Genomic DNA, 143,774 nt, shown 5'->3' on the forward strand with positions numbered 1-143,774 from the left:
CCTGCAACATCACCGCATTCGTCCAGGCTGGGATGTGGAAACCTTTCCCACCTCCACGCTTTCTGCACATAATTCTCCACTCCCATGGTGCAGCCTTGAAAAATAGCCGCCAGCAACATGGCCGCTACATGGTCTGAAGCGTGTCGGTCCTTAAAGCTTGATCTCGTGATCTTACTCCTCCACACCTTGTGACGGCAGATCGAAGGAAGCTAAAAACAAAAAAACAAACGTGAATATGAATGCGGCCCTTATTTATCGCGAAGGGTAACATGATGCTGGTCAAACAAAAGCGGCATTTAAAGGCTTGTCTTATCGCAAGAAAATACTCGAATAGGAGTCGCTGCCAAAACAGATCTTGAAATTCAAAGAAAGATATTTGAAAAAGCTAAGCTAAATATGTCACATTTCTTTCAAAACGAAATTACGGTACAAATTTTGTCAGGAGTCTATGACACATTACTTTGTTTATTTGTACTGTATTAATCCGCTATGGGTCTCAAAGCTTGCAGCATTGCTAAAGGGAGAGCAAAAACTCAATAACCATGCAAACAAAGCTCACGATTCTTAAGAAATATAAAAAAGGCACAAGCATGGTTACCCAAGCTAAGTTGCATGGCCCTTACCAATCGGCAATGGATTATTATTGATAATGCCACTATTAAAGCCACACTTGCAAATGGAAGTTTTCAAATCCATTTCATTTTAATACACCTTAGCTGTCTCCTCCCCTCTCTGCGACCACCCGCTACTCCTCTTGACCAGGTCAAATAAATATTATTAGACAGTGTACATATCTATTACACATAAGTAGTACTTACTGTATATTTGCTTGTTATTTTATAGTTTTTCATGGGGTAACGGAGGTTCCAAATGGATTACCTAATTTGAATAAGTTTAAACAGCTTTCAGCAATTCCTTTGCATGAATCCTATCCATATTCAGTAAATTGCCATGTTTTTCTCCAACCAATGTCAATATTTAGAGGAACAATTAACAAAATTTGTTTTCCAAATTACCCTCCCAAACTTGGTCCAATCATCGTAAAAGATGTAAAACCAGTGCATTCAAATACTCGAAACAGCTTTCCGCATTTTATTTCACCTAAATCCCTTTTAAAAAATATTCGCCTATAAACCCACTTGTCAGTTGAAAAACTAGTTCGTAAAAACAGTGAAAACAAATCTGTAGGAACTAACATATTCTGATCGTTTGAACACAGACCTTTTAAAAACCTGAGACAGCATTTTATTTTAGTTCAATTCTACCTCAACATGGAAAGTATCTATTTTTTAATTAAAGCAATGTTTTATTCAAGATTTAGTAGAAGTACTTCAAATATGTATTTCCTGTTAAAGAAATCCCTTGCTGTATTGCAGTTTACTTTTACTTTTTTACAGTTCTGATATTTAGTGGATTTTCATTGCGCAATGCATTGTGTTATGGAGCAGAAAACACCCAGCAAATGCAATCACAGGGACAAGTTGCGGAGGGTTTTGTGTGTGTGTGTTGGGTGGGACTATGTGTGTACGACTGTGATAGGGTGGTGTATGCTGTCAGTCAAAGTGCAGGGTGGGCACACAAGCCAATGGGTACACACAAAAGAAACTGCAATGCACAACGACAGCTAGAATTTTAGCTGCTTGTTTCATTGAAAATAAATTCATCAATTGCGTCAGACTCCTACAAAAGTCAGAAGAGAAGAAAACAATGGCGATCACCAGCGGATGCTTCGTGGATTGTTATCGGGTCTGGCAAGAGACTGACGTGGCGTGGGGAAAGATAACAATAGCGGGGCAGCAGGTCCGGCCTACTGCTACAGCGAGGCTATGTAACAACTCTGACAAGCCACCCCTGCCGAGACTGTATCTTACCAAAACCAGATCCATGACCAATGAAACGGACGACATGGAGCTGCAATTTGTGGGAAACGACTACATTTGAGACTCTTATATTTGAATCATCATAAATACCTGGCTCACCCCAGGATTCCCGATTCTACTGTGCAGCTAACTGGCCGCTCCCTACATCACTTTCTTACACAGAAGATGAATCCCTCCAATTTTGTTGTAGTATAGTATAGCGACAATAAAGGCCATTCAATCAACTGCAATTCTGCGTTGTGTGTTTTTATTTTTAGATCTATAGTTGTTACTTTGATATAGTCGTCTATATTCTGTTACTGATATCTAATATATAAGATATCGTTTTACTTCGCGAGTTTTCACAATCGAAAGGCTTTTTTGGAACGCAACCCCCCCCCCAAAAAAAAACAAGGGATTATTGTATCTAAATAGCAGAGTATTGCTGCCATAATCCAGTTACAATTGTTGTAAAAGATGTGAAAATATATTTCGGGAACGGAGCGTTCAAACATTTGAAACAGCTTTCAGCATTTTATTTCGCTTAAATCTTATCCGTTTTTGTAAAGTTTTTATCCTACCAATGTCAATATTCAGGAGAAGAATTACTAAAATTCATCTCTGAGTAAGCAAATTATAAATGCTATCAGGCGGTGCTGTTGTGCTGATGTAAACCTGATCCAACTGTTGCAAAAGACGTAAAACCTGTGCGTTTAAATACCATATTCAAAACAAGTCAAGTCATGTTTATTTGTAAAGCCCTTATTCACAAAGAGTCTCAAAGGACTGCACAGACCACAGATTATTGCAAACCACAGACTATTATGACACCATACCCTGATCTAAAACCTACATGAGGGCAAGGAAAAACTCAAAAACATCAACACGAGGAAAATGAAGAAACCTTGAGAAGGGACTGCACATGAGGTCATCCCCCTTCCAATGATGACCAGACTGCAATGGATGTTGCAATCACAAATAATACACAGTTTTGTCGACATAAAATATAAGTTATTCATAAACTATGGAATAGAAGTGTGTTTGTGTGTGACAATTATATTATTATTATTAAAGCTTTGAAAACTCTCTCGGTGTACCGTCTTTCTTTGTAAATATGTCTAACCATGTATAATATGTATTTGCAACTGTATATTTTTGTAATGTATTTATTTTAGAGACTTATTGTGATGTGTTTTCTACGAGCTAATCAAAAAGAAGGGGCGGAGTAAACGTAGGCTGACGGGAAGTGCGGTGAAGCTGAGTTAAATCTGTTTGTTGTTGCAGCGGACAATAGTGGATACCGGTATATATTTTTCCCACCCTTAACTTTGGAAATATACATTTTTTTCATTGGATTACTTTCAACAGGACCCGGACTTTAAAGGTCTGCATTAAATTCTAATTACAGGTATCCTTTTCAGTTCATGTTGACGATTGGGGTGTTTGAGTTGTATACTATATTTATAGTTACAATCGCGGCACCTAGTCAAATTTGGGATAAGCTTTTGACTTTGCTACATGTTTTAATGTGGGCCCATGCGGCTTATATACAGGTGCGGCTTGTGTAAGGACAAAACCAATAATGCCCGTAAAATGTAGTGTGTGCGACTTATAATCAGGTGAGCTCTATAGTCCGGATCTTACGGTAATTTGAATAAGAAAATGTATTATTCTACTCCATTATATTTACATGTATTTTTTCCTTCTACAGTGAACGTCCGAGCGACTTCATTTTTCAACTTTTTTTATAATAAACCTCATTCATGTCGAGCAACTCAGAGTCTCACAACAAAATGTTCATTAACAATATATATGATATAAGGAAACACATGTACAATATAACATGTTAAACTACATAAATAAACATGTTTGAAAAAAAAAGATTTTTTTGTATTTTGTAAGGAAAAATACGACAGTTTTTAAGGGCCTGGAGCACACTAAATTTTGGGGACCCATTGATCTCTGTTGGGACCCATAGATTTTTGAGCATGCGAGTCCCCAGGACCCATCACTTCTCATCTCATCTCATTAGCTGTACCGCTTATCCTTATTAGGGTCGCGGGTGGGCTGGAGCCCATCCCAGCCATCTCCGGGCAGTGGGCAGGGGACACCCTGAACTGGTTGCCAGCCAATTGCAGGGCACATGGGGACAGACAACTCACTCGCTCAGTCACACCTTGGGACAATTTGGACCGGCCAATTCACCTGAAATGCATGTCTTTGGAATGTGGGAGGAAAACCGGAGTGCCCGGAGGAAACCCACGCAAGCACGGGGAGAACATACAAACTCCGCACAGGAAGTGGACCCATCACTTTTCAGAGGTAAAATGAACACTGGAATTTGATTTTTCTTAAATCCTACTCACTTTTAGAAAATCTTCACCAATTGACAAACTAGGTAGTTGACAAACTAGTTCTAAAAAGAGTGGAAACGGATCTGGTAGAAACAACGTAATCGAATCGTTTGCCCACGCCCCTAACACGGAATCAACCGAGTTGGGACGAAACTGTTGATGACACTTTGACACTGTGTCTGCTGTTAATCATCTCACCCCCACATAGTTCACCCCCCAACACTATAATGCATGTTAATCCCAAAATCTCTGCGACGCCCGTCATGTCACCGCAACAATTCACAGCTCGAGATAACGGGCACGTCATCAATCGTGCAATAATGCAATCATTACCACGGTTAAAAAAACAACTATTAGTCGCAGTTTCTTATCAATATGCATTTTGATCACCAATTATATTTTACAATGGATAGCTGGCGTGGAACAGGCCAGGGACAGTCGGCATCATCATGAAATAACGTAATCAACCACATGTAATTAACGTAGCGTTACGTAGCATCCCGATCAATAAATTAACGCGTTTTTTTTACGTAATACGTATTCAGTGTTTTATTTTTTGATGCTAACCTTGCCTCGAAAGTTTTGGCTAACGGAGTTAGCCGAGCCGCAATTATACCTTCGCACGGCAACGTCAGGTTTAATCGAATATTGAACAGTATCTGTTGTTATTTTATAAGAATATAAAGCAGGCGTACCTTGAAAGGAAATAGTGAGTGTTTTTGCTGGCGGATGACGGCAGTTTCGGTCCAATTTTAGTTAGCCGCTAGCAGAGCTCGTCAAGGCCGACAACGGAATCCCGGAAAAGGAGAGTTGGAGGCTCCTCCTCCCAGGTGGGGCCGACAGCCAATCAGAAGGCAGGAGGCGCGATTGTACACTTTCTTACTTTCTTCGATTTTGATTAATCTTATTAAATATGTGAAAAACACACAAAAAATATTAAATACAATTAACATAGTATTTTTAATTACAAAAAAATGATATTAATTCTTAATAATATACATATACTTTCAAAACTCAGCGACTGGATTGAATTGTCTTTCCCGTGAACCTTGTGATGGAGACAACTAAATGAACGAAACTATAATTATTATTAATAATATACACATTGGAAAATACATTTAAAATGATTATTACCTTGGGTACTTTCATAATTCCATCAATTGTAAGTCATCCTATTTATTTGGAATACATCAAACAAAATTAGATTAAAAAACAGTGAACCTAGTATTTTTATTAGGTTGAACACTTTTCTACTTTATTTAATTACAATTAAAATCTCATTGGAGTAAAACAATGAAAACATATTGAAAACAATTAACCTAGTATTTTTTATTGCTAACAATATACTCAAAATACACACATAAATTTACTTCCAACTGTAAAGGTAAACAAAAGTGTTTATTAAAACAATCGGTCTACTAGTGATCCCAAGAGCCAAGAAGAGATCCGCAGGTTCGAGAGCGTTCTCCATTCGGGCCCCGGTGCTGTGGAATGCTCTTACCCCTGAGATTCGATCTGCAACCTCAGTGGAACTGTTTAAAACATACTTCTATTCTACAGCTTATGAATGACCTATATTTCATGTTGACAATATCTGTGTGTTTGTTATTAAAACATCCGTTGCAGCCTGGTCATCCTGGAAGGGGGATTACCTCATGTGCGGTCCCTTCTCATGGTTTCTTCATTTTCCTTATGTTGAGGTTTTTGAGTTTTTCCTTGCCCTCATGTAGGTTTCAGATCAGGGGATGGTGTCATAATAATCTATGGTCTGTACAGCCCTTTGAGATTAAACACTAATACTGAATACTAATAAAAACTTTTATTGCTTACACTTAAAGAATCATTGTTTAAAATAAATGCTCTCAGGTAATATAGAATATAGTTTAACTACAGAATAACACTATAAATCATTCTTAACAATAAGGGAAATATTTTTTGCTGAGTTTAAGGCTTTTTCATGGGTTGAAAAATACATTCTTATTTTCCTGCGTATATGTCTATTCATAGAATAAATATTTGTACAATGTTGCTGCTAATGCCGTTGCACCATTTTCTGATGCTCTGACAACTTACGCCAGTCTACAAGGACTACCTTGTGATTGTTTAATTTGTTTTTTAGTCTTTTTATTTTTTGTCTTTATCTCGTTGTGAACAAAGTTCGCTATGTTGTAATCAATCAATGACTAAGACAATTTAAATTCTAACATGCTAGTAGTGCTTAACAAAGGCAGCAAGTTGAAAAAATACAGCTTTATTTTTTTTTTATTTATTGTCTATTGTATGAGATGAAAAACAATTACATATTCAGAAAGCAGTTTCAAAATAAAAAACAAAACATGAAAAACAAACCTCTGGAATGTAAACATGATATATGCTAAGACTTAACTGCTAAGTGATGACGGAACAAAAGACATGACTTGATTCCAGGGTTTCCCCCCACAATTGTGAACGCATCATGAGCGTTATTCTGTTTATCTATTTATATTTAGTGTCCCTGAATTTAGTCGGTCAAACCGAAACAAATTTCTCTTCGACCAAATTGGTAATTTTTTCAAAAAAGGTTATGGAATGAATTTTACTGTCACCCGTAATGCAGGCAACTGAATAAATTTATTAATAATAAAACAAACCAAAAAGAGGTAATTGATTGGTAGTGGACGCTGGATGTATGATGCATATTGTTATTAACAAACAATGTACAGTATTCCCTTGATTTTTGCAGTGATAAATATTGGAACACTAGACATAATTTCACCTGCAGTTTCCCTCATCTGGGATATTTTGATGCCGCAAAGCACCGTGGGACTTGTAGTGCAGAGACAAATGATACACACAAATTCCGGCTAACTTGCTTAAAACGTATGCACTTGTGTTTTTGTTGATTCCTTTTGGAGACGTCTCATCTCATCACATTAGCTGCACCGCTTATCCTCAGTAGGGTCGCGGGGGTACTGGAGCCCATCCCAGCAATCCTCGGGCAGTGGGCAGGGGACACCATGAACTGGTTTGCCAGCCAATCGCAGGGCACACAGGAACAGACAACTCGCTCGCTCATTCACACCTAGGGACAATTTGGACCGGCCAATCCACCTGAAATGCATGTCTTTGGAATGTGGGAGGAAACCGGAGTGCCCGGAGGAAACCCACGCAAGCACCGGGAGAACATACAAACTCCGCACAGGAAGTCCGGTAGCTGGATTTGAACCTACACAGGTGCCGCACACGTTTCCTTGTTAATTTCTGCCCCCACATAAATTGTGTATCCATCTATGTATATTGGATGTCAGTTGTATCCATCCATATATAGAGTAAGTCAATGCTTTTAGCTAGCAACAACCCAGCATATCAAAAACAAACACTTTTGGAGCAAGAATAAACAAGCATTGTATTTGGTTGAATTTGGTTAGTGACATGAATTATATCATCCTTTATATCATTTAAAAAATAAAATGCGCTCCGACTTGTCCCTTGTCATTTGATTACTCCAAATGCCAAGTATACAAGGTTACTATTTTGTTTCTATGCATGTTAACAATTCATTGGATTTCTCCAGAAATCCAATATTCTGTTTCCAATTAAAATATTGCCTGCATGTCAACATAATCAATGTATTTCTAACAAAATTATCTGAAAAAAATAGTACAACATAATCCAATGAATGAAATTGAAACTCAAAAACAGAAGATTGCCTTTTGTGACATTGAGATAAAAAAAAGGAAAACATAAGCTAAAAAGTCTCTCATTTGGTGTCCATGAAACGAATGTCCATGATGAGCAGCGTATGCCGGGGCAATGGTCTCGGTGCCGGGGACAAAACCTTCATGACCTGCAATTGCGTGTCCACGTTGGTCACCACGATGAAACCGCACACGGGACTCTCCACGATTCCCTTCCTGGCCCCTTCATCGCCGTCCTCCACGCTGCTCACGCTCAGAACGTGATAGGTCAAATCTCGTCCCGGCGTCACTGGCACCAGCTTCAGTTGCGTGTCGTCCTGAGACATCCCCAACGGCAAGCACGAGTCCGGGATGGACGGCGCCCCGATTTTATAGATGCGCACGTCTGAGAAACGCACTTCGAACGAGAAAGGATAGAAAGAATTCCCGCGGAAGCCATAGAAGTATTCCCGGATCTTCTCGTCCCGGGTTTCGCGTCGGCACTCCTTGGAACGTTCCACCACGCCCCCCGACTTGGGTAAGAGGACCACGCGGACAAAGTGGGGGAGGTCTCGCTTGAGTTCGTTGTACAGCCTCTCGTGGTCCAGAACCAGAACCACATCCACTTCGAAAGCTGAGGCGCAATGGACAAGAGCCTGGTAGCCGGAACCCTTCACCCAGCCGCACGTGTTGATGATGCAGCCGCCCACGCTGGCTTTTCGGTTCACTTCGCAGCGCTGGGAGAACACCTCGGCCAGGGAGGAGGTCAACTGGTGGGACAAGGGGAAATAGTTTGGTAGAAAAAACACAGGATATCGAGTTAATTGCTAGCTCAAGGTTTTTGTGTTGTAAAAAAAAATCCAAGAAAAATAAGTTTTCTACCACTACAACTCAATCATTTAACAAAAAAAAACCTAACCTTTTTGAGATACATTAGACCCCAGGGATACGGCAGCCTCCACCTTACAACATTTTTACTTAACCATGTGAAAAAAAAATACATATATATTGGAAAAAAAATCCTCCTTTCTTTACCGCTTTCCCAAATATCTGACAAAATCAAAAAAATATTTTCTGAGCACAAAAACCGTCCGTGCATATATGGAGTTACCTCTGTAGTGGTGTGCCACTGGTCGACATCATATAAAACGCTGGTCTGGTATTGGTTCATGAAAACGCAGATATGCTATTATCTGAATTACCTCCCACCATGCCTTTCTTTTCATTCGGTTAAGAATCTCATGTGCATTGTAAAACCTTTGCAAGTCTACAATACAATGCTTTTTGCTTTTTGTACTGTATTTAGTCAGTATGGGTTCAGGGCTGAAAAGATGCTACAGGGAGAAGCAAAAACTTGAAAACCATGGAAATAAAGCTTCTGAAGAAGGCGCACAAATTCCACCCCTCTCTATGTTAAATGCCCATAACCAATTGATCAATAATCAGGACTACTGATAAAAATAAGGAGGCAACTAGAGCGAGGACATTTTCTAAGGGCAAGTATTAAAATCAGTTTAGATTGAATCCGCTCCTGAATCCACAGCAGAGGTGGGTAGTAACTCCAATACATTTACTTGAATAAATTTTGGGAAATATTGTACTTCTAGGAGTATTTTTAAATCCCTATACCTTTTACCTAAGTAAATTTGTAAAGAAAAAATGTTTACTCCGCTACATTATGCAACAATGAAGTCGTTTCGTTGTCACTTTATAAATCCGCAAGTACGCGTCAGTCTGTCTCCGCTAAGGCACATTTACTAAGACACAACACTCTGCCAGGCTTAACCACGTTTCACCAATCAAATGCACCAGCCTCATCACATGACAATATTCAACTTCAGCAAGGAGAAATTTTGTATACGGGTGAAACAGATCGAAAATGTTGCTTAGCAATACTATGAAAACACAGGAGGAAGAGCACCCCTGGCCTCACATCAAAAGCATGCTCCCCTTAAAAAGGCTGCCAAAGACCAGCTACAATATGCAATGCCTCCTTTGTTCGAGTTCATGGGCTAGCTTGTTGTTCTGCTTGACAAGTATTGGGGCTTTAAATGTGCCTGAATTACTTATTTGATCTACACTGTTTTTATTTTATTGTTGATTAAAGCACTTGAACTTATGTTGATTATTTTAAATTAAATGTATTTTCTTTGCTGATGGGATGGACTTTGATGATCTGATTGGTTGTTTAAAAAAAAAAACAATACATACAACGTTGCTACAGTTACTCAGTACTTGAGTAATTTTTTCACCATGTACTTTTTAACTTTTACTCAAGTAAGTATTTGGATGACTACTTTTACTTCCACTTGAGTAATATTATTCTGAAGTAAAGGTACTTTTACTTGAGTAACATTTTTCGCTACTCTACCCACCTCTGCTCCACGGTGGAATATCAAATTTCTTTTTTTTCTTTAAAAACATTACAAATAATTTGTACTACTTATTATTCTTCACCGGGGATCAGCTCCTATACACATATGAACTACTATGGACAGTAAATGATGCGACGATAGGTATACTCAACCGATGTTTCGAAATACTTGTTAGTTCAACCTCTAATGCCGAGCGCCAGGCAGGGAGGCAATCGGTACCAATATTGTAAGTCTTAGTTGGGTATGATTCGGCCGAGGCTCGAACCAGCTACCTCCCAGGGCGCCCTACCCCTTGGCCACCGAGCTGGTCATAATGTATAATTAGTACTTGCTATACAGTATTTTGTTATTTAAATGTTTTTATCCGGAGTTTGGAAGGCATTGGCGACGCATTACGATAGGTTTCTCTCCCCCACATTGCTATCGCCACCTCAGGACCTATATATGTCGTATCTGAGGGGTCTGCTGTAAATTAAATTAAACAACTTCCTTCCGGTCTATGTAAATCTCCAATTGCAGTTGAGTGCCATTTTCAAACGTAAATTTGACTTTTTCCACTCTGTTTGGTCTGGTTCAACTATTTACCTTGTTATAGAGTTTGATGTTGGTGCCTGGAGAAGTGGAGCCAAAGTGGTAGACCAAAGGAGCCTGGACTGAGAAACCCTCCTCCACATCTGCTGGACGCTCTATGCACAGTGCCGACACGGTCCCTGGCACTGACACCTTGAGAAAAAGGAAAATAATTGATTTTATTCCAAGCCCAGGATATCATCAGCTACTCTCTGCACAGTCTGGAGGACCTTAGGGTTCAATAGTATAGCTTTTTATGTTCTTTGTCGTAACATCAGGAAATAATAATAATGCTAATAGTAGTAGTAGTGAGAAAATAGTATTAAGAATATGAATAGTGATCAAAGCTATAGAAACCTTATTGTCAAAATAAGGTTGCACTGCATACATGACATATGACTTCAAAAATAAAAAGTATTAAAAGAACTGGTGTTCCGATTATTTTTCATCCGATTACCCCACTCTGGCCGACGTCCAGTTCCACCAGGGTCGGTCTCCTGCCCACTCTCACAGCATAGCTTAAAAGGATTCGACACACTGTGGACTTGCCCACATCCGTCGGTCCCACTACCATCACCTGAAAAAAAAAAAATGTCACACACTCCATCAAAAGTTTCGTTTTCATTTTTACTCTACGGAGCTATTTCATGTGCCAATAGTGCGTTACAGCCATGCGACTTTGTGAGTGTAACAAGTCGAGTGCCTTCTTTGTATTTACTTCTTGATAGTCACAAGCTTTGTTTTTATGGTTATCATGATTTTACTTCTCCCTTTGGTGTCACTGCAAGCTTTGGGGCGCACACTGAATAAATACGACACAAAAAAGACCTTGTCATACCGCCAACTCGCTAAGTCTTTACAAAGCACACAAAATTCTGAACTGAAAATAGAGAAAGACTTTCATGATACCGCAAAACAAACCAAAAGCCTACCAGCATTTGATTTGACATCAACCAATAGCAGACAGGCGTCTTAGAAACGTCATAATTACTAACACTGCTAGTTTTGAACTTCATCCTCCATCATCTTGATAATTATCCGGGTTGTTGATTAGTCACGGCAATAATCCTTGGCAAGGGTAACGATATAATAATAATAATAATAATAATAATTTCCTTTGTATTGTCATTCTTTGTAACAATGTACACAGAACGAAATGTCGATACACCTGACCCGTTGTAGCGAGCCGATGCAGCCGCAGCCAACAGAGGGCGCCGCCATTTTACCAATTAGGTATGAGATGTGGGCTTTCTTCATTTTACGTGACAGTCAAAAGCTCTATTGCATGGTTAGCGTGTTTTTGATTCTTTCTTTAGGATAACTTTAAGTCCTGTGACCCATTTTTAAACATATTCAAGTTTTTTACACAAGATTCTAAACTGAATGGAAAAATAAGTGAATAATCAAGGTAGGGAGTACAGCCAATTGCATATTGATATTTTCATGATGCTGTGATGCAAACCAATATCAAAACCGCATCTTATATGACCTTGACAATTAGACAGGCATCTTAAAAACATAAGTCGTCAGTTTGAATTTTTGTGGGCACGTGCAATAATTTGTTGTAGACGACCCTAGTGATTAAGGGATCCAACCAACCAGATGTGGTAAAGAATATGTCATAACATGGGGCTGAAAAAACATCCTAATCCACACTGTGGAGGTCATATGGCAGAGCCACTGTATCCCAGAGGTCCACTGCATTTCATACTTCAGAATTTAAATCTCTTTTATGTATGTGCTTCAGACTACACTATCAAATTTAACTTACCCTTGGACCTCTTTCGTTGTCTCTCTCTGCCTGTTTTCTCATCTGTTCCAGAGCAGCATGCGTGTTCAAATAAAGCAGCATGGGAGTATCTTTGGACACATAGGCCGCCTGTAGGACGAAGAGAATTAGCAAAGAAAACAAGTAAGACAACCATCACACTGACCTCTGGCTTCCCGTAGAGATTCACACAACATCCATGCCAGGTGAACACTGCTATTTTAGAACCCGGTCCAAAAGTGTACTTCTTGTTGCGGTTTAATTCGGAGCCAAAAACTTCTCCCATTCCCGTGAGGAGTTCCAACTCCACCTGTTCTGCCGTCTCCCCGGCCTCCACTTCGAAACGAAGTTCTGTCTCTTTATCCAGGTCGTACCTGGTTCCGACTTTACCTTGTTGCAACGGATCCTCGCTTGTCTTTTCTATGACTTCTGTTGCCATGGTATTTCTAAAAAGAACATAAAGAATACATTTATAAACGTGCTACTGCAGTATTTTCTAAAGCTCTTACAACTTGTATATATTTCCCTATCTACTCCAATATTCTTTATATCTTCGATTTCCTTTTTCGTCTTTTATTCCATTTTAAACCTCGAGTGTCACATCTGATCTCGTTATCAATGATTATAAAGACAATTTTAATTTGTATGCGCAGGAAGTCAAATGCATTTTTGTGGAAATAAATAAATGTATCGAACTAAAATACCTACATTGGCCTTGGTAAGTATCTCCACATCATGTTTTAGTATAAAAAAACGTATTTATGTGAAGTTATGAGGTTACATTTCAGTCTGAAGCGGTAGCTTTCCGCTCATCAAAAAGCAAACGTCACATTTACTTTGTTGCTCATTATTTTAACGCTAAGCGTCAATGACCACCTATGTTCAATACTATGTCATTTAGATGAAAGAAAATCCCACTCACTGTTGTTTTTACGACTTTATAAGCGCCAGAGGCTTTAGTGGCGATGGAAGTGTGTCTTTGTAAAGGTCGCGTGTTGATGACGCCGGCAACGGTAACCAATGGGATGTGAGCGTAGATGACGTGGTTACATTTCCTGACAATAGAGGGCTCCGCGCTTTGTGCTAAAAATAGTAACACGGCTTCGTGCCGCCATCTTGGAAGTCTGTCGATTACAAGCGGTGATAGCGAGAGGAGCAAATATTTACTCAGTTTGTCTATTTATTTACTCAACTAGCTTCGTTTGTGTACGGATTTTGTCCATCAACACTATGGAAAACTACGTGGAGAGTTTAGACAAGCAAGCACGCGAGCGGTACGCTGCGAAGTTGCATTTTATTGGAAAATTGGATCCCTACAAAATTAAAAACAAGGACTGGAAGTCTGATCCCGATTTGTTGCCGTGTGTGACTTACATCGAACTTGTTAACTATCTTATTTTCCACCCAAGTCCCTTTTGTGAACTGAAGGATTTTCAAAATTACAAAAGTATGGAAGCCTACGACAGATTTGTGTCTGGTTGGGTTCGGGATGAGTCTGTGCACACAGTATTTAACCTAGCCATACTTGAATGGTGTCGACAGATGTACATGAAGTACACATGTCCCATAACCTTTTTAAAATTTATTTCTACATCATAAATAATTCAATTTACCTGTCAGAAAGTGGTCAGAACAAACACGAACACAGTCAAGCTTTGGCAAATTCGACCGGTTGATAGCTGCCAGCCACATTCGTCTTCGGCGTTCACTTTTCTCCTGAGCTTCAATCCCCAGATTGTAAACACACTTCGGAAGTCTAAAGAAGCCCTTCCCACCCTTTTCCCCTCGGCTACAACAGCCAACAATAACGCACGTATTCGGCATTACAATGTAGAATCTAACTGGTTCGCTGAACAATAACAATGAAGTGAAAAGCTTTGTGGACTTCCAAAATGGCCGCCAGCAATGCATTGTGGGTAAATCTTAGGACCTCGAAGCACTCTATTGATTAAAAAAATAAAAAACGACCCCTTTAATTCACACGATTCACTTTAAAGTTAATACAAGTGTGAATGCAGGAGTACCTGGTCATTTTTTACTTGTCCAAAACATTTCTTGGCCTGGAAGAGGGATGGGCACCACCAGGCTGTACTTACCCAAGACATACAATAAGGAATGGTTCCCCTACGATCTTAGTGGTTAAGAGATCCCACACCCACCCTTGACCATGCGTGATCACAAGTCATAAAAAATTGAATAAATATAACCGCGGTGTACTTGTCCCACCAAAGATCCACATTCACGCTGGACTGGATGATGAGGTTTTTATTACAGTTTCTGCAAATGAAATGAGTCACAACACGTGATTAGCTTCTCTGCTGGCTTTGATCTCTTTGATCTCGTCGGCAGTTTGCTCTGTAGACTGCCCAAAGCATATCAAAGAGCTTTCTTTTCAATTTACATAAAATACATTTTAGAATATCACAATACATTTTTACATCCATTTTAATAAGATACTTTTAACAAGAGATCGTATAATGTTTTTTTAACGTTTACAATGAATTCAACATTTTCCTTTAGTCTAAATTTTAACCAACATCATCCTTTATATATATATATATATATATGAGAAAATTGAAATAAGAACAATAATGAGTATAAAAACGGGTACAATTTACCTGAAAATGAAATGAGTCACAACACGTGATTAGCTTCTCTGCTGGCTTCGATCTCTACAAGAGGAATTAACATTTTAGCACAACAGAAACAAAACGAAAATAAATCCAAACGGCTTGACAACATCAATCACATTACTGTGCATGTTCATAGATTTGTCAGCTGTGGTTATAATGTTTAAAATTAACTTCTTTTGGGGAGCACCAAAAGATGTGTCTTACCGTTGGCAGCTCGCTCTCTAGACTGTCAACAAAACTCCGCCTTCCGGTCACATGTCAGAACCCAAAACAGACCGTACCCCATACCAGCAGGTGGCACTGTTGGACTCATCATTGCAGGACACTTACCAAAAACTGTACACATATTTCAGCAGGAATTTCAATTAAAAAAAGTTATTATTACACCTGTTACATAAAGAATATCATGTATAAAGATTTTATTAACAAACCAAACATACTCATTTGTCAAAGAAAGCGTTCCTCGAAAAAATAACCAGTTGATGTCAGCCAAAGGTCCGGTCTTGACAACAAAAAATGCGCAATTAAAAGGACAGTGTGTAATATTCAGTGCCTTCTAGTGGTACAAAAAACTTAACTTCAGTAAAAATCATTTTAACACTGGGCAAAATACATGAACTATCATACCAAAGGTAGTTTTTGTTTTAAAAAAAAACAACCCTAGGTGAATAACTTTGTATTTCTTTTACATAGTAGAATTCTAACCTAGTAGCGCCGCTATGTTTGCCTGGTATCTTTCAGCTACTCTGTACTCTGTGGCTTTGGTTCCACCTAGTGGTCAAATATTACACACTGGGGCTTTATGGATGCCGCTTAGTATTAAGAAGCATTATTTTTAACATTTATAGTTCATTGAATGAATACAAAAAACGTTTTCTAGTTCAAACAAATTAATTACAGTGTTAATACACAATTAGTAGTTCTTTAGGGCTTGTACCGAACTATGATTAACAAAAAAAGATCCAATTCAACACAACATAATCTGATATAAAAGCTTTATTTAGAAAACAAACACATTGGTCAAATTGTTATTAACTTCAACATTGGAACACAAAACGTTGTTCTAAAACGATCCAGTAGATGTCAGCAAAAGATTACGAGTAAGCGAGAGAAGCTTGGATCATCAGAGGAGCAACTGTGAGCATCCAGTTTGGTCACTCCTCGTCATTGTGCTTCCACAAGTCACGAACAGCAATCTTTCTCTAAAAGAAAAAAGCATTATTTATCACTTTCAGGTATGGTATTACGAACAACCTGCCTCTACACCCAGGATTAAAGAGTAAATGGTAAAACTGTCCTTCTGAAGTCAGTTAAAATGTTTTCATTGCTCAAATGTAGGTGTTTTTCAAACAGAAGCCTTTGAAGTACAGTGGAACCTCGCTAGTTCGCGGTTCCACTTTTGCGGGTTCAGAGCTTTGCGGGTCTAAATAATATACCTTACCTTCTCAATAAAAGCATTTATTGACTTGACGCCATTGAGCGCGAGCTTATGTCAACTGAGGACACGGTGTGGACACTCTTATTGTGAAGGGGAGGGGGAGGCCCTGACACAATGCTTAGTCATGGTGAGTTACCGCTTCGCAGACTAAAAATGATCAGTGACATTAGCGCTCTGGAACGCTCTGCCCTTTGAGGTTTGACCTGCAACCTCATTGGAAGTTTCTAAATCTAGACTTAAAACAATTATATCAGATAGCTTATAAATGACCTATGTGATCTCTGATTGCCTCATTTTCCCTTCATTTTCCTAATTTTCCAGAGGTTTTGAGTTCTTTGCTCTTGTGTAGGTTTTGGATCAGGGTATGGTGTTATAATAGTCTGTAGCCTGTAATAGTCCTTGGTCTGTGCAGCCTTTCTAGACTTCTTGTGATTAAGGGCGTCACAAATAAACATGACTTGACTAAAATAATTTGCTTTAATTTTTGTTTTATATTTAAAAGACTTAAAGGTTTATAGTACAGATGCTGCCCTACTTACCAACAAAATGGGTTCCGGACGATCGTTCGTAAGTTCAATTTATTCATAAGTTCCTTCAGTGCTATAGTTCGTATGTATAAGGTTTATAGAAGAATGTTTAAGGCCTGTATGTGTAACCTGTTTTGTTTTGTACTAAAAAAATAAACATTTCATAAAATAATATTCTCTAAAAAGATAAAGTTAAGTTTAACTTACTATTGAAAGATGGGCTTCAAGAGTCAGGCTACTAGAAAGTGGACGAAAAAAAAGTGTTCCGACCATTTTCTCAACCGCATCAAGCTTTCTTATTCCACTTATGTTTCAAAAGAAACAGCTCACCTCTTCTTTACACCAACCATATTGAATGGATGCAGGAGATATTAAACAATAAAAATGTCAAAGTTCTTAGCGCACTGGAGATACAGTATAGAATGTTTACACACGAACTAGGAAGAGGAAGAGGATTTCTTCTTCAGGGTGGACGCTGGGTGGCTTCAGAGCGCCATACGCCGTTAGCAGCGGAAAGAAACACTACAGTAATGTCCTGTATTCGCAAAAAGGTGCACACGATACAAAATCTAACTCACAACAATGTCCGGATATTTTTCGACATCCTGAAAAAAATGTTCGTGTCTACTGTTTTACGTAAGTTGAATGGTCGTAAGTAGGAGAGCGTCTGTACATTTTTGCCAAGTGTTTTGCATTTTCACTTCGGGCCCCAAATTCAAATCTCCTTGCATCCCAATACTTTATACTGATAATGATGAAGACGCGAGAGAGTTTTTAAGTCTATCAAAATGACAAACCTGAACTCTGTATCTAGTCAGTACCAATAACTTCTTGTAGTGCAGAAACGACAACATCAGGTTCTGGAAATTTGAGTTTACGAGGCGGCCCCCTTTTAATCCCGGTCCAGAGAGATGTTTCTGTATTGAGGTGAGACACAGGAAAACAATTGTAAACATTAGTTATTCTTCTTCTAAATCAAATGCAGATCATTCTTCACTTCAACTACAAAATGGTACTAACAAGTAGGCTATCAGAAACTTGCGCTACAAATCACCAATTTTGTTTGATTTTATCAAACGTTGATGAGTAAAATACAACCTTGATTTAGATGGGTATCACCATTCAGAACGGAATATTTAATATTTAGGGTTCTATTCTCGGCTCTGCGGCCATTTTACTTTGCAATTCCCACCTCAGAATGGATTCGTATCATATACAGGGGTCTATCGAATCGTAACATCTCTTGACATTGAATAAATCATTCACAGTGTTCTCGTTTGCCCGCGTCCCTGCGTCCTATTTTTGCTGGGGACGCATCGTGCCAAATCAAAGTGCGTCCCCGGGACGCAACTTTTTTGACACGAAATTGTCATAGTCATTTTTTAACAAAGATTGACCGCACTCCAAACTTTCCGTCAGGCAGATCCGTCATTGTTGTTTTGGTCTCGCGGTTAGAGTTTTCGTCTGCACGCCGATCTCAAGTTTGAGTTTTGTAGTGAAAGTCCGTCTCTTTTTAGAGAACCGGCTTTTTCGGCTCAACTCATTAAAGAGCCGGCTCTTAAATGGCTCACTTGCTTTGATGCATTATATTACGAATGATTATGTTGTATAAAGAAGTTAAGAAAAAAAGGAAGTACTATAAAAGGAGAGAATGAAAAAAAGACAGGTTTGTGGTGATCCCTTTTAATCAGTGGATTACCAACAATAATTTAATGCAGAAAATGAATTAATAATTTGAATAAGAAAATGTATTATTCTACTTAATTATATTTGCATGTATTTTTTCTTTCTACAGTGAACATCCAAGCGACTTCAAATTTGAACTTTTTTTTATAATAAAACTCATTAATGTCGAGCAACTCACTGTCTCACAACAAAATGTTCATTAACAATATATTTGATATAAGGAAACACATGTACAATATAACATGTTAAACTACATAAATAAACATGTTTGAGCACACTAAATTTTGGGGACCCATAGATCTCTGTTGGGACCCATAGATTTTTGAGCATGCGAGTCCCCGGGACTCATCACTTTTCAGAGGTAAAATGAACACTGGATTCATAATGTTAAAAATATAATTGTTATTCTGTCTCAACCATTCTACAAATGATACTAAAGAGACATGCAAGTCCTTTCCTTCTGCTCACCTTTGCCACCATCTTTGAGAGTAATCTCAAAGCTGTTCCTTCGGGGCTTCTCGGGATTGAGCACGACTGTCAGATCGGGGCATGCATCCAAGAGGGCAACTTTCACCCCCTCGGCGTGACGCCCGTACACTCGTCAGCTCTTACTGCAACAGATATATAATTGATTAAAAAATAAGAATATGAAGGATCCCAAAACACCCGATTAAAATAATGAGAGTGTTTTTTAGGCCTCGACAGAGCTTGTTGTTGAGTTGATCATTTTGAATCAGGTATGTTGAAGGGGAGAAAATGAGTGTATGTAAATTCCACTCATAAAAATAAAGGCGAATTGGAAAATGTGTTACTAGCAAGTTACATCAGAATTTTTGGGGACTATAGGTAGTGTAAACCAACAAAGACGCACAATATTACCGTAAATTCCGGACTATAAGCCGCTACTTTTTTCCCAAACTTTCAACCCTGCGGCTTATTCAGTGATGCGGCCAATTTATGTAATTTTTCTAACGGCCGCCAGCGGCACTCGAGTACAAAAGGTAAGAATAAGACTGCAACTTCTTAGCTTGTGCACAAATTAAATTAGCGTAGACATATCCTCATCATGCAAATTGCAAATAGAAAGGCACATGACGCAACTTTCAAGCTAAACGCAATCGAGCAGTCCGGCATAGAAGGACACAGAGCTACCGCACGGAAACTGCTTTGCGAGCGTGACGTTAGCGTGTTATTGATAAGAGAGAGCGTGGGACGACGCCTATATGACGAAGTCTCTTTCCCATTCTGAAGGAAAACAACTTTGATGACGTCAGTAAGAAGGGGGAAGATGAGGACGAATTGCCGTGCTTACTTCAAACGTGGTATGTTTATTTAACAGAGCTGTTTATTGTGTTGCGAGCGTGTAGCTAGTAGCGTTTTGCTACCCTTTTCAGGCACGGTTTGGGATGAAAGTTATAATAATATTATTAAAGCTTTGAAAACTCTCTCGGTGTACCGTCTTTCTTTGTAAATATGAGTAACCATGTAAAAGATGTATTTGCAACTGTATATTTTTGTAATGTATTTATTTGAGAAACTTATTCTGATATGTTGGGGCGGGGCAAACACGGGCTGACGGGAAGTGGAGCAAAGGTGAGACGTGTTTGTGGACGTGGCAGACAATAGTGGATATATATTTTTCCCACCCTTACCTTTGGAAATATAAACTTTTTTCATTGGATTACTTTCAACGGGCACTTGGACTCTGTAGGTCTGCATTAAATTTTAAGTACCGGTAACATTTTCCGTTCATTTTGCCGGCTGTGTTTTTTGGACTGCATCGGGTATGGGTTGATTTCGTGTTTGTATTGCTATTTTCAATGTGGGCGCATGCGGCTAATATACAGGTGCGGCTTGTGTATGTACAAAATCTGTTTTCCTCCCGAAATGTGGTGGGTGCGGCTTATAATCAGGTGCGCTCTAAAGTCCGGAATTTACAGTATTTATAGCAACATCTACATTTAAATTCAGAAGTATATAACAACATTAGTGGCCAATTGTGAGCCATAGCCTGAAGCCAAGTGGCTAACATAAGTGGTTAGAGAAGAAAAACTGTGAAAAGACATCTGAAATGCCTGAATCTTGGAACTCAGCGACGGTCGCTTGCATGGCCAGCTGTGGAGGGTGAAGGATTTTATACATTTGACTATAAAGGATTTTGTACGATCAAATACAAATAACATTTAAATGCAAAAGATATTCACTGGCTGAGCTGTGGGGCGAGGTCAATGCAACCTAGTGGAGAATGATGTTTGCAGGAACAGCAGGGAACTGGGACATAGGGCTGATAAGATAATCAGCACTTCTAGACGCAGACGGCCCTGGTGACGTAGAAGCGCTCGGGGATGTTTTGACCATTTCAGACATCGAGGCGAGGGGGCTTTCCTGGCACGCTCATGGGAGGAGCCGGCACACCAGCTTGCGGGAAAAACCGTGGGCCGGGAGAAGGAAGGGAGAAGATCGAGAGAGGAGGCTTGACGTAGACTTGAGCGACACTAATTCGGCCATATATTCGATGGAGTTCACTTAGTTAAATTGTTTTAAGAAATTAAATATGCACCCTTGGGAAAATTTCGGCTATTCTTGTCCATCTTTTCCCATCAAGAAATAAGCGCGCATTGTTAGGAGAATGTAGGTTGTGTTTGGTTAATGTAGTCAGATAACTAATTCGAACAATTTGGTAAACGGTAAATTTTAATATTAAATTCCTAACAAGGGGAAATGGCACTAAAGGACGAAACATTTAACAACAATAATATCAGGTAGCTATAAGCCATTGCCTACAGCTAAGTGGCTAGCATGAATGGCTAGAGAAGGAAACCGTGGGGAAAAAAGCGACTGATGCCGGAATTACCAGATTCAACGCAGGGCTCAGCTGTGTGAAGATGTGGAAGTTTTAATGACACAAAGCAGCTAACAATAACAAAAGCGTAGGGACATACCATGCAGCTAACATAAGTGGCTAGAGAAGGAAACGGTGGGGAAAAGAAGTCAGACCCTAGAACTTTTTTGAACGTTTTTGAAGATGTACTGTTTGCTAACAATTTGAATTAATCGTGTTTTAATTCATTACAATTGATGAATTATTTATTAACCGAAAGGTGTCAAACACAACAAACACACTGTCCCTTTAAAACTGCTAAATATTTACCAATATTCAATAACAACTTGACGTCCTTCCTTTACAGTTAACTCTTCTCCTTTCGCCTCCTTGACCAGTTGCTTCTCTTCCTCATCCTCCGTTTTACGCTTGGTTCCACGGCGGCCTGGATACATCACATTTGTTTGTTTTGTGAGAATAAATTACAACAAAAAATGAATCTTGAACAAAGGAAGGGAAATTAAAAAAAAACAAAAAAGACAACAAACCTGCCCTAGACGCCATTGTTGTTGTGAAAATTTCGCGGGGTTAGCGGACTGTACTAACTAGGGCAGAAGAGGGGTGAAGACGTAACCATTACTCAATACTTGCATGTACAGTATTTTATCACAGCTCTATTTAAAAAACAGCGACATTTATTAAAATAGTAAACAATGACTTTTACTTAGACATTTGTGCGTCTCTTAATTAATGTTAAAAGTGTCGATAAAAATTGTTCAAACCTCATATTGTTGGAAAATGACATAATGAAATTGTGAATATGTTTAATTGCTGTTAAAAGTGTCGATAAAAAATGTTCAAACCTCATATTGTCAGAATATGATATAATGAAATTGTGAATGTGTTTAATTGCTGTCAAAAGTGTCAATAAAAATTGTTCAAACCCATTTATGCGTCTCTTTAAATAATACAGAATTTGGAGTTATCACCCCTCCTCGCAAGGGCCTCTTAAACTTAACTTTATTGTTCATTGCATACAGGGTTAGCTAGGGTTACTTTAACTGGATTACTTTCAATTACTTTTGGATGACTCCAATACCAAATATGCTAATAAAAGACAAAAGAAACTAAATATGAATAAAATGATGACTCACAACACGTGGTAAGCTTTCTCTCCTGGCTTTGATCTCTTTGATCTCCGGCAAGACTAACATAAAATGCGACAGAAACAAAATGAAAATAAATGCAAACAGCTTGCCAACATCATTTTTGCCGTTCCATGTATTCGGTTACTCCCCAAGCCTGCACAAAATTTAGTCATTTTAATCTTTATTTTTCCATATAACTTTTACAGATGTTATGCCGCCATCTTGTAAGAATCTCGGTCAAATATTCTCTTTACTATTCTTGTGTCTTTATTTTAATCTGTTAAATTTGGAAGAAGTAAGCACAACTAGCACTATTATTATTTTTATTTTTTTCCCCATGTTTGATGGGCAAAAACGACCGAATAGATGTCTATTTTTTGAATAAATGGTGCCAAGGAATGGTATGATTAAAACAAAATATCATTAAACGTTTTAAAAAAAACGGATTCTATTTAGTAAATACACAAACTACATTATAATCCAAATAAAAACATGTAATGTTCAAATTTTAAAAGTTAAAGAATCTAAATTTCTCTGAGTGATTCTTAATAAAAGTTTATAGCAACGTGTCACAGTCGAAGCTGGAGGGAAGTGGATTCTCCATGCTGGTCATACCTGAAGAAACTAAGCTTTTGTACCTACTAGTTCGGTGTTAAAATGTCGTCATGTTGTGTGTTTGTGTGCCCGAATCAAAAGGGGAAAAACCCGTTAGTGATCGTAAAATTGAGTTTTATAGAATCCCAGCAGACCCAATTGATAAAAGAAAAAGAGGAGTTGTGGTTAAATGCACTAAAGCAAAAAGATTGGACCAAGGCACTCGTAAAAATTCGAGTGTTCAGCGCACACAGGCAACATACTAACAGTTAGCGAAAGATAAGAAAACAACAAGATTTTTTTGCTGATAGAATAAGTGATATGGACTCAATAGCAACATAAACATTTAATTTCTCTTATCTGATATCAAGTGTCCATTGCAAACCTGGGGATTTTTGATGAGTGCCTCGGTTCAATCTTTTCGCTTAAATATTGTTACTCACAACTCTCTTCTTTTTCTTTGATCGGGAGTGTCCACTGGTATGACTGTAAAACTTCAAATTATGATGAAAAACGTTTTTTCTCAGATTCTGGAACACAAACACACAACATACTCACGACCAGAACGGAATCAGGACCCAAATGCGTAGCGTTGGTCACAAGTTTATTGATAGAAAGAAGGAGGACAGCGCCCGCGATCCGGTGCTCGCTGGCCGCGGGAAGCAAGCCACTCATGCAATCGGATTGTGATCCGAATACGGAAGTGGATCTTCCGTAGCGGGAGATGTCGGTGTCAAGGACGGAAAAAACAGGTCGATGGCCGGGACAGGAGAGTAAAAACGTGGTTGGGATCAAACAACGGATCGTAGGTCGGGACGGGAGAGCAGACGTGGTCGGAATGAAAAACGTGTTGTAAGCCGGGACGGGAGAGCAAACTTGGTCGGAATCAAAAACAGGTCGGAGCCAGAGACAAACGGGGGGGATCAGGAACGGACCGGTGCAAAAATGGGACAGGTGGGAGTCAAGGTCAAAATGCTTGCCTTTTAACAACAGATGTTCGCTGACGGACTGACAACCAGAGAGTGAAAGGACTGGACTTAAAAAGGGACAGGGAACCAATCAGGTAGCCTGTAGCGGCTGGCGCCAAATGAGCGGGCACAGGTGATGCTAATCAGTAATCACGACAAACATGATTAATACCATTAGAAAATACAGCTTTCTTTTCCTCAGTCTTCTGACCAGTACATGTATTGTTTTGCCTACAGGCTCACGTTGCCCACAGAATGCTTACAAACAAATGAAAGGGACTGTTGTTGCCTCATATAAATAATATACAATCCAAATTTTAAATCAACATTTCCTTCTTCCGTGTAATTGTTATATTCCAGGTATATTATCAATCTGATTGTCATGATTACTGATGTGACTCACCGGTGCCAGCTCATTTGGCGCCAACCGCTGCGGGTTCTGATTGGCTCCCTGTCACTATTTGAACCCAGTCATGTGAGTCCCCTGTTGTCAGTCCGTCTGCGAACCTCAGTGTTAACTAGGCAAGCCTTTTTCGACCCTGACTCCCACCTGTCCCGTTTTTGATCCTGACCACGTCTGCTCTCCCCTCCCGGCTTACGACCTCTTTTGGCCCCAACTACATCTGCTCTCCCGTTCTGGCTTACGACTCGTTTCCGACCCCGACCACGCCTTGCTCTCCCAGTCCCGGCTACCGACCCGTTTTTCCGTATCTGACACCACCATCGCTTGCTACGGAAGATCCACTTCCGTGTTCGGATCACAATCCAAGTATGAGAGCGACTTGCTCCCTGTGTCAAGCGAACACCGGCTCGTGGGCGCAGCCCTTCTTCTTTCCTTCAATAAAACTTGTGAGAAACGTAACGCAAGTGGGTCCTGTTTCTGTTTTGGTGCTGACACTGATGGCTCTAAAACGAGGAGTTTTTTCGAAGGTTCTATTTATATTCTCTCAGCGTAATGCATTCAATATCTTTGTTGAATTTGCAAAATATTTTAGGGTTTAGTTTAAGATACAAGTGCCGCTTTTGGCAAATCTGTGTTGAAAAACAGCAATTCCATTGATAAATGCTGAGCTAGTGAGCTTTATTGACATGAAGTAATCCATCAACGTGGTTAACAGCTGAAGTCTGATATCCAAAAGCTTGAAGAACGCACAAGAAATGTTGCCAAGTAACCAGATGGACATTCTCAATCACCAAACTTCATATCCAAAAGCAAATACCATATGGAGTCGAAGAATTAATACTGAATTGGTGCTTCTTAGCCAGGATTTTTCGTGGATAATTATAGAAAGTGTGCAAATGTAAATGTTTGATGACGTCAGTGACAACAACAAACAAAGGTTGTTAAACCTCCCAGAGTGAGGCGGCTTGTCTGACTCATAATCCTTTGTCTTGTTTTTTTTTCAACAGTTCCATAATTAAATGTAGTCTTGTTTTACACGATAAATGTTGTGCACGTGAGCCACGTGCACCTAGGCCACAATATCTCATCTCATCAGCTGCACCGCTTATCCTCAGTAGGGTCACGGGGTGCTGGAGCCCGTCCCAGCAATCATCGGGCAGTGGGCAGGGGACACCCTGAACTGGTTGCCAGCAAATCGCAGGGCACCCAGGGACAGACAACTCACTCGCTCATTCACACCTAGTGACAATTTGGACCAGACAATCCACCTGAAATGCATGTCTTTGGAATGTGGGAGGAAACCGGAGTGCCCGGAGGAAACCCACGCAAGCACGGGGAGAACATACAAACTCCGGTAGCTGGATTTGAACCCACACAGGAGGTTCCCAAGACCTTAGAACTGTGCTGCACACGCGCTAACCACTGCGCCGCCGTGCTGCCCTAGGCCACAATATGATTTACTATAATTATATAATATAGCTGTTGCAGTTGCAGAATTGGATTGAATGAATAAAGTTCTTAACAGGTTTATTAGATACATATACCGTAAATTCCGGACTATAAGCCGCTACTTTTTTCCCAAACGTTCAACCCTGCGGCTTATTCAGTGATGCGGCCAGTTTATGTAATTTTGCTAACAGCCGCCAGCGGCGCTCGAGTACAAAAGGTAAGATTTGGACCGGTGGAATATATGCGCCGAGGAAGACTGCAACTTCTTAGCTTGTGCACAAATTAAATTAGCGTAGAAATATCCTCACCATGCAAATTGCAGAAAGAAAGGCACATGACGCAGCTTTCAAGCTAAATGCAATCGAGCAGTCCGATAAAGAAGGAAACAGAGCTACTGCACGTAAACTTTACTTTGCGAGCGTATTGTTAGCGTGGTTTTGAATAAGGGAGCGTGGGACGACATCTATATGACATAGTCTCTTTCCCATACCGGGGAGGACGACTTTGATGACGTCAGTTACAGGGAGGAAGAGGAGGACGGTTTACCGTTATTTTTTGGTTTTGGTTTGAACAATTTTATTGACACTATTAACAGCAAATAAACAATGTGAGGTTTGATTTTTCTCGACAATCTTAACAACAATTAAGCATATTCACAATTTCGTCATATCTGACAAGATGACGTTTCATCGTTATTACTACAAGTACGGTATGTTTTTTTATCAGAGGCGTTTACTGATTTGCGAGCGTGTTGCTAGTAGCGTTTTGCTACCCTTCACAGGCACGGTTTGGGATGAAAGTTATATTATTATTGAAGCTTTGAAAACTCTCTCGGTGTACCGTCTTTCTTTGTAAATGTGTGTAACCATGTATAATATGTATTTGCAACTGTATATTTTTGTAATGTATTTATTTTAGAGACTTATTCTGATATGTTTTCCACGGGCGAATCAAAAAGAAGGGGCGAATACAACGGGGGCTGACGGGAAGTGGAGTAAAGGTGAGACGTGTTTGTGGACGCAGCGGACAATAGTGGATATATATTTTTCCCACCCTTACCTTTGGAAATATACATTTTTTTTCCTTAGATTATTTTCAACGGGACCCGGACTTTGCAGGTCTGCATCAAACCTTAAGTACCGGTATCATTTTCCATTCATTTTGCCGGCTGTGGTTTTTGGACTGTGTACTTTATATTCAGTTACAATCGCAGGACTCAAAGTTGGGTTTGGGTTAAATTTGTGATTGTGTTACATGTTTTAATGTGGGCGCATGCGGCCTATAAACAGGTGCGCCTTGTGTAAGTACAAAAGCGGTTATCCTCTTAAAATGTGGTGGGTGCGGCTTATAATCAGGTGCGCTCTATAGTCCGGAATTTACGGTAATTAACAGAGGAAATCATCTTCCGTTTTGGAGGAAGAGTCAAGTTCTGCTCAGAACAAGTAGACCAACCCTGGCTAGATCACACAAATACATCGTAAAAAAATCATGCATTGTGCTTTCTGGATTTTTCTTTATAGTTTACCTCTCTCACAATGGACACGCACCTCCGATGAAAGTTTCAGACCCCTCTATGATTTCTAAGTGGGAGAAATAGCTAAATAGCAGGGTGTTCAAATACCTTTTTTTCAGTGTAAAATTAGCCTTATTGTTTAGAACTAGCTGCTATTTCTCCTCTCATTTTCTTAAATTGGTTCATCTTCATTAAATGAAATAAAATGAAATGACCTGCATTTATATAGCGCTTTTCAAGTCAAGACTTCCCAAAGCGCTTTACAGTGTGCTTCACATTTCCCAATAGCGGTCGTGCAGCCATGTAAGGCCTTAACCTGCTTATTGGGGGCATTAGGGGTTCAGTGTCTTACCCAAGGACACTTCGACATGTAACACGGAGGAGCCGGGATTCGAACTGCGATCTCTTGATCCCAAGACGAGCGCTCTACCTCCTGAGCCACAGCCGCCCAAAAAAATCCCCCCAAAAATGGAGTTAATTTAGTTTAGAACTACGCAAACTGTTGGCTGGATCTGTATAAAAACACCCAGAAAAGACCCAATTTAAAGTGACAATATGTAATCATTCCTGACTAGAGGTTATTTTAGCTTATAATGGGGCTGAAGCGAGTGTATTGAAAGAAGGCTAAATTTGGTCGCCGACTTCCATGATTTCTCAAGTGATCGAGTATAAATTTCAGCCAGTAGCAGGACATGAAAGCTACGATGAATACCCACCAACAGCAACAGAAGACGAAGCGAGCTGAATACATCCGGAGCGATTAAAAAGATCCAATTGCTGGAGTTGGTCAGAGCTGGTGGAAGGGGCTAACTTCAGTGGCGAGCAGGAGATGCTAATAAAAAGGCCAGTAAAAGATTGCAAAAGTAAAGCAGAGTTTGTTAAGTGTATAGTAACAATAGGGGTCAGTGGTGAGCCATTGCCTGCGGACAAGTACCTAACATGAGCAGCAAGAGAAGGAAACAATGGAAAAAATGATACCTGAATAGCAGGATTTGGCTACATTCGCTTGTAGGACCAGCTGAGGAATGTGAGTGACACTGAAAGACCAAGAAAACTTTATTTACCGTGGAGGAGCTTACAATCAAAATAGCAGCTTGCGGGGAGCCAAAGCGTGCAGCTTATGAACTGATACAAGTGGCTAAAGAAGGAACCTGTGGAAAAAAGTAAAATAAGACGAGCACCAGACCCCTGAATCACTGAACTCATCGACATTTAGCTATGGGATGCAAGTGACGATCAAAGACAAAACAATAGCAGCAAGCCCTAGCCTTCAACCAATTGGCTGACATGAGTTGCTAGAGACATACACCGGGGAAAAAATGAAACTGTCTGAATGATGGGACTCTGCCATGTTCGCTTGAATAACCAGCTATGAAAGGCTAGTGCGACTGAACTAACAATAAAATAGCATTAAGCAGCAACCCATAGTCTGTAGCCAAGTATCTTAGATGTGTAGCTGGAAATGGAAACAGTGGAAAAAAGCCAAAGAAACCTGAAAAATGTGACTTCCCATTCTCTTCTTGCATGAAAAGTTGTGGAAGACGAGTGACACTGAGAGACAAACTGTGATAAGCAATAGCGGCAAGACAGCCTATAGCTAAGTGGCGAACATGAGTGGCTAGAGAAGAAAAGTGTGGGAGCAAAAGTTTAAGATGCTTGAATGACAGTGCTCTGCGACCATCGCTCTGCGGCCAAACAAGTCAGCTTTTTAAGTTGTTGGAGTTTCATTAGAAATTTCTAAAGATAAAATCATGTTTATGAGTTAGTATATGTTTTTCCTTATTACGGTCAATAGCTTTCTATTTAAATAAATGAAGTATTATAACACCACTAGGTGTTGCTATATAATACGCACTGGGCCTTTCACTTATTTCAGACCCAAGTGTTTTTAGAGTGCAGCAGTGTGATGCTCTGCAACAAGGTCACAAGCCTCTGCTCTGAAACCGCCGGTCTACTTGTGACTCCAAGAGCCAAGAAGAAATCCGCAGGCTCGCGAGCATTCTCCATAAGGGCCCCTTCTCAAGGTTTCTTATTTTTTCTCATGCTGAAGTTTTTGAGTTTTACCTTGCTTGCATGCCGGTTTCAGATCAGGGGATGATGTCATTGTGGCCTGTGCAGCCCTTTGAGACATTATGTGAATAAGGGCTATACAAATAAATGTGACTTGACTGTTGCTGATAAATAATGTCATAATTACCCATGTGAATCACCTGTGCCTGTTCATTTGACGCCAACCGCTGCGGGCTCTGATTGGCTCCCTGTCACTATTTGAACCTAGTCCTGTCAGTCCCCTGTTGTCCGTCCATCTGCAAACCTCTGTTGATACAAGGTAAGCCTTTTTTGACCCTGACTCCCGCCTGTCCCGTTTTTGCTGCTGTTTGTCTCCGGCTACAACCTGTTTTGATCTCGACCACGTCTGCTCCCCCGTCCCGGCTTACGACCCATTTTTGATCCCGACTACGTTTACTCTCCCGTCCTGTCTTACAACTCGTTTCGGACCCCAACCACGTTTTTGCTCTCCCTGTCCCGGCTACCGATAGAGGCCATTTTTACAATTAAGTATCGTCTGAGAATATTTTTATGATATTGTCCCTCTCTTCTCCTTTTTCTTAAAGAACCAGTTGATTTTCCGTCCCTGACACCGCCATCGCTTGCTATGGGAAGATCCTCTTCCGTATTCGGATCACAATCCGAGTGCGAGAGCGACTTGCTTCCCGCGTCCAGCGAACACCGGATCGTGGGCGCAACCCTTTCTCTTTCTTTCTGGTGGTAAACGCTACGCAATTGGGTCCTGCTTCCGTTCTGGTCATGACAAATAATGCATTTTACAGGTTTCTAACTGCTGTTCTTTGTTCTTATTCAATCCTTTTGGATCGTTTGAAGTGTCAGTTTGTCTTACCCAAATATGACATGTGCTAGCATGAACGTCAGCAAAATACGTCAATGCCACGCCAACTCACACGCACATTTGGGAAGCATCTGCACGAACGTGAGAGAGGACAAGACAGACAATCAATGAGTGACAGCATGCACAAAAGAGAAAAAAAAATGAAAATATTGCATAGGCGTTTTGGGAAAGGAAGTGGGTGCTTTGTGCGTACATCAGATGAGGAAGATGTCTCTGCTAATTGCGTTAATATTCTGATTTTTGTCATCGTTTTGAGTAAACATTTACATAGTTCTTATTTATAGCACACAGGAAGCTTGGGTGAAATAAGGACACCAAATCGATGAAGGATAATCACAAAATAAATATTTTTACAGCAAAGAAAACATATTGTAAACAGAACATTCAATTTCCTTTATCATGCAACCAGATTCTTAAAATATAGTCTGTTTCAAACTAGTCAAGTCAAGTTATTTGTATAGCCCTTAATCACAAAGAGTCTCAAAGGGCTTCACAAGGTTATTACACGGACTATTTTTTTCAGACTATTATTACAGAAACCCCTGATCTGGAACCAACATGAGGGCAAGGAAAAACTCAAAAAACCTAGTAGTGTACCAGGAAAAATAATTCCATTTAGGATGAGTGAGCATTGATACAAGTGTTATATTAAGGCATCAATACTCATGACAAGGGCTGATACCAGTATCAAATGTGATATAATCTGTCACGAACAGAACAAGCAGTGGACCCAAATGCGTAACATTTCACACAATGCTTTATTAAGGGATCAGGGAAGTCAGGGTGAGCGTAAAAGACAGCGATCTGGTGCTCCCTGGGCAGGAGGAGCAGGAAGCCCTTGCGGCCGGTGACAGGTGGCAAGTCGGGTAGCCCTGTCCGGTATCTTGCTCGTGCATCCTGTATCCGGTATCGATCCCGTCTGTCCCGTCCTGTCCTGTATCTGATATCGTTCCCATCTGTCCTTTCTGGTAGCCTGCTCGTCTGCCCCTGGCTTCCTGTTTTCCAGCGCCTGACTTCTCTGCCCCACTTTTTCTGCCCAGCGTTCACCGGATCACTGGTGTTTGTGTTCCCGCGCATGACTGCCCCGCTTCCGTAAAATAAAGCTTGGTGTGAAAACGTTACGCGTTTGGGTCCACCATCTGTTCGGGTTTTGACACCAATATCAGTAATCAACTGCCCTTTAGTGAATGTTTCACTATTAGAAAAATAAAATTAAAGGTAACATTACAGTCATTAATTTAATATGATTTTAATTACAAATATTGTGATTTTCTTTTCTCGTTATTGTTTATTAAATTTTTCTAGGTGAGTGAGAAAGAAAGTCTTTAATTAAATGATACTATCAATTACCAAAGAGGGAATATCCGTTTTAGCCTAAAGAACAGTGGTTTCCATGATAATGAGAAAAAAATTAATATACAATAAGAAAAAAGTTAGCATACGTGCCGCTGAATTTCATAACAGCTGCAAGCTTTTGAGATTCTTTCCGGAGAGTCCAGAGAGCAGGGAATCCCGATCATTTAAACAAGAGAAAATGAAAGCTTGCATCAGCACTTCTGTCTTTGCCTTTGAAAGAAATGGCTGGGCTCTGGCTATATTCTTCAAATGATTCTTTTGGGGGAATCCAGAGAGCAGGGAATTACAATTATTGGAACAAGAGGAGATAATAGCCTGTAGCCAAGTGCCTTAGATGTGTAGCTGGAAATGGAAACAGTGGAAAAAGCCAAAGAAGCCTGAAAATAGTGTTAGTCTTAGAGAATAATGCGCAGACCGTGGCTATATTTTATAATCTTCAATTATATTTTTCAATTACACAATCTTTGATATGTCAACTAAAACTTAGCTCAAAGTAAAACAAAAGAACGCCTTTGTCCCACTCTCCTGGTGTTCAACTTCATGAAACTTCTTTGTGGGAAGAGATTGTTTGTTTTTTGTTCAGTATTTTGGCCTCTGCGTGTTTGTGCGTGTCACAATCACGTTTGAATCACCGATATCACAGTTTGGATATTGTTGAGTGGGTGTGTGAGCTCCAGGAGAGTTTATCGCCTCTTCTACAGTATATGACGTGTATACTAGTCTGGGACTAGTTCTGGCCTGAATTACCGCCAACATAGATATTGAATGAGAAGAATGACTGCTATTGTTATTGATGATAGTGACTACCTTTACATCAGGGGTCTCGAAAATTGCTAGACCAATACACATGAGTTTCTTTTTTGCGAGTAATCCAGAGTTTTTGTTATGATCCAACATGCCAATGTCCTCCAAAGTTCCCCAACAACATTCCCGTACCTGACTCTAATCAGGATCCCGATATTTAAGTACTGTGCCAACAGCAAAAGCTGTCGGACTATTTTTTTCTCCTTAATGTTCCTGATTGCTGTGTATTCTAGACTTCCTGATCTTTATGTGACATGATTCCCACCCGAAGACCCAGCTCATCAAATCCTTTGTGTTAGGGATCCAAGAGGCTAGACCCGCCGAGTGGGTCTCCCATGTGTATCGTGGCTCTTAAAGCTCAGAGGATACATGGTGGGCTGGGGGCATGGGCCGGGCGTCTGCCTGGACAAAGGCCTGGAGAAGGCCGGCAGAGTGGAGGGGTCGGGTGAGCGCGGCTGAGACCTGACCTGATCTAAAATCAACCCTGCTTTCCCCCCTCAATAAACCCTTGTCATTTAGTTCATGTGTCTGCGCTTAGGTCCACCTGACCAAAGATAATAATGTGTGTGTATTATTTGTCTCTGTGCTAAAAGTCCCACAGTGCTTTGGGGCATACAAATATCCCAGATGAGGCAATCAAATGCGGATACGTACATGCACGATAGATCTGGAACAAAACACTTGTACATAGTCTTTTACTTTTTTCACATACAGTACTTCATATACATATTTTATTGTATCCTGTTTTAAAGTTCTTTTATAAACACTGTTTGCCTAGCATATTATGTGCATTTTTACGTGGTTTTACGTGATTGGAATACGATCAATAGTCTGTTTCCAATTGGATTGCAGCCTGCATGAAAACCAACCTACTGACTAAGTTTGTCATTGTTCAGCGCCTGCAGTGCCTCTCCTTCTCCAAGAGATGGCAGCATTACCGCATTTTTCAGTCTACTTCTCACTCTCCTGTCCAAGTACAAACGCTCCTCTACGAGTATTCGACTTACGAAAACGGAGATACGAACATTCTTTTGAGGATGTTGAAAAATATCCGGACATTGCTGTAAGTTAGATTTTGTATTGTGTGGACCTTTTTCCAGGTACAGGACATTACTGTAGTGCTTCTTTCCGCCGCTACCGGCGTGTGGTGGCGCTGTGAGAGGTCACCCAGCATCCATCCCCGGAAGAAGAAATCCTGCTTCTTCTTCCTAGTTTGTGTGTAAACATTCTATACTGTATCTAAGAACTTTGACATTTTTATTGTTTAATGTCTTGTGAATCCATTCAATATGGTTGGTGTAAAGTGTAAAGAAGAGGTGAGACGTTTCTTTTGAAATTAAAGTTGAATAAGGAAATTGATGCGGTTGAGAAAATGGTTGGATCGCGTTCTTTCGGCCACGTTTTACCAAGGAGGAGGAACTCGCCTAACTCTTGATGCTCATCTTCCAAAAGTAAGTTAAACTTAACTTTATCTTTATAGTGCATATTATTTTATGAAATGTTTATTTTTTTAGTACAAAACAATACATGTTACTGATACAAGCCTTAACCATATTTACATAAACCTTATACACACAAAATATAACAGTGAATCAACTTACGAGCAAATTCGACTTACGAATGATCCCCCAATTAACCTATTAACCGACCTCTACTATAAATACTCCAGTCGCCCATTCTATTTTGCTGATTTGCTTTTGATTCCTGATCAAGACATTGTTTTGCCAAGACAAGATTCTTTTCCCAAGAGTTTCTTCTTCAGTTCTCTCTTCATCCCAAGACCTTCCTCACCAGCCATATTCTTGAAGGTAATACTAAATCTTCTTTTCAAGATTTCCGCCACCCCCAAGCAAAGTTCCCTGTAATTTTCCACGGGTCTGAGCGTTCACACAAAGTCGGTGAGCAACGCTTGAAACAACAGTGAGCCACCATAATCCCAAGTGTGGCAGGATAATTAATTATCAAACATGTCCAAAACTTGACATCAAGTTACATTTTGCTGAGTTTCCGGCAATGCAAATTTGTTTTTCTCTTTTGAATGAATCGACTCATGTACTATTGCAAAGGTTGTACGGCCTACAAACGTCGTTTGTTCTTACAATTCTTTCACAAGGTATCCATTTATTTTTATTTCCTGATATATTTTGTCGCATAATATTAACATTTTTGGGGGCTTGTTTAGTCGGTTGTAAGATACAGAACTGTACTTAATCACATTTTTTAGTGGAATTACAATGTTGGCAACACGATTCACTTGATCTAATTGGAAATTATTTTAATGCAACACAAACTTTTTATTCTTTTTTTCTGTGTTTTTTTTCTACTTTTTTTTTTAATTCCTTTAAAAAAAATCTCATTGTGTTTATGTTTTCCGAGCTTTTTTCTTTTTGTTCTCTATTTACTTTTTTCCTATGTTTCTTTCTTTTCTTTTTTTCTGGCTTTTTTCTAAATTTTTCCTTCTTTTTTTCTCTTCCTTTTGTTTCTTTTTTTCTGAGCTTTTCACTACTTTTTCATTTTGGTATTTTTTTCTTTTTTGTTCTATTCCCCCCTTCCTTTAAGTCATTTTGTGCATAATTTTACTTAATATTTGGTCATGTTGGGATTAAAGAAGCAAAAACAACCTGAAGAGCCGTTAAGGACCCTTTTTAGTGAGCCGAGCCGAAGAAGCCAGATCTCGACATACTCTACTAACTTTACTCAACTTCGTTCGACTTCAAAATTCCGCATTTAGGACACAACGTCAGGGGAACCCGTGTATTTTTACCTTCATGCACTGTAACTTTGACTTAAGTCGCTTCTTAATAAGTAATTTTGAGCCCTCATTTTTGTGCGCTGGCTAGATTTTCTTGTGCGCCGAGAATGTGCGAGCAGTGCGCAATTGCGCATGCGCGCAGTTCAGAGGGAACACTGCCCCCAAGACCCGCTTTCAAATTCCCCCTCCTCGGCAGTCCAGATTCCACACTCCCTTCTCTCTATGGAAACTCATACAGTGCATCCGGAAAGTATTCACAGCGCTTTACTTTTTCCACATTTTGTTATGTTACAGCCTCATTCCAAATTGTATTAATTTAATCTCTTATCTCACAATTCTACACAAAATATACCATTATGACAATGTGAAAAAGTTTTTTTTTTTTTTTTTACTTTTTTTGAATTTATTAAAAATAGAAAACTAAGAAATCACATTTACATAAGTATTCACAGCCTTTGCCATGAAGCTCAAAATTGAGCTCAGGTGCATCTTTTTTCCACTGATCATCCTTGAGATCTTTCTACAGCTTAAATGGAGTCCACCTGCAGTAAATTCAGTTGATTGGACATGATTTGGAAAGGCACACACCTGTCTATATAAGGTCCCACAGTTGAGTGTGCATGTCAGAGCACAAACACCAAGCATGAAGTCAAAAGAACTGTCAGGATTGTCTTGAGGCACAAATCTGGGGAAGGATACAGAAAAATTTCTGCTGCTTTGAAGGTCCCAATGAGCACAGTGGCCTCCATTATTTGTAAATGGAAGACATTTGGAACCACCAGGACTCTTCCTAGAGCTGGCCGGCCTTCTAAACTGAGCGATCGGGGAAGAAGGGCCTTATTCAGGGAGGTGACCAACAACCCAATGGTCACTCTGTCAGAGCTCCAGCGTTCCTCTGTGGAGAGAGGAGAGCCTTCCAGAAGGACAACCATCTCTGCAGCAATCCACCAATCAGGCCTGTATGTTAGAGTGGCCAGACGAAAGCCACTCCTTAGTAAAAGGAACATGGAAGCCCGTCTGGAATTTGCCAAAAAGCACCTGAATGACTCTCAGACCATGAGAAAAAAAATTCTCTGGTCTGGTGAGACAAAGATTGAACTCTTCGGTGTGAATGCCAGGCGCCATGTTTGGAGGAAACCAGCCACCGCTCATCACCAGGCCAATACCATCCCTACAGTGAAGCATGGTGGTGGCAGCATCATGCTGTGGGGATGTTTTTCAGCAGCAGGAACTGGCAGAATAGTCAGGATAGAAGGAAAAATGAACCTGCTCCAGAGCGCTCTTGACCTCAGGCTGGGGCGAAGGTTCATTATTCAGCAGGACAACGACCCAAAGCACACAGCCAAGATCTCAAAAGATTGGCTTCAAAACCACTCCGTGAATGTCCTGGAGTGGCCCAGCCAGAGTCCAGACTTGAATCCTATCGAACATCTCTGGAGAGATCTGAAAATGGCTGTGCACAAACGTCTCCCATCCAACCTGATTGAGCTTGAGACTAATTGCAAAGAAGAATGGGCAAAACTGCCTAAAGATAGGTGTGCTAAACTTGTGGGATCATATTCAAAAAGACTTGAGGCTGTATTTGCTGCCAAAGGTGGATCAACAAAGTATTAAGCAAAGGTTGTGAATACTTATGTAAATGTGATTTCTTAGTTTTCTATTTTTAATAAATTTTAAAAAAGTTAAAAAAAAAACTTTTTCACATTGTCATAATGGAGTATTTTGTGTAGAATTTTGAGATAAGAGATTAAATTAATACAATTTGGAATGAGGCGGTAACATAACAAAATGTGGAAAAAGTGAAGCGCTGTGAATACTTTCCGGATGCACTGTATTTTGCTGTTGAATAAACGCCCCCGTTGGGGTTTGATCACATTCCCATTTTGAATCTCCTTGTGCCCTGCATTTGGGTCCGCACAACATCTCAAAATACTTTATTATTTCATTGAGATCAAACTTGTCGCCTCTGAGAAATCGTATTTCTGCGCGGCATTAAAGGAAACAAACTCCCAGTCACATATTTTCTTATATTCACTTTATTTAAAAAGAACATTGAAATAAAAATACTTCTTCTATTCCCGATTATTTGCGAGAGCAAAATACAAAAGCAGTTGGTGCAAAATTGACAAATGGCTACTTCACACAGTGCTAAAACATGTTATATAATAGAATACATCTCTAAATGTCGCCATTTCTAGAATATAAACAATCTGCATATATTGAAATTCTCAGAGATGCACAACAGAAAACCTCCAGTATTCAAAGCGATTGCTAATAACCTAACTCGAAACAACAAAGTCATTTTATTCTTATTTTAAGGCCAATCGAGTAGCGTTCGACTCAGTCGCTAAAAACTGAAACGGGAAAAGTAAAACTCTGCAACAGCAGTGCAGCCAAACACTTTGACATATGACGAGTGGTTCGAAATTGCATGTACAGAACGAGTGTGGGTGGCTGGCTGGGGCGCGAGCAATATCTAGGATGACACCGAGTCGCTTGGAAGAGAGTCACTCTCGGCTGTTACTTTGCTCAAACTTTCTTTTTTAAAGACGGAAAAAAAGGTCTTTCTTTCTAGTCTGCACCTGGGCTGAAATAGGTTACCTGTTTTTGGTCCTATGGAGTCAGGCCTGCATTTGGTTCAATACTTAGCCAAGGGGCCAGTCCTGGAGACATGTACCATATCTTTAATTCATCAATTAATATACATGCAGACATGTACATGTTCTATTTCTTCATATTTGTTTTTGCCAGGCATTCTATTTGGGGCTGTGGTTTGTTGAAAAAGAGCAAGCGCCAAAGAGCCGCATGGCCAAATACAGCTCCAGAGCTGTATACGAAAGCAGATGTTTATCGATTTTGTAGGTATTTATTGGAATGCCTTGACACGAAACCTAGCTAAAAACTCTCTCAGAGGCCTAAAGTACAAAAGTGGGAATTTTCACAAAAATTGGTTTAGCCGTTTTGGAGCCTATAAGCCCCATACGAACACACAAACACACACGCACGGAAATTGGGATATATATATTTTTAAATAGATTAGTTTAATCAAATTGGTGGTAAAACACCCACAATTAAAGTAAAATAAAGGATTAGGTCACGGTTTAAAGCAATTCATTTGATATTTAGTGGTCTAGTAGTGTATTTCTGCAGTTGCATTGTTGTAGTATTACTCTAGTTTTATTGTTTTAGTATTTCTGCAAAAGTGTTTTGTAGGATTTTCATTGTAGTATTTTTGTAGTATTCCTGTAGTATTTCTGTAGTAGATTTTAATAGTATATCTAGTCTTTTTGGATTACTGTGGTTGTGTTTTTGCAGTATTTCTGACATATTTCTGTTTTTGTTTAATATTAGTATTAGTAATATAGTATTATTGTGGTGGTATTTTGTAGTATTGCCGTAAACCTATTTTAGTCATATTTTCATAGTATTTATTATATATATGTATAGTATATATTTAGTTTTTCAGTAATTTTGTAGCATTTCCGTTATTGTACTTTTGTTGTAGACATACAAAAGAAATATGGGGATAAAGTTTGCACCCAAAAATATTTTTAATTACTAGTACTTGATTTACTATTATATATATATTGCCATTATATTTTGGCCATTTGGTTAGGTGGGCTGGATTCAAAAGCCTTACTGCCCTCTTGTGGCCCAAGGGCTGATGTTTGCCCACCCCTAGGTTATACTGTAGACCCCCGGGAATCGATGTTCCCACTGTACAATGTTTTTTTTTACTTAATCGGATGATTTTTTTGGCCCCTCTTTATGACATTCCCCCACTATACCACATCAAAAACAAATTATTTTGCATGAACAAAAATATATCAAATTCAAACTTTGCGGTGTTGGTATATATGACGTGTCTCTAAGATGCCTCATTGCTATTGGTCAACCTCATATCAAATGCTGGTCTACTATTGGTTTGCATCACGGATATTGGCTGAACTCCCTCCCACAATGTCTTTCTTTCTTTCTTAATTCAGTTACACTCTTGTGTGCTTTGTAAAGACTTAAATCAGCAATATTGTAAGTTTAATGCTACGTATATTCACTACGGGTACCAACGTTTGCAGTGATGCTAAATGGAGGAGCAAAATCATAACCATGGAAACTAAACTCTCGATGATCTAAAATACAAAAAAGACAAACAAATCTCTACCCTCCCTAAGTTGCATGGCCGTAACCAATCAACTATTATTAAAAATAAGATGATTCTGAGGACAGGGCAGCACGGCAGCACAGTAGTTAGCACGTGTGTGGCACAGTTCTGAGGTCCTGGGATCAAATTCTCTTGTGTGGAGTTTGCATGTTCTCCCCGTGCTTGCGTGGGTTTCTTCCGGGCACTCCGGTTTCCTCCCACATTCCAAAAACATGCATGTTAGGTTGATTGGCCGGTCCAAATTGTCCCTAGGTGTGAATGAGCGAGTGAATTGTCTGTCCCTGTGTGCCATGCGACAGGCTGGCAACCAGTTCAGGGTGTCCCCTGCCCACTGCTCGAAGATAGCTGGGATGGGCTCCTGCACCCCCGCGATTCTACTGAGGATAAGCGGTGCAGATAATGGATGGAAGGATGATTCTGAGGACATTCCTTGTGGTTGAAATTTTTAAATCAGTTTCATTTTTAATCTGCCGTCGCAGTCTCCTGCCCTGTCTGCATCCACCTGCTAATCCACTCTACCAGCTCAAGTCAAATGTATTATAATTGTTTTAATGTTTTTTTTTTCATATAAGTAGTACTTACTATGTACTATTGTATTAGCTATTTGGAGGTTTAGAGCTTATGAGCATATGTTTTTAATATCCTGCTATAAGGCAATTTCATTTTGCGATTCCCACCTCAGAACAGATTAAAGTCGTATGCTGAGGTTCTACTGCAACTTGGGTCCAGAAACCAAACGCAATGTGTTTGTCAGCTTCAGATAAAATTGAATAACTTCCTGCAGCACAAGAGCACACCATTAGGCCGCAGCCCAGCAGTTGAGAAGCTCTGGTCTAGACATAGTTTCTGAGTAAGGAGGTCTAAGTGCTACTTTATTATTGTCTGTGTTATGCTCTGCGTTAACTGTGGCTTTTCCATTTTACATTCTATGGGATATCATTTGCAGCCAACCATATCAATTAGCCTAAAATTGCTTCCCATAATCTGCGTTTGAAACCTGATTCAAGCTCCTCGGCCCGTTCCCTGTCACGGTCCTTCATCTTCTACTTGTGAACCCAAAGAGATCAAGATCCCAACTTTGGAGTTGAAAAGAGTAGCATGATGGAATAAGAGGAGAAAGAAAAGTCAAAGTTTGTTGTGGATTCAACCAAACAGGAAATAGAGAAAGAGAGCGAGCAGGTAGGAGGACAAGGGACGGAATAAGTTTGGACTTGCAGCTGAAGATGAAAAAGAGTAGGCGAAAGGTGGGCAATCGGGCTCTAGGCAACGGATTGCCGCGTCTTCATTGCCGTAGTTGGCCCAGTACTCTTCCGTGTCCAGCTTCGGGAGAGCGGCTTCCTCCTCGGAGAGTTCGTATTTCGGAAGAATGGAGTCTAATCGGCTTTTAGGAAAATAGGGCGGTTTTCCCGCAGGGAAGGCTTTCACCGTCTTGGAGGAATACACAGGCTTGTTCTTGGAGAACCACCAGCGGGTCTTGGTGCTGAAGGAGGTCGTGGTGGATCCGGCCATGGAGCCGGGATCCGGCACGGGGCAGAGGGCAAAGTCCAGTTCCCGGAGGAATCGGAGATCTTGTCCCCGGCGTTGGGACGGCGAGGAGCAAATCAGCTCGGAGGACGAGAGGCGAGCCGTCCGGAACCACTCCCACAGGGGACGGGCCTCGCATCCGCAGGACCAAGGGTTGCCGTTGAGGCGCAGGAAGTTGATGCCTTGGGTGTCTTTCATGGTTTGGCCCGGGAGCTCAGCCAGGGAGTTGTTGAACAGGTAGAGGATGGAGAGGCGGCCCAGGTCACGGAAGGCGCGGCGGTTGACCTGACGGATTCGGTTGTCGTGGAGGAGGAGGCGGTCCAGGTTGACCAGACCTCGGAACACGTTCTCCGTCAGGACGCGGATGCGGTTGCCGTGGAGGAAGAGATGGGTCAGGTTCACCAGGTCGGAGAACAGGTCGTCCTGCAGGAAATGGAGTTGATTCTCCTGGAAAAAAAATATCACATGAAATTTGGATCGTAAATCATACACTGTGAAAAGTCAACAAAGGAAAAAGATAAAAATCAGAAATTCAAATTCAATGTTCTTGTTCCACTTGTAAATCACTTAAAAATAATTGATTACAATAATGAAATAAACTATTCATGTTGACGGAGCTTATTTTTACTGTTCCTTTAGATAGATAGATAGATAGATAGATAGATAGATAGATAGATAGATAGATAGATAGATAGATAGATAGATAGATAGATAGATAGATAGATAGATAGATAGATAGATAGATAGTTGGATAGAGGGATCCAGAGAGAAAGATATAGAAGGAGAAAGAGAAATGGAGAAAAAGAGAGGACTGAAGAGACAAAGACACTTAGAGAAAAAGAGACAGAGAAAAAGATTGATAGAGAGAGAGTGATATAGAAGGAGAAGAGAAACAGAAATGGCCAGAAATAGAATAAAATAAGAAACAGAGAGAAATGGAAATAAAAAAAGGGATGGATAGTTAAATGATGAAGAGAGATAAATAGAAAGAGAAAAAAGGAATAGATGGATGGAGACTGAAAGAATAAGATCGATAAAGAGAGCAATAGAGTGAGGGCAATAGAGGGAAAATAAAGAGAGAAATACAGATAAAGAGGAATGGATAGAATGAGCCATGTACAGAAAAAGAGGAAATAGGGAGAGTGAGAGATGAATAGAGGGAGAAAGAAAATTTGAGAAAGAGAGAAAAAGAGAGGAATAGATAGAGACATAGGGAGAAAAAAAGACTTTGAGAAAAAGGGCGACAGTGAGATATACAAAGAGAGGAATAGAATAAAAAGAGAAATAAATAGAGTGATAGAGACAGGCATATAGAAAAGGTTATTAAAGAGATAGGGGAGAAGGAAAGAGTAAAAAATACAAAAAGAAAGATAAATGGAGAAATAGAAAAAGATAGATCGACATCTAGAGAAATATTGAGAGAGAGAGAGAAAGAGAGAGAGAGAGAGAGAGATAGAGAAAAATAGAGACAGAAATGAAAGAAGAAATCAAGAAAAAGAAAAGATCTATCCCTCTATTTAGAATAAATATTCTTGCCTACCTTGAGGGCAATAAAAGACTCTTCTAATCGTTCAATAAAAAAAAAAAAACATTCTACCCTGATTGCATGCTAAAATGGAATTTGCTATTTGTCTTCACCTGCAGGTAGAGAAACTGTAGACTGTACAACTTGTGGAAGAGGTCATGGGGCAGCATGGCAAGCTTGCAGCGGTGCATGTGCAAACTCTGCAGCTTCTCCAAGCCCCGAAAAGCTCCACCTTCTAGACGCCTCAAGGTGGGGTTGTCGCCCAGGTCCAACTCCTCCAGCACCCTCAGGTTACTGAAGGCCCCGGCCTCGATCCACGTGATGTTATTGCCGTACAGCCAAAGAACCTGAGTCGGAAAAGGAACGCAAATGGAAGTTGAAAACCTTTTTTTTTTTAAAATGTCCAGTGTGTCACGGTTGCCATGGAGCCCAATTGGCCCTGCCCGTGGGCTCCAGCTGCAGCTTGTTGACAGATTGGCTCCCTGTCAGTATTTAAACTCTGTCCCGCCAGTCCCCTTTTGTCGGTCCGTCTGTGAATCTCCATTTTAATACGGCAAGCCCTTTTATGCGCCTGTCCTGTGTTTTTGCTCCTGTTTTTCTCCCGCTACGATCTGTTTAAAGCTAGACCACGCCTGCTCTCCCGTCCCGAATTATGACCATGTTTTGATCTCAACCTCGTCTGTTGTCCCATCCCGAATAATGACCCATTTTCTGATATTGACCACGTTTTTGCCCTCTATTCCGGCTACTGGCCAGTTTTTTCCCGTTCCCAAATAAAACTGTGAGAAACGTTATGCGAGTGGGTCTTGTCTCCGTTCTGGTCCTAACACAGTGCCTTCAAAAGGAAGAAATCGAGTGCCATCAAAAAAAAGTTTTGTGTCATGGTTGCCATGGCGCCCAATTGGTCCCTGCCGTGTGGCGCCAGGTTCGGTCACGGTTGCCACGGCGCCCAATTGGCCCCGCCTATTGACACCAGCTGAAACGGGTTGACAGATTGCTGCCGGACTACTTAAACACGTCCTTGCGAGTTGCCTGCTGTCCGAGCGTCTGCGAAACTCCTACTAGACTCTGTGTGATATGCCAAGTCCCATGAATCTCTGTTTTTGCCTGTGTCTTCATCCTGTTTTATTTTCGGCACGATATGTTTGATTATGACCACTCCTCAGTTCTAATTTCAATCTACTTCCGCGACCATCGATCCCTGGATCGAGTGGGCGCTCATTCCTCCTCCCCTCAATAAACTGTGAGTAACGTTACGCGATTGGGTTCTCATTCCTGTTTCCTGTCCTTGTTCGTAACATTTTGTTGTTGTTGTTGACTTCGATGACCAAAAGAAAGTCGGTATTTTGCTGCTAGCACATTCTTAAGGCTACTTTTGAGCTGTTCCTATCCATAATCTATTATAATTTTGTGTCAATGGGCAGCTATAAAGTAACATTAATTCTGCCTCAACAATCACACTTGTTTAAAAACACGGGACGGGCTCTATAGGTGTCATAATTGAGTTCAATACAGCAGACAAAAAACAAAGAAAGTTCTGTATGCATAAAGAGCAGAAAAATGAGTAAAATTTGGACTCATATTATGATATCGATTGCTCTGAAGTAGAGTGCATTCAATCGTTCAATCTTAGAGACTGCTGATCTTTTTATTTTTGTTTTATGATTTTCACTTAATATTTTTTGCAAGTTTTCCGTCTCTAAATTTAATTTAATCATTTTATCATTTATTAATAGTACTGAAGAGTTCATATTTTTATTTTCCATTTTGTTTTGCATTTTAAGGGACTTTGTGTTGTCGTTCAACCTTATATCTGTACAGTGTATAAAGAGCTAAAATTGTTTTGTAGTTAACAATTTTCTTTTGTACATCTGTGAATAATTTTACTTATATTCAATGTGTTTTTCAGGGATTCCCTGTAAAACATGTGTAATTACTAATTACTCGATAATTTGGCGCAGTGGTTAGCGCGTGTGCGGCACAGTTCTAAGGCCTTGGGAACCTCCTGTGTGGGTTCAAATCCAGCTACCGGACTTACTGTGCGGAGTTTGTATGTTCTCCCCGTGCTTGCGTGGGTTTCCTCCGGGCACTCCGGTTTCCTCCCACATTCCAAAGACATGCATTTCAGGTGCAATGGCCGGTCCAAATTGTCCCTAGGTGTGAATGAGCGAGCGAGTTGTCTGTCCCTGTGTGCCCTGCGATTGGCTGGCAACAACTTCAGGGTGTCCCCTGCCCACTGCCCGATGATTGCTGGGATGGGCTCCAGCACCCCCGCGACCCTACTGAGGATAAGCGGTGCAGCTAATAATGAGACCCCCCACCTAAGAACAGATACATGTCGTATCACGGGGTTGTACTGTACCTGTGTTTCAAAGCCGAAAGAATCGGCACGGAGTTCCGTGATGCGATTGTTTTGCAGGAAGACGCGTTGCGAGTCGTACGGCACGCCAGCCGGAACGACCGTGAGGTTCTGTGACTGGCAGCTGACGGTCATTGGCGTTGGGTAACACACGCAAAGCCTGGGGCAAGCGCCCACACTGCCCGGCTTTACCAACACCAACCACAGGATCAACCACAGAGTCAGTCCACCTGAAACAGGACATTCAGATAAGGGTGCGTTGGTGGGTGGTATGACAATATCAGATCGTTCGGACAATTGACTAGATCAGGGGTCGGGAACCTTTTCGACCTATAGAGCTGTCATGATTACTGATGTGACTCAGCTGTGCCCGCTCATTTGGTGCCAACTGCCGCGTGTTCTGATTGGCTCCCTGTCCCTATTTAAACTCACTCCTATCTGTCCCCTTTTGTCAGTCCGTCTGCGAACCTCAGTTAACACTAGGCAAGCCTTTTTCGACCCTGATTCCCACCTGTTTTTTGCTTCCGTCTGTTCCCTGGCTTTGACCCGTTTTTGATCTTGACCACGTCTACTCTCCTTTCCTGGCTTACGACTCGCTTACAACCCCGACCACGTTTGTTGCTCTCCTGTCCCGGCTATCGACCTGTTTTTCCATCCTTGGCACAGCCATCACTCGCTACGAAAGATCCACTTACGTGTTCGGATCACAAGCCGAGTACGAGAACGACTTGCCTCCTGCGCCTAGCGAACACCGCGCAGCCCTTCCTCTTTCCTTTAATAAAACTTGTGAGAAACGTAACGCAATTGGGTCCTGTTTCCGTTCTGGTCCTGACATTTGCAGGTGTACGGTATTCAAAACAAAAACAAGCAGAATAAATGTATACAGTAATTATTCTTTAACTTCACAAAAATTAGATGAAGATTTGTACTCTTCAACTTATGCCATGTCAATGTTAAAACAAGAAAATAAGAGGATGTTAATGAACTAACTAAGCTTAAAACTGAAGATGAGGAGCTTGCAGGGCACAGATGAAGACAGTAACTGGACCTGGATCATCTTTGATCCTGCTCCAGTTACCGGCTCGAATGACCAAGTTCAAAAAGGTCTACGCTGCTAATGAAATAATAATGAACACCCAATTCATCTTTTGCAGGCAAGTTTTTCCAGTAGCTCACCCTTTGACCTCTCAACAAGTTGAAGCGTTATATAAGGAGGACCTTTGGGATCAAGACTACCATTTGAGGTGGAATAAGACACTGATCCTAAATCTCGGTTACTCTTATTTAATGCATGGTTAATTAAACTCGGGATCACGATTCAATAGGCTTGTTGTTTGAAAATGTATTTTGTTTTTATGAGCTCTCCTTTTGAAGGTCATTGTATTTGTGCTAACCATAATATGTATAATATTTATATGAAGTGATACAATGCGTGTTGTACAATGTGATACTAAAAATGCTGGAGCAAAATTATTTTTTTCTCAGTAATTTAAGATATAGTAGTATCAATATTGTTCACACGCCGCTGACTGTCAATGATAAGGTCCAGCTTATTGCTGAACGCGATGATGCTTTAATTAAACCGAAAAACAACAGTGACCAGATGATGAAGGTACTGTATCTGAGTCAAATCAGGAGGCTTCTCCTGCTACTTTGCATAGTCACCTAACAAATTCCAGTGAGGTGATTGACATGATCTTTTCTCAAGTATCTGCTCTCAAAGACGATGTGAAAATTGTTGATGTACAGGTAGACTGAAATGCGTCAGCTTAAACCTTTCACTTAGCGACTTACAACCTGACTCAAGCTCTGTTCCAATTCTGTGAGTCACAGCTCCAAGCCTGTGCCATCCAGCATGTTTCAGATCAGGTTATTGTGCAATTGTGTAATTGTAATCCTGTGCAATCCTTTGAGACATTTTTGTGATAAGGGGTTTATAAATAAATGTGACTTGACTTGATTTGACTACTAGTAACCACGGAAACCAGTACTATCAGTTGCATGTGGGGGAGCAAACCCACGACCAACAAAACGGTCTGGAGAGGAATGGGCGCTGCCAGGCGGTACTTGCCCAATACACACCACAGGAATGGGTGCCCCGACGACCCTGGCGGTTGAGGGACCCATGATTAATATAATTGCTACACCTCATTACCATGGGAAGTTTGAGTGGAAAGGGCAAAACAACAAAATAAAATGTAAAAAGGAGTACATAGATAATCTGTTTCGCATATACAGTATGAGAACAGTATTAGTCACGTACATTGATCAAGATTAATATATATTTGAATGTAAAAAGAGCAATAACTGGTTGAAAAGAAATCAAAAAGACACTAATGCTGTCCACGAGACGTTATGGGTTGAAAAACCCAACTATTTTAGACGAGACAAACGTGGAAAAATTAGATTTGGAAAACATTGGATATTTAAAACCACGAGTCACCAACCTTTTTGAAGCGCAGAGCTATTTTTTTGTTAGATTATTAGAAAAGAATACCAGTTTGATATGCATTCCGAAAATAACAACTTCAGTTGTTACAGGACTGTTTCAAGAAATTAGAAAATGGTGTTAACATTTTATATCTTCTGTATCGTAATTAAAAAAAAACAAAGATGTTATACAATCTGAATTCTTAACAAACCAACTGATATTGCAAGTCTTTTATTGCTTTAAATTTGCCAATTCCGGCAAAAAACTCAAATATTTCATCTAAAAAATTTAGAACATCATATAAAAGTATACCAATAGGCTGTAAGAAGCAATTATAAACATTAAGACAAACCTAATATTTCAAATGTTTTTTATTAGTCCAAACTATTAGTATTATTTGTTCTTTGTAATTGTATAACAGAACATAAAAAAAATATCATTGTGTTCTCATTTCTGAAACTGTCCTGTTTTTATGGAAGAGAGGGCCACGAAGTGAAACAGGGGATTGGCAACAAACACTTACTTTTTTTTGATGTACCGGTACTTTTTCACATTTTCATCATCCAATTGGGCCCCCTTATTAATGACTGCAATTCTCCTTATTAAACGATAATAAACCTTACAAACACAACACGGCAACTATTCACAGCAAGACAGACTATGTAGAAAGAAAACAAAGGTATTTTGAGTTAAAAACAAATGTGAAAAATACATGCTTAATCAAGGATAACATTTGCTAGTGTACCATGACAATTATAGCAAATTATAATGACGTTATCGTCTGCTACCAGTGACCAAGACCGTCTTGATTAGAGTTAAGTCAAGTCATGTTTATTTGTATAGCCCTTCATCACAAAGAGTCTCAAAGGGGTGCCCAGACCACAGATTATTTCAAACCACAGACTATTATGACACCATCCCCTGATCTAAAACCTACATGAGGGCAATGGAAAACCCCAAAACATAGTAATAAAAAGATACGTTGTTATTTTAGAAAGAAAGAATATCAAACTGGTAGCCGAATTATATGTATATTTTTTCTCTTTACTTGTACAAAAATTGTTATACGGCATACACATTTTGAAATGATCAAACAAATTATAAAATAACAGGAAAACTTATAAATTGATAGGTATGCATTTCGTCCAGCAGGCCGGATTAAATAGCCTGATGTTTGCTCACACCCAATTTTAACACTAAATTAATTAACTTGGAAAGTTATGTCATACACATATTAAAAATAAAGAACTTTTAACCCAAATAAATAGGGAAAAAATGAAGTTAAAGCACTCACTTTTGAAATTGTGTGCGGTGATGGAGTTCCTCCCGGTCCGGCGAGTCCCCATGGCGAGTAAAAGCGAAAGCGAGTTAGCGAATGGCGACCTGTTGCTATCTCTGCTTACGTTCAGCTCCGGGGACTTGCCTGTTTTCACTCAGGGAGTAAAACTCGGAAAGTCTTCGCCGGCTGCTTTATACTTGGCGTCCGCCTCGTCGCCCACACCGGCCGGCGTAGGCAGGGGGGTGGACACCGTCTTACGTCAGCCGGTGGGTGGAAATGAAAGGGCCATTAAGGCGCTCGACTCGCCGGATGAAGAGCCAAGAAAGGCAACAGAAACACGGTTTGTTTTTCTTTTTGCGTGTGTCTTTCCCAACAAAACAACAAAAATGTTCAAATATATTAAGTTGATCTCATTTGCTAAATTGAAATGATTTTAATTTATTGTCAATGTGACGTAATAGAGCGGAAAATTATTAAGGCCAAAGATAGCAAGTCATAAAACGTTAGCAATTGTTAGCATTAAATTAGCTTAATAAAATAGTTTTTTCCACATTTCAACTAAATAAAGCGTATTTTAGACGCCTTTTCTATAGGTTTTTAGTGAGTGGGATGTAAGAGAGTAGGAGAAACGATAAATGCATACTGCTAGCTTGGCATAAATCCATCCATCCATTGTCTGCTCCGCTTATCCTCAGTAGGGTCGCGGGGGTAGTGGAGCCCATCCCAGCCATCTTCGGGCAGTGGGCAGGGGACACCCTGAACTGGTTGCCAGCCAGTCACAGGGCACACAGCGACAGACAATTCGCTCGCTCATGCACACTTAGGGACAATTCGGACTGGCCAATTAACCTGACATGGATGTTTTTGGAATGTGGGAGGAAACCGGAGTGCCCGGAGGAAACCGGAGTGCCCGCAGGAAACCTATGCAAGCACGCGGAGAACATGCAAACTCCACACAGGAAGGTTTGATCTCATGACCTCAGGACTGTGCTGCACACGCGCTAACCACTGCACCACCATGCTGCCCTGTCATAAATCCATTATAAGCAAATTAGCTTTTTAAAGTCGTTTTTTTTCTCCACAATTTCAATTTTCAACCAAATAAAAACATACACTATTTTAGATGTATTTTCTGCTAGTTTGTGCTGGGTGGCGAGAGAGCGGGAACTTATTAAGACAAACTGTTAGCTCAGCATGAGTCCCTTTTTAGGAATAATTTATCTTTTACAAAGCTGTTTTTGTCCACATTTAACTTTTCAACTAAATTTTTATGTTAAAAAAATTCACAGGATGATGGCTTTAGCCATTTGGCCACCTTGCCCATGACTTTCTGTGAGAATTTTAGTCCAGCCCATCTCCGACATGGCGACTGTAAATAATAGAAGTTAAGTTGACTGTGAGGGCCGCCACTTCCAGGAAAAGTGGAAATTTGAGAATTTCTTCACCGAAATCCGAAACAACTTTGTCTGCCTAATTAGCCAAGAGACTTTGGCTGTTTTCAAAGAATAAAATATCAAGAGGCATTGCCAGATGAAACATGCTGACCACAAAAATTTACCTAAAAAAGGAACGCTGTGAAAAGGTGAAGCAAGTGGAAGCTGTTCTTATGGCAAAGCAGTGCTTTTTCAAGAGACCCTGCGAATCAAATGAAAATGCTACAAAGGCGAGCTATGAGGTCGTGGCGCTGATTGCCAAGCACTGCAAAGGGTGAATTTACGAAAAGACTGTTCCAAGAGTGCTAGGCTGAAACTCTGGCCCGCTTTCTGAAAAGTTTAAACACCACTGACATAAATCCATAAAAAGCAATAAACCAGGAATCGTTTTTTTCATCTTTCACTTTTCAACCAAATAAACACTTATTTTAGACTTCTTTCATACCAATTTGTTCTTGGCATCAATCTTTTGTTTGCAATTAATTAGCACTTGTTAGCAATAAACTAGTCTTTTAAAGTCCTCTTTTCATATTTTACTTTTTTGACCAAAAAAGACGTATTTTAGACATCTTTTCTATTTGTGATGGGTTGTAAGAGAGGGGGGGATGCTAATGCTAGCTTGACAAAATTAGATTAGCACAGATTCACAATTTTTAACAATATATTATCTTTTTGAAGACCACTTTTATTTCACTTTTTCAACCAAATGAAGACACATTTGAGACTTATTTTCTAACATTTTGTGCTGGGTGTTTAGAGGGAGTGAAATGACTTAAGAAACCTGTTAGCTTGGCATAAATATCTTGCTAACAATAAATTAGCACGTTCTAGCAATAAAACAGCTTTTCATCTTTCAGTTTTCAACTTTTTAAATTCTTATTTTATTTTAAAGACATCTTTTTTGACGTATTTTCGACCAGTTTGTGCTGGATTGAAAGAGAGACCAAAATGACTAACAAGACCCGTTAGTTTGGCATAAATCTCGTTAGAAATAAATTAGCACCTATCAGCAATAAATTAGCTTTTAAAATCATCTTTTGAGATTTCATTTTTCAACAAAATAATGATGTATTTCAGGTGTATTTTAGACTACTTTATTGCCAGTTTGTGTGAATGGGATACAAGATAGGGAGCAAACGAGTAACGGTGAGTGGCGTAGTTTTAGGTGTCCTTAAAAGGTTCAAAATTAAATATTTTCTCGATAAAGTATCTTTTGACAATGCACAACTGAGCTCAAAGAGCCTTTTTTAAAATTGTTTTCACATTTCTTACCTGTCATGATGACTGATGTGAATCACCTGTGCCCGCTCATTTGGCGCCAGCCGCTCCGGGTTTTGATTGGCTCCCTGTGTCTTTTTAAACCCAGTCCTGTCACTTTCCGGTTGTCAGTCCGTCTGCAAACCTCTGTTGATACAAGGCAAGCCTTTCTTTTGACCCTGATTCCCGCCTGTTCCGTTTTGTACCCGTTTTTCCACCTGCCCAATCCTGATCGCCCCGTTTGTCTCCAGCTACGACCTGTTTTGATCCCGACCACGTCTGCTCTCCCGTGCCGGCTTACGACCGATTTCTGACCTCGACCACGTTTTTTCTCTCCTGTCCCGGCCACTGACCCGTTTTTCCGTTCCCCACAACGCCATCGCTCAACACGGAAGATCCACTTACGCTTACTGAGTGACCTGCTTCCCGCGTCCAGCAATCACCGGATCGTGGGCGCAATTCTATTCCAATGAAATTTGTGAGAAACGCAACGCAAGTGAGTCCTGTCTCTGTTATGGGCCTGACAAGCAGTTCAAAGAGGTTGTGGCTGCGGTGAGAGTGCGGGTCCTCAATAATGCAGATGATGTCCTGCAGACTGGGCAGAGATCAGTCCATTAGTTTCTGGGCTGTGTTAATTACTCTCTGCAAGTTTTCCCATTCTGCTGCCATGATGCCATATGCCAGTTTGCTCTCCACTGTGGCTCTGCAGAAGTACAGTTGCAGTTTCTGTCCCAAATGGATTTCTCTGAGCAATCTAAGGAATTGGATTGGATCAGAAGATGCCAACTGTACATCTCACAGTTCAGACTTGGGCAATTCCTGACCCTCTGGGTTCTCGGCTCTGTAAGCGCGAGATTTCGTTTGCAATATTCTTGGCGGCGGGGTTATAATGAGCAGACTCGAAGAGGAGGAGGAGGAAGTGTGGGATTTCTCCGTATGGGCTTGTGGTGCATGTTTCCACACCAGCCAGGCCTCCCATAAAGCTCTCGCTCGCCCGCTTGCGTTGCAGTGATTCACAGCCACGCTGGCATTTGAACTGATGTCAACACAGCATGTTCCAAGGATCTGGCTCCGTTCTATTCATGTGTTCATCCATCCATCTACTCCTTTATTCCATCCATCCATTCATCCATTTCATCTTTCTTTCGATCTCTCATTTCATCTTTCATTTCAATCCATCCATGCATCCATCCATCCATTCGATCTGACCATTCATCCATCTAATTGTTCATTGAATTTTTCATCTATCATTCATTTAATTTTTCTTCCATAAATTAAATTCATTACCCATCTATTGAGTTATTCTTCCATATTATCTTTCATTCAATGTCAAGAACCAGAACAGGATCAGGACACAAGCCTTTTATTAAATGGGGAGTCATGCACGTTAGGCAGCGGTCTGGCGTGGAAAGACAGGAAGCCGGAGACCGACGAGATCGATTCCAATTGCCCGAGTTGATATCAGACAGATGGGGTCGATACCAGACTGGACGGGACAGACAGGATAGATAAAAATAACAGGACAAACTAGACGGGAACGAAAACTGGAGAGAATGATAAACAGGACAGAAATACAGTAAGACCTCGGTTATCGCGGTTAATGGTTACCCGCAAAGTAACGGCGCACCTTCAAAAAAAATTTGAAATTTTGAAATTATTATTTTTTAGACCCGGTTAATGGGTACCAAAACCACCCGCAAAAAGTGAAAATCTGCAAAGTAGCGACGCCCCTTCAAAAAGAAAAAAAGTATATATATAAATATATATATATATATATATATTTTTTTTTTTTAATTATTATTTTTTAGACCCGGTTAATGGGGACCAAAACCACCTGCAAAAGGTGAAAATCTGCGAAGTAGTGACGCCCCTTCAAAAAAAAAATCTCATCTCATCTCATTATCTGCACCGCTCATCCTTATTAGGGTCGCGAGCGAGTCCCTAACCCGCGGCGCGGGTACTTTCGGGCGCGATACGCACGACACCGTGACAAGCCGAGCGGGTCGGGCGCTCGGCGCGGAGGCCGGCCTGTCGGAAGCGCAGCAGTATGCGCGTTCACGCGATGGGGGGAGGATTTTGTACGGGAGTCGAATTTGGGCACAACACCGGCGCCAGACGTCTCCCGCTCGGGCCGCGATGGCTCTACATGGCGCTACACGGCCCTCGATGGCTCTGGCCGACGGACAGGCGGCCGCTGGGGAAAGGTGTAGCTGGGGGGACCTGTGGGGTTAGGGGGTGCGGTAAAGCGGAAGCCGCACTGAAACCGCGTGCCGGGAAACGAGAACGGTGCGCCGTGCTAGGGTCGTCGGCCGAGGGGGATTCCCGCAAAAAGTGAAAATTTGCAAAGTAGCGACGCCCCTTAGCGGTCTGTAATGTTTTTTTTTTTAACCATTACAGACCGCGAAGCTCTGAAGCCGCGAACGTCGAACCGCGAAGTAGCGAGGTCCCACTGTAGACGAGAACGAACTAGAAACCGAAACAGGACAAAAATAAAAGGGCACAATACCGGACACAGAATACCAACAGGAAAACAGGACCGAGTCAAAACCCACCTCTTGTGGGGCAGAGGTTCATTGACGGGCTGACAAGGGAAGCGTGACAGCGCTGAGCTTAAAGTAGACAGAAAGCCAATCTGTGAACGAGCCGCAGCAGGTGCCACACGGGCGGGGCCAATTGGGCGCCATGGCAACCGTGACATTTAATCTTTGCATCAATCGTACGTCCATCCATCATCCATCCATCTACCCATCTATCCATCTATCCAAACCTCCGATAGCATAACTAATCAAATAAAAAAACAGCATTAAGTTTCAGTTACTTAACCTTTTTCTAATTTAGTACTGCGTTGAAACAAATTTTGAATTGTATTTCCATTTAATATTTAATTGAATTAAATTCATACACTACTACATATTAAATATGTCACGGTTGCTACGGCACTCAATTGGCCCCGCCTGTGTTGCGCCAGCTGCGGCTCGTTGACAGATTGGCTTCCCTTCTATTTAAGCTCAGTGCTCTCACTCACCCTTTGTCAGTCCGTCAACGAACCTCTGCCCCGCAAGACGTGGGTTTGGACTCTGTCCGGTTCCCTGCCTGTGTTTCCTGTCCGGTATTGTTCACATTTATTTTGTCCTGTTTAATATCGATCTCCAGTTTCGTTCTCGTGTAGTTTGTCCTGTTTAATTTCGATATGCAGTTTTGATATCTATCCTGTCTGTCCCATACTGTCCGGTATCGCTCCATCTGTCCGATATCTGCTCGAGCAATTGGTATCGATCTCGTCGGCCTCTTGCTTCCTGTCATTCCACCCCAGACTGCCGCCTTACGTCTTCCGCCCAACGATGGCCAAATCACTGGCGTTTGGGTTAACGTGCTTGACTGCCCCATTTCCCGTAAAATAAAAGCTTGTGTGAGAAACGTCACGCATTTGGGTTCTCCTCCTGTTCCGGTTCATGACAAAGCTAGTCTTTTTTGTATGTATTTATAATCCCAAATGTTCTCCCACCAATTTATGTTCCTAAATTCCCCCCAAATTGTACCCACTCTGGCTTAATATAGGAATAAAATATCTGCCTTGTTTTTAATTTATAGCATTTGTGGTGGGTTCATAAAAATAAAAACGCTAACAACATCTTCAAGTACTGTAATTATTATGGACCTGCAAACATATTTAAAGCACTTCATTCATTTGTAGGTGTTTTATTTCTACAATGAGAAACCCTCCAGACAGCTGGTTTAAGATCAGGTAATTGTGCAATTGTGTAATTGTAATCCTGTGCAGTCCTTTGAGACATTTTTGTGATTAAGGGCTACAGTGGAACCTCGGTTTTCGAACGCCTATCAGTTCGAACAAATCGGTGTCCGACCAAAAATTTCGAGAAATTCTTGCTTTGCTGTTCGGTCAAAAAATCGGAGTTGGAACGCCGGTTATGCGTGAGTGCGTATGCTAGGGTGTGATGCTGAGCGGCGTACGGGTGTTTTAGCCCCTTATTATGCCTCCGAAGAAAGTCAGTGCAAGCAGCAAAGTTGCTACAGGTGAAAAAAGAAAAGTAGTGCGTACAACTATTGCATTTAAGAAAGAAATAATAGCCAAATATGAAGGAAATGTGCGCGCGCCTTCTGCTGACCACCACAAAGGTAAGAAATCCTATTCATAAGATTACGATAACGCGAACGTACGATTAGCCTGGGTTAGCTTTAAGTTTACGTTAAACATTCAGGGTGTTGGAACGGAGCCCAACATTGAGGGTGTTGGAACGGAGCCCCCTTTCAAATGAACCGCTCACCACTTGTTGTGGAGACCCGGGTGCTAAATGACTCGTAAACGACCTGATTTTTTTATTTTTACACGTTCATGTTAGGGGAATCTTTCGTACGGAAGATTACGATAACGCAAACGTACGATTAGCCTGGGTTAGTTTTATGTTTAGGTTAAACATTTAAGGTAAACATCCAGGGTGTTGGAACGGATTAAAACGATTTACATTATTTTTAATGGGAAAAATGATTTCGGTGATCGGTTTTCGAAGAGGGTTCTGGAACGGATTATGGTCGAGAACCTAGGTTCCATTGTATATAAATAAATGTGACTTGACTTGACAGATGGAGATCAACACATACTACGTGTTGTTTGTCATTTCTATCATGAGCTCCTCCCACTTGTGTTTCTATTTCTGTCATCAGGGCTGTGCACGCCACCATCTGTATTTGGCTACAAAACCAGACATCCACGCACATTTGAATTGACAGAACTGACAGGCTTGCACTTGGTCAAGGAGTTGTCAGAGTTATTTCTGGAAGCAAACGCCTCATCTGTTCTTGTGATTTTTTTATTAATTCTGTTTTTCAGCTGCCGTCCAGAGTCCCTTTTTAAAAGACAATATGGATTGTATTCATTTGAACAAAATATAGAAATGTCAAAAAAATTATTAGAATAATTTAACAAATTCAACAGTTTTCTTCAAAGGAGCGTATTTTGGCTGTTATATCAATTGTTTATATCACAGGTGTCAAACAGGCGGCCCGCAGGCCAGATCAGGCCCGCTAAGGGATTGAATCCGGCCCGCGAGACAACACTCAGAGAAGCGCAAGAGAAAAACAAGCTGCAGGTTTAAATATATAAACTTGATGTTGCCAAAGCCAGGTGCCTCTCACAAAGACACTGTACTTGTATTTATTTCTCTCTCTCTCTCTCTCTCTCTCTCTCTCTCTCTCTCTCTCTCTCTCTCTCTCTCTCTCTCTCTCTCTCTCTCTCTCTCTCTCTCTCTCTCTCTCTCTCTCTCTCTCTTTTCCACGCCTTTTCTACCACTCTGTCTCTGTCTCTTTCACTCTCTGTGTCTCTCTTTTTCTCTTCCTTTGTTGCTCTTTGTCTCTTTCTCTCTCTGTGTCTTTTAACCTCTTTTGCTCTAACTTCCTTTTTTCCATTTCTCTCTTTTATCTTTCTCTCTTCATATCCTTTGCGCTTTCTTTTCTCTTTTCTTTCCTTCCGTCTTTCTATTTCTCTTTGGATTCCTTTCTTCCTCTCCCTTTCTTTTCCCTTTCTCTCACGACTTTTTATGTTTTGTTTCTCTCCCTCTGTTTTGTCCCGCCCTCTCTCCCTTTCCCTCCCTCTTATTTCTATATCTCTTTTTCTTTCTCTTTAATCTACTAGTCCGGCCCCCGACAGAATGTGTGTTGTGTTGTATGGCCCCCGAGTTAAAATGAGTGGGGCCCCTGGTTTATATAGTAGTGCTAAAAACCTCACTGTAAAAACAATCAGTTACAATTTTCATATTTTACGACAATGTCAAGAGCACACAAGAAAGGACATATTTTAGATAAAATAAATGCCTTTATTTCCCCGCAAAATGTAATCACAAGTACTTTTCATCACATTTGGCTTTTTGGCGAAGCTTCAACTCAATTTGTGATTTCTGTATTTAGGTTGAAGTGAGTTTTTACACTGACTACTTTAACCTCTAGATGGCAATGATGAGGCACAAGCTACTCAGTTTAATTGACAGCAGTACTTATTGAATTGCAAGACTGAGGTACATTTTAGTTCATTTCTATCATACTTTCAGTTAAATGTTGTCTAGTAGTAAAAAGCGGACTAAAACTAAACGTTAGTATACACAAAACATAATAAAATTATCCAAGCAGCATTGTTGGAATTACAGTACAGTAGACCTTTGAATATGGAATCTGCAGTTTATGACGTTTTCATTTTGCGGTGTGGAATTAAATGTTTATCTGTTCCTCTCTACTCTACTTTCCCTACTGTACCCCATTAGCAGCAAATTGTTTAGCCTGGCCAATAACATATAAAATTTGATCAGTTCAGAATCTTGTGCTCTTAGTAAAAAACTTACATTAACAATACTTTTTTGGAACAATAGTTATTCGTCCCAAGATTTGAGGTGATGCTAAAGGGAGAAGCAAAAACATGATAACCATGAAAACAAAGCCTACAATTATAAAGAAATACAAAGAAGGAACATGTATCATGACCATCGCTAAGGAATGCATTTGCTACGCATTGGCATGGTTTCCTTTCACCCCGTTACGTGGCAATTTCACTTTTTAATCCCCACCTCAGAACATATTCATGTATCTGAAAACATTGAACCATTAAAATAGCACCCACGTTGCAGTAATGCCGTTCCACACAGTTTCTGAAGTGTGCTATTGAAGCTGGCTCTTTGCTCGTTGCGATGCTAGTTTTCGACAGTGCAAAAACACTGACACGGGGTGAACAAACGCGAAGAGGATGACCAGCGTCAGACCGATGTTCACCTAGAAAATAGAAATATCTCTAGCAAACTGTATAAGCATTTGGAAAGATTTTGCATACTAACGTATAACGGATCTCCATGCAAAACCGACTTGACCAAAGCGAAGCAGGCGTATTGCAGTAAAGAAAAAATGGCCGAAAGAGACATGATAAGGCCGTACAGCTTCCCAAAGTGGCACGATGGGAAACTGCAATCACATACGCACACAAAAACAAATACCAAATTTTACTCTGTGAAGTGCGTCTAGATACACAATTGCAATGGAATGGAAAAAACATGTGAATAACGTTATATATAGAACAAAATAGTCTTTCCATCTCCAATAGTATTTCCATTGACTGAAACGTAGTAGCTCTGCTGTGGTAGCGATATCCGGAAATGATCTCAAGACTCGGCAGAGATGGTTTTCAGGGCTACTAAGGAAAATGAAGTGGGATTTTTTGGGGGGGTTTTGTTTTTTTGAAATGAAATACACTGAAGAGGTGATGGGAAAAGACCTTCGGGAATCATGTTGAATCACATTGTGTGATAAGTAACCTCAACTTTTACATTATATTTATTTATATTTTTATATCTATTTATATCTCTATCCGATTATTTTTCAAAAAGTATCATAATATGAAAACGGTCAAGACAGTTTAAGGGACGGGGCTAAGATAAGTTAGGGCTCTTTCCCGACAGCCTTTTTTTTCTTTGTTTTCTGTCATGATTACTGATTTGACTCAGCTTTGCCTGCTCATTTGGCGCCACCCGCCACGGGTTCTGATTGGCTCCCTGGCACTATTTGAACTCAGTCTTGACTGTCCCCTTTTGTCAGTCCGTCTGCGAACCTCAGTGTATACTAGGCAAGCCTTTTCGACCCTGACTCCCACCTGTCCCATTTTTGCTCCTGTCGGTCTCCAGCTACGACCACGCCTGCTCTCTCGTCCTGTCTTGCGACCCGTTTTTGATCCCGACCATGTCAGCTCTCCCGTCCCGGCTTACGACCCATTTCTGACCCAGACCAACTGATGCAGGCCACCTGAGCCTGCTCCTTTGGCCCCAACTGCTTCGGACGCTAATTGGCTACCTGTCACTTTTTATACCACCGTCTTCCTGTCACCGGTTGTCAGCCCGTCTGCAAACCTCAGCTTACGCTGGGCAAGCTTTTCAACCCTGACTCTCTCCTGTTCTTATTCCCGTCTGTTTCCCGGCTGCGACCCCTTTTCTGATCTCGAATACGTTTTTGCTCCATCGTCACGGCTACTGATCTGGTTTTGTCCGCTCTCGACACTGCCATCGCTCGCCACGGAAATACCACTTCCGCGTCTGAGCAACCTGCTCCCCACAACCAGCGATCTACGGATCGTGTGTACTACCCTTTCCCTTCTTCCCAATAAAACTAAGAGAAACGCACGCAAGTGGGTCCTGTCTCCGTTCTGGTCCTGACAATAGTAAGTAGTATACATTGTTATTTTAGAAATGCAAATCAAACTAGGTTCCCTTTGCGGTAATAAGTAGCAAAAAGGAGCTCTCAGTTTGACAAAGGTTGGAGAATCATTGTCAGAAAATAATCAACAATCTTTTTTTTTTGATAAAGACCTTGATGAAAGACTTTTTTTTATCTCGAATAGATATCTGCTGATACTGTGAAACATTTTGTGTGCAGTTTTACTCACGCCACACTGAGAAATGCTGCATTGCCGCCGTACAAGAAGGAGCGATTCAGCACTTGGATGATGAACGTAAAATACTGAAGCGGAAGGACCGGTGTGGCAGCACAAATGGAGAACAACAACGCCATCAACGACGTCAGCAAGAGGGAGAGAACCGAGGAATTAAGGTCCGCCTCCTGCTCGCTCATACCTGCACACAAAAATGCACAAAAAGTTGCCTTTTCATTTTATATTGACGAAAGTTAGTATGTTTGTAAAGATTGAGAGTATATTACAATTTGACACTTTTACATCAGGTTGGCAATGACGATTTGCTTTTTCGCTGATCAAAGTAAAATGCTTGACAAAAAATCGAAAAAAGGCTACAAATTGGAAGGCCGCGCGATTTAAAGAAGTTCTAAAAGTTTTCTTTAATATTAACTGTACACTAAATGGCAGCGGCGCTGTCATTTTCAGAAGGTGCAAAACCTACTGAAATCTCTTTATAGACATATTTTTGTCACGTCCAGAACAAAGGGTAGACCCAATCGCGGAACGCTTCTCACAAGTCATTTCTTTGTGTGAATATTGTGTAAATTATAACTATAACCTTATCCTCCGTGTTTTAAAACCTATTGTATTCTAAGTTTATTGAGATAAAGAGGAAAGGCAGCGCCCGCGATCCAGTGCTCGCTGGACGCGGGAAGCAAGCCGCTCCCGGAATCGGAACGTGTTCCAAAAGCGGAAGTGGATCTCCCGGAGCGGGTGATCGTGGTGTCGAAGACGGAAAAAAACAGGTCGATAGCCGGGACAGGAGAGCCCAAAACGTGGTCGGGATCAAAAACGGGTCGTAAGCCGGGACGGGAGAGCAAAACGTGGGCAGAGTCAAAAAACAGGTCGTAGCCGGAGACAACCGGGGAAATCAGGAACGGAAGGGTGGAAAACGGGTGCAAAACGGGTGCAAAACGCGGGACAGACGGGAGTTAGAGTCAAAGTGCTTGCCTTGTAGAAGCAGAGGTTCGCTGACAGACTGACAACAGGAGAGTGAAAAGACTGGGCTTAAAAATGACAGGGAACCAATCAGGTAGCCAGCAGCAGCTTGCGCCAAATGAGCAGGCACAGGTGATCCAAATCAGTCATCATGACAATTTTTGTGTCATAATAGAATAAACCGCAATTGCACATCCAGTTCACTAGATGTCAGTGGCACTATCATTGTCATTATGTGCAAAACCTATTAACTCTTTTTCAAAGCCATCTTTTTTTATTATTTAGTTCCCTTATAGATTAAACCACAATTGCACATCTAGTTCACTAGATGGCAGTGGCACTGTAATTGTCATGTGCAAAACCTATTAACTCTTTTTCAAAGCCGTATTTTTACATTATTTAGTTCCCTGATAGAATAAATCAGAATTGCACACCCATTACACTAGATGGCAGTGTAACTGTCATTGTCAGGGAGTGCCAAACCTATTAGCTCCTCTTCATGCACATATACATTTGATAAATATTTATTGCCCGAATAGAATAAATCAGAATTGCACATTCAGTACAATAGTACATGGCGCTCCCATTTTCAGAAAGTGTCAAAAGTATTAGCTCCTTTTCATAGCCATATTTATTTTCATATAATAAATTGTGATTGCACATGCAGTACACTAAATGCGCCACGGTTGCCATGGCGCCCAATTGGCCCCGCCCGTGTGGCGCCAGCTGCGGCTCGTTGACAGATTGGCTTCCCTGCTATTTAAACCCAGTCCTGTCAGTTCACTGTTGTCAGTCCGTCTGTGAACCTCTGTTTTCACACGGCAAGCCTTTTTCGACTCTGACTCCCGCCTGTCCCTTTTTTGCTCCCGTTTGTCTCCGGCTACCACCCGTTTTGATCCCGACCACGTCTGCTCTCCTGTCCGGACTTATGACCCATTTTTGTTCCCGACTACCTCTACTCTCCCGTTCTGGCTTACGACTCGTTTCCGACCCCGACCACGTCTTGCTCTCCCAGTCCCGGCTTCTGACCAGTTTTCCGCCCCTGACACCGCCATCGCTCACTACGGAAGATCCACTTCTGTGTTCGGATCACAATCTGAGTACGAGAGCGACTTGCTTCCCGCGCCCAGCGAACATTGGATCGTGGGCGCAGCCCTTCCTCTCTCTTTCAAGAAAACTTGTGGTAAACATCACGCAAGTGGGTCCTGTTTCCGTTCTGGTCCTGACAAAATGTTGCTGTCATTGTCAGAAATTACATTTTCTTAATAAAAAATATAACTGGTTTGTATAGTGGGGAGCAAAATATTTTTATTGCATTACCATGTGTGATTGAGAAGTGTCCTATATCCAATTGAATATTTCAAATTGTTCCAATAGTATCAATATGAAAAAACTGTCTGACATTTGTTTTATTTCGAAATTTGGGGCGGAAAAAGACAATTTTTTTTCCATTTATGCTTGATGGCAGTCAATAATTTTATGACACAAAGGCATGGTTTTAAAGTCTTCAGTCTATGTCTTCTTAACTGGTTTATCCCGTTGTAACATTTATTCCCAACTCACAATATTCTCATTATTTATTTGCTAAGTTCAACCGAGATGGTCTTAAAAACGTATTTGTTCAGCATGCTCTACTTTGTACCCTCAACAAACGCTTCACCAGGTCTGGTCTCTGTTGATGTTTGCATCCGTTAATTTTTAATTTCCTGCTGGTTGTGTCATGCTTGAGGTGGATTACCTTGCGGCCGGGGTTTGCCCTTGTTTCTGTCCATGATGAGGCCATTCCAGGGTGCGCACAAAACCCCGCACAGTTGCGTGAAGGCGAAGGCGTTGATGTACTGGCTGACTGTTGACATGTGGAAGTTCACATGTTAAGTATATTAGAATGGTAGATAGACAGACAGACAGACAGACAGATAGATAGATAGATAGATAGATAGATAGATAGATAGATAGATAGATAGATACTTTATTCATCCCGGCAGGGAAATTCACATTAGTAGACCCTTCCCTTGGTGTTTTCCCTTTACAGACGTTCGAAGATGTTTCAGCCCTATTTAAGGCATTTTACTCACGATGTGAACCTCAAATTGTTTTTTTGTCTGCCCAAAAACTTTGAATCCGCTGCCTTCTCCCCTCTGAATCCACCTCCTACTCAGCTGTACATCTCAAGTCACGTCACACCAAAATTAAATAAAATGTCAATTGTTATTTATGTTCTTGGTTTTTGTTTGTGTTTTTTCAGTGTCTGAAATTCATGACAAAAAGTCAGCGGACACCAGGGTAAACAACCCTAAAAAGTTGCCTGCCCAGCCATAAAGTTGTCTGCCCCATTTTTCCCAACTTGAATCGCAAAAAAAAAACATTGTTGCAAAGTATTATGGATTGATAATCAGAATATATAACAGAACAACACTTTAAAATTAAATTTATTATAAATCTACTTATCACATTGATTGCATGTATATGACATCGCTGTTTTCCATCTGCCATCAGTATGTACCTGTATTTACTCATCTTTATTCATGCAATGTTTGCGTTGTGTCGTCCGCTACAAGCCACGTGAACTCCTCTTCCACGATGCTTTTAATGTACTTTTGCGTTTTGTAGCGTCATCAATTTTGTTAGCTTCTTTTGAATATTTCTTCTGGGGCTGAGGTTTTGGCTTGATTCCTAACCACTTCTCCATTTTTCTTGTGTTCTCAGTGCGTCTATTTTGAAAAATGATATACAAATGCACGACCTTAAAATGCTCGGGAAAGTCCGGAAGCACGAAGTTATTCGATGCAGGCTTCTGATTGGCTGCCGAGTATGCAAATTGCTAAACGAACCGAAATTCCGAAATTTCCAAACGGAACGAAGGTTTCGAAATCGGAATAAGGCAAACGTTTGTTTTGAAAAAAAAAAATATTTCGGTTTTTTTTTTTTCTTGAAAAAGTTGTACGCCCGACGTAAAAGATGCACGCCCCTGGCGTCCGGGCAGACAGTATATCAGACACTGGTTTTGTGCTTCCCTCTGTTTTTCATTATTTCTCTTCTAAATGTGAATTTATACTTTTATTGAATAATTTGCATGTATTTTACACATACAATGAGGCAAAAAAAAAAACAGTTGTGCAAGTTCTCCTATTTCAAAATATTAGAGGAGGCCTGTTATTATCAACATGGACAAACTTCAACCATGAGATAAAGAATGTGGAAAAATACAGAAAATCACTTTGTTTGAATTCTCGACATTTTTTTCTCTAAATTGCAGAGTGGAAAATAAATACAAACAAGCAAGATTTCTGGCTGTCAAATAGGTCTAAATTCTTCTAACGAGGTCTAACAAGTCTCCACTAGTTACCTGTTATAATGGCATCTTTTTCGACTCATTGGTATAAAATACACCTGTCCACAACCTCAGTCAGTCGCACTCCAACCTCCACTGCAGCCAATATCAAAGAGCTGTCACTAGGACACTTGATACAAAATTGTAGACCTGCACCAGGCTGGAAAAACTGAATCTATGAGGGGGGTTTTTAAGGGTTATTATTCTATCTTTGTTATTCATTATCCATTATCCGTTATCAGTCAGTTCATAATACGCTACAAAGCCTAGGAGCCGGGACACTTACTCTCAGCCAAAAGGCCAAGCTAAGGTCCTAGCCCTAAAGCTTTGCTGCGATCATTGCGAATGCACCGTTCCCGGAGGTACTGCAATACCGGGCCGATGCGTGGAGTGGACAGAGCAAGCTCTTATTCCATCTCCGGATTGCAAAAATCAAAGATCATGGCAAGATAGATAGATAGATAGATAGATAGATAGATACTTTATTCATCCCCTAAGGGAAATTCACAAGAGGCCAAGACTGAGCATATAATACTCAGTTAAGGCCTTGTCAAGGTCCTTACCGCAGTTGCAAAAACATAGGTGTTTACAATCCCAAGGGGTAAAGCATTTGGTGTTAAGAAATCAACTGTGGGAGCAATTGTTAGAAAATGAAAAACCTATAATACCACCTAAAATCTCTGTCGATCGGGGGCTCTATGCCAAATCTCACCCTGTGGCGTCAAAATGATAATAATGGTGAGCAAAAATTACAGAACCACACAAGGGGACCTAGTGAGTGACTTACAGAGAGCTGGGACCACAGTAACAAACGGTATATCAGTACCACAATGCTTCGCCAGGAACTCAAATCCCCTGGTAAAACCAGTCATCGCCAAGCCCATCTGCAATTCCCTAGAGAGCATTTGGATAATCCAAAAGAGGACTGGTGAAATATGTTAGGTACAGATAAAACAAAAATAAAACTTTTTAGTAGAAACACAGGTTATTGTGTTTGGATAAGAAAGAATACTAAATTGAATCTGAAGAACACCATACCCACTGTGAAGTCTGGGGGTGGAAACATCATACTTTTGGGCTGTTTTTCTGCAAAGGGACCGAAACTACTGATCTGTGTAAAGGAAAGGATGGATGGGGCCATGTATCGAGAGCTTTTGGTTTAAAATCTCCTTCCATCTCCAAGAACATTGAAGATGAGACCTGACTGGGTCTTATCGCATGTCAATGATACCAAACACAAAGCCAGGGCAACAAAGGAGTGGATTTGTAAGAAGCATTCCAAGGTCCTGGAGTGGCTAGCAAGTCTCCAGATCTCAACCCTGTTGAACGTCTTTGGAGGTGGAGTTGAAAGTACGTGTTGCCCAAAACATTTCTACTTTAGAGGATATCTGCATGGAGGAATGGGCCAAAATACCAGCAGCAGTGTGTGAAAAGCTTGTGTGGCCTCCGTTATTGCCAACTAAGGGTACATAAAAAAGTATTGAGAGGATTATTTGATATTTGCAAACAAATTCTTTACAAATCAAACAATGTGATATTCAGTTTTATTTTCCCCAAATTCTACATTGGTTGAGGTTTACCGATGTTGACAATTACAGTCCTCTAAAATTTTCAAGTGGTAGAACTTGCGCAATTAGTAGTTAAACTCATTTGACCCACTGTAAATACATGTAATACTTACTTTAAGTCATGTCAAGTCAAGTCATTTTTATTTGTATAACCCTTAATCACAAAGACTCTCAAAGGGCTTCACAGGTTATTACACAGACTATTTTTTCAGACTATTATTACACCATCCCCTGATCTGGAACCAACATGAGGGCAAGGAAAAACTCAAAAACCTCAACATGAGGAAAATGAAGGAACCTTGAGAAGGGACCGCACATGTGGCATCCCCCTTTCAGGATTACCAGACAGCAAAGGATGTTGCAATCACAAATAATACTTTGTTATTCTAATATTTTCATGTGGGGTAAAGGGGGCTCTGAGCTAATTACCACAGGTTTCTATCCTTCGCCATACAGCATTTTCACTTTGTGATTCCCACCTCTGAACAAATCAATGTCATATCCTGGGGGATTACTATTTCATATAAAAGCCACCACAGGGATGTGCAATCTTACTGAGTGAGGGGTCCCCATCTGTGAGCTTCTGCAGCGTCGGGTTGAGGGTGCCAATGAAAAGATAATGTCTCAATTGGATAACAGACAGCCAGATGACGTGCCATATAAACAATCTGGACATCACACACTCCCGTAACGTTTTCTCTGGGAAAGACACAAGAATCACAGATTGAGATTAAAATGGATTATTCGGTGAATTAAAATTTCACCTAGATGGTATTTCAAAATTAGATGGAAAAAAAACCCTTAAAATGGTTATGTTATTACGTTGAATATTCAAAATAAAATCAGGTTTCAAACTGAAATAAAAAAATTATGTTTATATCTAAACGTTCATCTGTACAGTATTGTCACTGATATTTCACCAATCGTGAAATATTGTCACTGAATTTTTTTGGTTCACTAAAAAAGAAAGAACATTTTCTGTTATTTCAAACAATGTATTCCCCTTATCCCCTTATCAAAACATATTCCTTAAAATCGGTCATAAATCCTATCCATGTTATATCAAATACAGTAATTTACTAATAACTTATTGCAGAGTCATACAAATAACAAAAATAAACACAAAAAATCTGAAGCAACAAAACAAAGCAGAAAGAGACAAGGGAAAAACTGAACGAAAATAAAAAAATCTATATATATTTTACTTAGTAACATAATACCTAAATGAAGCAAGGTGTTGATGATTGAATTTAATAAACATACACTGTATCACATTTCCTGGACTTTCCATTATAAAAGGCAAATACTTAAAAGAGTTAGGATTATTGTTAAAAAAATGTATTGGGCATTTGCTACAAAGTTAAACATTAAACAAAGGAAGAAGCATTGCCCTTGCTCCAGATAACCCGAGATTGTGTTTAAAGTCCTTAAAATAAAGTGGCTGAGCCAGAATGTGTTCAGCTGTTCATACTATCCTCAAGAGTTACAATTGATGTATCCTGTCTCTCACTGTGTGTTTAATACCAGAAGTTAGTAGTTAGAAATAACAACTTTAAAATACAGTGACCACAGAAACTCCCAAAAAACCTATTTACATGTGAGTCAACAGAACGGAAACCTGACATTCATTGTTGGTGGCTGTATTGGTTACAAAAGAGAATGTTTGCAGTTGCACACCGACCTTGTTTTGCAGGTTCATTGCTTGCAAACTTCACTTCCTCCGTGTTTCGTCTTGAAGTCACTTTCAGAGATCGCTTGGCGCTTTGTATGTCACTGCAGGATACCCTGACATCATTAAAGAGTAAGATTATTACTAGTCATACCTCTACTTACAAAATTTATTTGTTCCAGAAGTAGATTCATAAGCTGAAAATGAAGTGAGGCGCCTTTTCAATGTAAATTCGCTAATCCGTTCCCAAAAATGCAAAAGTATGATTTTTTTTTAAATAATAAAAAAAGCATCAGAACAGAATCAAGTTACAACAACAAAAAAATACAATACCATGCAAAAACACACAATGTAAAAAAATCAAAGAAAAAAGGAAATAACAAAAATATTCTTTGACTTTTTAACTGGCCTCTTTGTTTACTGGTCCTCACCATTGTTTTTGGCATCCTGTAATTTCAGTAATTTCTTTTCCTTTAATCCACAGAAGTAACAACCTCTCCATCTCATGTTCACAGGCGATCATTTCTTCGAAATGCCTGAGAGGCCTTTGGAAGGAGCAGTACATTTTAGCGCTTCTTCTGTTTAATAATCGTGGCGATCGTAGATGTAGTATGGCCATATATTTTGCCGACATCACAAATACGCATCCCCTTTTCATACCGTTCAATTATATCCTGCTTGGTTGCAATGTCCAGAAAAACTCTTTTCCGTTTCTTTTTTGCTTGCTGCTCACTTTCTCGGGGTCCATCGATAATTTTTCGTACCGCTAGCATATAGTAGAGTAAAGTACTGTTTACAGAGCGCGAATGGTACAGGAAGTGGGAACAAAGATTAAGCGATAGACAAAAGAGAATGCCGGCGCTCACACATACGAATTGGGTTGCCAGGTACAGTACTGCGAAAAGCAGCGAGCACAGTACTGGTGTCATGATTACTGATGCGGGGCACCTGAGGCTGCCCCGTTGGCGCCAACAGCCACGGACCCTGATTGGCTGTTGGACTCTTTTTAAACTCCCGCCTTCCTAAAAACACTCGTCCGATCGTCTGCGAACCTATGCTCCCAGCTAGGCAAGCTTTTTGTGACTCTCCGACTCTGTCCTTCCCTGATTCCTGTCTGATACCTGTTGCTGACCTCTTTTCTGGACCCGTTTCTGTTTTTGCTCCTCCGCCCCGGCCATTGACCTGTTTTTCTCGCTGTCAACGACTACCCTCGCTCGACACGGAAGTGCCACTTCCGCGTTCCTGCTATCTGCTACCCTTGACTGACGCTCATCGGATCGTGGACGCAAGTCCTTTTCTCCTTCTTAATAAAAACTGAGTAAAACGAACGCAATTGGCTCCCGTCTCCATTCCTGGTTTGTGACAACTGGTATTTTTATTCGTGTTCTGAAAAAAAATCCGGACCGTAAGGTGATTATTTTACGCTCTGTTTGCTCGTAACCTGAAGAATTCGTATGTAGAGACGTTCGTAAGTAGAGGTATGACTGTATTTGCTTACAGGATATTCCTCACACTCATTAACTACAGTGACAATTTCAAAAAATCTTTTTTGCATGTACTTCACATTAACAACCAACCAGGCAAAACAGATGGACTGTAGACCCCCGAGATACAGTGACACTTCCGTACGACATTTACCACTTTATTGTGTGTAATGAGATGTTTTTTTGTGGAATTTTTACCTTGGTTTTTGAGATAATAATAAAAAAATAAAGGTATATTCTATTCTATTCTATTCTAATCAGCATATGTTTTTGTCACCCGCTCTACGCCAATTTCACTTTGCAATCCCTGCTTTGGGTCTACTGTATTTTCATCCTACTGTTTCTTCATTTTCCTCATGTTGAGGTTTTGGAGTTTTTCCTTGACCTCCTGTAGGTTTTAGATCAGGGGGTGGTGTAATAATAGTCTGTGGTTTGCAATAATCTGTGGTCTGTGCAGCCCTTTGAGACTCTTTGTGATTAAGGGCGTCACAGATAAACTTGACTTGACTTGACTAGTGTATTGCATGGTTTAGTTGAGTACTTCAAGAACATTAGTTGATTTTCTTACCCGTATGTATAGTAATCGGGTAGCGGGTATGGGATGAAATTTCTGGGGAAAAGGAAGAAAGTTCTCAGCAGGTGAATGACGCTGCAGATGGACAGGAACAGGAAACAGGCACGGAGAGAGACACCGGACTCGTATACCAACTAGGTCGGCAAAACAAAAGCTCAACATCAGCGTATTTTGGGGTTGGTAAACCTTAAATGAATGAAAGCTCACCTTGATGATTAAGAAAAGTGCTGAGGAGGAATCAAAGGCCCCGTTGTAGAGCGTGATGACAGTTGAACGACGGTTGCCAAAAAGGTTTCCCACCTTCGGAATAAGTTCAATTGTTTGTTAATATTTATATGTTCCCAAGGAAATGCCTCGATTTGTCTGTTTGGTGGCTTGCATTTTTTGGATGTGAATTTGTTTAGTTAGTACTATCGCTGCAACTTACGATTTGTTTCATAATCGATAAGTTGGTCGATTGTTTTTTTCACTGAATCTGATATTTTAAAGATCTCATCTCATTAGCTGCACCGCTTATCCTTAGTAGGGTCGGTCATGCTTTCGTCCCTTCGGATGAAACGGGACACAAGAAAGCGGCCGTGTCACTCGGGTCAGGGTGACACAACACACTCTTCTGTTCAATAGCAGAGCCCGACAGCTTTCACTGGTTTACCCCTGCTGCATCATACGGGTGCCCAGCCCATCCTTTAGAACGCGTCCACAATCCCACTATCCTTTCACAACATCTCTCCACTCATACCTATCACCAACATGAGCTCCAGCTTCCACTATATTTAGGCCTCTTTCCTACAGTGGACTCACAACACTATTTATCCACATCAATCGTGGCCTTCCTCTTTGTCTCCTTCCGTTTACTTCTGCTCTGTAGATCCTCTTCAACATTTGCTCCTCATCCATCTTATCCATGTGTCTAAACCAACAGAGTACTCTCTTATCCACACGCTTGCTCAGTTTTACAACTACTCCAGTTCTCTTACTACTTACTATTTACTTTGTTATTTTAATGTTTTTATCTAGGGTTCAGGTGGTTCAGTTTAGGGCTGCAAAAACAATCGAAAAGTAACAGTAGTTCAGTGGTTAGCACGCTAAAGGTCCCCGGTTTGAGGCCGCGTGGAAACACTTGTTAGCCTGGAGAGGGTTGGGCACCACCAGGCTGTACTTGCCCAAGACACACCACAGGAAATAGTGCCTCTATGACCCTAGTGGTTAAGGGAACCAACCAACTCCATAAACAAAAGATTCATGACCTACCTGCATGTTAGTGATGAGTAACATGATGCCACCCACAGCTATGAAAGAAAGGGCTGGGAAAAGCAGTGCGGATAGAGCTGATGGAATGAAAAATAAAGTCAAATCAATGGCGCCCAGATGAATATATATATTTTTATATATATATACGTGTGTGTGTATTTTTACCTGAATTTGAGAAGGCCACCATCAAGGCACCCACTGTGTGGAATCCTCTAGAAGAAATAATAACATCTGTGCTCAATGGACTGTTTTTCAGAACTTAAAAAATTGGAATAGAACCTAGTGAGCATAAACATTTCCACATACTTTAAATATTTGATTTTATAAGCACTACTAAACCTCGGCTACCCCTGGAGCTATTTTTCGTTTGTTTTACTTTAATTTCTTGAACCGCAAATTCTTTCGACTCGAATCGGGAGCCGGGAAGAGGGGATTAAATTCTTCGGCATTTTTGCACCACCCAGTTTTAGTGGAAACACATGGAGTATTTTGATGCTCGCTCAAACAAAAGTGCATTTTTCTTGGAAAACTCCTTATAAACTTTCAATGTATTCAAATTACTTGATCTGACTGCTTTGATTGAGATAAAGCTCTGTTTTCCATCCCATCCATGGATTGCATTGGGTGCGCATTAAAACATTACTGTTCCTTATGGATGGTCCTTCATTTGAAATACAGTACAGTCCCAGCATACGGTGTCCCCGCCTTCTGTAATTTTCATTTCACGTTTTTGGAATAAGATGGGAAGTTTTTTCCCCCCTCTTTTCTGTGTTTTCCCCACTTTATGACATTAACAACAAATTATTTTGATAGCCTTAAAACTTAGTGGTGTATGAACACTTATGTCTCTAAGATTCCTGTCTTCAATTGGTTGATATATCAAATGCTGTTCTGCTATTGTTTTGCGTCAAAGCAGTGAGAAAATGGCTGAACTACTTCCCACAGTGCATTTCTCGGTCAGAATCTCGTGTGCTTTGTGCACTGGGAGTTATTGCCATACAGTACTGTATTTTTTTGCATTGTATTAATTAGCGATGGGTCTCAAAACTTGCAGTGAAGCTTAAGTTAGAGGCAAAAATATGACAACCATGGAAACGCAAAAGGCTCACAAATGCCTAATTTGCATGGCCCTAACCATTCGACGATCAGGACTGTTACTCAAGATGAAACGATTAAGGTAAAGGGCATGACAATCCTCGCAAGTTTTAAAGTCAGTTGAATTTTTAGCCATTGTTGGTGTTCCTTCCTGTTTGCATCCACCCGCTTCTCCACTTGACCAGCTCATATCAAAACTCCTCAAAGGTTATTTCTATATCATTTGTTTGATATTAGAAACTGAGACCTTCAAATTTAATCATTTAATGCTGCAGAATATGTTGGCATTGTGAACATGAAATAATATTGAAATCAGGGGGCAGAGCCAATTGTGTCCTGAGATGAACTATGAATGATCAGTATCAAAATATCCGAATTTACTCACATTCCGAGGAGCCGGGCCACTGTTGTTCCACAATGATCGAAAATGAATCCGCTCGCGACGGTGACAAAATTATTGCAGAAGGACGCGATGGTGAAGACCAGCGAGAACTGCTCATCCTGCCCACTGCAATCTGAAATTATCAGATAAAAAAACAGTTTGGTTGTTTTTATTTTATTTTATTTTTTCATTTTTTTTTATAAAATAACAAACTAACCTAAGACCTGCGAGCCATTGATTCCTGTGCTGTTTACACACAGATCATGGAAGTAACCGTCCTCCTTCAGGACAAAAACTAGCGAGGCCCAGCCGAAGATGATACCGGCAAAACAAAGGCACTCCACCAGGCCCGTGACGAAGGTGAGGCCTCGCCGCACCGCAAAACCATCTGGGCGGTCCGGCATGGTCGATCTCGGCTTCTGCTACCCACACATACACCAGCAAAGATGTGTTTTCGTCACTCCTACAAGAAAGTATCAGTCATGGTAAGAAATGCCGGGCAAAAAATCATTGTATATACTGTGAGTAACTTCTCCAGTATACGGAACTCCCAGTTTTTTTATGACAATATACTCAGCTAGAACAAATATTAGCTTAATTATTGACTAAAAATAATCTTTTACCTCAGAAAAAATCAGGTAGTAAAGAATCATCAGAGGTTTTAGTCCATCAGAACCGGACTAAATGGAGTCAACCTTTATCCGTCAGAGCCAGAACAGGAAACAGGACCCACTCGCGTAACGTTACTCACAGTTTTATTGGGGGAAAAAAGGTAGGAGCGCACACTCGATCCGGAGATCGTTGGTCGCGGGGAGTAGGTTGCTCAGCCGCGGAAGTGGGACTTCCGTGGCGAGCGATGGCGGTGTCGGGAACAGCAAAAAATAGGCCAGTAGCCAGAATAGAGGGCAAAAACGTGGTCAATATCAGAAAATGGGTCATTATTCGGGATGGGACAACAGACGAGGTTGAGATCAAAACAGGTCGTAATTCGGGACGGGAGAGCAGGCGTGTCGGGAGCGGAAAAAGTCAAAATCAAACAGATCGTGGCGGGAGGAAAACAAGAGCAAAAACAAAGGAAAAAACAGAGATTCGCAGACGGACCGACAAAAGGCGACTGTCAGGACAGCGTTTAAATACTGACAGGGAGCCAATCTTTTAATGAGCTTCAGCTGGCCAACCGTGACATTATCATTAGGCTGAGATCCGAATAGTTGATTCAATACTGATATTGCACAAGCGCCGATGTTTTGGTAAGGATGAACGGTAACGATTAAAAACAAAAATTACGGTATCAATATTCTTCTACAAAGCGTGTAACAATGGAATTGAATGAAGTTAAGTAACGTCATATTTATTTCTAAATCCTTTAAACACAAAATATCTCAAAAGGCTGTAGGGAAAAAAAATCAGAAAATCTGAAAAATCAAGTGCTTACTACTTGCCGGGATAATATTCCAAAAAATAGAAAAAAAACGTTTAAAAATAAATAAAATGAAAAAAAACTGGAAATTAAAACATAGAAAATAATTCCCAAAAACTAGATAGAACATTCTGAAAAACAAAAAAATAATCATTAAAAAAAAGAAAAAACTATTCAGAAAAGCAGAATAAAAACATCTTCCAAAAAAATGAAATAATAATTGAAAATACAGATGAAAACTATTCCCCAACAAACTTAAAGAAATGATTCCCCAAAGCAGACAGAAAATATTTTGAAAACAGAAAAAAAACGTTTTTAAAAAGAGAAATACATTATTTGAAAAACAGGTGGGGGGGAATGAAAAACACAGAGAAATTATCTGCACTGCTTATCCTCAGTAGGGTCGCGGGATCCCCCAAACAAGAAAAAAATGAAATGAAATGATCTGCATTTATATAGCGCTTTTCAAGTCAATGACTTCCCAAAGCGCTTTACAATGTGCTCCACATTTCCCAATACCGGCCTTCCAGCCATGTAAGGTGCTAACCTGCTTATTGGGGGTATTAGGGGTTCAGTGTCTTACCCAAGGACACTTCAACATGTAAAACAGACGAGCCGGGATTCGAACTGGAATCCCTTGATCCCAAGATGAGCGCTCTACCTCCTGAGCAACTGCCGCCCCCAAAAAAGCATAATTAAAACATTTTAAAAGAAAAACATGTTCTGACTAATAGTTAATAAACAGAGCATTAAAAATATTCAAAAAACAACTATTGAAAAATAGAAAATAGATATGATTTTTCCTTTTTTTTCCCAAGTGAGACCAATAGTTTAATCATATTAAATATCTGGGTCTTTTCTTACTATCCCTCGGTAGCCGGAACGCATCAATTGGATTTGTAATATTACTCAAGTGAAAATCTGCTTTGGTTTAACGACCACTTCATTCCAAAACACAAGCAAACAATTGTCTCTTATGTCAGAGTCAACATTTCCCGTTACAGTGATAAGCATGTTTAAAGTACGTGTGACTTACTTCTACTAATTTCTATATGCTTTAAAAATATACAGAATACATTCTGGTCTTGAGAAGATACTCCAGTACATAATTACCCTTAGTGAGATTTATAATATAAAATGGCAGGACTTGGTACTTGTAATCTTAAAACTGGATTAATTATCTTACAAATTCTGCTTTTGGACGTCATGCTAATTTAAAAATAAGAAGAATAAAGCTATTTACTTGGTATAAGAGGTTAAATAGATGACTTTTGCATTTGATTTTTGTTTGTTTTTTTATTTAAAAAATGTTTATAGGGGTTCATTGTCATTTAAAATCATACATAATAACAAAAAGTGATAAAAATGTTTGACATACCTTGCTTTTCTGCCCCAGATCTCAAAGGTCACATCTCCCGATGTCTTGCTTCATTTTCTTCAGTTAAATAGTAGCGCTCCTCCTTCCTCTTGCATGGACATTTCCTCTTTCTTCCTTTTTCCACTCCCCATTTTGCCACGGAGAAGGACCCTCTCCACATTAATTTGGCGCAAAAAAAAAATAGAAAAGCGACACTGTTGCAAGTGTTGCAATTGCTGCAGTGTAAAGGTCATGTGACTCCCACCACAGAATCAAATATTGCTGAAGGCTGATTGCAAATAGTCTCAAAACATTCTCATCACTTTTGTTTGTTTATCACAAGTTGATGACATAGAGAAAACCAGTCTGACGGATCTCAAAAATGACGGATTACTTACAACAGTCGGGTCGAAAAAAAAAAAAATTAAAGGCCTATTTCACTGTATACAACTGTTCCCCCCCACCCCAACTTTTAAATACAGCAGATTTGAAAACCAAGCTCAAATTTGTGGGGTAGCAAATTTATACTGATTTTATTTTAAATACAAAAATTAGGAGAATTTGTCCTTAGCCAGCTCAACGGGTCCATCTATCGGGTATGTATTAAAACATTACTGTTCACAGTGTTCATTTTACCTGTGAAAAGCGATGGGTCCCAGGGACTCGCATGCTCAAAAATCTATGGGTCCCAACAGAGATCTATGGGTCCCCAAAATTTAGTGTTATCGGGGTTGAAATTGTAAATTGGCGACAAATATATAACATAAATCTAAATATTCATTCAGTTTTAATCATCACAGTTAATTGGTAATACAAAGCAGTTATCACTTCAAATTTTTCAGTTCATATATTCTTCGTGGTTTGCTGTCCCGCCATAGTTGTAATGCCTTCTCAAGGTCCAATCCATTATCATCCTCCTCATAGCGTAACCAGGAATATAATTTAGTCCATTTTGGCAGAAAAGTCCTTTTCTTGCTAGTATTCTTTTTATTTTATTTTGTCGTTCGCTTCAAAACACGTGTTTTCCTTGCCTTCGCAGTCTTCTGAAGAATTTCTCCGCCATTTTTTCGGGCCGGAATTTTTGCCGTTGTTACCACTTTCTGTATTGTGTTTTGACTTATTACCGACACTGAAGAAATTACCATTTTTTTGTTGATTTGCACCTAATAACAACTGTTTTTTCGGAGGCATACTTCTCTTTCACTCGACAACCGCCACAACAATGACGTCATCTCGAAGCAACGAGATCTCATTTGCCGAGATCTCATTTGCCGAGATCGGCGCGAGACCAAAACAACAATGGCGGATCTGCCTGACGAAAAGTTTGGAGTGCGGTAAATCTTTGTTAAAAAAAAAAAAAAAAGTAATCAGGTAATAATGACAATTTGGTGTCAAAAACGTTCCGTCTCAGGGGATGCACGTTGATTTGACCCAATGCGTCCCCAGCAAAAATGATGCGACTAGGACGCAGGGATGCGGGCAAACGAGAACACTGTGTTTATCATCTTCTTTCTTCACTTTGATGGTCCTTCATTTGAAATACAGTAGAGTCCCAGCATACGGTGTCCCCACCTTCTATAATTTGCATTTCACGCTTTGGAATAAGATGGGCAGTTTTTTCCCGCTATTTTCTGTGTTTTCCCCACTTTATGACATTAACAACAAATTATTTTGATCGCCTTAAAACTTAGTGGTGTTCATGCGTATGACTATTTATGTCTCTAAGATTCCTGTCTTCTATTGGTCGATATCATATCAAATGCTGTTCTGCTATTGTTTTGCGTCACAGCATTGTGAAAATGGCGAAAATGCCATTGGCGGAACTACTTCCCACAGTGCATTTTGTCATGATTACCGATGTGATGCACCTGCGCCCCCTCCTTTGGCGGCAACTGCCTCGGACTCTGATTGGCTCCCTGTCCCTATTTTAACCCACTCCTTTCTGTCACCTGTTGTCAGTCCGTCTGCGAACCTCAGTTAACACTAGGCAAGCCTTTTTTGACCCTGACTCTCACCTGTTTTTTGCTCCCGTCTGTCCCCCAACTTCGACCCGTTTTTGATCCTGACCACGTCGACTCTCCCCTCCCGGCTTTCGACCTCTTTTGGCCCGACCACGTCGATTCTCCTTTCTTGGCTTATGACCCGTTCCTGACCCCGACCTCGTTTTTGCTCTCCTGTCCCGGTTATCGACCTGTTTTTTTCCATCCTTGACACCGGCATCGCTCACCACGGAAGTTCCACTTCCGCGCTCAGTGCGACCTGCTTCCCGCGCCCAGCGATCACCGGATGGTGGGTGCAACCCTTTCCCTTTTTTCCAATAAGAGAGAAACGCAACGCAAGTGGATCCTGTCTCCGTTCTGGTCTTGACACATTTCTCAGTCAGGATCTTGTGTGCTTTGTGCACTGGGAGTTATTGTCATACAGTACTGTATTTTTTGCATTGTATTAATTAGCGATGGGTCTCAAAACTTGCATTGAAGCTTAAGGTAGAGGCAAAAATATGACAACCATTGCAAAGCTCACGTGCGAGAACGAGTCGATCCATTCATCATCTGCACTGCTTATCATCAGTAGGGTCGCGGGGGTGCTGGAGCCCATCCCAGCCGTCATCGGGCAGTGGGCAGGGGAGACCCTGAACTGGTTGCCAGTCACAGGGCACACAGAGACAGACAACTCACTCGCTCATTCACACCTAGGGACAATTTGGACCGGCCAATTAACCTGACATGCATGTTATTAGAACGTGGGAGGAAAACCGGAGTGCCCGAAGGAAAGACACGCAAGCACGGGCAGAACACGCAAACTCCACACAGGAAAGTTGGAGGAGAACGAGTCAATTCCCTTAATTCCTTCTTAAAACTTTTTAATTGAAGCTCACACTCCGGCAGCCATTTTTTATGCATGATTCTGAAATTGAGGAACTGGGATTTAAGAGCAATGCCAGCGTCAGCAAACATTTTGGAAACTTGTGAGTTCATGTCACTGGTTTTAAAATTCGATGGAAAAATGAACCGAAATAAAGTTGAACACAAGATCATATTTCCTAATCTTGACTTCCTCTATTAAAAAATGAAGACACCGAATATGAGGAAATGTGGTTGTGTAATCCACAGTTAAATTATACCACACTTTTGTTGAAAACTTATCTTTACCTCTCTTTTTCTCTACTTCACCCTCACTACCTCTGTTTTTCGCTCTACCCCTGTCCCTCTTGATCTTTCTATTTCTTTTTTCCCTTCTCCCTCTCGCTCTCTCTCTCTCTCCCTCTATTCTTCTGTCTTTTGTTATCTTTCTGAGCTCTCTCTATTTTTTTCCTGTCTCTCTCTCTGTCCTTGTCTCTCTATTGTTTTTCTGTCTCTCTTTCGATACGACTCATCATTTCTCTCTCTTTTTCTTATTTTTTCAATTATCTTTATTTCTCTACCTCTCTGTATTTCTCTGATTCATTCCATTGCCCTCTCATTCTCTCACCCACTTACTCCGTCTCTTTCTTTCCCTACCTCTATCTATCCTTTGCTCTGATTATCTCAACTCCTCTCTCTTTCATTTTTCTCATTCTGTCTCATTCTCTATACCTCTATCTTGTTCTATCAAATTTCCTTTCTTTTATTGTCTTTTACTCAATTTCTCTACCTCTATCTTGTTTTATCAATTTTGATTTTTCTCATTCTCTCTCTCTATTTCCTTACCTCTGTATTTTTATCTATCTATCTATCTATCTATCTATCTATCTATCTATCTATCTATCTATCTATCTATCTATCTATCTATCTATCTATCTATCTATCTATCTATCTATCTATCTATCTATCTATCTATCTATCTATCTATCTATCTATCTATCTATCTATCTATCTATCTATCTATCTATCTATCTATTTTCTATCTATCTATCTATCTATCTATCTATCTATCTATCTATCTATCTATCCTTTAACCTTTCACCTTTCTGTCTATCCTTTTACCCTTCTATCTATAATCTATCATTTTACTCTCTATCTCTCCATCTGTCCTTTTACCGTCCCATCCATCCATCTGTTCTTTAATCATTCTATCCATCCATCGGTCATTTTATCTTTCTGGCACTCATCTGTCATTTAGTCTCTCTATCCTCCCATCTTTCTATTGTTCTACCTTTCTGTCTAACTATCTATTTGCCTTTCCTTTCAGAATGCATCTATTCTTCTATTGAACTAACATTTTATCTTTCTATTAATCTATCATTCTATATTTCTATCTATCTATTCTTCTATCTCTCCTCCTACGAGTTTTAGTGAGTATTGCGTGGGTTTTTTTTTTTTCGTTTTCCATTCGCACTCTTAACCCCAAGAAGAACAGATGGCTGGTTGGATGATAGTCATCAGAGAGTGAGTTTGCTTCCTTCTTTTGGCCATAAAGGCGAAGCATATCTATTATTAGCTTTTTGTGTGAAATGGCTCTCCCGTGTGGTTGTCTCCAGCCATTGCTTTTAAGTAGTGCGTGCACCAAAAGATGGACGTTATTGAACATCGGAAGGCGCCTTCTATTGGTAACCTGCAACAACACGTGTAATAGCTGTAGTAGATACAGCAAAATTAAATACTGAAATACAGTATATGGATGGTTAGATCCCTTAACCACTAAGGTCGTTCGGGCACCATTTCCTGTGGTGTGTCTTGGGCAAGTACAGCCTGGTTGGGCCAATCCCCCACCAGGCCAACAAATGTTTCACGCAGGGGACCTTTTGGGTGTTAGGCAAATGTGGTAACCACTGCACTACAGAAACATAGTGAAATCTATAGGAAACAATAAACTAAATAACATTTACAATGTTTAAGAATTCACATTTATTTCTATACAGGCTTACTACATTCCCATCCAAACAGTTTGGTATATACACACATATATTTATGTGGTGAAGCGATAGCGATCCCTCAGAGTTCGTGGTTTTGCGGACCAGAACCACCTGCAAAAAGTGAAACTCCGCAAAGTAGCGTCGCACCTTCATTTAAGAACCCCCAAGAGTTAAACTTACCTGGAGATGATGTCATTACCGACTAAGAGTATACGACTGTAACAAAATAACAACTATAGATCTACAAATAACAACTCACAACACATAATTGCATTTCAATGGATGGTTTTATTTTTATTACACAAAATTGAAGGGCTTCGCCTTTCAATGTAAGAAAGCAATTTAGAGAGCAGCAGGCTAGCTGCGCGCTTGTCTTCGTTTTGAACAAAGTCTCCTCGAGATTAAAATACAATCATCCCAAATGAAGCAATTGCTACTGGCCTTCCTGTGTGGAGTTTGCATGTGCTTGCACTACGGTTTTCTCCCACTTTTCAAAAACATGCATGTTAGGTTAATTGGCCGGTCCAAATTGTACCTAGGTGTGAATGAGCAAGCGAGTTGTCTGTCTCTGTGTGCCCTGCAACTGGCTGGCAACAAGTTCAGGGTGTCTTCTGCCCACTGCCCAAAGATAGCTAGGATGGGCTCCAGCACTTTCGTGACTTTACTGAGGATAAGCGGTGCACAGAATGGATGGATGGATATGTACAGTGGCTTACAAAACTATTTGCCCCCCCTTGAAGTTTGTGACCTTTTGCCACATATAGAACATCAAGATATAAAACTGTAGGTTCTTTTTGAAGCATCAACAATAAGTGGGACACAATCATGAAGTGGAACACACTTTATTGGATATTCTAAACTTTTTTAACAAATAAAAAACAAAAAAGTGGGTGTGCAAAATTATTCAGCCCCTTTACTTTCAGTGCAGCACACTCTGTCCAGAAGTTCGGAGAGGATCTCTGAATGATTCAATGTTGATCTAAATGACTAACGATGATAAATGGAATCCACCTGTGTGTCATCAAGTCTCTGTATAAATGCTCCTGCATTGTGATAATCTCAGAAGTCAGTTTAAAGTGCACAGACCATCATGAAGAACAAGGAACACACCAGGCAGGACCGAGATACTGTTGTGGAGAAGTTTAAAGCTGGATTTGGATACAAAAAGATCTCTCAAGCTTTAAACATCCAAGGAGCACTGTGCAAACAATAATATTGAAATGAAAGGAGTATCAGACCACTGCAAATCTACCAAGATCAGGCCGTCCCCCTAAACTTTCAGCTCATACAAAGGAGAGAACTGATCAGAGATGCAGCCAAGAGGCCCATGATCACTCTGGATGAACTGCATAGGTCTGGTGGGAGAATCTGTCCATAGGACAACAATCAGTCGTATACTGCACAAATCTGGCCTTAATTGAAGAGTGGCAAGAAGAAAGCCATTTCTTAAAGATATCCATAAAAAGGGTCATTTAAAGTTTGCCACAAGCCACCTGGGAGATACACCACAACAATTGGAAGAAGGTGCTATGGTCAGATGAGACCAAAATCAAACTTTTTGGCAACAATGCAAGGTGTTAGGTTTGGCGTAAAAGCAGCACAGCTCATCACCCTCAACACACCATCCCCACAGTCAAACATGGTGGTGGCAGTATCATGGTTTGGGCCCAGCAGGGACTGGGAAGATGGTTGAAATTGATGGGAAGATGGATGGAGCCAAATACAGGACCATTCTGGAAGAAAACTTGATGGAGTCCGCAAAAAACCTGAGACTGGGACGGAGATTTGTCTTCCAACAAGACAATAATACAAAACATAAAGCAAAAGCTGCAATGGAATGGTTCACCAAAAAAACATATCAATGTGTTAAAATGGCCAAGTCAAAGTCTAGACCTCAATCCAATTGAGAATCTGTAGAATGAACTGAAAAGTGCAGTTCACAAACACTTTCCATCCAACCTCACTGAGCTCGAGCTGTTTTGCAAGGAGGAATGGGAAAAAATATCATTTTTTTCTATGTGGAAAAACTGATAGAGACATACCTCGAGCAACTTGCAGCTGTAATCCCAGCAAAAGGTAGCGCTACAAAGTATTAACTCAATGAGGCTGAATCATTTTGCACGCCCACTTTTTCTTTTTTATTTGTTAAAAAAGTTTAAAATATCCAATAAAGTGTGTTCCACTTCATTATCGTGTCCCACTTATTGTTGATGCTTCACAAGAAATTACAGTTTTATATCTTGATGTTTGAAGTCTGAAATGTGGCAAAAGGTCAAGTCAGTTCAAGGTGGCCAAATAGTTTCGCAAGCCACACTATGTATGTATGTACTGTATGTATGTAGGTATGTATGTATGCATGAACAGTATGTGTGGGTGGTGTCTTCATCGTCTCACACTTGGGTCCAATTCCAGAGTCCTGGGAGTTTGAGGGTTCTGCACAGTATCTTAGTTGTTCCTAGGATTGCGGTCTACTGCCCTGAGTGCTCCCACTACCACGTGCACCACACTGCTCTTTCAACACTTGGTATTTGGCAATGTTGACTATCTTTTTTTGCACTATGATGAATATTTTTGCAACAAATGCATATGTTGACTGTTCTTTGCACTATGATGACTATTTTTGCACCAAATGCATATTGCACAAACCCTTACGACACCAAACTGTATGTAACATCCTACATGCCGACATTTCTTGTGTAAATTTTGTGTAAATTATAACCATAACCTTATCCTCCTTGTTTTATAACCTTATCTTCTCTGTTCCTTTATCTTTTGGGGTTTTTACCTCACTGTGAATGTGTGAAACTGGAGTGTCATGCCCAATTTCGTTGTCACAATATGTTAACCCATTTTGTAACAATGACAATAAAGGTATATTCTATTCTATTCTATTCTATTCTATTCTATTTCTCCAGTTACTTTAAATACTGTATTTTTCTCAAGCCTTAAGCTCAGTGTTTCTGATCTTTGATCGTGTCTTTTTGCGTCATTGCCCCCTTCCTTTTATTTAAAATGTTTTTATGTTAATAATATTTTTTTGTTTCTTTTTGTTTCTTTAACTAGTTCAAATCATTTTATAATTTAGAAAAAAAAAACCTTTTTCCCGACTCCTAAAAATGTTCACTGGTTAAGGGTAAGTTGAGAAAAAAAACAAACAAGTAAACAGTGTCTGAAACCTATGAGAAAAAGTTAGCGGACACCAGGGCAGACAACTCTGAAAAGTTGCCTGCCCCATTTTTCACAACTTGAAACACAATAAGACGACTCATTGCAAAATACACATTGTTGCTAAGTATTAAGGATTGATCATCAGAATACATAACAGAAAAACACATTGAAATTAAGTTTATCATAAATCTACTTATAACATTCATTGCATATATGACATCGCTGTTTTCCATCTGCCATCAGTATGTACCTGTATTTATTCACCTTTATTAATGCAATGTTTGCGTTGCGTTGTCTACTACAAGCCACGTGAACTCCTCTTTCCACGATGATTTTTATGTACTTCTGCGTTTTGTAGCGTCATACATTTTTTTAGCTTCTTTTGAATCTTTCTTCTGGGGCTGATGTCTTGGCTTGATTCCTAAACACTTATCGTTTTTATTGTTTTCTCAGTGCGTCTACTTTGGAAAATGATATGCAAATGCGTGACCTTATAACGCTAGGAAAAGTCTGGAAGCACGAAGTTATTCGATGCAGGCTTCTGATTGGCAGCCGGGTATGAAAATTTCAAAACGAACAAAATCGAAATAAAGCAAATGTTTGATTTGGAAAAAAAAATCTGTCTTTTTTGTTTTTTTTTTCTTGAAAAAGTTGTCGGCCACCCGGGCAGAGACATTTTGTAAGTTGTACGCCCGACGTAAAAGATGCACGCCCCGGGCGTCCGGGCAGGCGTTGTTTCAGACACTGAAGTAAATCTGACAGCTGGGTTAGGCTCGTGTCTTCAGCTACTATATGAATATGTCTCTTTGAAGGATGGTTTTGTACCACAGACATTCTTTTAATGACAAGAGCAAGTTTTCCACCTGGGAAAGTAGGTCGTCACCCATCTTTCTAAAACTGTGACCTACTTCTTGAGCTCTCATTGCGCAACTAAAGAGACATTGGATCTCTAGACAATTCTAAACGAAGAATAAAACTGCAATACTGTACGATCAAATGAATAAACCCAAGCAACCCCAAAATTATAGCATTTTAATACTCTCTTTTCCTTAAAGCTCCAATGTGACACATTTGACCACTCGGTGGCACTGTGTTATCTGGTACGAGCGAGAGCCAGTGATTCACATCGTGGCAGCATCCTGCCAGACAAACGTGGCGCCGACTTGGTTAGGAATTTCATGTTGTAATAGAAATTGAAATTTCTGGACCTAGGAGTTTTTTAATAAAAATTAACTTTAGTATGATAGTTCATGTACTTTTACCTGGTATTCATATAAGTCAAGTCAAGTCATGTTTATCTGTATAGCACTTAATCACAAGGAGTCTGAAAGGGCTGCACAGCTCCTTTGGCGCCAACTGCCTCGGACTCTGATTGGCTCTCTGTTCCTATTTAAAACCACTCCAATCCGTCCCCTTTTGTCAGTCCGTCTGCGGACCTCATTTAACACTAGGCAAGCCTTTTTCGACCCTGACTCCCACCTGTTTTTTGCTCCTGTCTGTCCCCTGGCTTCGACCCATTTTTGATCTTGACCACGTCTACTCTCCCGTCCCGACTTTCGACCTTTTTTGTCCCCGACCACGTCTACTCTCCTTCCTGGCTTACGACTCGCTTCCGACCCCGACCAAGTTTTTGCCCTCCAGTCCCGGCTACTGACCCGTTTTTTCCGTTCCTGACACCGCAATCGCTCGCCACGGAAGATTCACTTACGCGTTCAGAGCGACCTGCTTCCCGGGTCCAGCAATCACCGGATCGTGGGCGCAACCGTTTCTCTTTCTTCCAATAAAACTTGTGAGAAACGCAACACAAGTGGGTCCTGTCTCCATTTTGGTCTTGACATTTTCGATCCCCACCTCAGACGGGTTCATGTCATATCCTGTCATATACTGTATTGTGAATTTGCGTTTTAATTTTTTTAACCTATTGTAATTTTTTTCTGAAAAGAAAGGGGGCAAATGAATATCAACAACAACAAATTTGTTGTAATTTGAAAATGTTTACGATTATTTTTATGATAATGGAGGAAAATATATTTGCCATTTTTACCTGACTATATTGTACCCAGGGTATGTACATACAGTACTTACTGAATGGTGGGTGGGTGGGTTGATTTCCTGTGGTGTGTCTTGGGCAAGTACAGCCTGGCCAACAATAGCCAGGACTGTGAAAAACCTTTATTTAAAAAAAAATATATATTACAATTAGCAAATGTTTTTTTCTCTGTGATCCTATTCATTAGCTTTTTTTTCCCACGTAGCCGGTGTGCTCAAATTCTGCCAAGTACGCCGACCACATTCCCAAAAATACACCCCCACCCTCACTCTGTCAATTTGCTCATTAACAGGTTCCTTTTTGTATATAAACTTTCCCTTTTTCTTCTTCAACCGTAGTATATACAAATTCATTGTCAGCTTGTGCGGCCCGACAGGTAATGTAACTCCTTGAATCTACACGGCATTTTTCTATGAATGTCAATTAACAAAGTATGTCAAAGATATTATCTACTGTCTGAAGAAAGTCAACGCGTGAGGAATGTTGTAATTGAGAGCAACAAACAAGATTGATCATTTTGATAGGTGTCAGCAATTATAACCAGGAAATAATTACGTTAAGTATAAAGTGTTCTGTACGGTATGTTTTTAAGTGGAAGCATGTTTACCATGGTTTCTGTAGGTCACAGATGTCAAACAGGCGGCCCGCAGGCCAGATCAGGCCCGCTAAGGGATTGGATCCGGCCCGCGAGACAACACTCAGAGAAGCGCAATAGAAAAACGGGCTGCAGGTTGAAATATGTCAACTTGGTGTTGCCAAAGCCAGGTGCCTCTCACAAAGACACTGTACTTGTCTTTATCTCTCTCTCTCTCTCTCTCCCCTCTCTCTCTCTTTCTCTCTCTGTTTCTTTTTCACCCCTTTCCTCCCACTCTGTCTCGGTCTCTTTCACTCTGTGTCTCTTTTTCTCATCCTTTGTTGCTCTCTGTCTCTTTCTCTCTGTGTCTTTTAACCTCTTTTGCTCTAACTTCCTTTTTTCTTTTTCTCTTTCTCTCTTCATACCCTTTGCACTTTCTTTTTTTTTCTCTCCTTCTATCTTTCTATTTCTCTTTGGATTTCTTTCTTCTTCTCCCTTTCTTTTCCCCCTCTCTCACAACATCTTTATCTTTTGTTGCTCACGCTCTCTCCCTCTCTCTCTTTTTCTTTCTTTGTCCTGCCCTCTCTCCTTTTACTTCCCTCTTCCTTTTATTTCTTTATCTCTTTTTCTTTCTCTTTAATCTACTAGTCCGGCCCCCGACAGAATGTTTGTTCCATCAAGTGGCCCCCGAGTTAAAATGAGTTTGACACCCCTGCTGTAGGTGAACCCATTTGGGTACAATGGCAGGTGTGCTCAAAAGGGTTGTTTAGTAAAAAAAAAACAGGAACAAAGTAACAAACAAGTGGTCTCAAAACAACAAAAGACAAGACACAAAAACTAAACATGATGTGACAGCCAGTCAATATAAAGAGGGAAACGCTCAATAAAAAAAGAGATCCAAGTGTTGGGACAATCCTAAAATGTGATGGTTGGATACAGTCGTCCCTATTGATACTACATTAATCAATTCTGAGGTGGGGATTGTAAGATGAAATTGCTGTTTAGCGGGGAATAGAAACTGATGGTAATTAGTTCCAAACTTCCGGTACCCCAGATAAAACTTTGAAATGACAAAATATTGTATTGTAAGTACTACTTATTAGTAATATACTTGCACACGATTAAATACCATACATTAAAATGCAATTAAAGGAAAAATTTAAATGTGTTTCCTTTTTGATGTGACATTGAGCTGATACATAACATTGGTAAATGGCGGCGCCCTCTGTTGGCTGCGGCTGCATCGGGTCGCTACAACGGGTCAGGTGTATCGACATTTCGTTCTGTGTACATTGTTACAAAGAATGACAATACAAAGGAAATTAGGAAATTAAATTATACAGTGGAGTTACTGGGTGGATGCAAGGGGAAGGGGGAGACAGCGGTTTAAAATTATTACTGATTCTAAAGCTTCCACTTGTGAGGATTGTTATGCCCTTTGAATATTTCATTGCTTAATCATCTTATATTTGATAATGAGCTTGATCGGTTGGTTATAGCCATGCACTTATCGAAGTTAGCTATTTATGATCCTTCGTATTTCTTGATCATGGCAAGCTTAATTTCCTTGGTTATCAAGTTTTTTCTTCTCCCTTAGCATCACTGGCCTTGGGAACCATAGTAAAATATTAATGCATAATAAATATCATTCGGTACAAACAAATACAGCTTCTCCAGATTTTAAAGTCTTTATAAACTTCTGAAAAGAGAAAGACATTGTGGGTCGTAATTCAGCCGATAACGTGATGCTGTGAGGCAAACCAATAGCAGCGCTGCATTTATTATGAATGACGTCAATTAATGGCACACAGGAGTCTTAGAGATGTGATGTGGGGAAACTGACATACAAAAGGGCAAAAAAAAAATAATCTCATTCTACACAGGGAAGAGAAAATGTTGTATGGCGTGGATGATGTATTCCGGGGGACTACTGGACAAAACTGACAATAATTGACCCATTTTCCCAACTACTTGTTACTTTAGAGCTACTCCAGTTTTCCTGTTGGACTGGATAGGTAGTAATACCTTTTTTTCCATATGTGAAAGGGACAAAAAAATGTCATACGTTCACATATTTTCATGACACGTTTCTTGATATAAGGAACAGAGCGTCACCAGTATAGAGGGAGAATACACTGAGAGAAGGTATGCACAGCACTGTTTATTTTTCCTCTTTTTAACGAGATAGCTTATCATTTAAATGTGCAAATTAATTATAATAAGGACGCAAGATAACCTGATGTCCTGTTTCCTAGTCTGATATCACTTTTTTTTGTGTGTGTGCGCGTGTGTGTATGTATATTTTCCCCCATATATATTCATTTAAATATTTCCGGGGTAAAATGAAAAAATAAGCAAAAAACACCTTGATTTTTCTCATTTCAAGAAGCATTTGATATTAAGATCAAAGCAGAAATACTTCAAATTAACCAAATTATTTCCCATTTGTCTTAATGGACAAGCAAAACCTATTTTTAGTATCATTTTCCTTTGTTCAAAAATAAAAATAAGTTAAAAAAAGAAATAAAATATACTAATACAATAAAGATTCAAAATTTTTAAAATCAGATATGTATAAGGTCAGCCCCGCAGCACAGTGGTTAGCGGCACAGTTCTAAGGTCTTGGGAACCTCCTGTGTGGGTTCAAATCCAGCTACCGGACTTCCTGTGCGGAGTTTGTATGTTCTCCCCGTGCGTGGGTTTCCTCCGGGCACTCCGGTTTCCTCCCACATTCCAAAGACATGCATTTCAGGTGGATTGGCCGGTCCAAATTGTCCCTAGGTGTGGATGAGCGAGCGAGTTGTCTGTCCCTGTGTGCCCTGCGATTGGCTGGCAACCAGTTGAGTGTGTCCCCTGCCCACTGCCCAATGATTGCTGGGATGGGCTCCAGCACCTCTGCGACCCTACTGAGGATAAGCGGTGCGGCTAATGAGATGAGATGAGATATGTATAAGAGTATAGTAAAAAAAGGAATCAAATGCTAAGAATTTGCTCAATGATCTATAGACTGCCGTATCAGACAATTTATTTATTTTTATTATGAGTATCTATAAAAATTTTAAACAATTTAAAAAAAATGTTCATTAGAAAAATATTACTTAAAATATGCAAATTTTTAGAGCAACAATTTGAAATTCATGCATTGTCGGAGCAATATCCCCCCAGCGGGAGGTGGGTAAAGTCAAGAACACACTCATCAATCATTATCTTTTTCTTTGTTTTTCTTTTTTTTTTCTTGTGGATGATCTGCACGGCATGCACTTCCTTTTACTCAAGTTATTACTTAGATGATTAAAATGCTTACCAAAACTATCGGTTTAACTCCAAAACAGTAAATCCAAAGAAATGTCCATCCTAGCTGGCACCGTAAGAGATGCGCCGCTTCCTCTTTCCACCTGGCTTACATCGGACGTCATTTCTGCTTCATGCCAGTAGCTCACAAGCTTTACAAATATTTTCTGCCTTTCGGCTGCAAATTTCAATGCATCTCGTAATCTGCAGAGTAGGATTTTCTTTTCGGTGCCGTTTTGTTCAGTCCCATAGCTGCACTTCGTCACCAAAGTGTTCATACTCGAAGAGCCCTTTTGATTTGAGGGACTCGGCCGAAGCTGCGTAGATCAGCGGAAACTACGTAAAGTAAAGCATCGGGTTTACTCCAAGCTTGGCCCCTCAAATTAAGTAATACGGTTAAGTTCGGCTGGATATTTTATTCCCGATCTTATGTCTAGTACCAATGTTATAAGACTTAGGTATGACTCTACTGAGGCTCAAAACAGCGATCTTCTTGGATGGCGCCCTAACCTCAAGGCCACGAGCTGGTTAAATTTGACATAACATTTAATAACAATAATTGTACTTAAATTAATATAAAGGGCTGAAAATGTATTTGCTCTGCACTGTCTGAAAATAATAATCAATACACACAAAATCTGCAAATAATGTTGTTGTTTTTTTTTCCGTTTTATGTATTTATTTTTCGTTTTAAAGCTCTGGTATAAATTATTAATGCAGTTGGTGGAATGGAGTGCTAGGTATTGAGTGAATAAAGGAAGCAAGGTTTTGGGTGCTCTGAGGAGAGTGATGAGTAACATGAGTATGGATGTTAAGAGGGGACTGTATGAGAGTGTGATTGTGCCGACTGTGTTGAATGGTGCAGAGTCTTGGAGCCTAAATGCAGATTTGAGAAGGAAATAAAATGTTTTTGAGATGAAGTGTTCGAGGAGTATGTTAGGAGTGACAAGATTTGATAGATTGAGAAATGAAATTGTGAGAGACGGAACTGGAGTAGTAGTGGAACTGAGCAAGCGTGTTGATAAGAGAGTACTCGGTTGGTTTGGACATATGGAGAGGATGGATGATGAGCAAATGTTGAAGAGGATCTACAGAGCAGAAGTAATTGGAAGGAAGAGGAAGGCCGCGATTGACGTGGATGGATTGTGTTATAAGTGCACTAGAGGAAAGAGGTCTAAATATAGTGGAAGCTAGAGCCCTTGTTGGTGATAGGAAGGAGTGGAGAGGTGTTGTGAAAGGATGGTGGGATGTTTGGACACGTTCTACGGGATGGGCGGGGCACCTGTATGATGCAGCAGGGGTAAACCAGTGAAAGCTGTCGGACAGAAGAGTGTGTTATGTCACCCTGACCTGAGTGACACGGCCGCTTTCTCGTGTCCCGTTTCATCTGGAGGGACGAAAGCATGACTGATTTGGGTGCCGAGGTGCTTAACTTGTTTGAGTGTTTGGGCATTTGGGTTGGCCATGGTCCAAAAAATAGTGTGTGTTTTTTACTACTTTTTCCTTTTTTTTCTTTTCTTTGTTTTTGTGTATGTGTTTGTCTTGCTCTCGGTCACCCCTCTCGAGGGATATGACCAGGGTGGGTAGGTAGGTAGGTAGGTAGGTAGGTAGGTAGGTAGGTAGGTAGGTAGGTAGGTAGGTAGGTAGGTAGATAGATAGATAGATAGATAGATAGATAGATAGATAGATAGATAGATAGATAGATAGATAGATAGATAGGTAGGTAGGTAGGTAGGTAGGTAGGTAGGTAGGTAGGTAGGTAGGTAGGTAGGTAGGTAGGTAGGTAGGTAGGTAGGTAGATTAAACAGGAAAAAGGTTTTTTTGGCAAGGTCTGTTGGAACGATATCCATGTCAAATTTACATGTATATTTGCACACATTTTTGCACTACTTTTTTTCTAACTTGGGCAAGTCTCTAAGGACTACTTTGTAAATATTTTTGCCTAGTGATCCTGGTAGTTCTTTTTATCTAATTTTTCCTTTTTAGGTCTTTTATACATGTTTACCCCGGTGTGCTATGTCTAATCTTGTTGCATACAATGTTTCACAACGTTGATATCAATGACAAGTAAAAAGTTGAATATAATTGTTTACCTGTATAAAATAATGTTCTCAATTTGTGTCCTCTAGTTTCTTGTCAGCGGACAGAGAAGCAGACCATGTTGCACTGTCAGAAAATTTGCGGGGTGCGACGAATCCTCACTTTAATCACCAGCGTCTTCGAGTGTCTGTGTTTTGCTGGTGTGGTTTTTGGATGGGCCACTTTGGCGTTCACCCTTAAGCAGCAGGGCTTCTTCAGCTCTCATTGCACCAACACCACGGAAAAGGATGGCTCGGAAGAGTTAGGTGAGTTGCTTTCTTCTCCAAAATCGAAAATTTATTTCATTATAATAGACCCCCGGGATGGGACATGAATCCATCCTGAGGTAGGGGTCATCCATCCATCCATCCATTATCTGCACCTCTTATCCTCAGTAGGGTCGCGGGGTGCTGGAGCCCATCCCAGCTATGTTCGGGCAGTGGGCAGGGGACACCCTGAACTGGTTGCCAGCCAGTTACAGGGCACACAGGGACAGACAATTCGCTCGCTCATTCACACCTAGGGACAATTTGGACTGGCCAATTAACCTGATATGCATGTTTTTGGAATGTGGGAGGAAACTGGAGTGCCCGGAGGAAACTCTTGCAAGCATGGGGAGAATATGCAAACTCCACACAGGAGGTTCGATCTCAAGACCTCAGAACTGTGCCGCACACGCGCTAACCACTGCGCCGCCGTGCTGCCCGGTAGGGATCATAAAGATACAAATATTAAAACAACAAAATAGTATGTATTAAATACCACTTATGTTTAATATGTGTGCTATAATTAAATAGCATATTCATGTCAAGGAAAAAATACATTCGATTTACCTTTGGTGTGACGTGACCTGAGCTGGCTAAGTGGAATAGCGGGTGGATGCCAATCAGGATAGAAGGCGATTAAAAATGAAACTGATCATAAAACTTCCACTGGCTAGGATTGTCATCCCTTTAGAAGATTTTGTTGCAGGGCTGTCATACTTTATTTACCTCGGCTTACGGGGTCAGACTAGTAAATTAATTGCATAAAAAATGTGCCTTGGCTGAAGGACTGGAGGCTCATGATTAAATTATGATTCAGGAATGTAAGACTTGAATGCAAAACCATTATTGAATTTTTTTTCCCCAAACTAACATTTCATGTCTTGTAGTGTTAATGAACTGTGCATTTGTAAAAACAACAACAGTAATTATCAACATGAAAATGTTTTTATTTATGAAAATATTCACCTGGATATAAGATCCTGGCTGTTATACTTCATATCTTTTATAGAAAGGAGCTAAAGCTTCTTCAAACTTCTGCTATTTTTTTTTGTTTTGTATTTGTCGTATTGCATCTGTGACTTTCATTTTAAGTAAAATAACATTGAAACGGGTTGCCTCATCGTTCTCTGGTTGATTCATGTTAGTGAGCAAATACAGCTACAGTGGGTGCTTTGCAGGTGGCTCTTGGCCTTGGCAACATCCAGTGGACATATTTAAAACTGCAGGTTCTTGTGGCTCATTTTTATCTTAGCATTGTCTCTCAGGCCACAACAATAATGTAGGGGACCACATTTAGCCAGTGGGCCATGAGATTGTCACATGTACTTTAAAGTGACTGTGTGTAGCGCCTCCTAGTGGTAGAAAAAAAGATTTCAAAACCAAAATGTATTCAAGTCTCTGTAGTTTGTATTATTTCTTGTGCTCTTTAGCACTGGTTTCCGGTTGTAGTACACATTATACCGACATCTAACTGCCAAATAATACAAACTGCCCCTTAATGGGATCCTCATGTTTTATAATAGTGCAAATTGACAGTTTGTTAGAGCTCTTCAACCAAGCAATGGTCGCGATTTGTGTGCCTTCTTCGTATTTGTTGATCATTGCAAGCTTTGGTTCCATGGTTATCATGATATTGCTTCTCCCTTTAGCATCACTGCAAGTTTCAAGACACAAAGTGGAACATGTTCAAGCTTGTTACATGAGATCTGATGTCTTGAACAATATCATTCCCACTTATTCCCTTTAAGCATTGACTTTAGTGCCTGCAAAATGAAGAGCATTTTGTTTTTTTCCTGTATATCCACAATATTTCCTTTATAAGATGTGGACCAATAACAGACAGTCGTCTAAGAAACGTTAACCTGTCATCAATGTTCCCTGTAATTTTCCTTACGGGTCTGAGCGTTCACACAAAGTTGGTGAGCAATGCTTGAAACAACAGTGAGCAACAGCAATCCTAAGTGTGGCAACTAATCCATTATCAAACATGTCCAAAACTTGACATCAAGTTACATTTTGCTGAGTTTCCGGCAATGCAAAAATATTTTTCTCTTTTGAATGAATTGACTCATGTACTATTGCAAGGGTTGTACGGCCTACAAACATCGTTTGTTCTCACAATTCATTCACAAGATATCCATTTCTTTTTATTTCCTGATATATTTTGTCACATAATATTAACATTTTTGGGGGCTTATTTAGTCGGTTGTAAGATACAGAACTGTACTTAATCACATTTTTTAGTGGAAGTACAATGTTGGCAAGAAGATTCATTTTTTAATTACACGGCCCCGCCCCAAATCTACTTATCGAAATGAGAATTGGAAATTATTTGAATGCAACACAAACTTTTTAATCTTTTTTCTGTGTTTTTTTCTACTTTTTTTAAATTCCTTTAAAATAATCTCATTGTGTTTATTTTTTTCCGAGCTGTTACTTTTTTCTTTTTGTCCTCTATTTACTTTTTTCCTACATTTCTTTCTTTTCTTTTTTTTCTGGCTTTTTTCTAAATGTTTCCCCCTTTTTTTCTCTTCCTTATGTTTCTTTTTTTCTCAGCTTTTCACTACTTTTTCATTTTGGTATTTTTTTCTTTTTTGTTCTATTCCCCCTTCCTTTAAGTCATTTTGTGCATAATTTTACTTAATATTTGGTCATGTTGGGATTAAAGAAGCAAAAACAACCTGAAGAGCCGTTTAGGACCCGAAAGAGCCGGTTCCTTTTGGGGAGCTGAGCCGAAGAAGCCGGTTCTCGACATACTCTACTAACTTTACTCAACTTCGTTCGACTTCAAAATACCGCATTTAGGACACAACGTCAGGGGAACCCGTGCATTTTTACCTTCATGCACTGTAACTTTGACTTAAGTCGCTTCTTATTAAGTAATTTTGAGCCCTCATTTTTGTGCACTGGCTAGATTTTCTTGTGCGCTGAGATTGTGCGAGCAGTGCGCAATTGCGCACGCGCGCAGTATAGAGGTATCACTGCCTGTCATACGCACCAACACCGCAAGGTTTTTGGTTATACAAATTAATTTGTCGTTGAATTCGTATAGTAAGGGAATTGTCATATAGAGAGGCCAGAAAAGCATCTCGTTCCACACTGTAAAGCCGCTGTATCGCAGGAGATCGACTGTATCAGGGTTCGCAAATGTGCTTCAAATCGACGAAAATGCTTGAATTTTGATGTTGTGTTTTCAAAGTCAGGAAAACGCCCGGGGTGAATTGCTTGAAAAATGCTTGAAATTATTTCCATTGTCGTGTTTCCTGGTAGTCTGACTTGATAGACAACGCTTTTCAATGATGAAAAATTAGACAAGTGGGTGAAGATAATGCATTTGCTCCAGTCCTCATTGTTGAGTTCTCATGTGAAGCATTACTGCCCCCTACTGCCGCAGCCAAGACTAGTCATGGGAATTCCGGCTCTATTTTTAAAAGGGTTTCTTTTGGCATGGCTCACTTTTTGCTCCCAAAAAAGCTCCTCAGATGTTTTTATTTAGTTTTTTTTTATATATTATCAAGTCAAATAAAATCATGTTTCTCTGTATAGCCCTTAATCACAGGAAGTCTCAAAAGGCTGTACAGACTAGAGAATATTATTACACCATCCCCTGATCTAAAACCTACATGAGTGCAAGGAAAAATCCAAAACCTCAGCATGAGGAAATTAAAAAACGATGACATATAGGTCATTCATTAGCTTTAGAACATGGCGGCGCGACTATACGCAGCGGCTTCACGTGGCTCTCCAGTAAATCTTTTTACTTTAAGTTGTAGCGAGCAGAGACGGGAGTCGTAGGCGGAGTGTCAAACAAAGGTGCCAAAGGACGCTGCTTTAATAACATGTAAACTTGCGATCACCAAAACAAACACACGAGAGTGGCTAGAACCGGTCGAATTAAGAGTCCCCCTAGGAACTCGCTAACTAAACAATAGTTCCGTGGGTGAATTATGTACAACCCACTACACAAGCCCCCCCAGAATTCACCCATAGTCAAAGTCTCTGTGCCTGGTTGGGACGCTGACCCGGCCACTGCGGGTACAAGGAGTTGGAATAGCAGGGGGGTGAGAGCTTGTGGACTCAGTTGGAAAGCCCACAGTTGCTGGGGGCGGAGGGTCAGAGTGGGTACCCACGGGACCGAAGGGTCGTGCCGCAGGAGGACGGCCGCGCCGTGGGGCTTGGGCCAGTTCCAATGGCTTGGACATATCCATGTGGGCAGGCTTAACCCTGTCCACGGAGACAGTCTCTGGCCTACCACCGATGTCCACGACCATGGTCTTGTCGCCATGCTGCAGGACCTTAAACGGTCCATCATAAGGAGGGCGCAATGGTCCGCGGTGGGCATCGTGGCGAATGAAAACAAAACCAGCCGAGCGCAGGTTGGAGGGAACCCGTGAAACTGGCCTGCCGTGTCGCGATGTGGGGATAGGCACAAACGCTCCCGCAGTGCCCTGCAAGATGGACTTCTCCCTGGATGCAGCCCAGGGTGTCGTTGGGTCTGGGATGAAATCACCTGGCACCCGCAGCACTTGACCGTAAACCAACTCAGCTGAAGAGCACTGAAGGTCCTCTTTGGGAGCGGTCCTCAGTCCCAGCATGACCCAGGGTAGCTTATCGACCCAGTCCCCATCGGTCAGGCTGGCGCGCAAGGCCGCTTTCATCGAGCGGTGGAACCGCTCGCACAACCCGTTAGCCTGGTTTCGGGACCATGTGTAATGGAGAGGCCCAGGGGCTGTCTGATCGGCGAATGATGCCGAGACGTTCCATGTTAGCAAATTCGGATTTAGCAACTGCCAGTCTGTCTGGATTGAGTCGTCGGGCCCTGGCATGAACCGGGGGCCCCTTGGTTTCAATGTGGTGCTCAACCCCATGTCTGGTCGTGGAGGCTGAGAAGGTGGGCTTCGCCAGACTGGGGAACTCGGCGAGGAGCCGGTGGTAAATATCACCGTCCAAGAGAGAGCTGGACAGACCCTCAAAAATCCCCTTGTCGCGGACACACGCGAGAGAGGAGAAATTCAATGCGTCAACGAGGCGGCCATTTTTCACATCGACGAGTAATCCATTGGCACACAGAAAATCTGCACCAAGAAGAGGAAAAGCAATATCCGCAGTGACAAAGTTCCATGTAAACTGCTGACCCCCAAAACACACGTCCACTGTCCGTGTCCCGTATGTGCGGATGGGGGTGTCATTGGCAGAAGTTAATGGAGGTCCATGTGTTCCCCCCCCCACATCGTCCACAGTGGCAGGGAGGACGCTCCTCTGGGCGCCGGTGTCACACAAGAACTTTTGGCCGGAGATGGCGTCCCGGATGAACAGTAGCCGGTTTCTTGCGCCTGCACTCACGGCCGCTACAGAGTGCAGGCCTCGAAGTTTCCCGTCGCGTTGGAGGTGCAAGGGGGACGGCACTTCTTGGCCCTGGGCCCAAAACGTGCATGGTAGTAACACAGACCTGACACATTCTGATCGTCGGTGGCCGCGCGTGCCTTGCTGGCTGGGGGCGTCGCACTTGATGGTGTGTAGGCGCGTGTAGGGGCCAGCACCTCATGTGTGTATCTATGCGTGGCCAGGAAAAACCGGTCCGCTTCCTCTGCCAGTGCACGCGGATCTGTAATGGTTGTATTTGCAAGCGCCGTCTGGACATGCGGCGGCATGTGACGCAGAAAAAGTTCAATGAAAAGAAAATTTGGCTCTTCGGTGCCAAGCAAGTTTAACATCATTTCCATGTGATCCGATGGCTTACTGTCTCCTAAGCCCTGAATAGCAAGGAGGCGTCGAGCACGCTCAGAACGCGACAGTTCAAAGATTCTGAGGAGATATGCCTTCAGTCCCTTATATTTATCCAGTTCAGGAGGGGATGTGATGAAACTCACCGCTCTGGCTGCAGTTGAGCTCCCCAGAGCAGACACCACGTGGTAATAGCGAGAGTCATCGTTAGTGATTCCGTGCAGTGCGAATCGAGCTTCTGCTTGTGCGAACCACGTTAGCGCTGATGACTCCCAGAACTCGGGGAGCTTGAGAACGGGCGCGTACGCCATGACGGTATGCTCAGTAGTATGCACAGCCTCGGAAACTTCCACGAGACTAATGTCGGGGTCACCAATGTAGCGAGCAGAGACGGGAGTCGTAGGCGGAGTGTCAAACAAAGGTGCCAAAGGACGCTGCTTTAATAACATGTAAACTTGCGATCACCAAAACAAACACACGAGAGTGGCTAGAACCGGTCGAATTAAGAGTCCCCCTAGGAACTCGCTAACTAAACAATAGTTCCGTGGGTGAATTATGTACAACCCACTACAAAGTGTTCTTTTATCTCTCATCCTTTCTTTGATAAATACCTGTTCGGCAACTATCACCTTAAGTCGCCAGGAACTTATTAACCTGGGTCTAAGATTAGATTTCGACTCATTTCACGATTACAACACCAACAACAACATCCCAAAGGACATACGAAGACCACCGGGATCTCCCTGGGTTACCTGCCCGCCCAACAAGCGACGGAGACGGCGGAGGGAACGTAAACAAAAACGAGGTTCTCGGGGAGGCCTAGCGAAGAAGCTAAAAAGACTACCACACCGACAAGCGCTTCCGAGTATCTTCCTGACCAACGCCAGATCCATCGTACACAAAATCAGTGAGCTTGAGCTGCGGATAGCTACTAACAACTTCGTACGGAATAGCAACATTTTTGTGATCACGGAGTCATGGCTTGACCCGCGGATCCCCGACGCTGCAGTTCAGCTAACAGGACGCACGCTACACCGATACGACCGCAACGAAGACTCCGGCAAAAAAAGAGGTGGGGGACTATGCATTTACGTACATAATGCGTGGTGCAATAACAGCAGAATTATTGATGCACACTGCTCGCCCGATCTAGAGTTTCTCGCGGTATCGTGTAGACCATTCTATATACCGCGAGAGCTAACTGTGCTCATTGTGATAGCTGTTTACATTCCTCCGGATGCTAACGCTAGCACAGCGCTAAACCTTCTACTCGCTGCCATAAACATTCAACAGCTTGCACACCCCGACGGAGCTTTCATTATCGCTGGCGACTTTAATAATGCATGTTTAAGGACTGTTCTTCCAAAATTCTATCAACATGTGAACTGTGCAACAAGGGGTGAAAAAACTTTGGACCGCGTTTACAGCAACATCAAAAACGCATACAAAGCTTCCCCCCTCCCCCACCTAGTAAATTCGGATCACATATGCCTATCCCTTACCCCCTCATACACCCCCATCCGAAGGAAAACAAAACCTGTAACGAGGACAATACAAACGTGGCCTGAGGGAGCCCTCTCCAAGCTGCAGGACTGTTTTGATCAAACTTGCTGGGAGGTATTTGAACACCATGACCTCCAGAAATTCACTGACACTGTTTTATCCTACATCCGTTACTGCACGGATGAAGTCACAGTATATAAAAAAGTCAAAAACTACCCAAATCAAAAACCCTGGATGACCAGCGAGGTGCGCACCCTCCTCAAACACCGCAACACCGCCTTCAGGTCTGGAGACAAGGCTCTTTACGGGGTGGCCAGGGCTGACCTGAAGAGAGGCATCAAGGAAGCAAAATCAGCCTACACAAGGAGGATCGAGCACCTCTTCGCTGGAAATGACCCGAGGAGGATGTGGCAGGGCCTCCAACACATCACCAACTTCAGAGGCCACAACCTGGCAACTGTTGAGGCTGAGGCTTCACTAGCTGAGGACCTTAATCAGTTCTTCGCTCGCTTTGAAGCTGGTAGGCCACATACAGCAACATCACACCCATCAACAACCAGCAGCAACTCCCTCACATTTCAGGAGCACGAAGTCAGGCGTGCGCTGAATACCATAAACCCCAGGAAGGCAACTGGCCCGGATGGAGTACCAGGGAGGGTACTCAGGGACTGTTCCAATCCGCTGGCTGGGGTCTTCACCACCATCTTCAACCGGTCCCTGTCACAGGCGACCGTCCCACCTTGCCTCAAAACCTCCACCATCATTCCCGTCCCCAAAAAGTCAGCAGTGGAAAGCCTCAACGACTACAGGCCTGTAGCTCTCACGCCTGTGGTCATGAAGTGCTTCGAGAGGTTAGTGTCCCGGCACATCAAAAACTCCCTGCCACTCACACTGGACCCCCACCAGTTTGCCTACAGGGCAAACCGCTCCACTGACGACGCCATAAACACAGCACTTCACACCGTGCTGAAACACCTGGACCACCGGGGGAGCTACGTCAGAATGCTCTTCCTGGACTTCAGCTCAGCCTTCAACACCATTATCCCGGAGATCCTGGTGGAGAAACTTGCACACCTAGGACTCTCTCCCTCCATCTGCCACTGGATAATGGACTTCCTCTCCAACCGCCCACAGTCGGTGAAACTCGGTACCCACGTCTCTCCCACCCTAACACTGAACACTGGCTCCCCCCAAGGTTGTGCACTGAGCCCCCTGCTTTTCACCCTCTACAGCTCCGACTGCTCACCGACCCACCCCACAAACACTATTATTAAGTTTGCTGACGACACCACCTTGATCGGCCTCATCTCTGAAGGGGACGAGGCGGCATACAGGGATGAGGTTGAGTCACTTTCAACGTGGTGCTCGGAAAACCACCTCATATTGAACACAACAAAAACAAAAGAACTGATTCTGGATTTCAGAAGGAATAGCAGGAATCCAGCACCACTCATCATAAAAGGAGACTGCGTAGAGAGAGTCCACTCGTTCAAATTTCTGGGCGTGCACATCGCCGACGACCTCTCCTGGTCTGCAAACACCAGAGCGGTGGTAGGGAAGGCCCAGCAGCGACTGCACTTCCTGAGATTGCTCAGGAAAAATAACCTAAAACAGCAGCTGCAGGTGTCTTTCTACAAAGCCACAGTGGAGAGCATCCTAACATACTGCATCACGGTGTGGTATGCGGGGTGCACAGCAGCAGACAGGAAAAAGCTCCAGAGGATCATAAAAACAGCCCAGAGAATCGTCGGCTGCTCTCTGCCCAGTCTGGAGGACATTGCCTGCTCTCGCTACCTCAGCAGAGCAGAAAACATCGTCAAGGACTTCTCTCACCCCGGCCACCATCTCTTCGACCTGCTGCCTTCCGGCAAGCGCTACAGGTCACACAAAGCAAAAACGAACAGACTCAGAGACAGTTTCTTCCCCACAGCCATTACCACCCTAAACGGACACCGCACAAACAACTGAAAACTGTTGCAAAAAAAAAAAAAAAAAAAAAAAAACCTCACACGTATGTAAAATGGTACTCACGTACATGCTGTCTGCACTATGTTTGTTCACTGCTCAACAGACACCGCACAAAAACTGAAAACTCGTGCCAACACTACCTCATACGAAAATAATGTTACTCAAGTCTTGTTCTTGCACATGTCGACTGCACTACGTTTAATGCTCAAATTGCACAATGTCTGACCATTTCCTTTTTTTGCACTATGATGTCTATGCTTGCACCAATGTATATGCGGACTATTTTTGCACCATGATGACTTTGCACCAAATGCAATATTGCACAACCGTTACGATACAACGTTATCACGACAACCCTGTATGTAACATCCCACATGCTGACATTGTTGTGTAAATACCATGTAAATTATAACTATAGCCTTATTCCCCTTGTTTTATAACATTATCTTCTCTGTTCCTTTATCTTCTTGCTCATACCCTCACTATGTGTAAAACTGGAGTGTCATGCCCAATTTTGTTGTCACAATATGTTAGCCCATTTGTAACAATGACAATAAAGGTATATTCTATTCTATTCTATTCTATTTTAACTCTAAATTTAAATGGTTCCACTGAAGTTGCAGACTGGATCTCTGAAGGCAGAGCATTCCACAGCACCCAGGCGTGAATGGAGACTCTCTCACCTGCAGATTTCTTCTTGGCTCTTGGGATCCCTAGGGAACCAGCATTTTCTGAACAAAGGCTCGGAGCTGGAATATAGGTAGAAATAACATTTTCTTTTCAGTTTTAGATAACAATAAAACATTGTGAACTAGATTATCAAGTAATTAGTCATTTAGTGGGTTTTGCAGGGAGGGGATCCTTGCAAAACACAAATTAAAATATTTACAGATCTACCAAAAAAAGGAAAACACGAATCCATTTTAGATTTTTACACACTGAACTAATTTAAAGTGGAACAACAACACAGGATCCTTGAAAATGCCAAAAAAATATAATATAAATTCAAAAATATTAACTCTTCAGTGCTATAGATAATTGATAAAATGCAAAAAGTGACCTATTTACAATTCTATCTTAACCAATTTAGACTCAGATCTTCTGAAAAACATGCAAGAAAGTATACATTGGAATGAGTAAATGATAGCAACATGTTGCCACCCAGAGAAATGAAAAAGGAATGGATGTCAGAAGCATGAGATCAGAAGACTCTAAGATTGAAAGATTGAATGCAATGTTTGGAGCAATCAATATTACTAAAATGCGTCCAAATTTGGCAAATTTTCTTTTTCTTTTTCTTTTTATTTATTTTTTTGCATACAGTACTTTTTTTCTTTTTTGGCTTCTGTTTTGATCTCTGTTATTACCCAACACCTATAGAGCTTTTTCTGTGGCTACGTTGAAGCAGAATTGTCATGATTTTACCAATTGCCCTCATCTGTGCTCACTCGTCCAGCCCCAGCTGCCACTTGTTCCCTAATTAGTTCTCCTCCTATTTAAACACATCATTCTCGTTCACTCCTTGTCAGTCCGTCAGCGAACCTCCACACATGCAAAGCAAGCATTTTTGAGTCTGGCTCCCGTTCTGTTCCCGACCTGTTCCTGTTTCCTGTTCGTCTGTCCCTGGCTTGTATCCGTTACCTGACTTGTCCCGATCTCCAACCACGCTCCTTTCTCCCGTCCCGGCTGCCCGACTTGCTTTAGATCTCCGACCACGCTTCGTTCGCGAGGGCTTCTTGCTCCTCCTGCCCAGCGAGCACCAAATCGCTGTTGTTTTTTTCCCCTCGCCTGACTACAATTACCCAATAAAGCACAGTGTGAGACGTTACGCATTTGGGTCTACTGCCTGTTTCGGTCATGACAAGAATGACAGAATTCATGTTAGTTTATTGCAACCCATTGACACAAAAGGAACATCTCAAAAATAGCACAAAGTATGTAAGCAAGACGGCAACTTTGTTTTAGTCCTCAAAGCCAACCCCAAAAAACAAACGTTTTTTTTTTTTAATCGACCATGGATATCTTCCAAATATAGGTACTGATTAAAAATTGGCCTTGAAAGTGCTTGAATTTTGCCAGGAAAAAAAGTGTACTGTCATGATTAATGATGCGGGGCACCTGCGGCTGCCCCGTTGACGCCAGCAGCCACGGACTCTGATTGGCTGTTGGACTCTTTTTAAACCCCCGTCTTCCAGCAAGAACTTGTCAGATCGTCTGCAAACCTATGCTCCCAGTTAGGCAAGCCTTTGTACTCTCCGACTCTATCCTGCCCTGTTTCCTGTTTGATGCCTGTTGCCGACTTCTTTTCTGGAATCGTTTATGTTGTGCTCCTCCGCCCCGGCCGTCGACCTGCTTTTCTCGCTGTCAACGACTAGCCTCGCTCGACACAGAAATGCCACTTCCACGTTCCTGCTATCTGCTACCCGTGACCGACGATCATCGGAGTCCTGTTCTCCATCTTAATAAAAACGGAGTAAAACGAACGCTATTGGGTCCCGTCTCCGTTCCTGGTCCGTGACATGTACAATCCCCGTATATTCACATGAGGCTTCTCTCGTTTGCTTCAAGATTGCAGCGGCCAAGCAGAGCAGTTCTCGTTGATCTTCACCATCGCATCCTTCATGAACAGCTTTCTCACACTGCTGAACGGTTTCATCTTTGATCGCTACGGCACTTTTGTTTTGCGGCTGCTGGCAATGTGAGTCCATTTTGACAATAATTGCAGAATGATTCCAAAAATGCCATCATGAATTCAAATATTATGACGTACTCATTTATTTATTCCAGTTGTATATACACTTTGGGTACTTTGTTGCTGGCCTTCTCCACTCCAGGTAATAAGCTTCTTTTTTTTTCAATAGGATTCCATCGAATTTATACAAATATATAAATTAGATTTTTTTTTTTCCCTTTAGCCTTGGCCCTGATGCTTTTCCCAGCACTCGCCCTCATTTCTCTGGGTGGCAACATGTTGCTGCTCACCAACATACAGGTAGGATCACTCACGCCATTATTAATTAATGGCAACATTTATTTGTTTGTGGACATTTGTTGATATTTCATTTTTCCCTCTGTTTATCCCTCTGTTTACTGAAAATCCACTAACTCACAATACAGTCGAAATAACAACAGAAAGAAAGAAAAGGTCTGCCTTTAACACTGTGGACCATAATATCTTACTAAAACGGTTGGAAAAAAGGATTGGTCTCTCGGGAACCGTCCTCTTATGGTTCAGATCCTACCTCTCAGATAGGACGCACTGTGTTAAATAGGGTGAAATGACATCTGAGCCCTTTAGTGTTACCTGTGGTGTTCCGCAGGGTTCAGTACTTGGCCCCCTTATTTTCAGCATTTACATGCTTCCATGAGGTGATATTATTTGTATGTGTAAGTATAATATCAGTTTCCATTGCTACGCAGATGACACTCAACTATATCTTCCGATGGAGGAATCTGCCACGCTAAACTGGAAATTTGGGGGCCTGCCTCACTGAGAAAAATGATTGGATGTCACTCAACTTCTTGCGCCTTAACTCTGAAAAGATCAAAATGCTAATTATTAGTCCATCTAAATACCATCACTTGTTCTCAAAAACTGCTCTGAACATTGAAAAATGTAAGATAACCCAGAGTGACTCAGTTAAAAATTTAGGTGTCATATTTGACCCCGATCTGTCCTTTCTAACACAAGTTAAGAATATCACTAGCTTTTTTTCCGTCTTCGCAACATTGCTATAATACGCCCAAGGCTGTCTCAGTCGGATGTGGAGATTATAATTCAGGCGTTTGTTACCTCCCTTCTCGATTACTGTAATGCACTACTCTCCGGTCTCCCGAAGTCCAAAATAAAAACCCTGCAGCTGGTAGAAAATGCTGCAGCGAGGCTTTTAACTAAGACAAGAAAGTTTGATCACATTACCCCGATTTTAGCTAACCTGCATTGGCTCCCTGTTGGCTTTCGGGCCCTGCTGTTGTGGAATGCTCTTCCCCTTGAGATTCGATCTGCAACCTTAGTGGAACTGTTTAAATCTAGGCCCTTCTATCCTCTAGCATATGAATGACTTATATTTCCTGTTGATGATATCTGTGTATTAATTGTTATTACAACATCCATTGCAGCCTGGTCATCCTGGAAGGGGGATTAGGGGCGGCGGTAGCTCAGGAGGTAGAGCGCTCTTCTTGGGATCAAGGGATCACAGTTCGAATCCCGGCTTGTCCGTGTTACATGTCGAAGTGTCCTTGGGTAAGACACTGAACCCCTAATACCGCCAATAAGCAGGTTAGCGTCTTACATGGCTGCAATACAAGTCCGCTATTGGGAAATGTGAAGCACACTGTAAACCGCTTTGGGAAGTCATTGACTTGAAGAGCGCTATATAAATGCAGATCATTTCATTTCATTTCATTACCTCATGTGCGGTCCCTTCTCAAGGTTTCTTCATTTTCCTCATGTTGAGGTTTTTGAGTTTTTCCTTGCCCTCATGTAGGTTTTATATCAGGGGATGCTGTCATAATAGTCTGTGGGTTGCAATAATCTGTGGTATGTGCAGCCTTTTGAGACCCCTTGTGATTAAGGGCGTCACAAATAAATAGGACTTGACTTGATTAAGCCGGAGCCTTTCTTAAAAAATAATTAGTTATCCTTTTTTGGATGGGAAAAACAATATTTAATTTTTTGAATAATAACAATGAAGCAACAATATTGCAATACAGTAGTTATAGCTTGAAATGTTATATATTTATTCTGTGTAGGTGGGCAATCTATTCGGCACTCATCGTTCCACCATCATCACGGTGGTGAACGGGGCTTTTGACTCTTCATCTGTCATCTTCCTTATTGTCAAGGTGGGTCCCCAATGGGAATTTTGTCCTTGTTTTTGGACCTTTAGCTCATTTTAATTGAGTATTTTCCCCTGCAGGAAGTATACGAGGTTGGCATCTCTCTCAAGGCCAGTTTCCTCTTCATATCCGGCTGCGGCGTCATTCACCTGCTCAAGACCTTTTTCCTGATGCCAAGAACTTCCATCCCGTACCCGCTGCCTGATAAATACACATATGGGTATAAATCCTCTTGCATGAATACAAACTACAACGGCAAAAATGATGTTGGCAAGCTGTTTGGATTTGTTTTCATTTTGTTTCTGTCGCATTTTATATTAGTTTTGCCGGAGATCAAAGAGATCAAAGCCAGGAGAGAAAGCTTACCACGTGTTGTGAGTCATCATTTTATAATAAAATAATAATATAATAAAATGCCAAAAGAGTCACTAGTTACTAGCGTAATTTATGTGCATCAGATTAAATAACATACATTAATATACTGTACATGTAAAAATTAATCTTTATTAATGTTATGATTTATGTTTGTGATGTGGTGCAGTGGGGCAGTGGGTGGATGTACGGGGGTGACTGTAATCGTGGATTATAAAGATTATTAACCTTCCATTTGCGACGATTGTCATGCCCTTATTGGATTTACTTGCATTATTCGCCACCTTAATTTTAATAGAGGTCCCGATTGTCAATCCCTTAGCAACAGTAACTATCCGTGTGCCCCTTTCGTATTTCTTCAATCGCAGGTTTAATTTCCATGGTTAAAATGTTTTTGCTTCTTCCTTTAGCATCATTGCAAGTCCTTTGAAGGATTTTATACATTTGACTATAAAGGATTTTATACGATTGACTCAGTTTAATGCAAGATTTTCACCGAGTGGGCTTAGTTCAATGAAAGGGCAGGCTGTTTGAAATGCATAATATTTTGTCTAGTTCTGTTGACAACAGGACGCGTGAGTGTGCTGACACAGAATGTTCCAGACATCAAGGTGCTATGTTGTGAGAACGTTGGGCGCAAAACAACCGCTTGGCACGCCCATGGGAGGAGCCGAGACGCCATCTTGCGGGGAGACGTGGCCAATAAGAGAAAGCTAAAGGACTTCAAAAGAAGACTTCAGCCATCTTTGATATAGTACACTTAGTTCAATTGTTAGGGAAAATAAATCTGCCCCCGTGTGGAAATGTCGGCTTCCTGATCAATTTTCCCTCAAGAAACGAGCGTGCGTAAATTGTTGGGTGAATGTAGATTGTGTTTGATTAATAGAGTCAGATAACTAATTCGAACAATTTGGTAAACGGTACATTTTGATAATTAATTCCCAACAGGACCCATAGCAGATAAATACAGTAGAAAAATACAGTATCATATTGCAGCCGAACAAAGTATTTTTGAAGCCAACGAGATCTTGAACTAAATGAGCAAAAAGGCATGGTGGGAGGTATTTCAGCCAAGCATATCTGCATTTTCATGATATGTTAAGGCAAACCAATTGCAGACCAACAATTTATACAAATTTATGGGCAGACGAAAGTGGAAATGTCATGAGGCGGGGGCACTGTATCCCCAAGCCTGCACAACATTCAGTCATTTGATTCATATTTAGTTTCTTTTGTCTTTTATTAGGATATTTGGTATTGGAGTAATCCAAAAGTAATTGAAAGTAATCAAGTTAAGGTAACCCTACCCAACCCTGGTCATGATTACTTATTTGACTCACCTGTGCCTGCTCCTTTGGTGCCAACTGCCTCGGACTCTGATTGGCTCCCTGTCCCTATTTAAACCCACTCCTTTCTGTCACCTGTTGTCAGTCCGTCTGCAAACCTCAGTTTACTCTAGGCAAGCTTTTTTCGACCCTGACTAACACTTGCTCCTGTCTGTTACCCGGCTTCGACCGGTTTTTTGATCCTGACCACGTCTACTCTCCTCTCCTGGCTTTCGACTCGTTTCTGATCCCGACCACGTTTTTGCTCTCCTATCCTGGCTACTGCCTCGTTTTTTTTTCCGTTCCCCACAACGCCATCGCTCGCCACGGAAGTCCCACTTCCGCGTTCAGACCGGATCTTGGGTGCAACCCTTTCCTTTCTTCCAATAAAACAGTGAGAAACGTAACGCAAGTTGGTCCTGTCTCCGTTCTGGTCCTGACGTACCAGGGTGCGGTGCTACTTAGCATAGGTTTCCAACCCCTACCATACAGCAATTTCAATTTGCAACCCCCCACTTCAGAATCCCAGATTTACGCCATATCCTGTTGGTCTACTGTAATTGATTCCAATTTCACCTCAGTTTTTTGAACTTTACCTTACATGCAAAGATGATTCTAAAATCTACTTAGCTTCAGGTTTTCCTGTGGCAAAAAATCCGAAAATACAATGAACAATGAAGTCGAAATGGAAACGGAAAAAAACCAAGAGAAAGATGCAAAGCCAGGTGGGTAGAAAAACATGACTACCAATATCTATCCTATTTTGTAATTATTTCACGACATGTTTGTCCCTCATTGCTTCGTCTCGTAAACAATCATTTTTTTTGCTATTATTGACAATTAAGACAATTCCATTTTCTTATTCCCAGGAAAAAGTTTTCGTGATTGCGCCCTGTCCAAATTCTTCTTCTTCTGCCTCATCTGGTTTTCGGTGATCCAGCTAAGACTTGTTCTGTTTATCGGCACGCTTCAACCCACGTTAAGTTTGCTGACCGACGGGGACCCCTCGCTCGGTACGACTCACACACTGGGGAATGAAATTGTCATAAACTTTCATTGTGGTGCTTCATCAAGGACTTTTTACTGAAAAGAAGAGTCCAATTTGCATCAAGAAAAAAATTGTCTTCATGTCCTCCATTTTTGTTGTGTTTGCAGAATATTGTGTTTACCGTATTTTCCGCACTACAAGGCGCACATAAAATCTGATTTTTTTTTTTAAAGCTGACTATGCGCCTTATAATCCGGTGCGCCTTATATATGGATCAATATTGAATTACAAGGTCACGCAACTAAGAGAAGCAGCCACCGACTCAATTTTTCACGTAGAAGACCGTTTAATTTACCATAACAGTATCCGACATTTTTTTGCGTGTTGACTAAATGGAGGAAAAGTAAAATGTTATGCCTTGCTGTTGTTCAAAGATGTTAAAGATGTGTCACGAAAATGCTTTACCTCAGAGAAAATAATAAAACGGCTGTTTATTCATTTTGGGAGTGAATGGAGTTGTGGAAAGCTTGTTTGTTATCTATTAATAAAGTTTGACTGACCTATCTGACTGTTTTGTTGACATTCCCTTTAGCGTGGCACCATCTAATGGTTGCATAACGTAACTACAGTCTCCACTGTAGCGCCTTATAATGCGGTGCGCCTTATGTATGGAAAAGTTTTAAAATATATCATTCATTGAAGGTGCGCCTTATAACACAGTGCGCCTTATAGTGCGGAAAATACGGTATTTTAAGAACTGTATTATTATTATTATTATTTCTCCAACAGTGGGCCAGTACATAGACGCTTTTGCCTTCACTCAACTTTGTGGCTTATTGTGCGCTCCCTGGAATGGGCTCATCATGGACCGACTCAAGCGCAAATACAAACTTTCAGGTAATGTATGAAAATTGCTTTAAATAACCTTTATTTGGTTCAAAATATAATTTGATGGTGACCGATTCCGCCAGCAGGTGGTGCTAATGATTTCTCACTCAAATGACTTCCCACAATAGCCTCTTTTTGGCTCTAGTTGTCGCGGTTGCCATGGCGCCCAATTGGCCCCACCCGTTTGGTGCCAGCTGCGGCTCGTTGACAGATAGGCTTCCCTTCTATTTAAGCTCAGTGCTCTCACCGACCCTTTGTCGGTCCGTCAACGAACCTCTGCCCCGCAAGACGTGGGTTTCTTACTCTGTCCTGTTTCCTGTTGGTATTTCCTGTATTGTTCCCGTTTATTTTGTCCTGTTTATTATCGGTTTCCAGTTTCGTTCCCGTCTAGTTTGTCCCGTTTGATTTCGATATCCTGTTTCGATATAAATTCTGTCTGTTCCGTCCTGTCCGGTATCGACCCCATCTGTCCGATATCTGCTCGGGCAATTGGTATCGATCTCGTCGGCCTCTGGCTTCCTGTCATTCCACGCCAGACCGCTGCCTAACGTGCATGACTCCCCTGTAAAATAAAAGGCTTGTGTGAGAAACGTCACTCATTTGGGTCCTGATCCTGTTCCGGTTCATGACACTAGTATCATTTATAATGAAGGAAGCAAAATCCTAAACATATTGTATTTTATCTTTAAATGATTGACTTTGCAGTTCATCGATAATAATAACGATTGATCATTCCAAATGAAAGATACATAGACACACAAATAAATAATGCACGTTGTTTGATTCTTACAAACTATGATTTATTTGCATGTCAAGGAAAATTGAATCAAACGAAACATTAAAGAAGAATATTCACACAAGAACTCGCGTTGCTAGCGAGGGGGAAGGAGAAGGAATTCTGAAGCAGGGTAACAGTTCTGATCAATGGACCCGGTTTTAAAATAATCAACTCATTTAAATGATCAGGAATTATTTCAAAACGTGTCAGAAGTATATTCATACAAAGCACTGAAGACTTTTTGTTGCGTTATCTTTATATGTGTACATCAGAGAACAAAGGGCCCCCTCGGGACAGGGTGTGTGCGTAAGGTTGCACATGGCCTCATAGGAAGCTGTAATAAACTAGGTTCTTCTCCCTTTTGGCAGTTCATCTTGCGGTTGTTTTCATCCGAACGACCGGGTTGGACAGAACCACGGGCTCTCCAAACCTCGTGGCTCTTGGGTGGCAGGACCATCTTTGTCCAGGCGCGCAGTGGCAGTGTAGTTCCTCTACAGCAGGGATGTCAAACTCATTTTAACTCGGGGGCCACATGATAGAACAAACATTCTGTCGGGGGCCAGACTAGTAGATTAAAGAGAAAGAAAAAGAGGGATAAAGAAATAAGAGAAAGAGGGAGGGAAAAGGAGAGAGGGCGGCACAAAGAAAGAAAAAGAGAGAGGGAGAGACTGTGAGAAACAAAAGAGATAAAAAGAGAAGTCGTGAGAGAGGGGGCAAAAAGAAATCCAAAGAGAAATAGAAAGACAGAAGGAGAAAAGAGAAAAGAAAGCGCGAAGGGTAAGAAGAGAGAAAGAGAAAAGAGAGAAAAGGAAAAAAGGAAGTTAGAGCAAAAGAAGTTAAAAAAAACACAGAGAAAGAAAGGGACAAAGTGCAACAAAGGAAGAGAAAAAGAGAGACACAGAGAGTAAAAGAGACAGAGACAGAAAGTGGGAGAAAAGGGGTGGAAAAGAGGGAGTGTGAGAGAGAGAGAGAGAGAGAGAGGGAGAGAGAGAGAGAGAGAGAGAGAGAGAGAGAGAGAGAGAGAGAGAGAGAGAGAAATACAAGTACGGTGTCTTTGTTCGAGGCACCTTTCTTTGGCAACATCAAGTTGACATATTTCAACCTGCAGCTTGTTTTCCTCTTGCGCTTCTCTGAGTGTTGTCTCGCGGGCCGGATTCAATCCCTTAGCGGGCCTGATCTGCCCCGCGGGCCGCCTGTTTGACACCTGTGCTCTACAGCTAGTACAGTGACACCTCCGTATTCAACCATACTGTTATCCCTCGCTACTTGTATTTGGTGCCCTCTGAATGACATGGGTTGTAAAAATAATATTTAATCCATTATCCCCAATCGCACGTTGCTGCAAGCGGGGACCGACATAGTGCATTTTTGTCCATTTTGGCGGCTCTTTTTTGCCTCTTGTCCACCAAAAAGTAAACTATGCGACTAAGATCCATTATCCCCATTGCATAACACTGAAAGCCTGGACCGGAAAGTGCTTTTTTGTCAGGCCTGGCTGCTCTTTTTTTGCCATTAGTATATTTCGTCCTGCGTCTGTATGTACAAATTTGATGTGGATTAGGCGTTAGACTATCTCTGCTTATTCCCTTTCGGTGACGTGCAGGAATGGAGGATTGGGAGGCCGAGCTGAACTCGTCAGTGGTTTCTCTCTTCATGACGGCGTCCTTGGCGCTGGTGTTCTCCATCTGCGCCGCTATTCCTGTGCTGCCTCTCCAGTATTTCACCTTCGTCATGCACGTGCTCTGTCGCGCTTTCCTCTTTGGCAGCAACGCAGCTTTCATCAGTGCCGCGTGAGTAGATTTTTCCATGGACGCACATCACAGTACAGAAAAAAATAGATATTTATTTCTGTATTTCTACACCCTGCATCAAATCTTTACCTTAATTCAAAAGGGGGGTTCATAAAGCCACTTGCTAGAAACTTCAAAAGTCAAACTGAATCCTCAATCATTATTGTCTCTTTAACTTTAAAAAGGCTGTTGGATTTTGTATTGTATTTTATTATTTCGGTTAAAAATGTCACGGTTGCCATGGCGCCCAATTGGCCCCGCCAGTGTGTCTCGGTTGCCATGGTGCCCAATTGGCCCCGCCCGGGTGGCGCCAGCTGGAGTTTGTTGACAGATTGGCTCGGGTCAGTATTTAAACTCTGTCCTGTTAGTCCCCTTTTGTCGGTCCGTCTGCGAATCTCTGTTTTTTTACACGGCAAGCCCTTTTTCGCCTGTTCTCTGTTTCTCCTGCCACGATCTGTTTGACCTCGACCACGTCTGTTCTCCCGCCCCGAATAACGATCTGTTTTTGATCTCGACCACGTCTACTCTCCTCTCCTGCTTTTCGACTTTTTTCCGTTCCCACTTCCGCGTCTGAGTAACACACACCCCGCGACCAGCGATCTCCGGATCGTATGTGCACTCCTTTTCCTTCTTCCCAATAAAACTGTAATAACGTTACGCGAGTGGGTCCTGTCTCCATTGTGGTCCTGACACAAAACAAATGTTTTTCTTTTTCTTAATCTAGCACACAGATCGTATCTCACGGAGCTGCAGCAACACTGCTCCTTAGTGGATGGAGAAAGGAGCTGCCTTTCCACGTCGACTGTTAAAGGAATTTCGATTCCAAAGAGACAATTTGTAGTTTTGGATATACTGTGGAAATCTTTGGAAAATATTTAGATAATTAATTGTTTTTTGAAAAAGTATTTTGAGAAATTTAAAAGTACAGTACTTCAAATGCTTAACCCTTATTTGGTGTTTGCTGTGTTAGGAATTCAACTATATTATAAATTTAGCGTTTACCAAATTGTTCGAATTAGTTATCTGACTCCATTAACCAAACACAAACTTTATTCTCCTAACGATGCGCGCTTTTTTTCTTGATATTAGGGACCAGGGCCAGATTTATTTTCTTAATTTATCATTAAGTGAATTCCATCGAATTTAGCCAAATTATTGTCAAATTAGTCTAATTAGTCTTGTCGAGCCCCCCATCTTTTCGTCTCTGCTCCTGTCCGCCTGTCTTGTCTCCCTCAGTCTTCTGTGTTCCGTCCTTTCGACACGTCGGGGCATCGGCCCCTCCCATGGGGCGTGCTGACTCCTCCCCTGGGGCGGGCCAGGTGCCAACGTCACCTCCTCCTCGCCGGAAGACTCCGCCATGTCTGAAGGACTAACAACAAGAAAGCTTATCAGAAACCTCATCTCCTTATCCCGCGTCACCCCTTGTCCTCGTCCTCGTTCTTTCTGTAAACATAATTCTTCTCCAGGCCACACTGACCCCAAGCCTTCCCTGTGGAAAAATACCTTTTAGTGAATTAAATAAAATAAAAAATCCTTCAGCTGTTAAAACAGAAATTTGTATTTGGAGCGGCAATTTACGGTTGTCTTTTTTTACGGTGTAGCTTCCCACCGTGTCACTTTGGGAAAGTGTTTGGCCTGATTCTCACCCTCGGGGCAGCCTTCTCTTTACTCCAGTTCGCCTGCTTCACTATTGTTGAAGAAGTTCTGGATGGAGATCCTTTATATGTGAGTATGTCATTATTTTGGGGCTTTTTTTATGTATGTGTATTCTCGAAAAAGAAGACAATTTTGACCAAAATAACGTTTTTAGAAAAAATGAAATGAAATGAAATGAAATGATGTGCATTTATATAGCGCTTTTCAAGCCAATGACTTCCCAAAGCGCTTTACAATGTGCTTCACATTTCCCAATAGCGGCCTTGTATTGCAGCCATGTAAGACGCTAACCTGCTTATTAGGGGTATTAGGGGTTCAGTGTCTTACCCAAGGACACTTCAACATGTAACACGGAGGAGCCGGGATTCGAACTGCGATCTCTTGATCCCAACTACTGCCGCCCAATTTATTGACAGTAGAGGATCTGGTAATATACGGTTGAACCAAAACTACGAGCTTTACCAGAGTGTTCAATCATCAAAGTAGGCTACATTGAAGTGACAATGTGTAACTGATTCCCAGTAGGTGATGAGTCAAGTATGTTTTCACGATTGAACACTTGATAAGTTACTTACTATTGGTAGTGACAAACATAACACCTGAAAAGGCGATCGCTTGTCAGTTATTTCGACCGCACTGTTTTTCAATTCTTTGACTATTATGCTCTGTTTACATCATTGTAACTCTCGGCCAATCGTGTTGCTGTTCTTTGATAACCACACACCTTAGGGCAGTGATTTTCAACCACGGTGCCGCGACACACTAGTGTGCTGTAAGAGAAATTATCCAATGTCACTTTTTGAAATATAAAATTTTATAAAACATTTCTGAATCATTTTCTGCAAATATTATGTCATTGTACAGTGTCTGTGCAGTGCGGTCATTCTTATTTTGGAGAGACCGTCGTTGGGCGCAAAAATACGCAGAGAGGAGATATGGCGAAAAGGGAACACGCTTTATTGCATTCGGGACACGTTCAAAGTTCCAGACGTTCAACATTGGCTTTTATATATATATATATATATATATATATATATATATATATATATATATATATATATATATATATATACCACAGCCCTATCCCCCTAGTGGGAGGTGGCTAGAGTCATTTCTGACTCTTTTTGGGAGATTGATTCACAGGAGGGGATTCCCAGCCCCCTCGCTCAACCCAACTGAGGTGTTGGGAGTCATTAGGTGACCAAACCCCCCAATTCCAACCCCTAAGCAGGAAGGCAACGGGTACCAATGTTTAAGTCTTAGGTATGACTCGGCCGGGGCTTGAACCACAACCTCCCAGTCTCGGGGCGGGCGCCATACCCCCAAGGCCACCGAGCCACATTGGCTTTTATAGTGTTCTCAAATAAAGTTAAGGGGGCGGCAGTAGCTCAGGAGGTAGAGCTCGTCTTGGGATCAAGGGATCCCAGTTCGAATCCCGGCTCGTCCGTGTTACATGTCAAAGTGTCCTTGGGTAAGACACTGAACCCCTAATACCCCCAATAAGCAGGTTAGCGCCTTACATGGCTGCAAGGCCCCTATTGGGAAATGTGGAGCACATTGTAAAGCGCTTTGGGAAGTCATTGACTTGAAAAGCGCTATATAAATGCAGATCATTTCATTTCATTAAGATATCCCCGGCATCAACGTCATCCTTCGACCTTCACCAGAAGCTTACATACTTATCATTAGTTATTATCCACATTCCACAACACTAGAAGGGGTATTACCTGATGTGCGGTCCCTTCTCAAGGTTTCTTCATTTTCTTCATGTTGAGGTTTTGAGTTTTTCCTTGCCCTCATGTAGGTTTTAGATCAGGGTAATAATAGTCTGTAGTTTGCGATAATCTCTGATCTGTGCAGCCCTTTGAGACTATTTGTGATTAAGGGCGTCAAAAATAAACTTGACTTGATAGTTTTTACACGAGTTATCAATTAATACAACTCAGCTTTTCGATGATATAACAGATATATGTGTCTTACGTGTCTTTAGGTCAACATCGCTATGGCAGTGCTGGTTGTTTTTTCCTTCATCCATCCCGTGTCCATCCTTTTTCACTGCCGAAGACTCGCATCACAAAAGACTTCAATTCAGACTTCGGAAGATGTTCCCCCTGAAAAATTATCTTAAGGTGGTTTGTACGTGTACATTTTCCCTTACAGGTGAATCAAATGTTTGTTGTTTGATACTTGCATTGCCACTAGCTAACAATTTGTTGTTGTTTTTGTTTGTTTGTTTTGAAGCAAAGGGGAGGCTACTTTTTTGAGTCGAGTTTGGCTGATTATTTTTTGTTGGTACTGCAGTTATTTGTAAGAAAAAAACAAAACAAACAAAAAAAAAAAAAACTTTTATACATTTCATTTTATTTGTTAAATAAATGCTGGAGCCTGTAAAAAAGTTTATTATTCATTTCAGTGTACAACAGAGTATTTTCATGTATAATAACGGTAAAAACAAGATTTATTTATCACAGATTTGTCAGGACCAGAACGAAGACAGGACCCATTTGCGTGCGTTTCTCTTAGTTTTATTAGGAAGAAGGGAAATGATAGTATACACAATCTGTAGATCGCTGGTCGTGGGGAGCAGGTTGCTCAGACGCGGTATTTCCGTGGTGGGCGATGGCAGTGTCGAGAGTGGGAAAAAAAAGATCGGTGGCCGGGACAAGGGAGCAAAAACATAGTCAAGTTCAGAAAATGGGTCGGAGCCGGAAATCAAACAGGAATCAGGACAGGAGAGAGTCAGGTTCGGAAGGCTTGCCTAGCGTAGCTGAGGTTTGCAGACGGACTGACAACGGGTGACAGGAAGACGGGGGTTTAAAAAGAGATAAGCAGCCAATCAGCGTCCGAGGCAGTTGCCGCCAAAGGAGCGGGCTCAGGTGCCTCGCATCAGTAATCATGACAAGATCAATAGACTTTCATTAATTGAAATTAAAATCATCATAATTAAAGCAAATTTTTTACATTGTGTCACTTTATTTGATAATCGGGTGGCACGGCGGCTGAGTGGTTAGAGAATCCACGGCACAGTTCTAAGGTCTTGGGATCAAACCATCCTGTGTGGAGTTTGCATGTTCTCCCCGTGCCTGCGTGGGTTTCCTCCTGGCACTCCGGTTTCCTCTCACATTCCAAAAACATGCATTTCAGGTGGATTGGCCGGTCCAAATTGTCCCAAGGTGTGAATGAGCGAGTGAGTTGTCTGTCTCTGTGTGCCCTGCGATTGGCTGGCAACCAATTCAGGGTGTCCCCAGCTCACTGCCCGAAGATAGCTGAGATGGGCTCCAGCACCCCCGCAACGCTACTGAGGATAAGCGTTGCAGATAATGGATGGATGGATATTTGATAGTCACGGTGTACGGATCCCTTAACCGCCTGGATTGTCTGGGCTCCACTGAGGACGCAACTCTGGACAGCATTCTCTACTGGCCTATTCTTGGGTCTTGGCAAAGTTAACACCACTCCATTCCTTAATGTTGTTGGCCAGGTTTGTTTTTGGTCTTCTTCTCCTCCTGCCCTCTTGAACTGTGCCCTCGAGAACTATCTTGGTCAGTCCTGATGATAATTTGATAATATAGTGTAAGAAAATTCCAGATGTAGTTGAACTTGTTCAAAATTCTTTTTTTATTCATGGAATTTGAGAAATAAATCTTACCTCCAAACGCCAACCCCCAATGGATGTAATGAATGTATTTTTGCAAATTATTTCAATTAATATTCCTTTTTTTTTTAACAAATGACATTACGAGCTACTAAATAACATACACTGTCCCTTTAAGTGTCAAGCAGATTTTCAATCTGATGTAATGATTGATTGTTTGATCTATTTTCATATGAATTATTATTTTGTGAAGGGAATGTTATTTATAAGAACATATTTGTGGAAACCCCGATTTGACCCCACCTCAGCTGTACCCTAGCTCTGGTGGCTCCCAAGTTAATTGAGTTTGAGACCACTGCCCTGAACCTAACCCCTAAACTTAACCTTACGTCTTGACCCTTAATAAAATCCATCAATCCATCCATTATCTGTACCGCTTATCCTCAGTAGGGTTGCTGGGGTGCTGGAGCCCATCCCAACCATTTCCGGGCAGTGGGCAAGGGGACACCCTGAACTGGTTGCCAGCCAGTCGCAGGGCACACAGGGACAGACAACTCAATCGCTCATTCACACCTAGGGACAATTTGGACCGGCCAATTCACCTGAAATGCATGTTTTTTGGAATGTGGGAGGAAATTGGAGTGCCCGGAGGAAACCCACGCAAGCACAGGGAGAACATGCAAACTCCGAACAGGAAGGTTGGAAGCTGGATTTGAACCGATGACCTCAAAACTGTGCCGCACATGCGCTAACCCCTAATCCCGGTTTTAACTGCAATACCCCAGTTTTAAGTGAAATATTCCGGTATTAAATTCAATGTCTCGGTTCTTAGTGCAATACCCAGGTTTTACGTGCAATACCCCAGTTTTAAGTGCATGCCCGGGTTTTTAGTGCAATACCCTGGTTTTAAGTGCAATACCAGGGTTTTTAGTGCGATAACCAGGTTTTAAGTGCAATACTCCGGTATTAAGTGCAATAACCGGGTTTTAAGCTCAATACTCCGGTATTAAGTGCAATACCCTGGTTTCAAGTGCAATACTCCGGTTAAAGTGCAATATCCCAATTGTGTATAGTTTTTATTTATAGATGCTCTTAACTTTGGTCTTAAAACAGTTGTTGTGGAAGAAGTATTTTTACCTTATTTACACGTTTGACTTTATGTCCAAAATATTGTGGAATGGAAGGTATCTAAGTTGATGACTTTGTTTCAGGTTTTACTGCAGTATCCCGGTTGTGTACGGTTTTCATGTCACGGTTGCCATGGCGCCCAATTGGCCCCGCCCGTGTGGTGCCAGCTGCGGCTCACTAACAGATTGGCTTTACGTCTTTTTAAGCTCAGTGCGCTCTCTCTTACTTTGTCAGTCAGTCAACGAACCTCTGCCCCGCAAGACGTGGGTTTTGACACTGTCCGGTTTCCTGCCTGCGTTTCCTGTCCGGTATCGTTCCCGTCTTTTTTTGTCTTGTTTGTTATTCTCTCCAGTTTTCATTCCCGTCTGGTTTGTCCTGTTTAATTTCGATATCCTGTTTCCCTTGTATTTAAGCTCAGTGCTCTCACTAACCCTTTGTAAGTCCGTCAACGAACCTCTGTTTTCCTGTTGGTATTTCCTGTCCGGTATTGTTCCCGTTTATTTTGTCCTGTATAATATTGGTTTCCAGTTTTGTTCCTGTCTATTTTTGTCCTGTTTATAATTCTCTCCAGTTTTCGTTCCCGTCCTGTTTGTCCTGTTTATTTTCGATATCCTGTTTATATAATTATCTATCCTGTCTTTCTGTCCCGTCCTGTCCGGTATCGACCCCATCTGTCCGGTATCAACTCGGGCTGTCTAACCTGCATGACTCCCCATTTCCCGTAAAATAAAAGGCTTGTGTAAGAACGTCACGCGTTTAAGTCCTGATCCTGTTCTGGTTCCTGAAATTTCATGTGAATACTTCATATAAGAGGTGAATACTTTATATGTTCTATTTATTAGTCTTGTATATTTACCAACTGGTGCAACTGTAGTTTTGTTAAAGGCGATTCTGATTATGGTATTTTCCGCACTATGAGGCGCACCGGGTTATAGGGCGCACCCCCAAAAAAATAGTTTTTGGTCCTATATTTTCCATACATAAGGCGCACCGGATTATAAGGCGCTACAATGGGAACGTGGACAAAACAGTCAGATATTTCAGTCAAACTTATTACCCCCTTAACATTCCGAAAGCTTGCAAAGAAGCAAATACGTGTCTCAGACATATACGGAAACAGTGTCTGTACGATGTCACCAATCACTCAAATGCATCGTTCCGAATATCATTCGGAAGGTTAAAGTCTTGGGATTCAAGAAATGCCAACCATTCCTTAGTTTCCATTTTATTTTCTGCTGGCAACTGTGTGGACAGCAAAGTAAGAATTTGATTGTGCAGGGAAACGGGGTTATTTACTGTGCATATGACAATAAACACTTTGAATTGAATTTAGTTTGAAAATAGACTCATCGAAGAAACATCAAGATCGTTCTAAAACAAGATACCGGGAAAATATAAAGCCGCATAGCTCACCTAAGTTCTCTTGCAGCCAACACGTTCAATAAAGATACGTAACCATGGTCTTCTTACAACCGTGAGTGTAGTAAATCCAAGAGAGTAAAATATTTACAAATACAGAATAGTAAAAAATGTTTTCTCTATGCCGTAGTGCAACCCAACGTGCGATTCACACTCATCTTTTTCGGCCAATCGCAGGCTTTGTTTCGCCCCTTTAGCCCATGCGAGCCTGTAAATGATAAAAATGATCCGCCCCCTTTACCTCCGAATAACTTTGGCCAATAGTGACCGATTCAAATGATGATTGACACATTGGTTAGGAAATGAAACGCCGGTATATAAATCCCAGCATACACCGCGGACGACTTCGCCTTCGGGGGAAAATCGAGTCGGCGGCTGCTTGCCTTAGTTGCAAGACTTTGCGACTTAATATTGATCCATATATAAGGTGCACTGTATTATAAGGCGCATGGTCAGCTTTTGAAAAACATAAAGGCTTTTAGGTGCGCCTTATAGTGCGGAAAATACGGTAATACTTCGTAAAAATGTATTTGTTAGTGGTATAGGACAAACGACGGGACACGGGGGGGGGACCAGATTGGCACCACAACAACACATTTCTATTAATAACACTTTTTTCACCATTATACATCTCGTTATATTTTCATATTTTCTCGAACCGGATTAAAAATCCTGCCATGCCATTTGTTGCCCACACGTTCAAAACCGCCTAACAGATATTTCGAAACAATCGGTCATGAAATATTGTATTTTGTGCACGAGCACGTGCGTTGTTGTGTACCGCCGGCGTTTCCACAGCAGATGCAGCTGTCCGGCCACGTTGGACCTGGCCTCTGTCACTAACATGCTATTTTGAGGACATGTGTTGTAAGAAAGGTCAGATCATGAACTAAAGGCATCTTTGCAAAGAGAAAGAGAGACCAACGAGTAAAGAAGAGAACTGCATTTTGCTTCTGTTGCAATGGATGGAGAGTCAGTAAACCAGGAGGCAACTGGGCAGGCAACTGACAACAAACAGGTACACGTGTTGTTGTTATATTGCATGAATAAGTATCCTTCATATGCTTTATGCTTTTCAATTCACAAAATTGGATTGTGCAGAATGTGTAAATGTATTAGTGAGTGAATTATATAAATACATCAACACTCAAAAAATAAAAACTGAATCCATTAGGAGAACATTGCACTTATTTTAAGTACTTTTCTTATTTGATTATTGAGATCTGGAAAAAAACAATTTCATTTTTTAGGGCTCATTTTAAGTATGATTTTTCATGTTTTTTCACTGGTTTACCCCTGCTGCATCATACAGCTTTCTTGTGTCCCGTTTCGAAACATGACCAACTTAGGTGCCGATGTGCCTAACTTGTTTGGGTGTTTGGGCATTTGGGTTGGCCATGGTCCAAAAATGTTTATGTGTCTTTTTAGCAATTTTTTTCCCTTTTATTTTCTTTGTTATTGTACGTGTTTGTCTGGCTGTCGGTCACCCATTTTGAGGGATATGACCAAGGTAGATAGATGGACTATATTTTTTGTAGCATCCATAAAAAAGACAGCATCAACAGCTGAGCCCTGCATGTGATGGTCACCGAGTCCAATTATTTAAGTATCTTTGACTTTTCCCCCGGCTGTTTCCTTCTCTAGCCACTCATGTATGCCACTTGGTTGCAGGTTATAGCTTGCCATCAATTGCTATTTTTATTGTTAGCTACTCTGTGTATATAAATATAGTTCTTGCAATCTTATATTAGCATTTTCAGACTCGCCAACGCTACTATTTTCCGCGTTGGACTTTTCTCCCCTTTAAGACTCTCCCCTTTTTATTTATTTTTTTCAAACTTTAAACAAAAACAAAAATCTGATTCAAGACTAGCATTTTAATCTATAGATGTTCTATCCTTGAGTGAGTGAATACCTCCAACGATTGCATTAGATTTCTGTTTTGGTCAAATTTTGCCACTTCCAGTTTTAAACAAGCACATGTTGTTGAGTTTATTTGGATTTTTACAGTTTAAAAACTGATTTAGGCGTGAAAATAGAAGAAATCTACCACTTTTTTTTCTTTTTTTTGTATTTAAATTTGAACACGTGAATATTTGGACATTGTTTGATCTTGTCTTGTAAATTGTTCCAAAGTTTGACTCCACACACTGACACACATATACTTTTCCTGGTGGTTCTCACATTTTGGAAAAATTTTTTGCATGTATGCCTTTTTAGTAGCTACGGTTAGCCCCTTACACCAGCTCTGACCAGCTTCAGTCGCTCTTTTTAGCTTCTCAGAGTGCATCCGGCTCGTCTGATCTTGGGCTCTTGCTGGAGGAATTAACAGAAATATTCATGTCAATGCAAAACAATTTGGAAAAAAAGAAGCGGTATACTGAACTTTCATAGTTTTTGTTTTTTTTTCAAATGCACGCGCTTCATATCCATTCAAAGCTAAAGAGACCCCAGTGGTGCATTATTACACTTTGTCATTTTAAATTGGGTTTTCAATTGCACCAATTGTCATGTTTACTGATGTGACTCAGCTGGGCCCGTTCATTTGCCGCCAACTGCAGCGGGTTCGGATTGGCTCCCTGTCAGTATTTAAACCCAGTCCTGTCAATTCCCTGTGGTCAGTCCGTCTGCAAACCTCTGTTTTTACAAGGCAAGCCTATTTTCGACCCTGACTCCCGCCTGACCCGTTTTTGCTCCCCTTTGTCCCCCGCTACGACCTGTTTTGATCCCGACCTCGCCTGCTCTCCCGTCCCGACCTACGACCCGTTTCTGACCCCGACCACGTTTTTGCTCTCCTGTCCCGGCTATCCACCTGTTTTTCTGTCCTTGACACCGCCATCGCTCGCTACAGAAGATCCACTTCCGTGTTCGGATCACAATCCGAGTACGAGAGCGACTTGCTTGCCGCGCCTAGCGAACACCAGATCTCTTTCTCTTTCCTGTAATAAAACTTGAGCGAAACGCTACGCAATTGGGTCCTGTTTCTGTTCTGGTCCTGACACCATTTGGTTTCATTTAACTCATGGTCTGGGTGTTTTTACCAGAACCACCCAATTTTTCTAAAGAAAATGATTACACGCTGTCACTTTAATATCGTAGCTGTCAACAAAAAAGCATGTATGTATAAATCTACCTGAAATACAAACAGACGACGAGCCTATTGCTATTTTCACAAACCGATCTCCAGTTCCAAAGCTCATTCTTGTGCAGGCATCTCACTTGTCGACATGTTCCAGACAAGACCCTCAAGATAGCTCCCCAACGTAAAATCTCTAAATAGAGATGCTCCCCAAATCCCGCCGGGGAGTTTCCTATCGCTCGTCGCATGACTGCTCGCCATCAGATCTCAAGAGGAGAGCGCTGACTAATATTAGCTGCTACTACTTCAAAGTCTTGAGTGTCAACCCAACAAATGTTTGTACTCCCTCTTCTCATGTTATCAATTCACAAAGTGAAGATAGAGTAGACCAGGGGTCGGCAACCTATGACACGTGTGCCAGCAGTGGCACGCAAGGGGTTAACCACATGAGCTCATTAGCTGCACCACTTATCCTCAGTAGGGTCGCGGGGGTGCTGGAGCCCATCCCAGCAATCATCAGGCAGTGGGCAGGGGACACCCTCAACTGGTTGCCAGCCAATCGCAGGGCACACAGGGACAGACAACTCGCTCGCTCATTCACACCTAGGGACAATTTGGACCGCCCAATCCACCTGAAATGCATGTCTTTGGAATGTGGGAGGAAACCGGAGTGCCCGGAGGAAACCCACGCAAGCACGGGGAGAACATACAAACTCCGCACAGGAAGTCCGATAGCTGGATTTGAACCCACACAGGAGGTTCCCAAGACCTTAGAACTGTGCCGCACACGCGCTAACCACTGCGCCGCCGTGCTGCCCATAATAATGATTATATTTTACGTGCAGTATCCCGGTTGTGTATGGTTTTCATGTCACGGTTGCCATGGCGCCCAATTGGCCCTGCCCATTTTTACCTGGAATTTAGACATTTTCAGTTGTGCACCGTAAACCAACCAAAAACAAGAACACAAAGTGACGCAGAATGAGGACTCACCGTGGCGCAAATGCTGTGCTGGCAAGACCCTGAATTAAGTGCTCTTATATACTCCCTAGACCTCTTTGATACCTCACTTCTTTGAATTCTTAGTGTCATCACTTTTAACACAGAAATGACATTAATTGTTATTAAACTTGAAACAAAAAAATGTGACCAAAACACTATTTCTTTATCTAAAAGTCTGCTACAGCTAAACAATAAGTCATGTCATGTTGATTTTTTACAGCCCTTTATTCACAAGGAGTATCAAAGGGCTGCACGGACCACAGATATTGCAAACTACAGACTATTATGACACCATCCCCTGATCTAAAACCTACATGAGGGCAAGGAAAAACTCAATAACCTCCACATAAGGAAAATGAAGAAACCTTGAGAAGATGAGGTAACCCCCCTTACAGGATGATCAGGCTGGAATGGATGTTGCAATAACAAATAAACAGATATTGTCAACATAAAATATAGGTTATTCATATGCTATAGAATAGAAGTGTGTTTTAAGCTTAGATTTAAACATTTCCACTGAGGTTGCAGATCGAATCTCAGGGGGAAGAGCATTCCACAGCACCGGGGCTTCGGATGGAGAACGCTTTCGAACCTGCGGATCTCTTCTTGGCTCTTGCTATCACTAGTAGACCAGCGTTTTCAGAGCCAAGGCTCCGGACCGCAACATAGGGGGAAATTAAATCTCTGTGATAATTAATGTGAACGTAGTTTCTTCCATTCTCCAAAAGTGAGCTCCATGGCTGTGTTCCATGTGTCTATAAGATTTGCTCGTACATGGCTAGCCAAAAGAAAACACTTACACTATATATGGATGCATGCAACTTTTTTATCCACTATGTAGAATTGACTTGATGGATATTTTCGCTGTAGGGGCGGGAAATAAAACAGAAATGTTGCAGAAAAGTCAAAATTCTCATGAGGCTTTTCTAGCGAGTAAGCCGGAGTTTGCATGTTCTATTCATCTCTGAAGACAAGTCCCAAGATGCTTTGGAGGCATAAAAATGTCCTAGATTCGGGAAACTCTGCACAAGTAATTTCATTATTATTGCACTAGTCATCTGAAAATGAAATAAGCTTTCCTAACCATTGCAATCGGAAAGTGGGACTAAGATGTTTCTGTTTACAATGGGATCATTGCCTGAGTTTGGATCTGCAACCTCAGTGGAACTGTTTGAATCTACGCTTAAAACACACTTCTATTCGATAGCTTATGAATGACCTCGATTTCATGTTGACAATATCTGTGTTTTATTTGGTATTGCAACATCCGTTGCAGCCTGGTCATCCTGGAAGGGGGATTGCCTTATGTGCGTTGTCATGATTACTGATGTGATTCACCTGTGCCCGCTCATTTGGCGCCAACCACCGTGGATTCTGATTGGCTCCCTATCACTATTTGAACTCTGTCCTGTCAGTCCGTCTGCGAACCTCAGTGTATACTAGGCAAGCCTTTTTTGACCCTGACTCCCACCTGTCCCGTTTTTGCTCCTGTCTGTCTCCGGCTATGACCTGTTTTGATCCCGACTACGTCTGCTCTCCCGTCCCGGCTTATGACCCATTTTTCATCCCGACTATGTCTACTTTCCTGCCCTGGCTTACGACTCGTTTCCGATCCCGACCACATTTTTGCTCTTCTGTCCCGGCTATCGACCTGTTTTTCCGACCCTGACACCCCCATCGCCTGCTACGGAAGATCCACTTCCGTATTTGGCTCACGATCTGATTGCGAGAGCGACTTGCTTCCCGCGTCTAGCGAGCATTGGATCGCGGGTGCTGCCCTTCCTCTCTCTATCTCAATAAACTTGAGAAACGTTACGAGATTGGGTCCTGTTTCCATTCTGGTCCTGACGTGCGGTCCCTTCTCAAGGTGTCTTAATTTTCTTCATGTTGAGGTTTTTGAGTTTTTCCTCCCCCACATGTAGGTTTTAGATCAGGGGATGGTGTCATAATAGTATGTAGTTTGCAATAATCTGTGGTCTATGGAGCCCTTTGAGACTCTTTGACATTAGAGAGTTAAAATACCGCTCAATGCGAAACGTCATCAATAAAAAAAACTTTATTGTCACATTTCAATATATATACAATAATATTCTTTCTCAATTTTCTGTTTTTGAATTGAAATTGCTGACCATGAGTCCATAACGGCTGTTAACGATTCAACCGAAGGAATGCGAAGCCCGGATCAAATTCCTGACTCTGTTCTCCCCTTACCAGAAAGATGAACCGGGCCTGGTGCAAAACAACGACTCTGGAGGCGGAGCTTCAGAAGGGGTCGCCCTCGAAGGTCAAGGGTCATCGGCAGAGGTGACGGAGGATCCCGCACCCCAAAAAAAGGGTGACGAGAGCGTGGGGGACCCCCTGGCCCCGGGGACAACTGCTTCAGGGTCAGCTGAAGGTGACGAGAAGGGGCAAGAGAGCAAAGAGGATGAAAACAAAAATCCAGCAAAGAAGAAGGTAGAGAAAGTGGAAGCAAAAAAGGCAGGAAAGGAGGAGGAAGAGAAGAAAGAATTGAAAGAAGATCCAAAGAAGGGCAAAAAAACGCAGAAAGCGCCACCTCAAGCCGTGTCCCGGCCCAGGCCGGCTGCTCGTTCCGGACGGGCGTCCAAAAAGAATGACATCATCGCTAAGTTCCAACAAGGCGCGCCTGAGTGAGTCTATATGTCTTTCTGTCTGTCCGCCCATTTGCCTTTCTATCCGTCCATCCCTTTCTCTCTGTGTCCTTCTCCCTCTGTCTCTTTGTCCCTCTACCTTTCTCTCTCTCTTTCTCTCTCTCTCTCTCTAGACATCTATCTGGACATCTGTCTGTCCATCCGTCTGCCCACCCGTCCGTCCGTCTGTCCGTCTGTCTGTCTATCCGTTCGTCCGTCTTTCCGACCGTCCATCTGTCTGTCCGTCTATTTCTCTCTATGTCCCTCTATCTCTGTCCCTTTGTCCCTCTCTCTCTTTCTCTCCCTTTCTCTCTCTCGACATCTATCTAGTTTCAGATTCAGATATACTGTATTGTCATTCCTGTACACGTGTATACAGAACCCGCACAGTTTCCTTGAATGTACAGACATAAATAAAATGTTGTATTGAGTATTGAAGTACCAATAATATACTAAATAATTATAGCTATGTATAGTATTATACAGTAGTGCAAAGAGTGCAAGAGGAGCAGCTAACAAGGTGTGCAAAATCTAGACATCTATCTATTAATCGATCAATCTAGATATTTATCTTTCTAGACTTCAATCTAGATATCTATCATTTTCTTCTTCTCTACCTCTTTATCCATCTATTTGTCTGTGTGTCTATTCTTCTTTCTCTCTAGCTCTCTCTTTTTCCCCACTCCTTTTTCTCCTTTGCTATTTTCAATACAGTTACAGTATCTCTCTCTCTCTCTCTAGACAACTATCTAGACATCTATCTAGACATCTATCTATCTCGACCTCTGTCCACTTGTCTGTCTGTCTGTCTGTCTGTCTGTCTGTCTGTCTGTCCGTCCATCTGTTTGTCCCTTTCTCTCTCTGTCCCTCTCCCTCTGTCCATTTGTCCCTCTACCTCTGTCTCTCTCTGTCTCTCTCTCTGTCTAGACATCTATCTAGACATCTATCTATCTAGGAGTCTGTCTGTCTGTCCGTCCGTCCCTATCTCTCTCTGTCCCTCTCCCTCTTTCCCTTTGTCCCTGTACCTCTCTCTCTCTCTATCCCCTTCTCTCTCTCTTTAGACATCTATCTAGACATCTATCTAGACATCAATCAATTAATCGGTCAATCTAGATATTTATCTTTCTAGACTTTAATCTACATGTCTATCATTTCTTCTTCTCTACCTCTTAATCCATCTATTTTTTCTGTGTGTCCAATCTTCTTTCTCTATCTCGCTCTTTTTTTCTACTTTGCTTTTTTCGATACAGTTATGGTATCGCTATCTCTCTCTCTCTTTCTCCCAATTTCTGCCTTGCTATTTCTTTCTCTATTTCTACTTTGCTTTATCTATGTAACTATGTGTGTCTATTTCTCTTTCTCTCATTTTTTTCTCCTTTGCTATTTTTTGTCTGTGTTTCTCTTTCTTTCTCTCAATCTGTCTCTTTTTCTCAATCTCATTACCTATTCCTGTCGATCTGTCTATCTACCTCTTGTGTTCCCTCTCTCTATACCTCTCTTTTTTGGCCTTTTTTGAATTTCTTTCTCTTTGCTCTACCTCTCTTTATCTATTTCTTTGAGGGTTTATTTTTCTATCTACCTATTTTTACTTATTTGTCTTTTTATCCCTACTCTCTCTCAATTTCTTGCTCTCTGTTTCTACTTGGCTTTTTTTATATAATTCTTTGTGTGTCTATTTCTCTTTCTCTCTACTGCTCCCTTTATTTATTTATGTTTCGTTATTCATTTCTTGATGTGTTTATATTTCTCTCTATTGCATTCATTCTTTCTTCTTTTCTAGTTCTTTCTCTCCATGCCCCCCACCTCTCTCTCTTTATCTGTCTCCCTACCTATTTCTCTCTTTTGATCTATATTTCTTTTTCTCTATTATATTCTCACTCTCTTTCCATTTAATTCTCACTCTCTCTTTTTATTTTCCACTATCTGTCTTTCTCCCTTTATCTCTCTCTCTCTCTCTCTCTCTCTCTCTCCATCTCTTTCTTCATGTCTCTTTCTCTAGCTCTCTTTCTCTTTTTCTTTCTAAAGTTGTCTTTCTATCCCTCTCCCTATCCCTATTTTTCTCTAAAATTCTCTCTCTCTGTCTTTCTCTTTCCTTCTTTCCTTTTGGAATTATGTTTTCTTATTTTAACTATGTTCTTCTGAGTCAAAGTCTGTAATTTGGAAGTTTTTTGCTTTATTTTTGAGGCATTCCCAAAAATATTTTTTTTTTTTTTTCTGTGTTTTTTTCCACAAGTCCAAATGAGCCACACTAGCTCATTAAAAAAATATGTGAATAAAAAAAAACACAAATAAGACTAACTAGCTGCATTTTGGAATACTGGAAGTGTAATTTTTTCTTGATTGTTTCCTGGCAATCTAGAACGCCAATAGCACGCAACTTCAAAATCCAGAAATCGTCCACGGCTGCAGCCACGGGCGCCTCGATCAAGCAGAGGATTTTGCAGTGGTGTCGCAGCAAAACCCAACACTACCAGGTATGCTAGACCACAAATTAGCATCAAATCAAGGAGTTAACTCTGAGTTAAAGCTGGAAAGTCAAAAATGAAAGAAGGAATAATGCTACTCTAAAATAATCACTGTAACCTTAAGTTAAACTCTGAAGATGCTTAAGCTAAAGCCTTAAAATGACTTTTGGGTTAAAGATACTTGAGTTAAAGCTTTAAAGCTGCTTTAACTCTTTGGGTAACGCTTAATTCTTAAAATTTTAGCTCACAGTTAAAGCTAAAAAGTGAAAAAAGAAAATGCTACTATGCCACTCTCCGTATGTAACAGTAACTTTAATTTAAAACTCTGAAGCTGTTTGAGTTAAAGCTATAGAGCTGCTTTAACTCTTGGGTTAAAGCTGCTTGAGTTAAAACTTTAACACCGCTTTAACTCTTTTGATAAAGCTGATTTAACTTTTGAAACTTTAACTCGCAGTTAAAGCTGTAAAGTGGAAAAGAAAAGAACGAACAATGCTGCTCTAAATCTGTAATTCGAAAAGCTCCAAGGCTGTGTGAGTTAAAGCTTTAAAGCTGTTTTAAGTCTTTAATCTTTAAGAGTTAAAGCTGTAAAGCCATAACTTCCGAATTACTACAAATATGAAATATCTGCTTTAAATTTTGAGTTAAAGATGATTCCTTTCCTTGAAGCTTTAACTCAGAGTTAAAGCTTTAAGGCCAGTACTTCCGATCTGCAGTAATTATTCAGGGAAGACTATGCATTGTATTCATCATGTTAAAAACAAACAAATTAAGAACTGAGAACAACCATATCTACGTTAACATTTGAGTGAAAAATTATTCTTGTAGCGTTAACTCAGAGTTAAAGCTGTAAGGCCAGTACTTCCGATCTGCAGTAATTATTCAGGGAAGACGATGGATTGTATTCATCATTTAAAATTCAAACAAATTAAGAACTGAGAACAAACGTATCTACGTTAACATTTGAGTTAAAGCTAAATCTTGAAGCTTTAACTCAGAGTTAAAGCTTTAGGGCCAGTACTTCCGATCTGCAGTAATTAATCAGGGAAGACTATGCATTGTATTCAACATGTTAAAAACAAACAAATTAAGAACCAAGAACAAACATATCTTTGTTAATATTTGAGTTAAAGCTAACTCTTGAAGCTTTAACTCTCAGTTAAAGCTTCCGGACTGCAGTAGTTAATCAGGGAAGATTATGCATTGTATTCATCATTTTAAAATCAAACAAATTAAGAACTGAGAACAAACATATCTACCTTAACATTTGAGTTAAAGCTGATTTAACTCTTGAAGCTTTAACTCAGAGTTAAAGCTGTGAAACTTAAAGTTTTGATCAATTTATCAATGAATTTGACAAAATTATTAATTGTAATCAAACAAACTGAGAGCAAACATTAAAGCTGTTGCGACTCTTGAATTAAAGCTTTAAAGCTGCTTTAACTCTTAAAGCTTTAACTCAAGCTTCCTTCCTTCCGCCAGGGCGTCAATATTGAAAACTTCTCTTCGTCTTGGAGTGACGGGATGGCTTTTTGCGCGCTCATCCATCGCTACTTCCCCGACGCTTTCGACTACGAGGCCTTGAAACCTTCCGAGAGGGAGAAGAATTTCACCCTGGCCTTTGAGACTGCAGAGTATGGATCCATCTATCTGATTCATTTTAATTCCTGATTAATTTGTATGATTAATTGTGATACAGTAATACCTCACTATAAGACAGTTCACCTTTCACTGTCTTGCTAAATCACAGATTTTTATCATGCATTGTGTTCTGAATTTTAATTGGCTAAAAAGTCCCTAAAAAAGTAGGTATTGGATATAAATTTTTTACCTAGACCAGGGGTGTCAAACTCATTTTAACTCGGGGGCCACACGATAGAACAAACATTCTGTCAGGGGCCGGAATAGTAGATTAAAGAGAAAGAAAAAGAGAGATAAAGAAAAAAGAGAAAGAGGGAGGGAAAAGGAGAGAGGACGGGACAAAGAAAGAGAGAGAGGGAGAGAGAGGGAGAAACAAAAGAGATAAAAAGTCATGAGAAAGGGGGAAAAGAAAGGGAGAGGAAGAAAGAAATCCAAAGAGAAATAGAAAGACAGAAGGAGAGAAAAGAGAAAAGAAAGCGTAAAGTCAAAATAAGAGAACCATGAAAATTAAAAATATAGTAAGAAAAAAGTGTAAAATAAATCAGTTTTCATTTGAATCCACTGTCTCCTCACACATCTGCATCCACCGGCTACTCCACTTGCCCAGCTCAAGTCACGTCACCCCGTACGTAGATCAAATGTCAGTTTTCCTATACATGTATATGTATATAGAATGTTATTTAATCATAAACACATACATTATATGTAGGTAGCACCTACTGTATCACATTTTGAATTAAATGGAAATAAAATAATAATAATAATAGTTATAATGAAAATAATAATCATCAGGATAATGATTTTGAATGATATGAAACAATATAAGAAAATAAAAAAAAATAACAAAAATAAAAATACAAAAATACAATCACCCCCAAAAACTAAACATGTATTAAGAAAAATTAGAATGTAAACAAATAAAGTACATAGGAAAAAAAAACTGTTTTAATTCAAACCAGCTGTCTCCTCACACATCTGCATCCACCCGATACTCCACTTGCCCAGCTCAAGTCACATCACTCCGTACGTAGATATATCATTATTCCTATACATGTATATGTATTTATATCATTTAATCATAAACACATACATTATATGTAAGTAGCACCTACTGTATAGCATTTTGAATTAAATGGAAATAGAATAAAAATAATAATAATAATAATGAAAAATAATCATCATCATAAAAATGATTATGAATGATATAAAATGAGATAAGAAAATAACAAAAATAACATGCAAAACCATTTCGTACATAGAAAAACAACTGTTTTAATTCAAACCAGCTGTCTCCTCACCCATCTGCATCCACCCGATACTCCACTTGCCCAGCTCAAGTCACATCACCCCGTACGTAGATATATCATTATTCCTATACATGTATATGTATTTATAATGTCATTTGATCATAAACACATACATTATATGTAAGTAGCACCTACTGTATAGCATTTTGAATTCAATGGAAATAGAATAATAATAATAATGGTAATAATAAAAATAATCATCATCATAATCATAATTATGAATGATGTAAAACGATATAAGAAAATAAGAAAAGTACAAAAAAAAACAATTATCCAAAAAAACTAAACATGTATTAAGAAATTAAATAAAATGTTAACAAATACAGTACATAGAAAATACAAAACAAAAACTTAATATTTAATATTTAATAAAAATAATAATCATCATGATAATGATTATGAATGATATAAAACGAGATAAGAAAAAAAATACAAAAACACAATTACCATAAAAAACTAAACTTGTATTGAGGAAAAAATAAAATGTAAACAAATATAGTACATAGAAAAAAAACTGTTTTAAGTTAAACTAGCCGTCTTTTCACCCATTTGCATCCACCGGCTACTCCACTTGCCCAGCTCAAGTCACATCACCCCGTACGTAGATATATCATTATTCCTATACATGTATATGTATTTATAATGTCATTTAATCATAAACACATACATTATATGTAAGTAGCACCTACTGTATAGCATTTTGAATTAAATGGAAATAGAATAATAATACTAATAATAAAAAATAATCATCATCATAAAAATGATTATGAATGATATAAAATGAGATAAGAAAATAACAAAAATAACATGCAAACAAATACAGTACATAGAAAAACAACAGTTTTAATTTAAACCAGCTGTCTCCTCACCCATCTGCATCCACCCGATACTCCACAGGAGCAGCTAAAGGCACGTCATCACATACGTAGATCAAATGTCATTTTTCCTATCCATGTGTATTATTTTTTTCATCATATACACATCATGTACATAACGCCTCTCTTACACCTACCCTTAGAAAATAGAAAAATGCCCATGCTACACTCTTCTGTAGGCTGTAAAAATAACTCAGGCGAGAATACTAACCTTCTATTTCTGTGTGTTCCAATTCAGATTACTCAATGTTAGTAACACTCACAGCGATTATTTTAGTTTACCTTTCAAAAGAGACTAAAACCGTCCCTATTCTCCAAATGGTTGAAAAGCAGAGTTTAATTGACTCCGGGTATGTTTTGGATGGGGATTCTAGGCGAATTTTACAGGAACAGTAAGGATAATAATCCATTGTAATAACTCATTGTGTCACGGTTGCCATGGCGCCCAATTGGCCCTGCCCATGTGGCACCAGCTGCGGCTCGTTGATAGATTGGCTTTCCTTCTGTTTAAGCTCAGTGCTCTTACTCACCGTTTGTCAGTCTGTCAACGAACCTCTGCCCCGCAAGACGTGGGTTTTGACTCGGTCCTGTTTCCAGTTGGTATATCCTGTCCGGTATTGTTCCAGATTATTTTGTCCTGTTTAATAACGGTTTCCAGTTTCCTTCCCGACTAGTTTGTTCTGTTTAATTTCGACGTCAAGTCAAGTCATTTTTATTTGTATAGCCCTTAATCACAAAGTCTCAAAGGGCTGCATCCTGTTTTGATATCAATCATGTCCATCCCGTTGTTTAATATCGGTTTCCAGTTTCGTTCCTTTCTAGTTTGTCCTGTTTAATTTCGATATTCTGTTTTGATATCAATCCGGTCTGTCCTGTTGTTTAACATCGGTTTCCAGTTTCATTCCCGTCTAGTTTGTCCTGTTTATTTTCGATATCCTGTTTTGATATCAATCCTGTCCGTCCCGTTGTTTAATATCGGTTTCCAGTTTTGTTCCTTTCTAGTTTGTCCTGTTTAATTTTGATATTCTGTTTTGATATCAATCCTGTCTGTCCAGTTGTTTAACATCGGTTTCCAGTTTCATTCCCGTCTAGTTTGTCCTGTTTATTTTCGATATCCCGATTTGATATCAATCCTGTCCGTCCCGTTGTTTAATATCGGTTTCCAGTTTTGTTCCTTTCTAGTTTGTCCTGTTTAATTTTGATATTCTGTTTTGATATCAATCCTGTCCGTCCCGTTGTTTAATATCGGTTTCCAGTTTCATTCCCGTCTAGTTTGTCCTGTTTATTTTCGATATCCTGTTTTGATATCAATCCTGTCCGTCCCGTTGTTTAATATCGGTTTCCAGTTTCGTTCCTTTCTAGTTTGTCCTGTTTAATTTTGACATTCTGTCTTGATATCAATCCTGTCTGTCCAGTTGTTTAACATCGGTTTCCAGTTTCATTCTCGTCTAGTTTGTCCTGTTTATTTTCGATATCCTGTTTTGATATCAATCCTGTCCGTCCCGTTGTTTAATATCGGTTTCCAGTTTCATTCCCGTCTAGTTTGTCCTGTTTATTTTCGATATCCTCTTTTGATATCAATCCTGTCTGTCCCGTTGTTTAATATCGGTTTCCAGTTTCATTCCCGTCTAGTTTGTCCTGTTTATTTTCGATATCCTCTTTTGATATCAATCCTGTCCGTCCCGTTGTTTAATATCAGTTTCCAGTTTCGTTCCCGTCTAGTTTGTCCTGTTTAATTTCGATTTTCTGTTTTGATATCAATCCTGTCTGTCCAGTTGTTTAACATCGGTTTCCAGTTTCATTCCCGTCTGGTTTGTCCTGTTTATTTTCGATATCCTGTTTTGATATCCATCCTGTCCGTCCCGTTGTTTAATATCGTTTTCCAGTTTCGTTCCCGTCTAGTTTGTCCTGTTTATTTTCGATATCCTCTTTTGATATCCATCCTGTCCGTCCCGTTGTTTAATATCAGTTTCCAGTTTCGTTCCCGTCTAGTTCGTCCTGTTTTTTTTCGATATCCTGTTTTGATATCAATCCTGTCGGTCCCGTTGTTTAATATCGTTTTCCAGTTTCATTCCCGTCTAGTTTGTCTTGTTTTTTTTTTTAATATCCTGTTTTGATATCAATCCTGTCTGTCCCGTCCTGTCCGGTATCGACCCCATTTGTCCGATTTCTGCTCGGGGAATTGGTAATCGATCTCGTCTGCCTCTGGCTTCCTATCTTTCCACGCCTGACTGCTGCCTAACCTGCATGACTCCCCATTTCCTGTAAAATAAAAGGCTTGTGTGAGAAACGTCACGCATTTGGGTCCTGATCCCGCTCCGGTTCATGACAGATTGCATTTGGTGTTCCCAGGTCCAAGGCAGATTGCTGGCCACTCCTGGACGTTTCGGACATGGTGATGATGGGCAAGCACCCAGATCCCATGAGCGTCTTCACCTACGTCCAGTCCCTGTGTCATTGCCTCTCCAAACTGGATAAAGAGAAGAAAGACCAAGAGGAGAAGGAAAATAAAGAGAAAGAAGAGGAAGAGAAAGAGGAGAAGAAGGAGGATGCCGAAAACGGGACACCGACGAGCAAAGACGAGTCCGAAACGACCGGGGAGGAGGAGACGAAGAAAGATGGCGGAGTTCTCTTGGAAGCGGAGTCTTAGAAAAAGAAACAGTCTCTTGGTTTTTTTTTCCACGGTGGCACTGAATTGAGGAGGTCTTAGTTTGATTTTTCATTTTTATATAAGAGGAAGTTATTTGTGCACTTGAAATAAACACTTGCATCTCTTATTGTTTTCTAAATCTATTATTTTCTAAATTCTTGAACATTGGAAAAAAAGTTAAATCATTGTTTATTTGTTGAAAGAAAATAGATGGAGTACTAGTGCAAATGAAAACAATAGCTAACCATTTTTATATTAAAAAACATGAAGGATTGCAAGATCAGGCTTTATTCACACTAAAGAGCTGTAATATTAGCGGTGAGTAGCGCAGCAGAGTGACAAAACAAGTGGCTGGAGAAGGAAACTGTGAAAAAAGGGGAGAAAGACTTATTATCCTGACTCGGATCGCTTGCTGTGAAAGGTGAATGACACTAAAGGACAAAAGAGCAGCTAACAATAGCCACAGCAGCTAGCGGCGAGCAATAGCCTGCAGCCGAGTGGCTAACGTGAGTGGCTAGAAAAGGAAACAGTGGAAAAAGGTGAAAAATACCTGGAACACAGTGTTTAGCATGCCCAGTTGTGGAAGGTGAGGAACAACAAAGGACGAAGCAGAAGCAGTTAACAATAGTGGCTAGCGACGACCCATAGCCAGCAGCTAAGTGGCTAACGTGAGTGGCTAGAGAAGGAAAACGTGGAAAACACCTGAATCGTGATTCTCATCGAGCATCACGCGCAAGGTGAGTAAGACTCAAGGACAGAGCGAACTTTACTTACGTGGGGCAGCTAACAATACCACTCGCTGATAGAAGCGAGCCATAGCCTGTCGCAAAGTGGATCACATAAGTGGCTAGAGAAGGAAACTGAAAGATGCCCGAATGATGGGATTTGGTGACTCACACACAGGGTTAAGCTGTGTGCAGGAAGTAGCTGTCAAACGCTAAAAGCACCACTGGAACAAGCTAGCTTGGCTAAATGGTCCTTTGGGCTTCTGTAGTAGAAAGTTGGCAGCTAAACCCTTATCGCGTCATAGAATTACATTTTCGTAAACTAAAAATCTTTTTTTTGGGATAGTACTGTACATGTGTTTCTTGCATTGTATTTTAGTCAATGTTTTTTTTTAAGGAATGAATTGTTTGTATACCACTAGGGGTCGCTATAAAATACACACTTGGCCTTTAACTTCATTGTAGCACCTCGCATCTGAATTTAAAAAGTAGGCTTCAGTTTTACCAGCATTACGGTAATTTACGTCCCAAACCGGAAGTTCCATTGTATTTTAGCTTAAAATAGCTAACAGGCTAACCCCTTGAGTCCTAGCTTTATGTTTCAGAACGCCTTTCCTCCGAATAACGTCCACAAAAACATGCCGACGGACAATTTTATATTTTTTTATTTTATACCACTAGGGGTTGCTATAAAATACACACTTGGCCTTTAACTTCACTGTAGCATCTCGTTAATTGAATTTAAAAAGTAGGCTTCAGTTTTACAAGCATTACGGTAATTTACGTCCCAAACCGGAAGTTCCATTGTATTTTAGCTTAAAGTAGCTAACAGGCTAACCCCTTGAGTCCTAGCTTTACGTTTCCGAACGCCTTTCCTCCGAATAACGTCCACAAAAACATGCCGACGGACAATTTAAACTTGGAGTCGCAGCTTTTGTCCATTATGGACGTGCTGGTGAAGGCGGCGGTGCTGGAAATTAGCCAGCTTTTCTCCGAAAGCTCGGCGTCTTTGCGCCTGAGTCTTAACCAGAGCTTGCGGGACAACGAGAACCTCAGAACGAGGATGAAAACCATGAGGAGCGAGATGTTCTCTTTGCGCCTCCAGGCTAGGAGAGATCGCCCGGCAGCCCGCTTCTCCTCTTTCAGGACCAACGTCTCCAGACCCAGGAGCAAGACGCCAGGTAAACAAAACGAAGGAGAAGTTTCAAGACGATCAGATTTGAAAAGAGAACGACTGGGTTACGTCTTAAAGACGTATTTATTTGGTTAAACTATATTTGGAAATCAAACCATGATCCCAAAATTTAGGACACGTCCCCATGGACTCCCACCCAGACAGCAAAAACTGGTCGAAAAGAAACCCGTGTTCCGTCCAAAAGACCTTGAAAAGCCCCCCCCCATTACCTCCTAGAGTAGTTATATTTAGTAAATCAAGCCAAGTCACATTTATCTGCAGAGCCCTTAATCATAAAATGTCTCAAAAGGCAGCATAGGCCACGATTACAACCTCCCCTGATCTGAAACCGACATGTGGGGAAGGAAAAAGTAAAAAAACAAACACTTAAGTCAAGTCATGTTTATTTGTATAGCCCTTAATCACAAAGAGTCTTAAAAGGCTGCACAGATCAAAGACTATTGCAAACTACAACCTACATGAGGGCAAAAACTACACATATTATCTACATAAAATATATTTCATTCATATGCTATAGAGTAGAAGTGTGTTTTAAGCTTAGATTTAAACAAGGGGACAGGAAAATGAGAAACTATTTACCCCCTTGAATTTTGTAACCTTTTGCCACATTTCAGACTTTAAACATCAAGATATAAAACTGTAATTTCTTGTAAAGCATCAACAATAAGTGGGACACAATCATGAAGTGGAACGCACTTTATTGGATATTTTAAACTTTTTTAACAAATAAAAAAACGAAAAAGTGGGTGTGCAAAATTATTCAGCCCCTTTACTTTCATTGCAGCAAACTCTGTCCAAAAGTTCAGTGAAGATCTCTGAATGATTCAATGTTGATCTAAATGACTAACGATGATACATGGAATCCACCTGTGTGTAATCAAGTCTCCTTTTATGAATGCACCTTCACTGTGATAGTCTCAGAGGTCTGTTTAAAGTGCAGAGAGCATTATGAAGAACGAGGAACACACCAGGCAGGTCCGAGATACTGTTGTGGAGAAGTTTAAAGCTGGATTTGGATAGAAAAAGATCTCTCAAGCTTTAAACATCCAAGGAGCACTGTGCAAACAATAATATTGAAATGGAAGGAGTATCAGACCACTGCAAATCTACCAAGATCAGGCCGTCCCCCTAAACTTTCAGATCATACAAGGAGAAAACTGATCAGAGATGCAACCAAGAGGCTCCAAGTTGAAGCTGCAAAGCCTTAACTCATAAATAATGTCCACGATTCTGTGAGATGACAGCGAAACGGGCGAGTTTGCAGAGTCGGATGATCCGCATCATTGACTGTAAACGAAGTCAACTCGGATGATTCGGTTCACTGACTCGAGTAAACGCAATTACCGGAAACGCGCGTGACACATCTTTGGTTGACTGATCTCACAAATGCAAATAAACTAGGAGTTAAACGGATCATATACCGAGAGTAGTTTGTAGGAAAGATGTTATAGATACGGATGGTGTAAAAGCCATACTGTACACAAAACTACTCATATGGACAGCTGAAATAATGCCACTTGATTAGACGGGGTGATATATTTTCCTTGACATTCAGTATTAGAGTCAAGTCAAGTCATTTTTATTTGTATAGCCCTTAATCACAAATAGTCTCTAAGGGCTTCACAAGTTATTACATATAAGAAGTTTAGGTTATTCGTATGCTATAGAGTAGAAGTGAGTTTTAAGCTTAGATTTAAACATTTCCACTGAGGTTGCAGATCGGATCTCAGGGGGAAGAGCATTCCACAACACCGGTGCCCGGATGGAGAACGCTCTCGAACCAGCGGAACACTTCTTCTAATGAATCGTTGTCACCGGCTCTTGGGATCACCAGGAGACCGGCGCTCTCGGAACGAAGGCTTCGGGCCGGGACATAGGGGGAAATCAGATCTGAAAGATATGAGGGGGAAAGTCCATGTATGATTTTGTATAGTAATAGGAGAACCTTAAAATCGCATCTTAGGCTAACAGGGAGCCAATGCAGGTTAGCCAAAATCGGGGTGATGTGATCGTACTTTTTTGTCCTTGTTAAAAGCCTCGCTGCAGCATTTTGTACCAGCTGAAGACTCTTGAGTCTGGTCATCTGAAGACCGGAAAGTAGTGCATTACAGTAGTCGAGACGGGAGGTAACAAACGCGTGAATTATGATTTCCGCATCCGACTGAGAAAGTATAGGACGAATTTTAGCAATGTTACGGAGATGGAAGAAAGCGGTTCTAGTAATTTTCTTCACATGTGTTTGAAAGGACAGATCGGGGTCGAAAATGACACCTAAATTTTTAAGTGAGTCGCTCTGTGTGATGTGGCAATTGTCTATGTTCACAGCGGTTTTAGAGAATAAGTCACGGGACTTAGATGGACAAATAACTAACATTTCAGTCTTTTCAGAGTTAAGACGCAGGAAATTGAGTGACATCCACTCTTTTATCTCAGTGAGGCAGGCCTCCAAATTTCCACAGTTTAGTGTGGCAGATTCCTCCATCGGGAGATAGAGTTGAGTGTCATCTGCGTAGCAATGGAAACTGATATCATACTTGCGAATAATATCACCTAGTGGAAGCATATTAGAGCTAATCTATATTATTTGGAAGCGACGTATTTTTAATACTTCTTGTATGAAGCTGAATTATCTACCATCCATTATCTGCACCGCTTATCCTCAGTAGGGTCGCGGGGGTGTTGGAGCCCATCCTCAGGCAGTGGGCAAGGGACACCCTGAACTGGTTGCCAGCCAGTCACAGAGCGCGCAGGGACATACAACTTGCTCGCTCATACACACCTAGGGACAATTTGGACCAGTCAATTAACCTGACATTCATGTTTTCGGAATGTGGGAGGAAACCGGAGTGCCCAGAGGGAACCCACGCAAGCACGGGGAGAACATGCAAACTCCACACAGGAAGGTTCGATCTCATGACCTCAGAACTGTGCCACACACGCGATAACCACTGCTCCGCCGTGCTGCCCACCCACAATATCATTTATTTTATTAACTCTCGTTTCACAAAAAAATTCTTTTTTCATTTGCAGTTGTCTCAAAGCCTCCATCCTTCCAAGAGAGTTCTCCCATCTCCGTCAACTTAATGCCTGAGACAGCTCCTGCTGACACTAAAGAGGTTTTTTGAAAATGTCCTTTAGTAATAAAATAAAAGTGACATTTTCTTTTGAAACGATCATTTATTTTCTGTTAGCATGCACTGGAAGAGATCCCTGACGTCATCCTGATCAAAGATGAAGAAGATACTGGAGGATGCGGACCAAGTCAGTATCAAAGACCTTTTATCAATACTCTTGTCGAGGTTTGTGGTGGATTTCTTTGGACAATTCGACAATTCGATTGCAGCATGAGCGTTAATCCCTGCCATAAATTTAAAAAAAGGCTTTAGCATAGCCTTTAGTCGCCACAAGATGGCGGTAGAGCATTAGATGTGATCATAGATAGGGACAGTGTCAAATGCAAATGAGATGTTTTTTAATGTATTCAAAAATAAAAACCCATCTTAAAAACGCCCTTCACTTGAAAGTAAACTAGTTTACCCTATTTTCGTGTTTTTTTTTCCAAGACATTTCAAACTAAATTTCAAGTTTAAATTAAAATTTCTTAGTGAAATTAGAAAATGCACAGAATTCATGCATTACATTTCGACATTTTGCTGGGAAAATATTTGTTTCTATTTATATATGTTTTTTAAATTGATTTACAACATAAAACAAATCCTCTAAACACCGGTTTCGTAGGTGCTTGGCTGAAAAAAAACAATAATCTGGGGTCCAATATTGAATGGTTGAAACATGTTTTAAAAACTACAATAAAATAAAAAAGTAATCTATTGATGGGAAAATATTTTACTTTATATAGTTACTTACAATATAACACCAGGATACGCGTGAATCCATTCTGTGGTGGGGATCGCATAGTGAAATTGCCACATAGAGGGGGATAGAAACCGATTCTAATTAGCTAATGCTTTCCTAACCCCTGATAGCCCGGATAAAAAAAACATCAAAATAGTATAAGGTAAGTACTTCTTAAGTGTCACATATCAGATCAAATAACAATATAGAAAAATATTCATGTTAAAGAATCATAGCATTATATTTACATTTGTTGTGACATGACTTGAGCTGGTCAAGTGGGGTAGCAGGTGGATGCAGAGGTGGAGGACGGTAGTTTTGAATTAAAACTGATTTGAAACTTCAATTTGCGAGGATTGTCATGACTTAATTCCCTTGCATGGCTGACACTGCTATCGGTGTGTGAGTGTGTGTGAATGGGTAAGTGTGAAGCACATTGTAAAGTGCTTTGGGAGGTCTTTATTGACTTGAAAAGTGCTATATAAAAGCAGACAATTTAAATTCACTTGACTTAGTTACTTTAATCCTCTCCTCAATCATTAATTGGTCATAACCATGCAATTTAGGCAAGTGGTCAGTGTGCCTTTTTCATATTTCATGAGGATCAGAAGCTTTATTACAATGGTTATCATGTTTCTGCTTCTCCCTTTAGCATTACTGTAAGCCTTGGACCCATAGCAAATAAATAGAGTAAAAAGATGTTGTTGTTTTTTTATCAAAGACTTGTTAGGTTTTTATGAAGCACATTAGATTCTTAACTGAATGAAGAGAGACGGGCATTGTGGGATTGTGTTCAGCCTGTAGCGTTTCAGTATTTTTATTAAGCTGTGATGTCAACCAATAGCAGACACGGGAGATTTAACTCGCACAAACACTGCAAGTTCTTCGGCATGCAAAATAATTTGTTGACATCGCATAGTGGGGAAAATGCCCGAAATGGGGCCCATAAAAACATCAGAATTTTACAATGTAAACAGGGGTCTTTACCTTGCGGTCCGTGGGCTGTTTTGGGGGCCTCACCTTAATACGAAATTTTAAAGTAAGATTCATTTATTCCCATATTAATCCTATTATTTTTTTAATCGTATTTTGTGTATAAAATGTACGGAAGTACCTTTTTGCTGAAATATTGTTGTATTTATTTATTACTGACCTTTTTTATTTTCTTAATAATTGTAATGAAGTTGATTTTATCTTTGTTGCTTGTTTTATGTAGTGAATATTTAATAATTGAGAACAGTGGAATGTTTTTCAACCTTAGCTCCGGCAGCCCTCAAGAAATTGAATTTGAGACCCCTGTCATGGTGTAAAGAGGCATAAGGCGGGGTTGACATATCCCGGGGGACTACATTATTTGAAAGGTTTCTCAGCAAAATTGTCTTTTCAGGTCAGGACGCCTTCCTAAAGAACAATGAAGTCCAGAACCAGGAAGCGACCGCGGCGTCCTCCGCGACCAATGAGGAACTGCGAATCGTCAACGTCTGCGGGGGAGGACACGCCTCCCTCCAGGAGGACATGGAAACCTTTTTCGACCCGCAAATTCTCGATCCTCACGACGGCTTCCTCAACACGGACGTCAACAGGCCGCCCCAGTTGTCCACATCGAGAGACTTCCCGGGGGGACACCCGACCCACCTGGACCACTTCCCGTCCAATCCCGCCTTCCCGGCCCACAAATCTCTGGAATGCAACCTTTGCGGCGCGACTCTGGCGAACCGGGAGGAACTGATAGCGCATCGCGCCGCCCACACTGGCGAGACGCACGTTTCCTGCGTCATGTGCGGCAAATCCTTCGCCAACAAGTCCACGCTGACCATCCACATGCGCATCCATACCGGAGAGAAACCGTACGCCTGCTCGCTGTGCGGGAAACGCTTCACGCAGAACGGCAGCCTCAAGATCCACCAGAGGACGCACTCGGGAGAGAGACCCTACTCTTGCTCCCATTGCACCGCGAGCTTCAATAATCCCAGCAACCTGCGCCGACACTTGACCACCCACAACGCAAACGGCCCGCTTTGACACGGAAACGGAAAGAAACTCGTCCGTCTCCGGTGACGACTATAACCGTCAATGGCAACGTGTGGTTTGATGCTAGTGACGTCTACTGTAGGGCAGTCAATGGTTTCCTACATGCCTAGCTTTTGACGTTGAAAAGCTGTAGATTTCATTGAGCACTCTATTTTTGCGCGAATCATAGTTTGTCTCTAGAATATTGGGGGGGAAAAACAACAATATGTGCTTGTTTAAAACTTGAAACGGTAAACTTTTACCTTAACAGAAATCTAATGCGATTTTTGGAGCGGTTTATTCACACACAAAGACTTCGTCTGACTTCAAAATAAAGCAGTCGTAGACTAAAATACTTATCATAGTTCAAGATTTTTTTAATGGTGATTTAAATTTTAAAATACAGACGCTGCCCAACTTACGAACGAGAAAGGTTCCTCACGATCGTTTGCAAGTTGAATTTGTTCGTAAGTTGCTTCAGTGCTATATTTTGTATGTTTAAGGTTTGTATAAGTAACATGTATTTTTTTTGTACGAGAAAATAAACATTTAATAAAGTAGCATACAAATAAAGATAAATAAAGTTGAGTTTAACTTACTTTTGGAAGATGAGCTTTAGAGGTTACTATAATGCACTACTCTCCGGTCTCCTGAAGTCCAAATTTAGGAGCCTGCAGCTGGTACCAAATGCTGCAGCTAGGCTTTTAACTAAGACAAGAAAGTTTGATCACATGACCCCGATTTTAGCTAACCTGCATTGGCTCCCTGTTAGCTTAAGATGTGATTTTAAGGTTCTGTTCGTATTATACAAAATCATGCATGGACTTGCTCCCTCATATCTTTCAGATTTAATTTCCCCCTATGTCCTAGTCCGGAGCCTTCGCTCTGAAAATAAAATAAAATAGAATAGAATATACCTTTATTGTCATTGTTACAAAATGGGTTAACATATTGTGACAACGAAATTGGGAAATGCTGGTCTACTAGTGATCCCAAGAGCCAAGAAGAGA

At 40.9% G+C, this 143,774-nt stretch overlaps 8 protein-coding genes, 1 long non-coding RNA gene and 1 pseudogene across 14 annotated transcripts in view; 4 read left to right on the top strand and 6 right to left on the bottom strand.

The window, feature by feature from the left end:
* zdhhc5b (zDHHC palmitoyltransferase 5b) overlaps window positions 1-5,043 on the bottom strand; it is a 24,275-nt gene extending 19,232 nt beyond the window's left edge. For both annotated transcript variants that reach the window (XM_088343614.1, XM_088343615.1), the window contains exons 1-2: window positions 4,909-5,043; window positions 1-209 (exon numbers count right to left, since the gene is read on the bottom strand). The exon at window positions 1-209 is cut by the window's left edge and continues 866 nt beyond it. The gene's annotated coding sequence lies outside the window, so the exon portion shown is untranslated. The remainder of the gene's footprint in view (window positions 210-4,908) is intronic.
* Window positions 5,044-7,432: 2,389 nt separating this feature from the next.
* On the bottom strand, window positions 7,433-13,600 carry clp1 (cleavage factor polyribonucleotide kinase subunit 1). 2 transcript variants are annotated; one of them, XM_088343620.1, is made up of 6 exons: window positions 13,505-13,600; window positions 12,749-13,028; window positions 12,586-12,693; window positions 11,272-11,391; window positions 10,830-10,967; window positions 7,433-8,639 (listed from the first exon to the last, which is right to left on the bottom strand). In XM_088343620.1, exons 2-6 carry the CDS (start codon window positions 13,019-13,021, stop codon window positions 7,953-7,955), a joined length of 1,326 nt encoding a protein of 441 aa, XP_088199746.1. In that variant the 5' UTR covers window positions 13,022-13,028; window positions 13,505-13,600; the 3' UTR covers window positions 7,433-7,952. The 2 variants fall into 2 exon arrangements, with proteins under 2 accessions (XP_088199746.1, XP_088199745.1); XM_088343619.1 differs by lacking the exon at window positions 13,505-13,600 and adding an exon at window positions 13,291-13,454.
* A 2,593-nt stretch (window positions 13,601-16,193) lies between these two features.
* selenoh (selenoprotein H) lies at window positions 16,194-22,317 on the bottom strand. Its single transcript, XM_088344196.1, has 5 exons — window positions 22,236-22,317; window positions 22,018-22,132; window positions 19,335-19,477; window positions 17,978-18,097; window positions 16,194-16,417 (listed from the first exon to the last, which is right to left on the bottom strand). Exons 1-4 carry the CDS (start codon window positions 22,249-22,251, stop codon window positions 17,991-17,993), a joined length of 381 nt encoding a protein of 126 aa, XP_088200322.1. The 5' UTR covers window positions 22,252-22,317; the 3' UTR covers window positions 16,194-16,417; window positions 17,978-17,990.
* An 18,386-nt stretch (window positions 22,318-40,703) lies between these two features.
* Window positions 40,704-49,150, bottom strand: LOC148360183 (reticulon-4 receptor-like 2). The gene is made up of 4 exons (XM_088343621.1): window positions 48,878-49,150; window positions 45,156-45,382; window positions 42,907-43,140; window positions 40,704-41,715 (listed from the first exon to the last, which is right to left on the bottom strand). The coding sequence occupies exons 1-4, from the start codon at window positions 48,927-48,929 to the stop codon at window positions 40,888-40,890; spliced, it is 1,341 nt and encodes a 446-aa protein (XP_088199747.1). The 5' UTR covers window positions 48,930-49,150; the 3' UTR covers window positions 40,704-40,887.
* On the top strand, window positions 48,950-56,525 carry LOC148360184 (uncharacterized). Its single transcript, XR_015851291.1, has 3 exons — window positions 48,950-49,202; window positions 55,247-55,297; window positions 56,236-56,525. It is a non-coding gene; the product is annotated as an uncharacterized LOC148360184 (long non-coding RNA).
* Window positions 56,526-57,362: 837 nt separating this feature from the next.
* LOC148360185 (equilibrative nucleobase transporter 1-like) lies at window positions 57,363-75,267 on the bottom strand. 3 transcript variants are annotated; one of them, XM_088343626.1, is made up of 13 exons: window positions 75,102-75,267; window positions 72,521-72,725; window positions 72,307-72,436; window positions 70,992-71,038; window positions 70,827-70,903; window positions 69,783-69,875; window positions 69,570-69,709; window positions 67,530-67,633; window positions 66,404-66,547; window positions 62,688-62,795; window positions 59,984-60,170; window positions 58,389-58,512; window positions 57,363-58,326 (listed from the first exon to the last, which is right to left on the bottom strand). In XM_088343626.1, exons 2-13 carry the CDS (start codon window positions 72,705-72,707, stop codon window positions 58,216-58,218), a joined length of 1,452 nt encoding a protein of 483 aa, XP_088199752.1. In that variant the 5' UTR covers window positions 72,708-72,725; window positions 75,102-75,267; the 3' UTR covers window positions 57,363-58,215. The 3 variants fall into 3 exon arrangements, with proteins under 3 accessions (XP_088199752.1, XP_088199751.1, XP_088199753.1); XM_088343625.1 differs by having other exon boundaries at window positions 72,521-72,766; XM_088343627.1 differs by having other exon boundaries at window positions 72,521-72,722; window positions 75,102-75,262.
* On the bottom strand, window positions 64,621-64,737 carry LOC148360186 (U2 spliceosomal RNA; annotated as a pseudogene).
* On the top strand, window positions 72,570-115,459 carry LOC148360187 (equilibrative nucleobase transporter 1-like). Of its 2 annotated transcripts, XM_088343624.1 has the most exons (13): window positions 72,570-72,788; window positions 91,127-91,342; window positions 103,106-103,235; window positions 103,325-103,371; window positions 103,453-103,529; window positions 105,290-105,382; window positions 105,457-105,596; window positions 107,704-107,798; window positions 107,943-108,086; window positions 108,851-108,958; window positions 111,331-111,517; window positions 113,119-113,242; window positions 115,164-115,420. In XM_088343624.1, the coding sequence occupies exons 2-13, from the start codon at window positions 91,156-91,158 to the stop codon at window positions 115,299-115,301; spliced, it is 1,470 nt and encodes a 489-aa protein (XP_088199750.1). In that variant the 5' UTR covers window positions 72,570-72,788; window positions 91,127-91,155; the 3' UTR covers window positions 115,302-115,420. The 2 variants fall into 2 exon arrangements, with proteins under 2 accessions (XP_088199750.1, XP_088199749.1); XM_088343623.1 differs by lacking the exon at window positions 113,119-113,242 and having other exon boundaries at window positions 107,710-107,798; window positions 115,164-115,459.
* A 4,796-nt stretch (window positions 115,460-120,255) lies between these two features.
* smtnl1 (smoothelin-like 1) lies at window positions 120,256-134,979 on the top strand. Its single transcript, XM_088343856.1, has 5 exons — window positions 120,256-120,333; window positions 125,611-126,044; window positions 128,404-128,518; window positions 129,989-130,140; window positions 134,682-134,979. The coding sequence occupies exons 1-5, from the start codon at window positions 120,277-120,279 to the stop codon at window positions 134,977-134,979; spliced, it is 1,056 nt and encodes a 351-aa protein (XP_088199982.1). The 5' UTR covers window positions 120,256-120,276.
* A 1,548-nt stretch (window positions 134,980-136,527) lies between these two features.
* LOC148360189 (uncharacterized) overlaps window positions 136,528-143,774 on the top strand; it is a 7,942-nt gene continuing 695 nt past the window's right edge. The window contains exons 1-4 of the mRNA XM_088344197.1: window positions 136,528-136,885; window positions 139,930-140,015; window positions 140,091-140,160; window positions 142,142-143,774. The exon at window positions 142,142-143,774 is cut by the window's right edge and continues 695 nt beyond it. Of these exons, the coding sequence (XP_088200323.1) occupies window positions 136,603-136,885; window positions 139,930-140,015; window positions 140,091-140,160; window positions 142,142-142,776 (1,074 nt within the window). The 5' untranslated portion in view covers window positions 136,528-136,602 and the 3' untranslated portion in view covers window positions 142,777-143,774. The remainder of the gene's footprint in view (window positions 136,886-139,929; window positions 140,016-140,090; window positions 140,161-142,141) is intronic.

Source organism: Urocampus carinirostris, chromosome 9 (assembly GCF_059441175.1).
Source record: "Urocampus carinirostris isolate Australia breed hairy pipefish chromosome 9, RoL_Ucar_1.0, whole genome shotgun sequence".
Lineage (NCBI taxonomy): Eukaryota > Metazoa > Chordata > Actinopteri > Syngnathiformes > Syngnathidae > Urocampus > Urocampus carinirostris.

Coding starts and splice junctions, on each gene's coding strand:
- clp1 (XM_088343619.1), bottom strand. CDS start 13,319: ATGATGTGGAGATACTTACCAAGGCCAAT. Junction 12,694..12,748: donor ATCTCTACGGGAAGCCAGAG/GTCAGTGTGATG, acceptor TTCGTCCTACAG/GCGGCCTATGTGTCCAAAGA. Junction 11,392..12,585: donor ACAACGAAAGAGGTCCAAGG/GTAAGTTAAATT, acceptor TTTTTTTTTCAG/GTGATGGTAGTGGGACCGAC.
- LOC148360183 (XM_088343621.1), bottom strand. CDS start 48,929: ATGGGGACTCGCCGGACCGGGAGGAACTCCATCACCGCACACAATTTC. Junction 45,383..48,877: donor CACCGCACACAATTTCAAAA/GTGAGTGCTTTA, acceptor GTCCTGTTTCAG/GTGGACTGACTCTGTGGTTG. Junction 43,141..45,155: donor CTTTCGGCTTTGAAACACAG/GTACAGTACAAC, acceptor TTTCCGACTCAG/GTTCTTTGGCTGTACGGCAA.
- LOC148360185 (XM_088343626.1), bottom strand. CDS start 72,707: ATGCCGGACCGCCCAGATGGTTTTGCGGTGCGGCGAGGCCTCACCTTC. Junction 69,710..69,782: donor CACTTTTCTTAATCATCAAG/GTGAGCTTTCAT, acceptor TTGCCGACCTAG/TTGGTATACGAGTCCGGTGT. Junction 58,327..58,388: donor TGCATGGAGATCCGTTATAC/GTTAGTATGCAA, acceptor TCTATTTTCTAG/GTGAACATCGGTCTGACGCT.
- LOC148360187 (XM_088343623.1), top strand. CDS start 91,156: ATGTTGCACTGTCAGAAAATTTGCGGGGTGCGACGAATCCTCACTTTA. Junction 103,530..105,289: donor TGCTGCTCACCAACATACAG/GTAGGATCACTC, acceptor TATTCTGTGTAG/GTGGGCAATCTATTCGGCAC. Junction 105,597..107,709: donor CCTGATAAATACACATATGG/GTATAAATCCTC, acceptor ACTTAGCTTCAG/GTTTTCCTGTGGCAAAAAAT.
- smtnl1 (XM_088343856.1), top strand. CDS start 120,277: ATGGATGGAGAGTCAGTAAACCAGGAGGCAACTGGGCAGGCAACTGAC. Junction 120,334..125,610: donor AGGCAACTGACAACAAACAG/GTACACGTGTTG, acceptor TCCCCTTACCAG/AAAGATGAACCGGGCCTGGT. Junction 126,045..128,403: donor TTCCAACAAGGCGCGCCTGA/GTGAGTCTATAT, acceptor CTGGCAATCTAG/AACGCCAATAGCACGCAACT.